The sequence below is a fragment of the Colias croceus genome, chromosome 3 (assembly GCF_905220415.1).
Source record: "Colias croceus chromosome 3, ilColCroc2.1".
Taxonomy (NCBI): Eukaryota; Metazoa; Arthropoda; class Insecta; order Lepidoptera; family Pieridae; genus Colias; species Colias croceus.
Window position 1 is genome coordinate 9844815 of NC_059539.1, and position 144179 is coordinate 9988993.

A 144179-nucleotide genomic window follows, 5' to 3' on the forward strand; every position below is an offset into this window, starting at 1 on the left:
TTTTCTTTTCTTTCCAAACAGTAGATAAGACGTAACTCGTAAGGACTCTTCAGAAAATTTTCGTTAACCTAAACGTCAAACACTTTAAACTCCTTTTACATGTAACATAAAACCATTAATAAGCCTCTTACCCTATCCGTCTAAGTCAACATCGGTGTAGCCCGAGCCTGAGATGCGAGGGGGAGGCCCGGAGGGTTGTCATGGCGACGTACGGGGGCGCGGACCCGAATTTTATCGATTCTGCTACAGACAGCAGCCGAGTTCGCCCACACTAACGCGATTCAACGCTCGTGTTTGTAGATCTCAGGGTTTTAGAGAGCTTTGACATCCAGCAACACGTACCGCCGCTTCTGTTTAAATAGCTATTTACAGGCTCTCCGCCGTCGTGTGCAAATTTTAGGCTAAACGTTTTATGCTCTTGACGTGGGTTAGTTTTTAAAATGCGCTGAATTATTCATTATCTTAGATGCAAAAGTTACATCACGTGCTCCGCTTCAAACTCTCTTGAGAATATTTGCAATTTTAATTAAACACTGGAGATATTTTCAACCTAGATATTTGCTAAGATAGAAATGAAAGTCAATATTTTCCTAGGCTATCTAACAAATTGAATCTAGATTGTTTTCTTTTAGAGAGGTGGTTTTAATTTTAATAAATAACAAAAACAGAAGTTTAGTGTAAGCTTCTAGGCAGGTTGGTAGATTTTCGTTAAACTCAAACTCAAACATTCATTTATTCAATTAGACTACTATTTAGTAGCACTTTCGAATCGTCATTACATAGGTAAGTATTTTTAACATTTACCAGGTAGGTAGGGATAGGTAGACTACTATTTATTATTAGTCTACTATTCATTATTTAAATAAAAGAAAAATATACTTTATTTAATAATGCAATGTTTTTTTTTAAATCACACCGATAAAAAAAACAAATATGCTAATAAATTTTTCGATAAAACCAACATATAGCAGCAAAAAACAAACACGAAGCACGCGTCAAGTTGAGAAAACCGATTCACCCTAAGGGAATCGAGATCAGTAGTGTAGTTCCGAAAACACAAGCCTCGAAGCGATTTTTGAGAAGGGATAAAAGGAATGGGATCACAAAGGGTTCCGCGATATCAACTACTTTACCCTTCGCACAGTTCCCCTATCAATTGTTACCAGTTACGCATATTTTTACCCGCAAAACCCGGGCCGTGGGACAACGTCACATTGCGTGCGTATGCGAATACAATATAAGGTAGCATTTGTAGCAAGCTATGTACCTATGTAGCTACTAGCTACTAAATCTGCTAGCGACCTATAATATAATGTCTCCTCGTTGTTATATACAATTATCTACTAGTAACTAAAAATGATCAACATTAAGTTGTTGTAGATATTTGATGTCAAACATTCCTCAGTCTATATGAATGTAACAATATACGACGCCAACTGAACCAGATGACATCATTTCTTCCAAACGACTTAAAGAAAAATTCGGCAAAGTATCGCAGGGTCCGATTAACACAATATCCTTGACGATGTCGTTCACAAAAAGGGGCATAAGGGGACAAAAGTCCCTGAAACATTTCTCATTGAAGCGTGGGGGCTCCCCACACCACTTGCATAGCGCCCAGCTACGTAGCACTCTAACCACGGTGTCCATAATTTATGCTAGCGAGCGGACCACGAAAAATAAATGAGCATCAGTAAGGAGAGGAAATGGAAAAAATAAGTTACGAAGCGGGATTGCGATTGCATTATGAAACCAAACATGGACGGGTTATCTGTAGACTGTAGTCGAGTTGCGTCTTCCATTTCTTTGCTACCTTTCGTTAGACTAGGTTCATTTCCAGAACCACTACCTATTCTCGGTTTACAGTCTTTTTATTGCCTTCAAATCCAGAACATAAAATACCGTTTCATTGTTGATATTCCCGAAACCTAAAATCTGTTGCAAATAACGAGTATTTCTGCAACGATATTTACCTTATCTTTCCAGTAGGTCCCTACAAGTTGGCATTCGTAGGAGGACCGTACTAATTTATTTACTGAGTAGGTGCTTTCTTTTGATTTCTTTTCCAATTGACGAACATATAGGGATACAAATATTCAAAAAGTTTCCAAGTATGTATACAACCTTCAAATGTAAAGCTTAGGCAGTTGCGCTTATCCCCAATGTTCCCACGCTCGAGGCAACAGCGAAAACTTTTTACGCGTATTTAATGGGGGCCCAAGCACCTCTCCACCTTGTTTTAATTCCTCGTTTCTTTACAACTCTGTCAAAATATAATGGATGGGCACGGGCCGGCTAATTGAATCCATTTTTCATAATTGACGAAACTGTAAGTACTTTTTTTGTTGCTATTTAAAATAAATGAGCGACTGCCTATTCGCTCTTTACTTTTGTTTAGAAAACGTTTAGTTTAAATTTTAATGAACCGTACACTAACAGAGTGGTCAATTGAAAATAAATGCAGTTTTTCTTTTAGACGGTACCTATTCTAGTAAATTCTTGCTTATAGAATTTCTTATCTTTCTAGTTTTGGTAAATAAAAAGGAGCGTTCTATGGGCGGTTTTGCTCATATCTAACCATTTCAGTTTTCACGTCACAATGCAAAAGCGATTTTTTATCTTCTTTTGCACGCTATAGTAATCAAATTCCCAAATTAGGCCACAGGATTGCCTTATATCTGAACTGGTACATATTTGATGGTAATTGCTATCCCATGTTCGAGTACCTACCTACATCTGATCTAGTAATACAGTCGACTCTCGCTAATTCGAAGGGACTCGAGGGACTCTCAAAATATTACGAATTGATAATTCGTAATATTTTGAGAGTCCCGTTGAGAGTTTGAAATATCAAATGGTTCGAAATTTGTGAGAGAAACTAAAAAAAACTTCGAATTATTAAATATTAATTGTTAATCAATTATTATTTATTTAGCCCGCGGCTTCGCAGCAGTCAAAGAAAAACCCGCATAGTTCCCGTTCCCGTGGGATTTTCGGGATAAAACCTATCCTATGTCCCGGGGTAAAAAGTAGCCTATGTCCTTTCTCGGGTATCAAAATATCTCTATACCAAATTTCATGCAAATTGGTTCAGTAGTTAAGGCGTGATTGAGTAACAGACAGACAGACAGAGTTACTTTCGCATCTATACATATAATATATCTGTAGAAGGGTCAATTCTGTACATTGAAAATATAGAAAAAATAAATACCAGGGAGTGTTACTGGATCGATACCAAACCCAAATATGTGATTAAAAAAATTTTTGTCTGTCTGTCTGTCTGTCTGTCTGTCATCACGTGAAAACTAACGGTTCGATTTCGATGAAACTTGGTATAATTATACCTTATTATCCTGGGCGTAAAATAGGATACTTTTTATCCTGGAAAAATACGTAGAAAAAAAATAATCTTAATTTTTCAGTTTTATCCATAGACGTTGTTCTGTAGAACTGCGAACACACGTTGCGTATTATTATAGGCCTAGCCGTATTTGGGTCCAATAGATATTTATAAGATATCATTGTTAGAGTTACTCAAAATGGAGAAATAAACCATCCACGCGAAGACCGACATCCGCGCGGACGGAGTCGCGGGCGGATGCTAGTTTATAATATTAGTATGGATTAAATGCTATTCTACATACTCTACAGTAACCGAATGATAACTAAACATACCAATTCGTGAGAAGTGTAAAGTCAAACTAATCACAAAAATAAACGGCTCATTGAATTCATAGGTACTTGACTACCTGCCTACAATCTTTCCGCCTCTTTCTCTCTGCAACTTTGAATTGTCGAGTGTTGGACGCCGATGAGTTCGAATTAACGCGTCGTTTTGTTATATAGGTAGTAATGATATTTTCATTCGAATTACCAAGTGTACAAAAATGTATGGATTTAGTTCGAAATATAAAGAGATTTTGTAGGGACCTCGTGATAACTTTGAATTAAAGAGAGGTTCGAATTATCGCAGGTTTGAATTAACGAGACTCGACTGTAAATATTTTTAACCTGGTACGCTTAGGTATGTATCTACATATAATTTTGGTAGAGCACTTTTAAAGCGATTAGTTTCAATAATCTTTTTACAAGTATTACTTTCATCATGCTTATGCGAGTCTGAATTAGGTAATGTCTAAAAGGAAAAGATTTTTTTTCTATGCTAATATTATAAAGTGGAAAGGTTCGTAATGATGTATGTATGTATGTATGTATGGTTTTCACGCATAAACTACCGGACCGATTTTGATGAAATTTGGCACAGATAATCTTTAGACCCTGAGAAAGAACATAGGCTACCCTTTATTGCAAAATATGTACCACGGGCGAAGCCGGGGCGGACCGCTAGTATTTCATATGATACATTTTCCCTTCCAGGATTAATATGAAAAGCGATTAATAGATAAAATGTATCGTGTATAAAAAAAAATGAAACAAGACTTGCATAATATTCTTTATTTTACAAAGGTGGGCTTACAGTACATGCGACTCGCACAATTGTACTTAACAATCATTAATTGTACCTACATATTATCAATTATCACCTAAACCAACATTACCAATTTGAGGTTTTTTGCGGTTTTTCTTATAATTTCTATTGGAAAGGCAACGTATATTTTTGAGTCATAAATGTTCTAATTTCACATTTTCGAACTGCATCAGTTAATATAGGTAATTGGGTATTTGAATAATAAAAAATTATCGATTTTTTTGATGTATTTTAAAACTTTATTAATAATAATATTGATATTTAATGCAGAAAACTATAAAAAAATATTTTTTCAATGAATATAAGCAATTAAAAATTGATGAAATTTAGATTAAAATCACGTGACTATAAACGCGCCATGACTGGTCACCATAGATGTGACGTCAAAATGTTATAGTTGTAGCCTTGTAGGTATACGTTTTTCTATCAACTGCAAAGAGTGAAAACTAACATTATGACGTCACACGCGTCCGGGTGACGCTTCGGGAGTTGTCGGTGTGTCTTCGGTACTGGATTCAAAGACTAGTTTTTATTTTGAAATAACTTTTGAATTATTGCAAAAAAAAAATTAAAAAAATAGTTTTGTTATAAAACTAACATAACTACAATATTTCCATTTAGCACATAAAATTTTTTTATTCAAATAAACAATTGTTTTCAAATTATATAATGTTATCACTCAAAAGTATATAAAAAGACTTTTAACTATTTATTATACTTAAGGGTTTTATATGACAAAGTATACATTATATTATATACAATACCACTGTTATAACATTAAGCAAATATTGAAACGTTCGCTTGATATTCAGTAACGGTCAAAAGGGTTATCCAGTGTTCGCATACAAATTTGTAGAATTACGAAATTGGACATTAATCATATATTTTTACGAAAAGGGTAAAACCCTATTCCTCAATTTTGATTTAAGGTTACAAATATTTTCTTGTATTTATTTTACATGTGATAAGTATACTAGCTGTTTCCCGCGGTTTTACCCGCAGTGCTTCGCTCCTGTTTGTCTTAGCGTGATGATATACGATTCCTCGATAAAATATGGGCTATCTAACACCGAAATTTTCAAATCGGACCAGTAGTTCCCGAGATTAGACAAACAAAATCTTCAGCTTTATAATATTAGTATAGATTATTAAAATTTGAAACTTACATCGAGCGCGGTCATTGACAGGCGTGTGAAAAACATTCCAAGAATAACTTCTTTTTTATAAATCGCAATTAAATTTATTTTTAAAAAACCTTTTTATACTAATAAATCGCTATCACTTAAAATGAACATTTGCTTAAAATTTAACTTTGTTGGAAAAATAACTTCGTTTTGATCACATTCCAGTGTTTATTGTGAAATGGCAGTATGTATAAATCTTATTTTAGCGTTATTATAACTTAATCTAAAAGAAAATAAAAATTAAGGCGGCATTGTTTCTCCTCCACATTACCTTAAATATCATTATCTCTTAAAAACGGTGTTTTGATTGTAGGTATAATTTACTTATTTCCCCACTCAAAAAAAAGGTATAATTTACCCCATATATAAATAAACTAGTCATATATCCCGGTTCTGTCAATATCAACCCGGTATATAGACAAAAAAACATAGCTTTCAAACTCAGGAATAATAATGTAAGACTGTCAATAAATTAAAAATATTTGAAAAGAATTTTAGATCGGTCCGTTTCAAATGAGATGTAAACCCGATGACAATTTGCGTTTCAACGAAAACTTACAAATACGTGAAATAAAGCCACAGTAAACTTAATTACAAATCAACACAACTCCGGCATCGCCATTTTGACAAACTCGCTCAAGTTGACAAACTCATTATCTATAACCGTATCAAAAAGCAACTTGTTCTCTGCATCCAACTGATTAATCGCTTGCAATTTCATATACGTGTATGGAGAGAACGCCAAATGATTGCGTATACTCAATTTCGCGTCAACATCCGGCAACAAATTGGCCAACTTGTTGACGATTTGCGGATGCAAGTTGCTGAAAATCAGGCCTTTTTCACGATTCGCTAGAAACTGTTCATAGTAGCAGCTGACGAAATCTGACGTGTACGCTTTGAGCATACGCATCGGTTGTTGGTAACGCTCGTCTTTGCCGTACCTCGCTTTCATGGTGGAGAAGATTTGTTTGTACCTGCAAATAAAATTTAATTATACTATTTTTTGTAACATATAAGGTAATATTGGATTTAAGTTATACTTGCATTGAAGTATTTATAAAAAATATACTCATATTGAAAAAAAAAAGAAAAATTTACAAAAAATCTCTATGATATATTAAACAATAATTTTTTCTATATTATTATATTAGAATCAGAGACATAAATATCTGGACCACCAAGATAAAGTAAATAATTGTGGACGTGTTCTCTATACAACATAAATAATTACAAAATATTATATAAAGTTAGAGGTACATTAACACAGAGGTGAGAAGATATTTTCTAGCAATTTATATCATTTGTAATCAGAATAAACAAGTTTTCTTGTTCTACTCTTTGTTCAAGGAATCCTTAGCAGACAATAAAAATTTATTTTATTGGGTCTTGTAGACGATTTTTTTTTCTCACTCAACGAGGCGTTAAGATGTTATTTCGCCTTTTTCCTTGTTTTTTCTTGAATTTTGTGTGTTCAGTGAGTTTAATTAAAATATAAACCGCTAAACTAGCCGATTATACGGTAACCTTGTCGATTTGCAATGAAGACACTTTATTTTAAACAATAATGCTTCTCATAAATTATTGTGTTGTCAGTATATTACAATAAAAAATAAAAATGGAAATAAATTTTTTAACGAAAAATTAAATACCGACTTTGAAAAAACAGAATGGTCTGTCATTCTGTATTTTCCTATTTTAAGTCAGTTCAGATTTTTATTATCAAAATAAGTATATAAATACAATTCTGAATTTAGTAACATGAAATATTTTATTCAAAACTGTTTCATGCGTGTGCAAGGAGACATTTCAGTCAGATACAACATACTACTGTGACGTGGCCACTTTTATTATCAATATTTTATTATCTGTGGCGTTCCAAAACGGAACCGAATTTCAAACAGATTCGACCGTTAATTTTCTCTAGTCAATACCCAGTTTATTTATTTTTAATTACTGATTACTGAAACACAATTTATTTTCTTGTATGTGGTAAAACATTATTTAGTATGTATTAAAATATTGTAATAGTGAAAGATTGATTAAAAGTTTAATTTACAAGGTTCTTTCATTTTACATGGATAACAAAACCCCATACTACCAACTGAAAATTTTACCATTAACCTTAAAAATAATAAAACACCATACTTACAACAAAATCAATTCAGCGAGGTTGTCCTGCATCACAGCAGAGGGCGCCAGCAGCGGCAGCGCGAGCGGCAACAGCACGGGGGGTCGACACCCACCAACCCCCTCTCGACTCCCAACCCCCATGACCCCTTGTTGGTTCTTTCGACCCCTTTGACCCCCTTCATCCGCGTACGCTATCGCCTCGCTGCGGGCGCTCTGACGTAACGAACGCACGGATGAGAATAATACGCGCGCGTCCTCTGTGGAAAGGATTGATTGAGCAACATTTGATTTAATTTTCAATTATTATAATACGTTGAAAATGTCGCTATTCAAATTACACATGGTCTACTTTCTTCTTTATTTTTTACAGAAAAGCGATAACTTATCGTGAACTTGTACAACAAAATCTGTCTGTACAATATAGATTAGGAAAAAATTTAGGATTTTGTACTTTGTCTGTATTCTTGTAAAAGCATTCTGCAAAGCACTGATTGCAATTAAATGCAATTTTCATCAATGATCATTGGTAAAAAATTTGAAATGTAAGCACCACTTGGCTCATAAAGTTGCACTTTTTATCACACTGTCATTTTAGAATGATATAATGAAAAATAAACTAACCAGGATTAGCCTGCAGTGCTTTGCTGCACATATCATTGAGTTTAGACGCAACCATCTGTAAAGTAGTTGAAAAGCTAGCATCCGATGACTCTATACTTAAAAAGTACTGTCGAGACCTCGTACTGGCATATACCTGAAAAAAAATTACATTGAAATAAACATTTGGTACTATGAAATGATAGATTGGCGCGAAAGGATGCGGGTTCGAGTCCCGCCTCGTGATCGAATTTTTTCATTTCTTTATAAATTTATATTATATATACTTAAGAAAAGCAGTAATAAGTAATGCAATATATGTATTGCATTACTTATTACTGCTTTTCTTAACGTATGCGTTATATTAAATATTTCGTCAACGCGGAAAAACTTCATGCATTAAAATAGTGACATATAAGCCAACACCTCCCAAAGAATAATATATTTTTCTTACCAAATTAGTATACATAGATGTGATACTCTTGAGTATTGCACACTGTCGAATCGGGTGCGCTCTGCAATATATCTTTGTGAATGTGTCCAATATGTTACCAATGTGCTCCGGACTCTCCACATCGACCCATTCCATTAGATCCAGTATCTGAAAATATATTTGTTATTTTATATCAGCTTCAATCTATACTAATGTTATAAAGCTGAAGAGTTCCTTTGTTTGTTTGAATGCACTAATCTCAGGAACTACGGGTCCGATTTGAAAAATTATTTCGGTGTTAGATAGCCCATTTGTCGAGGAAGGCACGCATTATTAACTTTTAGGTATCATCACGCTAAGACCAACAGGATCGGAGCAATGCGGGAGAATCCGCGGAGCATAACTATATATTCGGCTCTGCGTTATTGGCGCACTACAAAGCAATGGTTGTTATAAAATTAAACAACACAAAATTATTTTAAAGAAATCTGATTTTTTTAAATCACACTTTTTATACACTTGTGTATAAAGTTCAAAAGTGGACAGCAAAAAATATTTTTCGGAAAAAATAAATCAATACAGTATGTTACCTCCACAAAATAGTCCTCTTCATTCCAGAAAGGCAAGAACTGCGCTAAGAATCTTGTGATAACTGGTAGCCCTTGCATCAGGGTTGATTGGAAGACGGCCAACTGGCGGAGTAAATCCTGTTTCTCAGTATAAGTGTGGGGCGATATGTCTAGGAAACCTGCAAATTTTAACAAAACTATCTGTGTTGAACCTGTTATTTATTAAGTAAATATGCCAATGAACTTCAATTGGTTTACTCTTGCACAGTTATAACTTACAAATTAATAATCATAATATACAATTTATATAAATACAATCTAAAATAAAACATCCTATTCCATCCATTATTATAAATTATATTAACAATAAGGCAAGGCTTTATTATCAAGAACTTGAAACTTTTAAGTTATTAATAACCCACAAACAGACTTACAACCAAGAAATACTCACAATTAATAAGCAAATGGTGCAGATCATGTGTGAAAAACGCATGATCGGTTTGATCGGCCAGCGCAAGCAGTGTGAGGCCAGTAGTGTTACACAGGAACGCGCGGAGACGCGTCGGCCGAGGCATGTTGTGGTTCAAACTATATTGCAGTAGTGATACTGGCCTGAAATATAAGAGTTTTATAATCAACAACAGTTATTTTTTTATTTTTATCAATTACTGTAAGCACTGCTCACTGCTTCTAGCATAAAAGATATCCAAAATTCAAAGGGTACAATTATGCAAATAAACTCAAGTGCTTTTCCTAGCATTTATTTTCTAGTGAAAAGTACAAGCACTGCTCTGGCTCAAATAAAAAATTACATATTATCAAAACATAAATATTGTCAACGCTTATTGAAAATATAAGTATAACTTACTCAGAAAAGTCCAAATAGTTCTTCTGAGGTGCTTTATTGTTGTATTGCATTGAGCCCACATGAAGGAATTCCATATTAGGCACAAGTGGCTCTGCTTTCTTATTTCTGCTGTTTTCCTACAAAGGTAATACTTAAAATCACTTTTAAACAACGAAATTTTATTGTAAATGTATTTTTAATATAAAATTATGATAGATAATGTTACAGGGGAAAGATTATAAAATTTTATTGAGATTTCAAGGTAGACTTGAATAAGTGGAGATCCTTTCACACATTTAGGTTACTCGTACAGAGTTAATCAAGCACTTAATATGGATATAAGAGTAGCAGAATAATACTAGAATAGACTTACCATTTTCATGGCATTAACCCAAATAAGTCTTTGTTTTTCTTCACTTTTACTATTTCTCCTATTCTGCAAATAAAAATTCATCAATTTCATTATTTTTATATAAATAAAGTGTATGTATAATTATATTCTAAAATTAATAGAGAACTTAAAAACTTACCCGACAATTTTGGAATCTCGTCAATAAATTAGCATTTATTTTTCTAAATGCAGTGTGTATAGATATAGAAGGAATATCTTCTGGGCAACATTCTGGTTTGTAGGATTTGAACAAACCGATCAGTACTTGCAACTGTCTGAATAAATTCTATAAAATAAAATCATTTATTAAAAAATTACTAACCTAAAAGTATATTACAAATCTAAAAGTTATTGTTACCTTTCTGTCATATTGGCGATTGGAACTAACCATTCCATAATAAGCCAGGAAAAAAGAGAAATGCGTTTTAAGAAACATTTTAAGTATTTCTTGAAAACACAGATAAAAATGTGGATATTTTGTCAATGAGGGGTCTTTTATAAATAAATCATCCAAAAAACCATGTAATAGAGCATTTATGTGTAGCATAAAATACACAAAATATTTTTGTGTACATGTACGTATACACATACAAAATTCCACAAAATATTTTGTGTCATAACAAATATGCAATAAATCATATTTTTTTTGGTTCAATACCTTTGCCAACAGTTTTAAAAATATTGGGTTCAACTTTGTGAAAAAAACACAGTAATATCTACAAACCTTTTTGCTTTCCCTCTTTTTAGCATGCTCCATCAATTCTAGAACTCTATTCCTTGTAACATCTGATGGTTTTGTCAACATATAAACGAGTTTCAATGCATGTACAGTCTGAAATAATAGTAAAGCTCACTTATAATTATGTTTCAGGCTTCAACCTGTACAAAACAATACAAAATAACTATAAGTAGGTAATAATAAGTTCACATTTATCTGAGTTACTAGCTGTGCTCCGCGGTATCACTCGCGTGGCTCCACTGCTGTTGGTCTTAGCGTGATTATGTATAGCCTATAGCTTGCCTCGATGAATGGGCTATCTTACACCGAAATAATTTTTCAAATCGGACCAGTAGTTCCTGAGATAAGCACTTTCAAACAAACAAACTCTTCAGCTTTATAATATTATAGTATAGATATATTATTCTTTAATAAATACTCACAAGCACTTCATACGTCAAAAATGTGTAAAACAATTCATAGCCCATGTCCAATGCAGTCATGTCTATAGAGTCGGCATCCATTGCCGCTGAAATGTATGGGAATATTAATTATAATTATTAAAAAATATATAAATATAGGTAAGCACTTAAAACTGCAATATTTTATTCCATATTGTATGTGAAACCCACCTGTGAGCCAATCCAATACATGTCTAATTCTAGGGAAATTATTCTGGTTTTTATTATTTGCTAAAAGCCATTTTAAGCAATACTCCACGGTATTTTGAGCTACTTTGTCTTGAGGCACAATACAAGAGCCAAGGTTCACCCATTTTGTAATGGCTATAAAAAAAATCAGGTCAATCAAAACATAATTTGTAATACAATACAATATAATATTATAATAGTATGGAAATTGTATCAGAAAATAAAAACATATAAGAACAACTCCTTACGTATACTTAAATTCAACCAGACTTTAAACAAAGTGTGGAAATCATCGTAATCTAAACCAGAAGTATCAGCGAGTGAAGCTAATTCTTCTATTTTACTTTCAAACAACTGCTTGTCGAATCCTTTCTTTAGAGATTTTATGTAATCAATAATTTCTTCGACGTCCGTCATGTTAAAACCACCAACAATGTATTAAATATCACTATAAATGAAATTAAAACACTGAAATTTAATTTCAATTTCAAATTTTAAAATATACGTTGGTTCATGGTTGACAATTACAACATAAAATTGACAAGGGAGAAGAGACGAGATGTTTGCAATCACGATCAGTGTTGCACTATTTCTCTTTAAATCTTTGTGTATAATTATTGTTAACGAAAATTTGATCAAATTAAGTCAGAAATTTTAATCATGTTTATAAATATTTTACCGCTAATGTGATATTATTTTTAGGTTCTTTTTACTTGCTTATCCGCTTAAAGTATGATGATGATCAGCATGTTTTTCTGTGAATTATCAAATACACCAAGCTTGCACCAAACAATATCCTTTTTGTAATAAAATTACTCATACAATGTTTATAATTACTATTTAATATTCTAATTATTATAATATTATTATAAGAAAACGTCATAATGACATTAGTCCTAATTTTATAACAGTGTCCGTAAATGCATAAAAACGCAAATCTTTGTCTATGGGTATAGTAAAGAGTGTGGTGCATTAAAAAAACTTCGCCAAAAATAGGAACAATGAAGATTGAATATTTATATACAACTTCATAATTAAAATGAATAAGGAATTTTAAAAGTATACGGAAGAACATAACATACAAACTAAAATGCATGTTTTTAATTTATGGGTCAATATCGGAATTTAAAACATATTTTAAATCATTTTTCAATAATAAATAGTAATGTGTATCTTAAATTTGAAAAAAACATCAATAAAAATTTAAAATTATTTTAATGTTACATTTTCAAGTAACAATATTCTTTCAAAGAATAATATTTAGTAAAAAATTATTTCAAATTTTAGAAAAGTATTGTAAACCCTTAACCATAGACAATACTCAAGCTATCCGTTATTCGCATCCGAAATGTCAAAATGAACGAATTGTCGTTTGAAGTAAACAGTATGGATATTTGCCAGTAAGATATTCTAATGAAATATGGTCAAAATCATATAATCAAGAAGTGATTTAAAAGTGTTTTATTCCAAGGAATAAACATGTGGCCCATGCTCTTAGACCTGACCCGCGATGAATGCCGCCGGACGCTTAGAAGACTCGGTATATATTTAGTTTTATAAATGGCATTCGTTTTCCCTCCTATGGTTTTCTTGTGTCCAGCACAAGCATTTTAACAATTGAATCCTATAATATTATTTACTTTTTCTGTACAAATGAGTGCTTATATCCTTGTTTATAGAATTGGAGGCCTACTCGAATATGGTAAATGTGTTTAGAGCACAAGGGGCATTAGAAGACAACAGAAAAAAGTTGTTGGAGGAACTGCGCGCCGTTTTGCATATAAGCCACGATCGTCATAGTGCTGAGGCGCGGCGCGTGTCCAATGATGAGCTGTTAGCTACTATTGCTGAACAGTAAGTTAAAATTGAGCATATTATCTATAAAACTTATGATTTATGTTCAATTATGTACCCTGTACAGTTAAAGATGGCTGATCATACTTTAGTAATGCTTATGTTGCAAAGCTAATTTTAGAACAAATTTCCTCAAATTCATTACATTTCTGATCAGAAAAAAGGATTGAAAAGTTTTAATTAACTTATTTTTATAATTTATGTCATTTCACTCCATGGCCATATAGAAGTTGGTACCTACAGTATCATGGGTATTATTTACAATGTATTATTGTGAAATAGGGGTAATAATATTAAATTTATTTCATATTCATAAATATATTTTGTATAATGACAAGCATTGACAGATAGATAACCTATCAAAATGACATTCTTTAATTTCAGTTTTTAAAGAATGAAAAAAGGATATATAATATCTATTGCCACAAAAAAAAATTATATTGAAATGTTTTAGTATCTATATTTTTTTTTGGTTTTTATGGCATTCAAATGCTTTATTAATGCGGTGTGTCCCTTAAGACACATAAAACTGAAAGAATAGAATAAATTCGATTGCTCAGGCGGGTCACGAGTGGCTGAGTTGGTTAGGCATCCGCCCCGGAATGGCGCGAAGGATGCGGGTTCGAGTCCCGCCTCGTGATGGAATTTTTTCTATTCTTTATAAATTTTTATGTTTTAGTATTTCATTTTTTTTATATTTTATTAACAAAATTTAATTTCAAGAACTTTCTTTAATCAATTCAAATGATTTAATTCATACAAAGGACAATTGGGAGTTTTTAAACCTAATGAGTAAGTAAATGAAAATAAAAATAATAGGAAAAAAGAAAACACTCAAAAAATTTTGTGATTTGTTTCTGTTATAAAGTTTTATAATTTAATAAATCAAAATTTAAAACTTTTTATCTTAAATTTCTAACTATACTTATTGATGAAATTTTATAAGCTCTTGAAGCTATCCCCGATATAGAATAAACGTCAAAACACTTTTTTATAATATATCAATCTACAAATATATAGGTATGTAATACACATTATATATTATACATTATACATAGCATGTTAATGTTATTATACATATTTATATGACAATATGAAAACTAGGTAAAGGCAAATGCTTCCAGGTTGCAGATGCTGTGACAATTCATAATACAATGTGTAAAAACTTTTTGGAATATATAAAATTTCTTATTCTTAAAAATACTCTTATAAAAAAACTCAAAAGAAACATACCTTTATTTTTGAATTAACCAAAAATTCATTCAAAGATTTCTGAAGATTTGCTTGCCACTCCTTAGAATGGAACAAATTAAAATCTGTACCATACACAGTTCAACCCTGTATATAAATAAAAATGTACTTCTGAAGGTGTTGCTAAGAGGGACTCTACCACTCTTAGTAAAATTATATTTATGCATTTTTGAACAATTATGAAACTTAATATTTTAACGGACTTAGAATCAGATAATGCTAGCTTTGCGCCCACAGCTAAGCTTGTGTGGACCACTGTACTTAATTTATTTATTTACTTATATACTCTTTATTGCACACACAAAGTTTGACAAAATCAGGATAAAATGTGAATTTTATAAGAAATATGTAGTTAGTATCATATTTTACATGACTATATTTAGCAAAAAACTTATTTGTCAAAATTTTCCAAGTGGTGTTTACAAGAGTGACATATACACACAAACAGATAAATGGAATAAAATACTAAAATATTTTTGGGGTCTATAAATCATGCATATTGCATAATAATTAATCTTTAAAAAATATATATAACTAAGGTAAAAAAGAAAATAGTCCCATCACAATGTAAATCTAACAGTAATCTTGTAGGATTATCAATTATGGACGTCCTTGAACCTATACATATTTTTGGGTATTGACATTTCCGAAGTTAAGTTTTCATCATATACAATACTAGCGGTCCGCCCCGGCTTCGCCCGTGATACATATTTCGCAATAAAAGGTAGCCTATGTTCTTTCTAAAAGATTGTCTGTGCCAAATTTCATCAAAATCGGTCCAGTAGTTCATGAGCCTATTCATTACAATCAAACAAAGTTTTCCTCTTTATAATATTAGTGTAGTCACAGTGTAATCACAGTTGTTTGTAAATATATATAAATAACTCTGAATATAATTTTTGCATTATTACTTATTTGATACAAATAAAATTATTATTGCTCTGTTGCAGATATTACAATTATAATACAATGTAGTTTTACATTTCATTTTATGATGAATAGGCCTAAAAATACATGTAACTGGGATATTACCTAGATTATTGCTGATTCATTTTATTGCAAGTAAACCGAAAACCGAAATATCTAAAATAAAACTTTCCTAACTTAAATTAAATAAATGGTGACAAAAAATTGAGTTAAATATGTCATAGTCCTATGAATTTTTGTATTACTTGACTATTAAGTAAAAATAAAAAAGTATTCTGAAATTTAACTTTTCAACCGAATAGTAATTAATCAATGCCATAATTTACAATAATTTCACTCCATTGGGTAAGTTCACACATTAGTATTTGTACCTATTTTATTTAAGTTTATTTGGAATATTGCAGATTATCTGGCCCAAACACAGGTCTAGGATGGATCATCGAAGGTCGCAGAAAAATTCCCTTAATGCCGCGTGGCATTGCGCAAACTATGTACACCGAGATTGCGGATAAAGTGCAAGAAGCCACAGTGGCCGAAAATAAAGAATTACAAATGAAAATTGATGCTGAAGAACTTGTTGCGCCAAAGTCTAATGAAGAGGAGATTCGTGATTCGGAATCAGCTGACGCGGCGCTGCAGTGCAATGAAAGCATGGAGGAGATATACCCACCAGTTGCCATGGAAGACCACTCAGCCAAAGTTGGTGATCACTTTAATGTCTTAATTCTTCTAGTAAGTAATTTAGTTTTAATAACCCTCCACTTTTTCTAGATCTGGGAAACTGAATTAATATGTCGTAAAAGGAAAATTCCCGAAAGTAGCGTATCAAATGAAGATGTGCCGCCACCAGTAAAGAACATGAGAAACATACCTGTGAATGTAAATCAGAAACATCTCAATATATCACAAGTATACTCGAAATATTCACAACCGACAGTCAGTAAGTACCATAATATAATGCAATAATTATTAGTTATTTATACTATAAATAGTATATAATTTATAATTACTATTTTAAACTATTGTTTTTTTAAACATATACTTTTATTTTTACAGGCAAGTCCTCAAGTCAATCCAAGCATTCATATAATCAAGTTAGCAAACTTTCTTCGACTAAATCAAGTCAAACACAAGCACAACGCTCACAACACAGACATAGAGCGCATAAACAAAGAATGCCCAAGTCTCATAAAAAATCTCAAGAATTAAAAATGTCGCCTAATAAACAATATAACCCAGTTTCAATGCAGCTAGAATACTCAGGGCCGCCTAACTCATTCCAGGCTTCCTATGCTCAGTCCGTATTGGGAAATAAAAACAAATCTGATTATATTGACGAAATGAAAACAAAAGTAAAATCATCGCCTGGTATGGTGAGCGAATCGCCTACAATGCATTTGCTAAGTCAGCCGGCGACTGTTCCTCATGAATTAGGCGTATCAGAAAACGCACATCCTGACGATCATTCGTCATTACAAGCTCAAAGTACCCCTATACCTAAACAGTCAGCTGCGGGCAAACAATGCCAACTATTAATAAAAAATAGAGCTGAAGCAGACAAAAAAGTACAAATGCAAGACTTTAAAATTGTACAAAAGCCTAATGATAACATAAAGATTCTCTCTAATCGACAAGTCGTCGTTGCGCCAAGTTCTACCCAAAAGGCGTTAAATACACGAAAACTTGTCACAACAAAAGTTATTGGTTCGATACCAAAGGGGCGATCGTCCACAACTCCAGTTAAATCCATGTCAGAAAAGATGGTTGTGGTATCAAAACCCATTGACAACAGAATATCACATCCAAAATTTGTTATAACCTCTTCATCTAGTACATCAATGAAAAACCCTATACCAATAAGTGCAAATAACTTATCACCCCCGACATCGGAGCCTTTGACCCCCAAAGGGATTCCAGCGACCGATTTGAAAGTATCAGCAAAAACATTCGTTCTTAATCCAAAATCTGGACAAAAAATGGTCGTTTTGCCGGCGAAACAAAGTAAAGAGGGTCAAGTACCATTGTTCCATTTTAAAGGAATACCCACTGCAATGAAGCTAGTGTCTGTAAGCTCGCAGCCAAACACGCCCGTTGCTAAATTAAATCCAGGCATTGCAACACCAAAGCCAGCCGTTCCTATACCTTCAAGCACAAAAATAGTAGGTGTTGAGCCTATTAAAACTGCTAACTTAGCAGATATCGTCCCAGTGAAGGGATCAACGCCAGTGACGACACAGAAAATGACGAATCCCATTGTGCGACCTGTGAATACTAAAGGAAATGTCATTGTTGTTCCGAAAGGCGCCACAATCGGAAAAACACTGACTTTTACCAAAAACGGGAATGATATGTCAAAAATTATTATGGGTAAAAATGTAAATAAACTTCTACAGGCTAAATCCGAACAAGGAGAGTCGTCTAAGTCGGGCAATGTAATCGTTTTAGAACTTAACAATGAACAGTCCGGTAGAACAACTACCATGTCTGAAATACTAGATGGTCGCGTTGCTAATACTGCGCGTTCTCATGAAGAGATTAAACAAGATGTCAATCAAACAATTACTCAAGATACGCCTGTATTATTTGAAAATCAAATCGCCGCAGAGAGTTGCACCACGGCGAGTCTAGACTCGTCGACGAGTATGGGTGATATAGTTCCTATGGAAGAAAGTTCTCTCAACTTGATTGAAAAAAGTGAAGAACCGAAGTCCACATTTAGTCAAGACACCGAAGTCGCAAAAGATTCTTCAAGCGTCACTGATTGGGAAATGGAGCTCGAAACGGTGACATCGAGAAAAGAGAAGGACGACGACAAACTGAACTCTTTACATCTAGATCTCGGCATGTCCAGTGAAAGCGAGAGTGAGTACATGGGCGACAACGGAAAGAACAAGAGCAAGCACTCGTCCCAAGACAGCATACAACAAGAGACACAGCGAGGTAAGTTGCGTTCCTAGCTACTTAACTTACCGAGAGATCCTAGTTTAACATTGATGCCATTTTTAGGGATGAGCAGTGAAATATATAGCGGGTCGGGTCTCTCGCTAGCGACGAGAACGTTGCTCAGCCAGTTGCAGGACGAGGGCTCGTCCAGCAACGACTCCTCGTTCGCGCTCAAATCCAAAAAGGCGGACGACGGCGGCGAGGGTTGCGGCAAAGCGGACAAGTCCGAGTCGGACGCGCTGTCCAAGGCGAAAGCGAAGCTCACGCAAAAGGTGGCGGAGGCGCAGTCCCGACAAAAGCGGATAGACGTGTATAGTACGGCAATAACGACGTCGGAGATAAACCTAGAATCGTTTTCGTATTTAGATGAGAGCCTGATGGCGGGCGACGACGAGTTCGACTCGAAGCGGGCGCCGCGCCGCAGCACGCTGGACGAGCAGCTCAGCCGCTTGCTCGGCGAAGACTCGCAGGACTCCACCGACTCGCAAACTGTAAGTGAACGACTGCCTCTAGCCAGTAACGACCAGTGAGCGGAGGACGCTGTGCGAGGTTGTGCTTTGTGATATGCCGTGTATATATTATTACTGTCCGTGGTGAACTCTCTTGTTTTCTGTGAAAATATATTGACACTCGCGTGCGTTGCGTCTTTGAATGTGAAGAGGCTAAATTGAACGACATGACCTGACTAATATTTGTATGAAATGGAACTTCATATTTTTATATACTTGTATGTACATTATATATCTTTTATTCTTTTTGTATTGTTTTACTCGAAATGTTTACAAGGATTGGTGTAAAGTTTCACTGATCTTGTACGTTATCGCCAAAACAAGTAACGTGTGCTCGCTAAATTGCCTTAAGAAAAATAACAATTGAATACTTGCGTGTCTTTTACGATAGTCTTTCTAAAATCTTTAAATCTTCTCGCACCTGTTTATAATATGGAAAACACTGACGATATTTTAATTAATCAGGAATAATTTTACTTAGTAAGTTAAATTTTAAATGTATTAATTCCTTATGTTCGAACATGAAATAAGTCAAGATCAAATAAATGATTACAAAAGATTTTCAATTAAAAATCAGTCTTGATAAATCTTATGTAGTAGTTTTTCAATTATTATTCACTAATTGTTATATTGATACGTTTTACTTGGTGCAACTTGCTTCAGCTATTAACAAGAAAATAAACATAATATATTAATATAATATATATTTGTTATTATGTAAAAAAGTCAAGAACTTCCTTGCCTGTATACCACAGGGTTGAAATGTAGTAAGATAGAAATTTATTATCCTAGATTGAAAACCAAAACTACAACGTTTCGTTAATCAATTATAACATGCATGATTACTTGAATAGCCCAAAAATTCACACTTTTTAGCGTATCTTGTCTTCTTTTCCTGTACTTAAAGCAATAACATTAATATATTTACTAAATAAAATACAAAACCAAATAATATATTCATAATATTATGTAGATACATTGTTATATAAATCCATTAAATATTTATTACAATAAATGTACTTTTTCATAACAAAATATAGATTATTATACAATATATATTAGGGCAACTATAATGTTAGTTATTTTATTTTACGAAGCATTATTCTGTATTTAATTTGCTTGGCAACAAAACTTGAATATAGTTTACTCGGTGTTTATAAAAACTTTTAAAATTAACATATCCATTTTTATATAAATAAAATAATTAAACCAATGGCATAATAAAAAAATATATATTACTATTAAGTGGAAGGAAATGCTCAAGCAATAAATTAATTATTTATATATAAATTAATAATAGGTTATTTATTTGGATAGAATTTGGAAATATTTATTATAATATTGTCATTGTAAGATAATTCATGTTTTTTTATGTCTGGAATGTTGTCTTTGGGATATTAATACAATATAATGTATTATAACTTAGGATATTCACTACGAAATGTGTCAGTATAAAAAACGCAGTCTTCTGTAATAACGCAAATTTTAAAATATCAAAATTACTATTGTAAACATTTTAACTTTTCAATATAAAATCCAACTTTAGCAATCATTGTATCAATTCTCTGTTAGTAGAGTAATATATTTTTATTTTATCAGGAATAAAATGTAAGTGATATTATGAAATATAACCATTGTGCATAGATTTCAAATGAGACCAATGTTTGTTGGCGCAAAGTTACATCTTAGCTGGTCATTCAAATTTGTAAATTGTCTTCATCCTGTTAGTCATTCATAAATTCAATTATTTATATTCAAATCGAATAAAACACAAAGTAATAATTTTCCTTTTTTCTTTTAAATTGAAATTTAAAAAAAAATACCTACATGACATTTGTAAAATTAGGTACATACCTATATTTTTTATTGCATTTTCGAAACGATGTCAGTATTTCTAAACCCATAATGTTATATTTCGTAGGATTAACATTATAATCATTGTAATGTAAAGAATATGGAAAAGTATCATTTAGAATTATTATTTTCATACAAAATAGATGTCTAGCACATTACAATTGTATTTAAAATATCATCCATATTAATTAAAACTACAATATGATAGTTTTCTTGTCGTGTTCCTACAATAGTTGTCTATAAAATAATAATGTTATTTGTTAGTTTCATGTAAAATACACTAAGTAAGGATCGGTGTTTTATGGACATGTTTTGATTTACAATCATTATATCATAACATTGTATATTACGCATACGCACAAATTAAAATACTTTTAGTTTTATTTAAAGTTCTTGAGAAAAAATGAACACTCACATTGATAAGATATTATTGTGTAAATCTCCTAAGTTTTGAACCTAAAATACAGTGTGATTTCAAAACAACGCAAATAATGCATTCAAATTAACATTAGCAAATCTCTTATCTCAAAAGTACTAAGAAATAGTGTAGTACAGTGGATTCAAGTTCTCATAGAGCGGGTTGTATGTTCAATGGTGCATAATTATTTTAGGCTAATCAATCTGTTATAGCAATATTATTTGTTTTAGTTTAATTTTATACTTGACTCTGTCCAAGCCGCTAGACTATTTGTTAATATTTTATTTGTTTAATCTTTATTCTTATACAATTTTATTCCTTGCTAACAAAAAACTGTTTATACACATTTATGCCTACATACAAAACATTAAATGGCCAATAAGTAGTTACCCAATTAAGATTTTATTTCTATTTAGATTTCCGCCCGTGGCTTCGGCCGCGTTTTCAAAGAAAAACTAGCATAGTTCCCGTTCCCGTTAGATTTCGGGGTAAAACCTATCCTATGTGTTAATCCAAGTTATCCTCTATATGTGTGCTAAATTTCATTGTAATCAGTACAGTTGTATTTGCGTGAAAGTAACAAACACACACACACTCATCCTCGCAAACTTTCGCATTTATAATATTAGTAGGATAGATTTATATTAACGTAAATAAACTTCTGGCAGCTTGGAGAGAGTAAAGTAATATAATATTAGTTTATAAACATCGCAATGGTATATGAGCAGGGTTTTATTGAAACGTTAAATGTAGTGACTTTGGTCCAACGAAGATGTGGGACGCAATGTTCCAATAGGAAAATATAATATTTAGTCTCATTGAATTTTTATTCAAAGACAAACATGAATGATTGGTTTTTCGTCAATTTTAGCGTAACGTCATTTGTGCACTAACACCAATTTTTTAAATGAATTTCGTTATTTACAGTATTGTAAAAAATAAACACTGTTTGATAATTTTATCTGTTGCCAATGTTCAAAAATCAGTAGTCTAATTAAGTGGTGAATAAAATAATACATAGAGGTACGGAATTGTATAACTGTTTTGTTAATAACAAATGAGAAATGTACATATTTTATTAATGTTTTAGTTTCGCGACTGTTGATGTGCTATAATAGTGTAATAAAAGTTATTGGTAAACTTTTCCACCTTTCTTTGATTGATTGTACAATACAGTAAATAAAAATCTTGTTGTTTTTTATAGACTGAGGTATTATTCAAAATCTAAATACGTGACTGCAAATTTAAACCATATTAAACTACATAATAAGACGTTTTGTTTGGGACAATCTGTTGTAGTTTTGAATTACTATGAAAGTTTATCAGCCAAAATAATTTGTACGCACAAATGCATAGTAGCATATCAACCATCGTTGTTAGGTAAATTGTTTTGATGTAGCGCCAATTTATCAATCATTGGAACGATTCTTTTAAAACTTGTGAATAAAACAAAATTATTATCAAAGTCGTAACACAGCATGTTCGGTAATATGGTACATATTTTATAATGAAACGAAAAATGTGCATTAATATATATAGTGCCATTATTAGATATAGAAAAAACAAATTGTAAATATTATATTATTGTTTTTATTGATATATCAATAATAATAAAATGAGTTAGTATATTTGTATTATATTATTACTAAAAGTAATTTTATTAAACACATTTTGTATGTGTATGTACGTTCTACAAGTAGTATAGTTTAGCGAAATGTTATAGTTTTACATTTTGTATGGATGCAGGTGAATATGCTTAAGATTGTTCACGATGCGATCGAATCGTGGATAAAATGTGTTCCAAAATATATTTAGGCCGCAACCCCATAGGCGTTGTTGTAAAAATTGTACATTTATCTCGTTCAATGCAATGTTAACGATTGACCTGCATCAAGTTTTTAAAATAGAATAAGGATTTTCATTTGTTTGTCGGCTGTAAATATATCGCATAGAATTAGTTTCGTTCTAGAATCACTGCAAACATGTTAATACAATTTTGTGTTTTTGGCATCGAGTTTATTTTATCTACTTATTTTAAAAATAAACAGTTTAATAATTTGGTGTGTTTGATTGAGGTCGGGCGGGTTGAATAAAATACCTTATAAAAAGTTATACTTTTATTAACGCTAACAAATAAAGTAAATAGTATATAAATCTCGATTGGGTGATTTCTATGAAGTAAAAGGCTAGTGAAGCATAAATACTGCATTCATCTGGTACAGTGAGAACAAGAAAACATTTAATGCTTATGGCAGTGCCTATGCTTATATCTAAGAGGTGACCTTGTGTATGGCTTCGGCGACGTAGTCCACGTTTTTGGAGGAGATGCCGGCGACGGAGATGCGACCGTCCTTGGTCAGGTAGACGTGGAACTCCTTGGTGAGACGGTCCACCTGTAATTATAAGAGTTTTTTTTTATGGAAAAATATGAGCCACGTTTTAGTGATGTTATGTACATGTAAACTATTTACACGCAATTAAAAATAGCCTATGTCACTTATAGAGTTTCCTATGAAACTCCTGCACACAGCTATCTTTTAAAGAAATTATTTTCATGATTTTTAACTGACACCGAAGTAATTCTTTTTTTAACCAAAAACTATAAAGCGCCTCCAAATGGGACCACATCTCATAATCACCCAGTCAAAGTTCTGAGATAACAATGGCAAACAAATTGCCGAATTGATAGTCTCCCCTTTTTTAAAGTCGGTTAATAAAACGCACCTGTTCAGGCGTAAGGCCGGTGTAGCAGAACATGCCGATCTGGTCGGTGATGTGTTTCCACGGCAGCTTGTTGCCCGCGCCCTCTATGCCGGCGCGCAGCTTCGTACGCATCGAGATGATGCGGTCTGCCATCAGCTTTACGTCCTTCAACCTGTGTAAATGGTTCTTTAGTTATGGTTATAGATTAACAAAGAGAAAAGTTAATTTTATCTTATTTCTTAAAGTAGGAAAACTTAAAATTGGTAGGTTTATTTAAAATTATTGTCGATAAAAAAGATTCTCTATTTTATATTGTAAATTAAAGTAACAACAAATAACGATGCCTACAATCAAGAATAAAAATTATCCAAAACAAAACTCGTCCTATGCGTCTATTAGGCGGAGTTTTATAATGAGCAGAAAGATTTTCTATAATCAAATTTGAACATTACTACCACAAAATAAAGTGTCATTTTACAGCACCGTAGCGATTTCTTTGACGACCTTTTAAATTGATGATTATTGATGTGTCTAATTTAAAGCATGTCAATACACCTTTAAGAATTTTTTTTTTTTTTATAATATTATTAGCTATTTAATAAGGCCCCGGAATCACAGACGCGATAGAAAATCTATTGTGTCGTGAACCGATCGGGCCGCTCGGGGCTCAATGGGTTAATAAAATTGTGAGAAGTAAATGGATATTATGATGACAATTCTGAAGTACAACGCGAAAAAAACAAACAAGTTTTTTTTTCTATTTTTTGAGAAACAGGTACAAAGACTTTTGGGTTTTATAAAGTTTCTCTAATAAATAAGCTCACCACTGCTGCTTCAGATCGGGCGTGTTCAATATCTCCTGCACCAGCCTAGCTCCGTAGAGCGGCGGGTTGGAGTACATGACGCGGACCATGATCTTCACCTGCGACATCACCTTGGCGGCGGTGCCCGCGTCGCCGCACAGGAACGTGAGCGCGCCCGCACGCTCGCCGTACAAACCTGTACATTTTGTTAAACTTTACTTATCCCATTGAGCCCCGAGCGGCCCGATCTGACCACGATACAATAAATTTTCTATTGTGTCTGTGATTCCGGGGGCTGAGTTATTATTTAGAACTAGCTGTTCCGCGGGGTTTCACCCCCGTGACTCCACTCCTGTTGCCCGTAGCGTGATGAAATATAGCCTATAACCGTCCTCGATAAATGGGCTATCTAACACCGAAAGAATTTTTCAAATCGGACCAGTAGTTCCCGAAATTAGTGCATTCAAACAAACAAGTGATAACTGCGTTAAAAACAACCGACTTCAAACTTGCACTTGCAAAATTTACAAATACCTACAGACAAAAATGCTCATAAAATAAAAACTACTGGGCCTATCCGAATAAAATTTTTATAGGACCAATTCGACAATATCCCGCATCGAACAAAAAAAGAATCACGTAAATCGGTTCAGAAACCTCGGAGTAATCGGTGTACATACATAAAAAAAAAAAAAATATACCGGCCGAATTGATAACCTCCTCCTTTTTTTTGAAGTCGGTTAATAAACAAACTCCTCAGGTTTATAATATTAGTATAGATGAAAAAATATTTTATTAAGTACATTTCGAGGGTAACCATTTTAAAAGGTTTTTGTTTTAATTACGAATCTTTCCGCAAGCGGCTTCGCCCGCGTAGTCGGAAAAAAACTAGCATAATTTCCATTTCCATGCAAGTAACATAACAATTGCTTAAATAATTGTTAAACTAGTGACTAAAGTATTCCGATAAACATAATAAATACATATTATCATGATAAAAAGGTCGAAAATGTGAACGTAAGGAAACCGGTTCTTATCAAATTTTGTTATTATTTAGTTATTTTGGATACATATTTTTCTACAATAATTATTATGATCATAACTGTTATCATGTGACATTTTATTACGTCAAGAAATTTGTGGGGTATGATAAATAAACAACATGCTTTGAAATTATTTCGCAACGTGTGTTTTAACATGATACCAAATTAAAGATTTACAGTCTTACTAATAAAATGTTACCCATTCGCTGTGCAGTGGATTAGTTATTGCAATAACCTGTCTTGTTTTTATGATTGACGTTTCATGTGAGAAAGAGCAGGACACAGCTGTGGTTGAAAATGTTAGAAATTTATCCATTGTATAACTTTTTATTAGTAAGGCCGTTAGTTTAAAGTAAAAAATTTAACGTAACGTAAAGTATAAATAATATTTAAAAAAAAAAAATAAGTGAAACTTCGGCGCGTTGAGAGTAAAATTTCAAGGTCGCGTCATGGTAATACCGTCACGTCGTGGAAATTTATTTAAAAAAATGTCCAATTACCCATATTCTTAGCGAAGCTCTGCGCAAGCGCAACCTGGTGTCCCTCTTTAACGAACAGGCGCACGGCGAACGCGTCGTTGTCGACGTCACCCGTCGCGAAACCCTGGTACGCCATGTCGAAGAACGGGAACAGCTTTCTGTCTTTTACAACCTGGGGAATAGGTTAATTATTATTATGGTGCGTAGGAAGACATTTTTAGAGAAGCCGATTAAATAAGAACAATTTATTTTTATATATCGAGGAAAAGTAGGAAAATGTCCTAAACTTGAACACAGTGTCGAAAGTCAAGACTCAGTTTCGGTCGCAGAGCTAATTATGTAGCATTGGTGCATAAATAATGCAAAAATTGATGACATACAACATTTCTTAAATAAGCTTTTATTATAGAAAACAGCAATGTCAGCCATTGGTCTACCATTATCAGCAGATTCGATGACTAATCACTGCTTGCAAATTTATTCAATTCTATATTTGGATAAGAAAAGAAATTCATAGCCTTTTTTACCTGAGACAATTGTTGCCATTCTTCAGGCCTAGGGTCGACACCAGTGGGGTTGTGAGCGCAAGCGTGGAGCAGGATTATGGAGCCTTCCGGAATTTTCTGTAAACGACAAAATTGTAATAACAATAACTTATTATTATTTAATTTAGCAATGCTGACTAAAAATTTATCAAAATGTTACATCAGTCAGACCGCCTCCTTGGTACAGTGGTTGACGCGTGAGCGTAGAACCGAGGGGTCCTGGGTTCGATTCCCGGTGGAGACGAAGAAAAAAAAAATGTCTCGGTCTGGTAGGACACAGAAGGCTGATCACCTACTTGTCCCTAAAGAAAATCGATCAGTGAAACAGATGTATGCATAATGCATCTGCCCCTTAGGGGTAAGGGGGGTTAGTGGGGACTAGGGGGACACGGGACTTCACTTACATCAGAACTAAAAATGAACTCTGTAAAAAAGGAGCTTATTCTCAAGATTCGCATGGTTAGAACTGCATATAGCATAGCAAATAGCAATTCAATCTTCACTATTACAAGCTTGTATAGTTGTTAGTCCATGCATGAATAAAACAGCTAATACGTGATGCAAAGCCGGTATTAACGTGTTACTATATCTAGCCAGACTTTATTATGTACCAGATCTATACTCGTAATAGTAAACTGGGACACCCATAACATTAATTTGTGATTAAGGTAGGTATATGCATATGTGTACTTGATATTTTTCATTAAAAAGGCAAAAAAAGTTTGAGATTTAGTTTTATAGTATTCAAAGCCTTTAAAAATGAGAAATCGATCACCGGGCGGGATTCTAACCGGCCGCGACAGGATTCTCCCCGGCAAGACGAGAGATGCGGGATCGAATCCTGCCTCGTGATCGAATGTTTTGTATTATTTAAATGTTCTTCTTAAAATAATTCTTAATCTGTGTTCTTAATATTGATTTTATATTGACATAATAACAGCTGATCAACATACACATATTACAATCTTAGATAATGTAACTTTGTAGATAATCCCAAGCGCCGTTGCCGCTGGATTATATAGATATTGTCTTAGATAATATTATATTTTATTGTTTCTTGTGTTTTTTTTCAATACACGTGTTATTTAAAAAAATAGCGTCTTTTTTTCATAATATAAATAAGCTTCTTAAATATAATACTGATGTGGAAGGAGATTAAGAAAAATTCACGTTTATAATTGTTAAAGACAGTGCGTACCTATGTAACGTGTAGATATATGAAAGAAAAACATTAATTTATTTCTTTTGATTTCAACTTTCAAGTCGATTAATTTTTTTTCAAACTAGAAAGCAACTTTGAAAAGACGCTTACATTGCAGAATTTTTATTCATAAAAAAAACATTAAATATGAATATCGATCCATGATTTGTAAAAAATAAAAATCTAACCACATAGTAGCATTTGTATGAAACATAAATTATCTACGTAACTAGGCGTACGTGCTGTAACCCCATAACAACATAATATAAGCACCGAAATAAAGATAACAATTTCTATAACACCATAACAGCTATCTATTATAGCCCTGACATTGTATTACGCAATGACCTCCCGCTAAAACTGGTTAATGTACGTAATGCGTTATCAATCATGCCGGCACTGCGTGATAGTTATCACAAGACACAAATATGCTTTATAAGTTGTTTTAGTTCTGAATGGATAAGATCAGAACCTAACTTACCAAATACTTTAATCATATTGTAAATTAAGCGATTAGGACTAATCTGTCAAGTTACCAAGTATAAACAATGCAATGGTGCTTAATGTAATATAATAGTATATATTAGCTGTAAATGATTATCAATAGATTATTATTAGTATTAGAAATGTAACATTATAAACAACTGTTTGATTCATAATTCATATGTAAATATTCAAATAAGTACTTTAGTATCTCACTCACTCGTCTCTACAAGTCGGGCAATTGCCTGACTTTCATATTACCATTTTGGAGAGTGCATAACTTGTTTATGACTTGTAGATGACAGATGTACCGTATAATAACTAAATAGAAGCCAACATAAAATACTTACAGAGATATCTTCAATAGCTCCCTTCAGATCGAAACCGTTTGTTTTGGGGTCATAGTAGCGGTACTTCTTGTGTGTAAGGTTGAGTGTGTTGCAGATTTGTGGGTGGTTTCCCCAGGTGGGTGTCGACATCCATAGTTCCCTGGTCTTCGCGTAGTGTTTGGTGATGAATTCGAAACCCAGTCGTAGAGCTCCAGTGCCGGACAGTGTCTGGAGAGAAAAATAAGCATTTTCATTTGTTTATTCTGAGAACTTTGTACAGGTGCAGATGTACTTGAATTCAAAAAAATATAAAAAAAATATAAAAATTAAGGTTAATACTTAAAAGTATAATATAATTACGTTAGATTAGTAATATAAAATACTGTGCTTTGTTGCACAGCGCGAACATATGTAGGAAAGCAGAGAAAAGTTTCGGCTTGGAAAATTGTTGTAAGCCAGGTATATTATATACTTGGTTTCCGCCCGCGGCTTCCCCGCGCAGTCAAAGAAAACCCCGCATAACTAGTTCACGTTCCCGTGGGATTTCCGGGATTGCGTAACTTTCCCGGGATAAAAAGTAGCCTATGTCCTTTCTCGGGTATCAAAATATCTCCATACCAAATTTCATGAAAATTGATTCAGTAGTTTAGGCGTGATTGAGTAACAGACAGACAGACAGAGTTACTTTCGCATTTATAATATTAGTATGGATTAGTTGCCAGAATGAGTTTGATGATTATAGTAAAATTGACTTTAAAATGAGACTATTACGCTTTACATTTACGAAAATTAGAACCTGTTCTAGCATATCATAGCGTGATTTTAGTCCATGTTTATGTGGCGAATTCTAATTCTTAAACTAGTTCGATAAGCAATATTATTTATCAAAGGAATATTTTGCACCACAAGCACCTATATAGATAAAATATTATATCATTTTATAGCCAGCTTATCTTGCGAATTCGTAATAATGTATAAATAATGACTAGACTCCTGTGTGTAATCTTATAAGAATTATAAAAAAATTATTACACTTTAAAAATGAACAGATATTAATTTCAATTTATTTTTGAATGCAAATTTTACCTTTTGATATTTTTTTTGAACACATTCTGAGAGTAACAAATCAATATATTATCTTCACATAATACTATACATATGGGCTTTTGCGCATATGTGTATGTTATCCCAGAATCAAACGGGTCAACTTAAAAAAAGGTTAGATGATCTTAATCATTTTCTGTAATAGATTTCTACCTCAATACACAAGAGTTTGTAAATATACAATGTCTACAATATCCAATGTGCAAAGTTCTCCATATATTTTAATCTGCACAAAAATAACATTCCTACGGCAACTGTTTATCAATTTTGGCAGTATTCCATGTGCCCACACCATCCTAATTCCTACCTTGACACACTGTATTTAGTTTTGGAGTCAATGTCAAGAACTTTGTTACCAAGCATAATATGTTTACTAATCAAAAATAGACAGTTCAATATTTAGTCAATATTTAGTTTTATTTATAGAATGAGGGTATATGTAATAGAACTCATTAAATTTGCAACACTGACCTAGAAAGATAACTGTTTCAAGGCCTCTTTAGGGGTGAGACGTGAGAACTAGGATATTATGCTTTTTGGATATTTTAATAGAATTATAGTCACAAAGATAAACTTAGATTATGTTGCATTAATATAATATCTTTAAAATAATAACTGGCAATAAAAAAAATTATGATGAGAATATTATAAAAAAGTTATGATATTATTTTAAAATAATGTTAAATGGTTACAAAAGGAATACTCACTTGAACAGTAACATTAGACTTGTTTTGAAGAACAGGGCTGTTTTCACCAAAGGCAAGTTTGGCCACAGCATCGGTGTAGCTGGTTTCCCCTCCGATGGGTGCATACTCGTGATTTAAAGATTTCTTGAGGAGGATTTCTTCAGCCTAGGAAAAAAAATACTCTTTAAGAACTATTAAACAACACAACTAAACTCACATAAAATACTTTAAACACTGTCAGACAGTACAATTTTTAAAGATTTGAATTGTTTAGTAATTTTTAAATTTATTAATGCCTTTGGAACCAGTCAACTGTATGTTATAACAATACGGAATGCAATATAAAAACTAAAGATACTGTAAACAAAAATCAAAATGTGTGTACCTTTCTGACTGATGGTAAAACGAAGGGGTTTCCATTATCGTCACGGTAAGCACCAACACCAAGATTCACTTTTTTGGGATTTGTGTCCCTTTTGTATGCCTCAGTTATTCCCAGAATAACATCTGGTGGGCCCATCTCCACATTGCTCCACCATGTGCTGATTAATTCAATGAAATAAATAAAATTTAAATTAAATAATATAGCAGTTCATAACCAGTAAATTAAACCTCTTTCTTAATTTATTGATTATAAAAAATTCCACTACTTATTAATTCCAATAAGAAATTTTACCCATGTTGAAGGTATAATTTTAATATATTTTAAGTTTCCTCGACGCCTTAAATATTTCCATTTTGTTTGTTAAAGTAAATAAACAAATAACTAACACTAATACGTGTCAATACGGTGTTACGTAAAATAACCAAAAAGCCGGTGACCGGTACTCTACCTGTTTGCCCGCACAGCGGTATTTCCAATTATCGAATCAACATTATTATTTTTTAGAACGTGCACAGTTAATTTCCTCACAACTTGTGCCATTGTAATATGTTGTAATACTGTTAGCCACACGAACAGCGAAACTTAACTGAACTGTCTGAAATTAGCAAGTATCAAGTACCTAGGTAGATAAAAATGATAGATTTGCGCGATTTGCGGATATCATATGTTGGGGATACCGCACTCTCCACAATGTTTTTCCATAATTTTGAACTATGTAAAGCTAAAAAATCGTTATAAAAATAACTACTGTAAGGTAAGTGCTATGATTATAATGATTTGATTTATTATTTGTTACGATATTTAACATAAAAACGACTCGGTTAATAGCAAAATGTTGACTGTATAGGCAATAAGGTACATTAGGGTACATTAATGGGTACATTACAATTTTTTTTATTTTAGTTGAGCCAAAAATTCAAACATCGATGACAATACATTAATTTCATGAGTTTTCATTTACATTAAAAAAACTAAAATTTGTGACCACATAATTAATATGATTGATAAGTGCAATTAAAACTTATCATTATATTTTTCCTTAAATTCGGAAATCGTAAAAAGCTGGCAATATTATAAAACAACTTGAAAATTGCAGAGGCAAAAACAAACGTCATTGAAGCAATGTCGTTGAGAGGTCATGCCAGAGTAAAGATTCTTTCATAATGTATAATTGTCTATTAAATAATTATTAACATTAAATCTGATACTGTGTCTGATACTTTATGTAACGTGGCAAAAGATACTTTGAAGTTTGAACGTGTTTCGTATTGGTTTCGTATCAATTATTTTTTTGATATACATATATGTTACAGGAAATGTATGTAATCTGTCATTGTATACAATTCCTAGGAAATGTATACAATTCCTAAAATCGTACGGAAATGTGTGAAATAAATTATTTTATACACATTTCCTAGGAAATCTATACATTTCCTAAATAGCTATCGGAAATGTAAAACATTTAAGATATTGATATGCCGCAGGCAAGGGTTGGACTAAAGCAAAGGGGGCACAGGACTTAAAAAATTTTTGATGGAGTTGGTGTCATTATAACACCTATTTATTATTGTTTTATCGTAAAGATTACGCTTATATAAGCATGTTTTATAGGAACAACTTTTCTCTAAAATCAAAAATAGCCGAGATATTCGCCCTCAAAGTTAGGTTAGGTTTAGGTTAGGTTAGCCGTTAGGTTAGGTTAGGTTTGTTAAAAAAAAAACTACACAGAAATAGGAGCCCCGCGAAGCGGGGCTCCATCGACGAAGATCGAACGATCGAAGATAATAATATGAACATAATATTATTACAATTTTACGGTATGACTGTTACCCGATTGTATCAATAAGAGCTATAATAAAAAAAATAACAACGTGTTTTATTACAGAAAGCATTTACTTTACACATTTCCTAATACGATATAGGAATTGTATACAATTCCTAGGAAGATTATACATTTCCTAGGATATGCATGCATTAAATAGTTTTTTAAACAATATTTTATACATTTCCTAAATGGTATCGGAATTGTACACATTTCCTAGGAATTGTATACAATTCCTTGATTTCATACATTTCCGGTAACATATTATATATTAAAAAAGGAAAGCAATTTTTTTTTGCTTTTCATGGCAAGAGCACAGAGCAAGTAATATGGCAAGAAGATGCCAGTTTTTTATTTTTATTTTATTTAGTATTTGCCAGGGTCAAGTATGTAGGAAAGTGGTAGGAAAGCAATTATTACAAAAAAGAATATCAGCTTTTTTTTAAAAAATATGCTGTATAAGCTGTCGCTTGATAATAGTTTATTAATGAATATTGAAATTTAATTTTAAGCTATTGCATAGCTTCTATCGCGGGCCTTGAGCGTGGGGACCGAATCGAGAAATTCCGTAACGAAAAACCTCACACTCCCCACTCCGACGGGCGGAGGTGTCGTGGTGCTTGAAGGCACAGCCTGTGGGCAAGCATGCAATAGCTTTACCGCGGCCACACCGCGGCAGGCCACACGTCATTTTTTAATTATTAAATACGATGTGAAAGGTGTGTGAAAGTTCTATAAATAGGTACTATACTAATAGTATTTAATCAAATTTTAATTTAATGTTTAATTATTAGCATCTATGAGTGTTTCTGTGTACACACATCTTATCAATTATCATTACCTATTAATTAAATTATTAAACGTTTCATTTTACGTTTAAATGAAAAAAATAAATAAATTGTTATTTATTTTTATTAAACTTAATACTTTTGTTAAACGTCTTTTTTATAAAATAAAATATTTGGCTTTCATTATTTTTAATAGCGTATTGAAGTTTTCATTACAGTAACAATTAAGTGTTACACAATAATAAATGCAAGAATAAATGACATATTTCAGAACGATTTTCGGTTTAGTCATTTTATGCCGGAATGTCAAAATTATTATGACGTTTTTCTTTTCGTAAAGAAGTGACGACAAGTGTTTATTTGCAAGAAAATTAAAAATATGGCTGCAGAAATTAAGCCTGCTCCTAGAACACCCAATGATAGATTTTCTACAACCAAAAAACCAGCACTTCTGAGTAAATTAGAAGGCTGTACCGACGACGTTAATGCTGCAGTTGTTATACCTGGGGAGGATGGAGTAATTAGCGTTTGCGATGATAAGTAAGTGTTTTTCAACGCTGTAACCGACAATATTGCGTACTTCATCAATGTTAAGTCGTCATCATCAAATTTATATTCCGATTAACTTGATAAAAAGGTAACGACTGTCATTGCAAAACTGGTTAAACGCCCTAGAGGGAAAGAGTATTTCAAAGTTCATCGGGGTTGTTCTTGAAGGAAGGACCGACATTCAATTATTTAAAACGATCAATTATCATGATATGTGTGACATATAATATTGTTTTTTAGTTTTCATACTATTTTTTACTATATATTTAGTTAACTCAATTCAATACTAAACATAATCTACCTTTTTTCTTTAGAACTGTACGAGTATGGCTGAAGAGGGATTCGGGACAGTATTGGCCTAGTATCTGTCAATACATGCCCTCTGGATGCACCTCAATGTTCTACACTCCAGAGACGAGGCAACTGTTTATTGGTCAAGAAAATGGGACAATATCAGAGTTTACTCTGGCTCCAGATTGTAATAGAATAAATCCTGTAAGTTGGCCATATTTAAGTTTAGCACATCTAATAATATGTCAAACAAAATTAGTGGAATTTACAGGGAGGATAAGAATAAACCATTATTAAATATAACTTGTGAAGTTGCAGTAATCCGAATCACTAATAATTTTATTACTATCAATTGATATTCACCTCAGAAACCACAGGATAAATAATATACATCTATTGTCATGTATATTGCAAGTATGAGTCTTAATTGGCTAGATCTCCAATTAAATTTTATATGAAATATTATTTACACTTTATTTTTTACACTTATCTATACTAATATTATAAAGAGGAAAACTTTGTTATGTAATGAATAGGCTCATAAACTACTGGACCGATTTTGATGAAATTTGGTACAGACAACGCTGAGAAAGAACATAGGCTACCTTTTTTTGCGAAATATGTACCACGGGCGAAGCCTGGGTGGACCGCTAGTATTATATATTTTTATTTTTTACACTTTAAAGTTTATGTTGCAGTGTAAATATTTTGAATGGTGTGTTATATTGTTAATTGATGTGTTAATGTTGTTGTATGCTTATGGATCCTTGGTTTTTGCAACAAAATTTATAATTTTTTACAAAGGCATAATATCGTAAATAGGATATTTGAATTGTTTTAATATATAGCTATAAAAAACGATGTGTGGCACTCGGGGACTGACGCGGTAAAGCTATTGCATGCTATTCCTTCAAGCCATACCTCTGCCCGTTGGAGTGGGGAGCGTGAGGTTTTTTCGTTACGGAATTTCTCGTTTCGGTCCCCACGCTCAAGGTCCGCTATAGAAGCTATGCGATAGCTTAATAATGTAAAATAACAAATGTGTGGTGTACAATTTTAACATATTGTTTGGCATACATACATAAGTTTTAATTGAAACAAGAGAAAGTGGGCTAATTAATATGTTCATTTGATATTCACAAATAATCTGGTTCTGTACTAAGCAAAAAAACCTAAAAAAGCAGCAATAAATTTTCTGTCCTATGAATTATATTGATAGCTACCACAGAAAATACACTTAGAACATCTCAGTTCAATATTTATCTAATTAACAATTGGACCAAAAGCAGCCATACTCTAATCTATTTAAACAATTTCCATTCAACAGAGTCGAGAATACTTAGCACACACAGCCAGAGTTACAGCAGTTGTCTTCTCATTAAGTTGCGAATGGGTTCTGTCTGTGAGTCGAGACAAGATGTTCTCGTACCACTGTAGTGAAACTGGGCGCAGGATTGGTGGTTACTCCTTTGAAGCGTGGTGTACAGCTTTGCAGTATCCTTTTTAATGTTTATCATGAGTTTTAATGTAGTTGTTTATACAATTTGTTGTATTGAAGAAAAATTGTGAGTTGAAAGTGAAGTTTGATATTTGATTTGTTTGGTATTTTTGATGTTTCCTCTACTGATTATATTTAATTTTAATTTTTTAATTTTGTGGAATGTTACATGGAAAGAAAGTTAGACTACACCAAAAGTTATCTACACTAATATTATAAAGAGGAAAACTTTGTTTGTTTGATTGTAATGAATAAGCTCATAAACTACTGGACCCATTTAAAAAATTCTTTCACCATTCGAAAGCTACATTATCCACGAGTAATATATTATCACGCTAAGATCAACAGGAGCGGACGCGCGCGTGGGTGAAACCGCGCGGCACAGCTAGTTTTATATATTTTTCGTTTACAATTTGACATTTCCTGAACAAATAATACAGATTTGATTCCCAATCAAAATATGCATTTGTCGGAGACTACAGTGGTCAAATAACAATGTTGAAATTAGATAATAACGGAGCTACACTCGTCACGACATTGAAGGGTCATACTGGGTGAGATTTTTATTAAAAATAATTTGCTTGTTTTTTAGCATTGGTTAGCATGTATGTACACTAGATCAAAGTATCACATATTTGTTAATACTTCTATTGTAATATTACTAGATGTAGAAGGTAGGATAAATTTTAAAAGAAAATTGTAAAACATAATATGTACAGCACTTATTTCTTATTTTGAAAGTAAGTTTGTTTTCTCGCATTTATTAGATTGTACCTTATTGAATTTTAGTTTAATTTGTTGCCAGCAACGAAATAACAAGTGTTTTTTTTTTCGTCGAATAATGAATCCTTTTATTAATTGATTTCAGGTCTGTAAGAGTGTTGAATTGGGCCGCAATACCTCAGTTACTATTTAGTGGTTCCTTTGACCAGACAATAATTGTGTGGGATATAGGTGGACAGAAGGGCACAGCTTACGAACTTCAAGGACATAGGTAAGAATGGTTTATTAAACGAAATACAACATCAAATTACAATAAAAAATATTTACCATCTTATTAGACAAAAAGTTAGAATACACACTTTCTTTTTATATTTTGTGTAGCATTATCATAATTTTATCTTATAATCTGTGCCTTTAGAATTTCTATTAAAGATTTCTAATAATGTGCAAATGTAAATTCATTTTTATAGATATATGTATATCTATTTTTTTGAATCACAGACAAGAAAAAAATAAAAAAATCTTCCAAAATCTGTGCTCAAATGGTGCTCAATTTCAAATTTCGAATTGTCATTTTATTTATTTTTTAGCAACAAAGTGACCGGGCTCTGGTACGTGGGCGGTTGCCAGCGGCTCATATCGAGCGGCGAGGACGGCGCGCTCGGCGTGTGGGAGATGGGCGTGCCGCGCAAGGAGACGCCCACGTGGCGCGAGTCGGACACGTGCCAGCTGTGCCGTGCGCCCTTCATATGGAACGTGCGTGCCATGATGGAGAAGAAGCAGCTGGGTGAGCGGTTTATACATAAAATACACCCAAATTTTGTTAATATAAGTGGAGGGTCAAGTACAGCGAGTAGCCTGCATAAAATAAATAAAAGTGCGAAACAGTGGGGAGGAAACCGGCATGTCAAATAATCATAAGTTCAACGACATGTTACATCTGCCAACCCGCACTCGGCAAACGTGGTTTACGTCCTGATTGTAGTGTCCCTGGACTGGGCATATAAAGGACCGATGATGATAATAAAGGAGTGTTTGGGTCCGTGGGTATATTTTTTTTGTACAATTTAAAACCCACTAAAAAATTCCGACCATCATCCTATAATTAGCTGCTGCTGTAACCTCCTTGATATTGTTGAATGTGTATATTTCAATCTATTTCTATCAACCTACCTGTGGTAGATGTTAAAAATATGACGATTCCCAAGTGCTTCTAAAAAAAGTCTAATTGAAGAAATAAATGTTCGATTTTGAGTTTATCAATGTAATAACACAGCCCCCGGAATCACAGACACAATAGAAAATCTATTGTGTCGTGGTCCGATCGGGCCTCAATGGGTTAAGGGGAAGAAATACTGTTTGATACTCGAATATAAAACTTGCATGCAGGTCTCCGGCAGCACCACTGCCGCTGGTGCGGCGCGGCGGTGTGCGGCGCGTGCTCGCCGCACCGCCTGCCGCTGCCCGTCATGGGCTTCGAGTTCCCGCAGCGCGTCTGCTCCGCCTGCTACGACACGCTGCGCCATGAGCCGTGAGTACACACCTATAAATTACTAGCTTACCGCCCGCGGCTTCGTCCGCTTTGTCTAAATCCAATAATATACTAAAACCTTCCTCTTGAATAACTCTATCTATTAAACAAGTGATAACTGCGTTAAAAACAACCGACTTCAAACTTGCACTTGCAAAATTTACAAATACCTACAGACAAAAATGCTCATAAAATAAAAACTACTGGGCCTATCCGAATAAAATTTTTATGGGACCAATTCGACACCATCCCGCATCGAACAAAAAAATAATCACGTAAATCGGTTCAGAAACCTCGGAGTAATCGGTGTACATACATAAAAAAAAAAATATATATACCGGCCGAATTGATAACCTCCTCCTTTTTTTTGAAGTCGGTTAAAAAAACCGCATCAAAATCCGTTTCGTAGTTTTAAAGATTTAAGCATACAAAGGGACAGAGAAAGCGACTTTGTTTTATAATATGTTGTGATGAGTAACTTGGTAGCTGATAAAAAAGATCTTTAGTATGGAATATTGATAAGAAGGTAGTTTTAATCCGCTGACGCGCCAGCTCGTTTGCCCGCTAATACTTAAAAAAAAAGAACTCAAAAGTTGAGTTATTTTATTATTTGATTAATATTTGTGCATTGATTTTTTGTTATCCTGTATCACAATGATAAAGAATGTATAAAGAGTGTGTCGGAAAAAAATCATTAGAAAAATATTGCCATACTCATTAAATCTTCCCGACAACGACCAGCGCTGTCGTATGCCATACGATAGTCTCGTTTAGCACATTTCATCGGTACTGACACGTTACGCATACGGTGTGCGACGTTGCCAGACCGCTGCACGCAACTATCACACTATCCCGTAAATAAGGGACAAAAGCCTTTATTTTTCGCTTTATAAGTTTTCATCTATTTATTTATTTTATTTTTATTTATTTAACATATTTCTTACATGATATAATTTACATTAATGATGAAATCATAAACATTAAGTTAAGTATACCATAAGCCCACAAACCGCTACATATGTTTTCATACTATAAAGTTAAAAAATCTTTGAAAAGACCTTTCATTATCCGAATTACACATTATTTAATAAAAATAAAATACAATTTTAAAATATATAAGCATCTGGGTTAAAATTTAACATGAATTGTCTCTCGTTCCTGTTTCAGACGAGAATCACTCGCATCATTCCACGATATGAAACACGCAGTGGCGTCCCTATACGTTGACGAGGCTACGGGCAGAATGTGTACTGCTGGCAAGGATAGAGTTATTAAGGTAAATTTACTTTTTTTGAGAATTATATTTTTAAGTTTCGGATTCAAATTTACCTTTTGAGTTTAATTTGATTATGACATCAATAGAATAATTCGATTTATTTTTTCTTAAGTAGGAAGGGACATTCTTTTATGCTTTTACATGTTTGAAATCAGATCTTTTGATTCTTAGTTACTTACTAAAAATCAAAAAAAGATGCGATATATTCGCTTATTACCCTGTTAGTGTAATGCAAGAACATTTTTATCTCTTGATAATTGATTGTATGGTATCAAGGTCGACAGTTAAGCGTAGAATTTTAATTTCGTCATTTAAATGTTGATTGATTTAAAACTTTGATGATATTTTTATTTTTAAATTGTATTGAACTGAATCAGGATTATAAAAAACATGTAAAATTTAATTAATTTACTACGAAAATACGCAGTTCAATAGATTTGTAAGAACAGGAAAAATTATATAAATTTTGTTGAAATGTATCTCCTACGTATTCATGTTTTTTACATAACATGTAATATTATGAAAAATACAATTATTATAGAAATTAGCAGAAATACAAAAGTATTTTCAAGGTGCGGTAATTTCCTAATAAAATCTTATGACCTTGCAAAATCAAACAATATGTAATTTAAATTCACACATGAGTCACAGTCGCTAAGTAAATATGACCTAAAAGTGATCAAGATTACCTACGTCACACCTTTTGTTTTTCTTCTAGATATTAATATTGGATAATATTAATTCACGCTTCTGTAGAGATGTCCTTGTCGATTCCATGTAATTTATGACTATGTGAAATAGTTGTGATAAGGTTATATCCGAATGTCCAGCGGGTTTTGATTTATTATGAAATAAATTGTGAATCATGATGTATTCGGTTTTTTAAATGTTGCAATTCAGTATGGAAGAGGTTTTATCTAAAGTTTCGAGTATTTCTTTATGGTTTAAAGAAATGTTGCAAATTATGTTTCTTATAAATTGTTTTGAATAATTTCAAAACATTGATGATTCTGGGTAATATGAACTTTTTAAATGAAATTTAACTAAATACGGCGGACCTCTTCGATAGTACGGATACTAAAATCTATAACCAATAAAATATGTTACCCTTTTCTTATCTACTTTTTTCAATTGACCGTGCGTTGCAATCTGTTTACTACATTATTGCAGGTTGTTAGTTAGATAAAAATCAATACGAATAAGAAAGTCTTATGGGGCATTAAAATATCTTGCGAAAACATCGCTAAATATTTTTCAGAAAATAGTAAAATTTCTCAAGTTTACGACAACCTTCTGTGGGACGATCAATTCAACAACATAAATATAACATGAAACGTATGTTTGTTTATGCTATATACATTAATTTATCATCATTAATGTCATGCTTGCAGTGATGCAGGCTATTTTTACGACGGCCCACAAATACCAATGTGGACTGATTGATTTATCATATTATAACTGCAAGGTAAAATAACCGGATCTTATATTTTGCGTGATTGTCGCAAAATTACATTTTTTGTACCCGCTTTAGTTGCAGCAGTTTCTCGGAAAGTAATTTCTATAGTAATTTTAATAATAGAGTGAAGTCAATGAACTAGATAGCAAGATATTTGAAAAGAAAAAAAAATACTTAAGTGAGACACATTTATGAAAAAACATACATCCAAGATATTATAAAAGAATTTTTGAAAATAGTCATAAATAAGGTTTGTATATTTAGATCTACGTTTTTAATATTTGGATATTTGTTACACGTGCAAAAACAGTTAAACGTACTTGATACTTTTTGCCCAGTAATTGATATTGAACTACGTAAACAAAGTCATTGATCAGTCAAAGAATATATATTTCTTAATACTTATTACATCACTTGCTGGTGTATTATTTTTTTATGATTTTTTTATAATATTTTGCTCAGGTATGGGACATCAGCGTACTGCTAGCGCCGGCCCCGAAGCCGGGCACCAGCGTCCAATAACCTCTATGATGTGCTTCGTCCACACGATCGAGACTCGCTTGTCACACCAGGTTGTATGTATAGTCTGTGGCGGCCGATCTAATCGACGCGCATTATCTGTGCAACTACGGCATGTTCGAATTTCAAACGAAAATTATTCTTCTTTTAAGCGTGAGATGTACCTATCCTCTAAATTAACGTTTACTATACATAGTAAATTTATTTTTGTAATTTCGTGCCTACGCAGTATCCAAATACAGAAAGGTCGCTTTCAAGGTCGAATAGGTAATAATGACCATCTTATAGTTTTTAAAGGATGCGTTTATCTTCGGAGATTAGTCATTGTATTGAAGCAAACTGTAGCGGACATAAAAGATAGATTTTTTTCATTGAGATAATATTAATATGGAGACGATACCGCCTACATCACTTATGTTCCACTCAACATACGTCATGTGGCGTAACTGCACTCAGTCGCTGCTCGCTCATTGGCGCGAACGTCACGCTCATTTTTTATTTGTTTTAAAGTGAAACGCATCAAATATGCCTACGTGTGTGTTACGATATTGCACAAATAATACAAAGAATACGGAAAAGTGCAAAGGAATACCTTTTCATCAGTAAGTAACTAGATAATAATTTTTAAAACTTAGTTAGAGCAAAATTTTTGGCGGGCGACATTTTGTCATAGATTAAAAATTTAAGATATGACATTGGGCATGAAATAAGTGTTGTTAGTAATATTTGCTGGCGTATACTTTTATAGTATAAAATAATAATTTTACATATTTAGAAAAGCACAGACTGGTTGTTAATTGAAAAAAGGTGAAATCATGAAATATGAAAATCAATTACTCAATCACCAATTTTTTTTGTTCATTGATTTTAATCAAGTTTTTAATTGATATTGTATAAGCTACTGACTTGAACGTATAATTGAATTATTATTTATTTATCTGCACTAATATTATAAAGAGGAAAACTTTGTTTGTTTGTTTGATTGTAATGAATAGGCTCATAAACTACTGGACCGATTTTGATGAAAGGAGAATGCCCATTTTTGGTACTGGTTTTTCTCATGCATCAAGACAACAATACTATTAAAAAAAATCTCGGCAATTTAGAGGCCTTCTTACCATCGGAAAATATATTTTGAACAGGGAATGTTTTGTAAAATCTAATAAGACATGTAATTGTTTAGATCCGTTATTATAGATTTAGTGTCCATTACCGGTTACCACGGTAACCAAGCGGTAACTTATTACATTTACTATGGTAAATAGCTAAATGTATTTATATCGATTATTGTTTTCATTGAATTACAAAAAAAATCAATTAACATAAAATCACTCTTTAAGGTATTGTTTTTACACTGTAGGTTGTTTTAACAAAGATAGTGAAGTAAAATAATATAAATATGTATATATAAAAAAAATATTATTATGACATAGCTTGGTAGGTAACCAGTTATTTCTTATTTGTTTCTTTCTTCGAATATGTAGTGAAAAAATGATTCAAACAACAACAACAACAACAACATGTAAACCGAATAAAAACTCAATTGGCATTTTTTAAGTATATATTTAGGTTTTCTTGAAATCCGTCCCGGAAGATTTCTGGTGCCTACCTACACTAGCCGATGAACAGATAGACTTTGTCTGAAAGTATAAGCTCTACGCATAGATTAAATATGTTAATCGAAAAATAACCTTTGGACGATAAAATGTTACCTAAATCACACATAAACCTAACTAAATCGGGGTTATTTAAGTTTTGAGGTTATTTCACATTTTTCTCAATATCTTGAAAACCCCTGTTTTGATCACAAAAAAATCAATTGGTAAAAATCTTTTGAATATCGAAGAACCCTCCAAAACCACTCTGGCATTGACGCAACACTGTACTGTGGTCCATACTTTCATGGGCATTCTCCTTTGGCACAGACAATCTTAAGACCCTGAGAAAGAACATAGGCTACTTTTTATTGCGAAATAATATGTACCACGGGCGAAGCCGGGGCGGACCGCTAGTTCAGAGATAAGTAATTAATATTTTTTCTATTCAAGGTTTCCATGTCTGGGCCGTGAAGAAAGGGAAAAATTATTTTTTTTTCTAAAAAAGGCTCAATTTGTAAGGAATAAAACTTCCCATAGCCCTGACTGAACCTAAAACACGAAAAAAATTAAATTATTCCATATGACGTCACTATTTACATCATCCTATATTATATGCCAGATATCGTTAGCCCCGCGTAGTAAAGTCAGTTTATACCTAAAATAAATATTAAGTAAGTACAAAGAAAATTTCAAGTCAACGTGCATGTAAGGAGTGGCACCCAATAAAATAGACAGAATGAAACAAAGTGTCACCTCTATAGCGGTGAGTCAGTGACATCGCATAATCTATGACTGTCTAGCCGTCATTCGCGCGCCCCGCGCCGCCGCGCTTGGCGCACAGATTTTGTTCGTGGTGTCTGCTCCATATCAATATTATCTCAATGATTTTTTTATTATTTTGCATTCTTAAATAGTCGCTATTTATATTATTTGATATTGATGTAAAATGTACATGGTCCAACGAATGTTTTAATGTATTTTTACGTTTATGGCTATATTATTATAATGTAAGACTGAATCTTTCAGGATAATAAATTATGAAAAGATCTTGAGTGTAGTCGTGTGTATCTCGTAGACGTATTAAATGTTAAAAAAAATATTTCTATGTTATAAATGTATTTCATTTTAAAACTTAAAATACCATTTGTTAGTTATAGATTTTTTGGTATAGCACATTTGTCTATATTTTGTAAAATCACACGCAACATTATTAATATTAAGAAAGCTTATCACATTTATTTTTATAGATTTGTTTTCACGAGATTTTATTTAAATTCGTACAATAATAGTTTTCACGTGGATGGTCTTCGACCGCCTCCTTGGTACAGTGGTTGACGCGTGAGCGTAGAACCGAGGGGTCCTGGGTTCGATTCCCGGTGAAGACGAAGAAAAAAAATGTCTCGGTCTGGCAGGACTCAGAAGGCTGATCACCTAATTGTCCCTAAAGAAAATCGATCAGTGAAACAGATGTATATATAACATCTCCCCTTACCACTCTAGGAGACATGGGACTTCACTTTTACATGGATGGTTGGAAAACGGTTTTTAACTATTATAATTTATGTACATCACGCTGTGGTAAAGACAATATTTGAAATAGTGGATAATGTATTATTTTTAATATAATGTCATATTTTAATTTTGAATGTTTCAACTTCATGAAATTTCCTAAAGTATTTTTATTTTTTATTGTTAGCATATATTTTGTTTTACATGTAAAGATCTCTTAAATGCTTGAAAATTGATGGTTACTTAATAAATAATGCAGTTTCTGTCAAAAGGAAACAGGGTTAAAGAATAAATTAAAACAAATTTAAAAATATAATTGAAATTTACTAGATTCTCTGAAATTAAATTATATAACCTTAAAAATAAATACTTTTCTCTAAATATTTTCTATTGAAGCGTTAAAAAAACTTATTTCGTAGTTATTTTGCGGGCAAATTGTCACTTTGTTCAATTCATGTAATAAATAACTTCAACTACGTAATGTTCTAGATCTAAATTTTAGACGAAATATACAAATTTTAGTCCCTGTATAAAGCATTCAATGAATGCCTATACATTTATTTTAAAAATTAGTGTATCCTCATAAATAAACAATACAAAAATTATAATTTTGTAGACAGCTTTTAACAACATAATTTTTAGGTCGATTACAAGAATATCAACTATCATCTGGTATGAAAACGTAATTAAATGAAACAGCCTTCAAAAAAGCCCCAGAAATATTAACATAAAAAAATCCTGAAACCTATATTTTTTATCTTTAATTGCTAAAAATGACGAAATAGTAACAAATCATTTGGCAACACTGCGTTACATAACTGGTCTATATTCTAACAAGATCTATATTACATATTAATAAATATAACATGGCATTTAATTAAGAAGTAGTTTATTATAGTAATTGCTACGTCAAGTCGAACGGTACGCGGCACATTTGAAGTTTTTATAAGTTCAATTAATATTTTATTTACTTCCGGCGTGGACCAATTATTAATCAGTGCTATAAAAATTGGTGTAATGGTTTCAATCTATTGCTATAATATTATATTTTGTGTACACACGGAAGGGTTCGATATAACTGCAAACTGTTAGAACAAATAAATCAACTTGAGTCAACGGTTGCTTTTTTTTTCAGGAAACTTGTTTTAATTTATGTAGTTAGTATTAGTGCTTTTTGAATATGTAAAATTTCAAGGAAATTCCTCTATTTAAATGGTTTCAAATTTCAATTCGCTTGGTAATCACAAAACTCATGGTCGGGATCATTCTTGAATTAGATGTGCGTTGCGTACAAATTAGTATGCCCATATTATGTATGTCAACAACACAGTATGAGACCTGCTTATGAGTATTGTTTTTTCAAGCGTAAGTTACTGTATTAGTTACAACATTGGAGTTAATTATAAATATATACATACATATTTAAATAGAGAAACTTGCTTTTATAAAAAACTATCGCCAAAATTATGTATAACGGGAAAGTGGTCTTAGCGAGACTAGTCTATTTGTAGTTTGGTAACATTGTATTTAAAAATATTTTATCATTGTGCTACTTATTAAAAATATTTATAATTTAAAAGTAGTATATTATACTATACTAATTCTTAAGTACGTTATGTAAGATTTTGTTGATTAAGGTTTGTATTAAAGATATATTTCTAAATAAATAAATTACGTTTATGTTATCAAAAGATTTTTTTTATTTGAGCTTATGCGTTTGTAACTTAAATTTATATAGCTATTGTAATTATTAGAAATAGTTATATATCTATATAGGATGCTTTAAGTTTTTATGCCAATAAAATAATGAGTAAAAAGCGCCTATCATTGCATACATCGAGGTAGATTGAAACATACTGCTAAAAGATAAGTTATGAATAATTCTATACTGTGATAAAGTGGTCTTTGTATTCACAGTCTTTTAATCAGGTACACCGTGGACTCCTTCCCTTAGCTCGAGTGGCTTAGCCATGATAAAATTGACCAATATTTACCGTTTGGTTCAATCAGGGCACACGTACTGTTCATTTGGGACGCAAATCTGTCCGTTGAAAACTTGGCCTATAGGGCAGGTGAGATATGTCCTTTGACCTCCTAAACAGAAGTAGTAATTCTTGCATTCGGTACCGGCGACGATAAAAAAACCGTTGTGTTCGCATGGTTTCCCGTGCTCTAGGTTCTCTCTCCGCGGCCCACCGCATTCGTGCCGCGTTGGTTCTACACACGCGTGACCATCGAATATTTTTCCTCCAAGACAGGACAAAGTTGCTAGACGATCTCCTCCCTCGCAGAAAAAGTATCTGAAATTGGGAGAATGGTAAAATGTCATTTTTTTTAATAATAAAAAAGTGATAAAAAATGTAGAGTTAAATGTTAAAGTTCAGTTATTGAATAGAGATAAATTTTGGATTTTGAATTAATTGATATGAATTTTTGTAAACATAAATTACCTATGACAATTAGAATCGATTTCTGCATGGTATCCATCACTGAGACCCGAACATGAATAGTCTTTAGATGGACATAGGTCAAGACGTTCTGGTATACAGGATTCTCCATCAAAAACATGTCCCGTTGGGCATGCGTACATCGCCTTTTCCCCGTTTATACATGCATAAAATGCCCGACAACTAGCATCTTTCGCTCTGTAGCGCCCATCCGAGCGGCCATAGCAAGAATCTCTTTCTAAATTTGGACATAGATGTTGTGAAGAAGGCACACATTTTACACCGTCATACACTTCACCAAACGGACACGCAAATAAAGTCTGCAGGGATCCCTCACAATGGTAATATTGGCTGCAGTTGGACTCCAGGTGTTGATAAGTTCCACTTGGCATACCTTGACAAAGTTTAGACACCTCGGGTCCTTTGCAATAAAAGCTGTTCTGTGATACACATTTCGCGCCATCGAAAACTTTTCCTTGATCACACATCCCTCGAGAGATTACTCTTCCTCGACGACAATCGTAATAAGATAAACAGCTTTTCCAATCTCTATATCGACCATCCTGACGGTTAAAGCAGGGACTTCTCGCTGGCGGTGGACAATAGGTCAATTCTGCGGGCTCACAACCCGATCCCGAAAATAAGAATCCAGGTTCACAGACCCCGCGTCCTATAACCCCATGCGCTTTACATACAAAGTACTCGCGACAGCCTGTCGATCGATCAGCGTAAGCACCGTCAGCTGCGCTCTGACACAGTGAAGCACATGCTTCATCCGAACAAAAGTCAGCATCTCCGACCGGTATGGGTATTGCTGTCGATCGTGGGGCTGGACAATCATTGGTGCAAAACCCTTGACAAGATTCCACTGACCTCACTTCCGATCCACGACAATGCAATATCCGTCGACAGTCATTAGACGAATCAGGATATTTGCCGTTAGGTAAACCGGCACAGACGGGTTCGTAACATGTACCTGCGCCTCGCGAGCACGCCTGGCGATCTGTATCGAACCAAGACCCAGATGGGCAGGTGTGATCTGTGACTGTGCCATTCTCACATCGATAGTAATGGCGACATGCAGTCGTTGGTGTCGTATACGCGAACGTGTCTCCGGGTGCGCAAATGCGCTGTACACAAGTGCGACTCGGGCTCATTATACACGCACCTGCAACTTCACTGAACACTCTTCCAGGGGCACAAGTGTATCGTCCTTTCACTTTTCCATTTAAACACCGCACATATTTTTCACAATCTGAATCGTAGTCGGCGTACAGCCCATCTTTAACGCATGAAATTTTTTCCTCATCTGTAAATGAAAATAAAAATTAAATTCATCTATTTATTTCCAAACGTATATGTAAATAAAAATGTGATGTAATATTGATCGTTATCTTTCATAATATTATAATGAACCTCGAAAAGGCGCATAACAGGTATCGCTGAATCACTTACGTGTGTAAGCTGCGAGGAGCAAAAGCACAGCGAGGCTGGTGCGGCAGCGGGCAGGCGCTCGCGCAGACATTTCGGCTGCGACTGATCGGAGCGCCGGCCGCCAGCAGCAGCCGCAGCCCGCAGTGGCACGCGGCGTGACGCAAACCCTCGCGATCCGCATATAGGGTTCCTTGACATTCGCACTCGAGCCTGCGCCGTAACCTGATCCCTGCGGCCCGGATGCAACCTACGAGTTAGGAATCTAGACACGCCTCGCTCTGCGAAGCTTTCGAGGCTCCTTGTTGAGATTTTCGTGTGACCGTGAACTTTTTATCTTCGTATTATGTAACTAATGTGGAACCGCTACCGAGTGAAAGGATTTGCTGAGACTTCCGTTTTATGATATTTCAGTATTACCATTCTAAGTACATAGGTACTCGGGTTATCGATATACCTAATCGCTGACTCGACTGTTCCGTAATCATAGTCGTGGGAAAACGGTGCAAAAAATAAATGGAAAAGATAATATCGAAACGTCATATACTCGGTATTAAAGCAGAATCTCCGAGAATTTGTATCTATGAGTGCTTCCATGGGACTCTTTAGTTTAATGACTAACAATTTTCTTCATATCTTTGCATGTTTTGTTCAGATTAATTAAAAGTTAGTTACACCTACACAAACACTTCCATTTCTGCACTTTTAAGTGTACCTACCATTAGATATGCATTTCTGTCATGAGACATTACTTATTCATTAGAAATCATATCAAGACAATTTTCTATAAATTAACACATTTGCTTATTTAAATTATAACATCATTCCTTAAATTCCTACAATAAAAATTATTATGAAATTATACATGGCTAGGCTATTGGCGTGTAATCTGATACCAGAGATCAGTGGAATGTTGAAAATTCTCACGTTATTATTATTAAAAATTTCAAATGGCAAAATCTTGTTAATTTTCGTAAATTCCAGATTTGTAATCGACACCCTCGAACGTTTAAATTATGCAAAGAATGTGATCCGTCAAAATGACGAGTCAAAAAGTCCACTGAACTGGCAGCTCTCTACAGGGGGCTTCAATAAACGATTTTATTGTATCTACTCTGTACTGCTAAAAGCCTAACGCTAGTTCCGCAACCAAGTCATGTTGAAATTGACTTGCATATTAAATTTAAATGTTTCAAAATGTTAAAGACAACAACAAAGTTTGAACGATTGTTATTTATTAAATTTAACAATTGATAAACTTCAACAACATCCTGGTAGTACGCGGCCTAGGTCAACATTTTAATAAGTAGGTAACGTCTAAATTTAAATATGGTATGTTTGAACTTATTCAAATGAATTGTAGTAAATACCAAATACACAACTACAAATTACGAAGCATATAGTTTATGTTTATTTTGTGTTCATATATGTAGATGTAAATTTATACGGTTTATCCGGTTGTCTTATTACCAAAAAATAATATAAAAATAACGTTTATTAGTCACTGCAAAAACCTAGCTACATGTAAAGAAAATTACACAGTTCGTCAATTCCATTCTCATTACGTTGTGGAAAATAATAGTGAAGAAAAAATAATCGCGTCATTTAACCGCAGCAATTTAGCCAACATTCAGATAAAAGCAAATAAATGTTGGCGGAACTCGTGCGAGAGTCATCTTCTCATATGGAACGCTCTAAAAAGCCAATTACAGACTTAAATAAATATAATCGATCAACGATAATTTTGTTGGGAATTCCATATGTAGAAATTCGGAATGGGTAATAATTTGCGCCTTTATAAATATTTAATTTACTAACGATTTTAAATTAGGCGAACACGAATTTTATCATTTTCCTATCTAATATATAAACACGTGTATTGCATATTATTATCTAACAATAAGCAGAATACATAAGACATAAGTACATTAAATATATTACGTCGAACGTGCAGATAGTTAGGTACCTACTTCTTTACATGCTTGTCCAACGTAGTGCTCGAACAATTATTACCCAAAAGGATACGTAGGTATAACATACGAGAAACGTATGATAGAGTATTTAACGTATATTTCTACTTTTTACAAAAATATATGCAAGTTATGAAAAAATGTTCATGTATGGGGTAAAACTAACTCCTGTGTCCACGAGATCGTATAGTTGACATAAATTTGTACTATCAAATTATGACTATTTAGTCTGTCCATAATTAATATACCTCTGTTTTACGCGTTTATTCTTCGTCAGTCGTCACATACGTTTTATACTAGTCAGTAGTCACCAGTGTGGTTGTTTATTTCAAACTACGTTGACATACAGTAATAATATTTAAATCAAATCAAATCAAATCAATCATGGTCTATATTCACATAACGCAGTAATAAATCAAACGAGGATAATGGGCAACAATTGGCATAAACGTTCAATGAATTATTCAATAATTGGAACCAATAATTAATTTTTATAGTATAAAGCGAATTTAATTTAAATATACTTATAATGGCGTGTTTTGTTACTATATTTCAATGTATTGTTTTTACGAGTATTGTCATTTTCTTTTTTCTGCACTAAAGTTCTGCTACAAAGGAGAAGTTAATTCTAAATGTAGGTTTTGAAAGAATACTGTAGTACCTATCCATATAAAATTAATGTTACCCTGCATGTAATATCGCAAAAAGAACGGCGAATACAATGGTATGTCATATTGAATTCAAGAGACGAATTTAAAGAAAGTCTAATTTGTGCCATTCACTTCCTCATTACGATTTCGCATGGAGGTGTCAATTAGCCCTGACATGAACATGAATGTAGTTGGACATGGCTCAGCAACACACGGTGACCAGATCACGTCTAATCACTGGCACAAGGTCGTTCAACTCACGTATATCATGCTGATCATAACAATATGATCATGTTTTTATTGGTATTTAGCTCTCCATTACAAGAACCGTACCGTTTGCACTGTCGGGTAGGTCGTATGAAAGTCAAGGGTTTAATGATCATTAGCTTTTTGTTGGCGAAAGATTGTGCACCTACATTAAAGTTTGATGACACCGAAAATATAACTTCTATAGTAACTTTGCCTGTTCGTAGGGGCAAATCTTCTAATTCGACCATTAATAGTATTCCACTAACAGAAAGCTACTTACGCTGTTCACGAGTGAAATATTTTTTCTTTGCCCAAATCCGAGACAAACAGGCCAGTTTAGTCTAAAGAAAAGTTCCTACCTTATTACGGGATCAGATTACTTAAAGCTGTTGTCCAATTATTTTATTGACTCGACTCTTACATTATATCTTGGATAGTTTAAGTTTCATCTAACTCATGCTGAATACTGACGTATAAGGTTGTATCACCTCAATTATTTCAATTTTCCTCATACGGTTCAATATCCGCTTCATTTGTACTGTTGATTGGTCACGGGGCACTTGAAGAGTTGTTTGATATGGAAAACATATCGTATCAGATCGAAGATATAATCGGTATACTAGATCAGCCGAATTATCGCGGATGTATTGTTTTTATGCGCATTCCTAACTCATAAATATTGATGGACGCGGTTCCGCGCTTCGATAATTTTTCTCATCCGGGTTAAATGATGCCTCAAGGACATTTTTCGAAGAAAGGAATTCGAAATTTCTGTTTTATCATAATCTATAGATTTATGATTTGATATATTTTTTGTTAATGCTAATTTAGAATGTTATCTCTATAAAGACATCTTTTCAAACTTTTTGCAATAAACGATAGAAAAAAAGGTGGAATCAAAATAATACCTATTAAATTGTCTAACTTGATATCACGAATACAATTCGAACTTATTTTTTAAACTTTTTATTATAAAACACACTTATTAAAAGGTTAAAATGTTAAATAAGTTAGGTGTTTTTCGACAAGATGACCGCAAGCGGATGTTGGCAAAGTTCGCAGGCTAGCGTCGCGCTGTCTACTAAATATTTATAGTGTGACAAGAAACAAGATTCAATTTATTCAGAACCACTATTGATGCGATTTTATTAGCTTATATTCGATGTTATATTGGATGAAATCTGATAAAAATCTGAGCTTTAATTATTTCAATATTCAAACCTAAAATAAAATTTGAATTTTTATCGTCGTTTTTATTTTTAATTATTACCTATCGATGTTGCGTATAAATTGTAATTGCGATGTAAACCTGAGACATTAAAAATATTTTGTTGGTTAAAAATCAATGATTTAATCACACTATCAATTTAAATTACATAACATGTATTATTCATGTGTCATTATTAAAATCGTAGCTATGTAGAGCAATAGGCTACCCGCCATAGAAGAAGGAATATTGTAAAACTATTCCATTTTCTTCCTATACCTAACTAGGTAGTATGGAGGGTATAAGCTTAAGCAAACATCGGATTCAAAGGTATAAAGAAAAGTTTGACATCTGCTGATTTAACTGTAGCAAAAATTCTAAAATAATACTTCAAGATGATGCTTTACTAATTCGGTAGATAAGCCACTGGTTACTGTTTAGGTGCAATATGGCTGAACAATTGACAGACATGCCGGTAGCCCATCACTTAAATGTTAATTCAGATACCTACACGAGTATAGGCAATCCAAATGCGAGGACAGGACCTCTTGCCAAACATTTGGATAACACGTCCTTATAACTTCTCGCCACAAAGTCACAGATTGCTAAATAGCTACTTACAAAATGCCTTACAGATTTAATATACATATGTATGTAGTTATTATTATATTTTTACATATGTACATGCAGCTATATATTTAAAGCACAATTATGTACATACATTATCGTTCATATGATTATGCAATCGTTTACAATGTTTATAGCTTAATTAAACTTTATAATTGACCGATTTAAAAAAAATTCTCGTTTGTATAAACATATTGCAATACAATATTTTGATTGAGTATGCCTAAGTATATACTTTTTAAAATAATTATATATATCTTATATATAGGTAATTATGTAAAGTAACCGATTTGGTAGAAATGTAGCGTTATAATGTGCCTATGTAAATCCGGGCCGCTAAACAGGCAACGGACTTAAAATAGCATTTATGTAAAACGTCTATGTTTCTTGATATTTAATTATAACATTAGATCCTAGCTACATATTTGGATACGAGAATGTGAGATGCGTGCTAAGCGGAACTCTACTACCATAAAGCGATGTGCAAGCGCTGTTGGTATATAGTTTTTAACTGAGTTATTTCTTCAAGCGCTTAAATAGCTTTGTAATAGCGGAGCGTGCATGGCGATTCATTGTCGTGGTATTTCTACTGTTTCTTGGTTCATTGCCATTGATATTACCTTGTTAGATAATCAGCTAAACAAGAAAGTTCACATCCGTATTCTATTGTCCTGTATCATGAGATAACTTACCGTTAGATTATAGAGCTGGGCTTAAATATACGGTACAATATCAATACACGTCTTAACGAATAATTAACGACGTATTCTCATAGTTTAAAATATTAAACCTAACTATAAGATCAGAAGATTTGAGAAATTGTATTTGAAGATTTGAGAAATTGTATTTGAAGATTTGAGAAATTGTATTTGAAGATTTGAGAAATTGTATTTGGTTATATTGGAAGTTCTAATGACAGTTTTCAAAACGGATTGCACATCATTTGTATCTTATTTGTATATTTTTTCTTACAGTTGCGTTCGGGGTTCGAATCATACATCCACCCACAAGGGATTGTGTGGAGTTAGGTATATTTTTATTTATTTATTCATTTATATGCAAGCATACAAACTTTAATTAAGGTATCCGGCTAACATTGTAAGTTTTACATGACTGTAAATAATAAAGACAACATAGTTTTACACGGGTCAATACTATTTGAACAGGTGCACATAAAGATTTTATTATAAAATAATATATCTTAGCCCATGCGGATGTGCGGCGAAGTATGCATAATTACGAAGATATTATTATCAACAGAGCTTTATTATATGACGCATTCAAATTGATTTGTTTATAATCAGATCTAAAATATTGTATACTGGTTAATTTTATTCTATTTTCCTTTTATACACGCATCGAATAGGCTCGTTTATAGGTATCAATTACTATGTGTCCCTAGAGGGATGATTGGAACTTATAACTTAAAATATATTGTTTTATTTAGGTATTTGCTTACTTATAACACCTTAGTTGGATGTACTTACCATAACAGGAGAACATTAACATAGTTTCTATAAGATGTTTTCAATATTATTCTTGGCAATATAACATTATAATTGTATCACTATAATAGGGATCGTTTTCTGAACATAAAACTCTTTAAAATATTCGCTGTTGATTTTATCTGTGATTAGAGACAGAGTTGAAAAATATATCTGGTTGATTGATATCTTGTGGTTGCGTACATTTATTTCTTCAGCTATTTATCAATAATATGTTTCAATAACAATAGGAGTATCGTGTTAAGATCTTGACACTGTTACATAACCTCAACCCTGTTTGTCCTCAAGTAACAACTTCATACATTAATATGTATTGCATTAATCTGCATAAGGACCATATGTTTCATGACTAATCGTTCGAGGGAACAAAAATATTTGACTCGTCTCGCTTTTCCAGTTTTACAAGGAAAGCAGCTTGACTCTTGAGATAAAAAAGATGTACGTTGTTTTCTTTTTAACAGATAAGTAAGTAGGTAGCTATTTTCAGACTAGAACGCTTTGTAAGTTTTTATTTCAAACATATGAACTTGGAATTATTTGTATGGACTTTGTAATTATTATCATGTATTCTCTCGAGCGACGAACCCATATTAGTATCTATATGTACCTACAGTCTACACGAATTAAATTGCATACGACCTTAGCCATAAACGATTACTAAATGTATGGTAATAACTTCGCAATACAAACACTATTTACATATGAAAAGATTTTTAAATAAAACGTTCTTAGATAAATTCGTCGTATCCTGTTTCGAACTAATGATTTGGTTTTTTTAGCTTGGTGTGTAACATAAATTAGTCAATATTTAACATGCTAAGTTAGATTTTAATATTCTATTAATATTTATTTTATTGCTATTATTGATCTTCAGTGAGATTGCGTTATATGGTAGATAGAGGTTAAGGCATTTTGTACAAAAAGTATTTTTTAAATGAAACTTTTCGCAACAGGTAACTATGATATATTTTTATATTTTTGTATATAAAGTACATCAAGAGAAGTAGGTAATATGACTATGAAAAATATATTTGGCGAAAGCGACTCAAAACTATCTTCTCGCATTTCGCGAATTAAATAAATATTTAGTTACAGTTTAACTTGTTTTGAATTTACTGAAGTAAAACTAGGTACCTATATCAAATTGCACAATAATTAGAATTCAGAATCAAGCATACCTACATAGAATACAATAGCTGGAGTAAAATACATATCAATACGTATTATTTTATATGTTCTGTGGTATGTATCTTACGGTTAATATATCCTCTCCAAGTATATAATTTGCAAACATTGTCAATGCTAATCAATCTTTAACACGGATGTGTACAAATAAGCGACTGGGACAATTCCGCACGTCACATATAACTTATGTTAATACTGATTGACCACGTGGCATGACAATTATTACCTTATAGACAATGACTATATAAGTAAACGATTTATCGTTTTAAATATTGCGTTACGTATAATAATATGCCATGTTGAAATAAGCGCCCTCTAACGGCGCGAGATAGTACCTCTTGTATACTTTGTTCGCAGCCTTAAAGGCTTTGAAGGTTTGAATCTGTGTTATAGATCATTGATCTATCATTTGTTTTTGTCATATGCATTGTTAAAAATTTCATTTCCGAATTCTGTATTCATGACAAACGAAATTAAATTAAAATAGTCGTAATCCGAATATATCGTTGTTTGTTACTAATATAATTACATTTGATAAGACATATTTATAACGTCCGATACGATATTGGTTTCGATTTGCACTCATTGTTGCCATATTTTCATTCAAGTCGTTACTACTTTAAATTGTTAAAAAAGTACCTACAATACATTTTTTACAAACCATTTTTACACAATCTCAGTAGTCAGTACTCTGTCACATACATATGGAAGACAATTTTTATTGTGCACGTATTTTGCATTTGTTTAACATCACATATTTTATATTAGGTATATGTGAACCAACATAAAATTTGGTAAGTATGCATTTTAAAATTTACTTTTATATATGAGACCACAGACAGTTGCTTAATATATAAATAAAATATTGGACAGAAAAGTTCCATACAAATTACCAAATAATAATATCGTATCGGCCAGGTTAAATGCGCTTGCACGTTGTAATTAATGATTTTTTCACTAGATGGCGTTAACTTTGTCGGTAAAGCAGATTAAGGCTTTTGCGTCAAGTTGTACATGAAAACTGTCTAAGCTAGGTGGTCTGAGCATAAATTTTACTGATTCTTATTTCTTTTTAATAAACATTTATAGAATGAAATATAAATAAGCGGTGTTTAATTAAGTTTAGAATTGTGTGAGGTTGTGTGAGGGATTATACAGGTGGGCGTCGGTAAAACAGTCGCCCCGGTCCGGTGGACCGACAGTCGACACGCAAGCCATACAGGTAGGTTAACATTTACGGTCTGTCGCATTTCGTGGTCCCGTGCGAACTGTCGCGGCCCTTACGTGCTATTATCGCGAAATGCCCGAAGTTTTGTGACCTGTGAACCTGTGTGTGTGATCACAAGTGTCTATACTAAGTGTGTGTGATATGACGAGCTCCAGTGCTGGCGCCTGATCGAGAAGCAGATCATAACGGTAAATATTTAGTTGACTATGACCTGCCTCTGTTTACAGTCAGTCAGGTGACTGAAACTATCGTGTGTACATAATCTGGTTTTAATCCCTTACAAAGATATAATTCTAGTTTATTCTTAGCGTCGGAATGCAATCCACGTAGCGTTGTTTACTCAGAGATTTTAACACCTTTACATGTTGTACCGCTTAGTCAACAGTTTCCATAGAAATGTGTGATTTGACGTGTTATATTGTGCGGGCGATACGAAATTTACCGTTGCTAAGCGAGGATTGAAGAATTTGTCTAATCTTGGTGCTTTACCCGGCTAAGAATCTTATTAGAATTTTAACGAAGAATTCCATCAGTAGTATAGTACCCACATTTGTTTCATAATCGCATTTCATCGCATAATAACATTCTTGGGAAGGAATGTAAAGTGCATCGTTAATAAGCACGTTTCCGTATTGTAACACTTTAAACACTATTCAACATGTTATGTCACTAAAAAGCTATCGCTTTAACAGCTAATCTATCTTATGTTTATAACACAAAATTTAAATCTAGAAACAATCAACCAATATTGAATTGTGCCCAAAGTTGGCTGGGCTAGCTCTACTGTGAGGAACAACTCGAAAAGTACCTACGCAACTCGTAAGGAAATTTGGAAAACTATTCAATTAAACGATAACAAACTCTTTTTCACATACACATATAACCCAAACTATATAATATGACACAAAATATAGGTTCACATGCGTCTGTTAATGCATCATTTGAATACTTTTATGATCTTTTGTGAGGGTTATAGGTACTCGAGTTGTAGGAAAAAGCAATGTTGTCTATAACTTATCTTTAAAACCCCCATCTTAATCAACGTATTTTATTACCAAAACACACTTTATACCTTCTCACACTAAACAACAACAATAAACACTCTAGGAACACTCCCGTGTATTGGAGAGCACAGAAATGCGTCAGTCCTGTGGAATATTCTCTCCAGAGAACTGTCTATCAACAAGAAGGGGTTGACTAGTCTTTAAGTCCTGTCAATTTAGTGGACATTTCAAAGACCTTCTAATGGGTGAGAAGAAGACATTTTTGTCTAGTAAGAAAAGATAGAAGAATTTTTGGCTAGTCTCAATCGAGATTTGCTGCCGTGGCCAAAATCAGTCGGCAGGACCATTTTTACTATTTGTTTTATTGACAGAACAAACTACATGGGAAAATTCAGTTCTCATTGTTCGTTTGAAATGATACTGTAATACGAAACTAACCGCGAAGCCAATCGATTACAAAGTACCTTGTCGCAGTAACTTAAGAACATCATAATCCTTGTATAGAGGCGATACACAAAACAAAACAAGGCATCAATCATAAGAAACCAGTCTTACGATTATAGGTAATGTACACACGGCCTTCTCGTGTAAGGAATAAACAATACAAATTGCTTTTCACAATTCCCATAGAAAGTTACTAGTACTATTGAGCGAATCAAGTAATATTGACGTAAGAAACAATGAGATATTGCAAATATGTGTATAATATGTGATATTTAAGACCCACGCGTTAGCTTTGCTTCGCTTTTAAAAGTAACGAAAACTAAGGAATAAACAATCCATTAAATCAATAATCGAGATGTAGAAATGTGTTAGATTATATGTTTTTCTTTCATTTTCATTCATTGTATTCAAAAAACAATTAGCGAAACACATCCTGGAAGACCACACGCTCAAACTTTGAATGCAATGAATGAGTACCTAACCTAAACTTATGTTTATAGTATGTAACTTACTCTAAATTTTTAACTAACGAATGATATTTTTTATAAATACCTATGTTTAAAATTTAAGTTTCTCATGTAAGTGACTTAATGTCTTAATGGGAATAAATGTCTTTAAACCTTAAACCTTAAACCATTCTTCTTTCCTCTTAGAAATATATATTCCAACAAGTCAACATATACAAAGTGATGTCTTACACATATTGAATTCTTTAAATAAGTATACTATTAGTCTAGAATTCTAGAACCGCTTTCAATTCCTTATCCTTTTATGGATTCAGTTGATTTGGAATAGTCGAAATACCGGTTTAGCACTCTGCATCATTACCTATGTATCCACATAATGTGTCCAATGTATCCATATACATATACACTATCACCTATACCGGGTGTAATCGTTAAGTGTGTGTTCGATTATTCCGTAACTATTGCAGATATCAAAAAACTTTAAATTGATATCGAAGGAACTTAACCTTAGTAAAATGCAATTATAACCTTTTAAAATTAAAACGAGAAATATTAAAAAATGTTACATTAAACACTCCCATATACAGGGTCTATATAGGATATGGGTACTTAATCTTGAAACGGAAGGAATACAATACAGGCTCTTGAGTCTTGTGTGTTAAATTGTTTGCATGATATGGATAAAAACATAATCCGATTAGAGGATATAATAAGCAAGTTATTATAACACAATCGTACCTATATCTCATCAAAATTGAATTAGGTTTAAAGTTACGTCATTAATCAATATTGCGTAAACATGAATTATTAGAGTTCGATTGACTATCCGGAAAAACGATTGGACAAATCAAGATACGAAAAGTAACTTTATAAGTAACTAGTGGTCCGCCCCGGCTTCGCCCGTGGTACTTATTTCGCAATAAAAGGTAGCCTATGTCCTTTCTCGGGTATCAAAATATCTCCATACCAAATTTCATGCAAATTGGTTCAGTAGTTTAGGCGTGATTGAGTAACAGACAGACAGACAGACAGAGTTACTTTCGCATTTATAATATTAGTATGGATTCTTCAGAAACCTTGACTTGCTTTAACAAAAAAAAAAAACTACCTACCTTGATGTCGCTTTGCTAGTGCTATACTAGTTATTTTGAGATCACACCAAAACTTCATTTATTAAGTAATACAATTATAGTTATAACTATAATAATAATACTAGTTATCAGAAGCGTAGCGTGCCTTTGCGGGGCCCCGTATAAAAATTTGTTTGGGGGCCCTTAGGAAGGGTAAAGATTTCTCACAAAAGAAAAAAAAAATGTTTGCATAAAATAAGTATCTATCTGTCAGTTATTCCAAAAATTTTTACAAACAATTCAAATTAAATATACACACAGGAGAAAAATGTTGGGAATTTTTTTGTAATTTTTGCTTACGCACGTTGGGGGCCCCCTTGGCGCGGGGGCCCCGTATAATTGATACGGCAGATACGGCGGTAGCTACGCGCCTGCTAGTTATATTATAAATAAGATTCATAGAGAAATAAGTTAAAAACAATATCGTCTTCCATTCGAAACATTATGGTATGACTGATACACATATTTATCGTAGAACCGTTACCAAATTAATAAGTTTGTCTGCATTCGTTTCCTTGTAGGTCCGAGAATCTGGAGCAAGTGAAAGTATTAATTAATATTAATTACTGCTCTGGACTGGACAAATCTAAGCATTTAAGTTTTAACTATTAGTTTTAACAGTATGGAGAATGTTTTAACAAGAAATCTAAAATACGTTTTCGTGAACGTATTGTTCGTAGAAATGGAAAAATCAAGGCTTTATTAATAAGATTTATAAATATTCGTTAAGATCGTTTATAAATATTTATTAATTGAACTTTAATTTCTCTAATTAATACTAATGTATTTCGTCAAAAATATCAATTACTTACTGACGAACTCTATGATTTAATCGATCCTATATAAAAGACTTCAACGACTATAGTGCACTAAAATTATTAAACCAAAATAATATTGCGAATTTTACTATTTATAGATATATTTTTTTGTGTTTTTAAAACGACAATAAATAATTTAAGTTGTTCATATACATATATATATATATATACTTTATATATAGCTATAAACAACGTGTCAATCCTATTAAAAGCAGATAGAAATATCTTCAGACTCAAAGTACGTGCTAACTTGCATATTTGCATACACTCATCAATGTCTAACAATACATACATAATGAAGCATGCATTGCAATGGGAATATGAAATGGATTCGACCGACGACACGACTTTCACTGCGATCGTGCGTCGTCGCGCGTGAGGTCAAAACGGACGAATCGATTCGACACACGTTGCTATCTAGGTATACATTATCGGAATATTTATGTGTAAAAAATGTAATGTAAGCACGGAAATTCGAGCTTATTTTCTAGGTTTGATAGAATATAGAAACGTGACGATATTTTAGGTATGTGCATTTGTATATGATGCATTGAGTGTTACATTATTGTGACCAACCTATTAGTATGTTACATAATGTTTATTTTTTATTGTATTTTTTCGTACATCATATGATACTTCACGAATCAATATCGTCGTAAAATCACTTGTAGTTACAGTTTTGTGAGTTTTTTTACACTTTAGTACGATTTGGGTATTATTTAACTCTATATATAATAATAACAGTTGAACAGCAGCAAAATGTCATTTAAAACAAGTTTACTTTCGTAATGAAAGTATTTCGTAACGCATGTGACATGCGATCGAAACGCGTAGATTGACAAAGAAAGTTTTGTTAACTCCCTCTTAATATGTAGTCTCGACGCTATATTTGTAAACTGCTCGGTTCACTTTCTTCCGTACTGTCTACCTAACTGAATAACTTAAATTTGTTTTAATATTAATTTAGTATACCAATATGTAGAGCTAAGATTTCAGGCTGTGGTATTTCACTTTAGAAACAAATTACATTTTCTGTGTTTAAGGTCCTATCCACATGATATAAGTTAAATAATTCAGTTTCAGTGTTTTTACAAATATAGAGGAAAAGATCAAGGTGTAGGTTTTGAAACACACACAAGACAAGTGATAACTGCGTTAAAAACAACCGACTTCAAACTTGCACTTGCAAAATTTACAAATACCTACAGACAAAAATGCTCATAAAATAAAAACTACTGGGCCTATCCGAATAAAATTTTTATGGGACCAATTCGACACCATCCCGCATCGAACAAAAAAAGAATCACGTAAATCGGTTCAGAAACCTCGGAGTAATCGGTGTACATACATAAAAAAAAAAAAAATATACCGGCCGAATTGATAACCTCCTCCTTTTTTTTGAAGTCGGTTAAAAATATCATAAAACAGGCTTTAAAACTGGGATCGATGTGAAATATTTAATCAACTGTCATCAATGTATGTAATGACACTATCATATTATATGTTCACACCTCACTCGCTCAGTTGCAAGCACACGTTACGGCGACAATTAGCTGTGTCAACATCGTATGACGAAACGATACATTTTTATGTAGTCAGTATCTGTCAAATACACGATTCTAGCTCAAATTATCTTAGATATATGGACGATTTTCCTGTGATGAGTTTATCATAAAAATGTGCAACTTTGTTGCACTTTTCACGTTGTCTTTTGTAAGTGCTTATCATAAGTGACGTATTTAATAAACTGTTAATTCTGTCTTCACGACATACCTACAATATACATGACATATTTTTACATCAAAGAAATGTTCACCTTCTTTCATATTCAATAATTTTCAGTTTGAGCTCATATGTTTTAATAATTCTACGCCTATTCAAGTTCTTAATTATTTGGAAATGTGAAAGTTCTAAAACAAGTTTGTATGTTTATGCTGATAATGTTTAAATGGCGGAACGAAATTGATTGAACTTTGGCAAACAAATGAGCCATAACAGTAATTATTGTGATATTTTTTATTTCTATGTTGCACCGTCAATCTAATATCTATAATTTAATATTATAAAGCTGAAGAGTTTGTTTGTTTGAACGCGCTAATCTCAGGAACTACTGGTCCGATTTGAAAAATGATTTCGGTGGTAGATAGTCCATTCATCGAGGAAGGCTATAGGCTATATATCATCACGCTAAGACCAACAGCCCCCCTAGCCAAGTGGCTTTCTGTTAGCGTAGCGTTCAATAGAATAGACTACGAATGTATGAGATTGACGTAAGCTGTAGATAAACGTATCTAGGCTAGGCTAGGGGGGCAGGAGCGGAGTCCCCCGGGTGAAACCGCGGAGCGCAGCTAGTACATTATATTGCATACTACATACCTATATAACATTTGCGTAATATCAATCCCCAAGTAAATATATGTAATTTACACAGTTCTAGTTCCTATAAAGGGTGTTCTAGATACTTAATAAGTACGGTTTCTATCGATTAACAAGTACGTTTCGCTTCAGTAGTATGGCTTCATAAAATAATATGATGCAACCGCTATCAGCAACTATGTTGTATATTGAAACTATGAGGAAATGAGGCAAATATTTAACGAAGATTTATTAGTACAACTTGATTAGCGTATTTGATATAATGGATTACGCTAATGTGTAGGGTAGACTGGGTACGATTGAAACAAAGGACGGTTGAAACAACACGAATATCTCGTAAACCGTTGGTGGGGGGGTTAGGGGTCCAAGGGGAAAATGAAGCGCACAACTGTTCTAAACACGAACAACAATGTTGCGTCGATCTCCGCGCGCTTCAGCTGATTTTATAAGACCCTATTGTGTTTTTATGACCAAAAGTAAGTATTTTGGCTTGGAGATTTTTCCAATTATTAGCGTTTCTATTTAAGTGACAGTATTAAGTGTGCGTTTTTGTTTGAAGTGAATCTTGTGGAATATGAAATTGTGACTAGTTTTTGTGTATCATTGTTGTTACAATTACTATAACTGTATTTTACCTAAAGTAGGAGTTGGGGACGGTTGAAACATTTTTTTTGGGTACGGTTGAAACATTGTTGTAATTGTTTTTGATTTTTTTGAAGCCGATAGTACGTGTAAGAGAGATTTTGGGAAGACAAATAGACTTGACGAAGTACAAAGACGCATATGAGGAGGTGAAAACCGGAGAATCATTGCGAAAAGCGGCAGAGAAGCACGATTATTCGTTTCTAAGGTAAATTCGAATGCGAGATGACTCTGGCGAGCAAGAAAACAAAAAAATGGGATACAATAGAGGATATAACAATAGAAGGTATAATAATAGAGGGCGAAAAATCAGGAAGTCTACTATTTACAGTGACACACCAGATAAAGAAGAGATAAAAAAGAGCCAGAATTAATATTGAAACGAACAAGAGCTGAGCAAGTGAAGAAGCAATTGGATAGAGGAAAAAGGACGAAGTTTGATGGAGGAAAATGTAAAAGAAACACCATAAAAGCAAAAAGAAAATGTACAAGAGAAGATATCATCAGAAGATGAGGAGTAGGTACTTCTGTCTTGTTTGTACTTCACCATATTTAGAGAGCAGACCTTATTGTAAACGAGTTTCTTAATTATTGTTAGATTTAAAATAAACAATCAATAAAACATATTTTAATACTATATTTTGTATTATTCGCATGTTTTTCAACTGACCCCAATCACTGTTTCAACCGTCCCTGGTATGGGGACGGTTGAAACAAATCGGATTTATTTTTTTAATTTGATCTACTATTTTAAATAATACACCTGGAACTAAAACCACAGTGCCTATTAGTAGACAGATACATGCTCTTTTATTTAACATATATTTCACATCGCTCGGGTTATAAAAAGCAAAGTTATGGTCGTTTTAAGTGAAATTGTTTCAACCGTACCCAGTCTACCCTAGTTGCAGGAAACATAGCATGATGGATTTGTACTGAGTTTCATCATTATTACAATATGTACATTGTACATTATAATGAATTTATAAAGAAGTTAAAGTATTTGTAAAAATATAAATAAACCTTTGATTTGCATGAAGCAATATGTGGTTATTAGGATATAATATATCATCATTTATGCTTTCGAAAGAATATAGCATGGTTTGCATGCTATATTCTTCTTCCAATTATGATTTGCATTTGATTATGTACTTTGTAAATTTAAAGTTACATCATATGCTAAAAATAACAAAAATCACTAAACAGGCATTCGTAGTAACGCTTTTCACAGCAAAATATTATTTGAATGACGCATTGTTACAAAATATTCCATCGACTTGCAAATAAATTAATGTGTTTTATTGCAATTCGTAGAACACCTTCGTCATGGCCTCTATCATACCTAATTTTGTTTTTAGTGTTACAACTTCAAGAAATTGATTAATATGTTGCTAAAAGATTTGTAAAAGGGTTTCTTTGATAAACATAAACATAGTTCTTTCCTCGTTTATTTTACCCGAGAAAAGAGTAAAGTAGAGTAAATACTTCGTCGATGAGATGCGTTGGTATGTTGTAAAATTTTTGTACATAATTTTATCTTTGTAACCGAAATATAGGGAAATACTTAGTTATGAAAATATTACTCGCATTTCATTCATACATGTTTAATAAAAATATTATTTAATTTGTAATGAACGCACATTTTCACACGTTCTTGAAATAATATCAGATAACAATTATTTCGTTGTGTTATTCCGTTTACAATGGCAATTGTAACATTATTCTTTGTTATGGGTTATAACATTTACGAAACCATTTATTTTATTATAATTTTTAAAACTTGGAAACTTTTCGAAGGAATCTCTATGTTTAGCAGAAAAACAACACTGTAGCGTAATGGAAAATTAATAAAGCCCACAAAAAATGCAGCTATTACTAGGCATTTAAACCAACAAGAATAAATGCCATATGTATCATGTACCTACATTACCAAGAGATAAAGCTTCGCCTTATTCTCCAAAATTATAAGAGTATTATCCCGGTCGATAGAGCGTCATCTAATTTTCCAAAAAAATAACAATATGGTATTGCATTACGTACATATTTTGGGAGATTTAAAAAATAAATAATTGAATTACCAACAATAGTAATGTGTCTATTCACCCACGAACCACAGGTCATGGCTCGTGCCCGCACTTTTAAACAATGCTTACAGAAATATTTGTATTGTTCAATAGCTGCTTGTTTCATGTAGGTCAATAGACTGCTTCTGCATTGGTTAAATTTGGGAGCTGGGAAATGGAGGAAAAGTGGATAATGTTGGTAATGTTTTTTTTGGTGTATTTATTAAAATGTCTCACTGAAGTAAGGGGATGGAGATTTGCAAGAAACACTTAGATCATAGAAGGGATGAGCTGAGTAGTTTAACGTTTCTGTTGTAACTAAATGTAATTATTGTATACTTACTATTATTTAGATAAGCCGTTGGAAATTATGTTATATTGTTTGTGAAACTAAATATGTATAGGTTTATATTTACCTGCATATTAAACGAGATAAAAAAATGTATATAAGTAATTTATTCATATTTTTTTTCATTCTTAGGTATGATATGTATAATAACGAGTTTTTTTGAATCGATAAGTAATACGCTGTTATCTGACAAACTTACACAAAAAAATTGTAAAACAAAATGAAACTCAGATCTATTTAGATAAATTTGTTATTTTATCTCACGAGAACGCTTATCGATAATCGGGGTCCGGAACAAATAACCGTAGAATCTTTTTTGTTTTTTTTTTTTTCAATTTTTGAAGATAAAAGTTTGTATTAATCGCTTGATGCAATTATAATAAGGTTTGATATGAAAAATACATATTCTACAATATTATCCTTCTATTATTCTTGAATGTGCATATTAGTATGTTTTATATTACTTTTTTAATATGTAGGTCATCACGTATACATCAACTCTCGGCAGAGAAGATTTTGGAGAGTTTTTCTACATAATATATGTAATTATACTCATATGTACGAAAGTTTTGACAACATTTACTTCACAATATAATGGACATTATTATATTATACAGATAGTTGTTAATACCTACGTAAAAGCTAGTGTACCTACTCCTTATTCTGCCCGATATTAAATATTAGCCTGATGTTACTAAGATGGATATGTCTCTGATTGAAATACATTAAGATGAAAAGAAATTTTTTTTGACGACAAAAACCGGGTTTCTCTTCATCGTTGGAGTGATCGCTCAATCTGTTATCGAACATTCTAATCGGTACATTAAGCTAGAGGAAATCTAAAATCTGAGGTAATAAAGAACAAATGGTATCTGAATGATCATTTATCGATTGCTTTATATCTTGTGTAAAACTTCATAAAAAATAATATCATTGCATAATATGTCAAGACTATAAACACCTCCGGTATTTCTAGCGCTTGTCCAGTTTATGTATTGTAAGGTGTAAATCTTAATCCATATCGTCTCATATGCAGCCTGCAGGGCTTACTGAATACTTATAAGAAATTAATTAGGTCAATGTTATGAGAATGTAACATATTTAAACATTACATAATTTTCCTATAATAAGGTTAAACATATTGGCATACATTGGACAATATATTTGGAAACCAGCGTGCTCCACGGTTGTACCCGCTCAGCTTCTGTTGGGCAATCTAACACCAAATAATTTTTCAAATCGGAATCGAGATTAGCGCGTTCGAACAAACTCTTCAGCTTTATAATACATATTATAGATTAAACACTTTAGGCTGATAATAATTAATCTGGATATACAAATATGATGGTGAAATCATATTTACTTCAATCCCATTATCTAACTGCAAATTTTGACATTTAATCTAAGTGCTAAACCGGATCTTACCGTACAATTTTAATTTCTTCACTAATAAGTTATCTCGCTTTACAATGCCGTTATCTTGCTGTCAGTGCTAAAACTTGTTACACTTCGTAAACATCTAGTTATAAGTTTTTGATCACTTTAATGATATATGAACATTTTTCTTATTTTCTCTTATATTTCATACGAAATTTTAGTTTTCTCAAAATGTGAGAATTAATAAAAAAAATTATGTTTATTGCGTAAATTCTTTTATATAGCCAAGAGCCCTCTATTTAGAAAAAAATGTGTAGATATGATTAATAAAACAAGCGTTTAACAGTCACCACATATGCAGATAATCCTACACCTAATGAAGAAAGACTAGGTTGATGACTTATCATAGAGCTCCTGTAAAGTTGAAGACATAATATAACACAGTGACTTTTAAATTCTATTTCTAAATAATAAGCTAAGAACTACACCTTAATCATTTTGAAAGTCAGATCTGGTAATTCGTTTACCAATCGATCGCCGTTACATAGCGGCGCGAGTCAAGTTGACAAATATGGAGCAGGCTCGTCCGTTCCGCCTCGTCGCTGTTTGAGTAATACCTATGGTAATACCGGTTGTCTACTACCGGCTGGTGTCAACGGAATGTATTGCCATTTTACTGTACATGTGATCATGATTTGTACTCTGCGCGATTTGTCCTCTCAATTTTTTTATGAAAATCGCTAAGGAATAGGGGGAGAGGAGACCTAAAATAAGTGTAAAGGTTCGTGCAGTATAGTTGCATTTCAAGTTTGTTTACCTGATCCTATTTTTGCCCAACAAAGAACCCAAATATTATCAGCAGGTTCGGATTGTAGTTAGGTACTGCCTTTGTTTATTTTGATGACGGAGCAAGCAAAGAAGCAGGTGGGCCATCTGATGTTAAATGGTCACAAAAGACTACACAAATTATAGCAGAAACCTACGTAACCTACTTACTACAGGTCAGGTAATCTTTAACCGAACCATAACCTAGAAATTGATGCAATAGAATTATTACAACGATAATTTTTATTACGTCTTCATAGTCAAATAAATATGAAGAAGAATTGTTTTTAATAAACAATTAGTGTGATAAATACCACACTACTATTACCATACATCATAGTTAAACTATTCAAAAACGTAAAAGTGAAACCCATATTCCCATCGGTATTATGTCTAGTGGCCGTTACTGGGGTCAAATGAAACGTGAACGCCCCTCGAGATGGACGCCATTCAAAGCCTTTCCGGTGTTTAGTTCCGCTGTAATGATGCCGTTCTGTCAATCTATGAGCGTTACTGGCATTATAGCACGAACTGTATTCTAATTGCTATTTGTATTGGGGCGGATTATGGCTTCTTTGACGATGGAGAAGGTCGAGTAGGGTCACGTCTCAAATTTGAAATATCAGCTCTCCATCGAATCTTGAATTTGATAAAAATTGTACGTGCTTTTCTCGAAGCCACTCCACGACTTCAGATTTCACATTTTCTTCGTTCCACTTACGCGATTATTTCAGTTACCTCTTGATTTATCTCGAATAATGATTTCAGTTTATTATCCACAGATAAATGTATGTAAATATAATAATACAAGTATATTCTCTACCTATGGAATATCTTCTACAGATAATCTGTGAATGACTTACACACATGTTAATAGCTACATCAATCCTTCATTGTTCCACAAATAGCCGTCTTCATGCCGCATTGTTTGGAGTTAAAAGCAAAGGAAATTCGCAATGTTTACGAACAATTCAACAGAAACAATCGCGCTACTTACACCTGCGTACGCGCAGTTTGCACGCCTGCTTTGAACAACGAAACAAAAGTTGTGTTCATTTGTTTTTATTTTACTGTATGAAATATGAATAAATCTTAAATATGAATTGTATTTATATGTGAGCTGAAATGAATGGTTTTTAAATAAGTGGAATTCATTATTTTAGGTTATATTTTTCTTCATGGTTTTGCTTTATGATGACTATTGAATAATGCCTTTTTATGTTTATAATAAGAATTTTATTAACGTCCATGTGTGACAATGTTTGCGTAGAATCTTTTCTAGCGTAGGTAGGTAGGTACTTGATACCTACACAAAATAAAATGTTCAAGAGCCGCTAAAAAGTTACCGTAGTTGTGAACTAGTACCTACGTTTTGTAATGATATTTATCGAAAAAACATTCATTTTAATAATTCTTATAATAAATAATTGCAATCTCCGTTACTATCTACAATAAACCTTGAATATTTTAGCAACAGTCTACCTTGAAGTATAATTTACTCGTATGAAATTTATTATATCGGTAATAAAGAATATTAATCTAAACACGTCTGTATATTATTAGCTGCGACTTAACGTGCAGGAAGGCGGACATCATCTTTTATAGTAAAAACATATTACACCATCGAGCCTTTAGAAGAAATGATGTAATGTTGTTGTGAATAATGACTAAAATGGACGAAGATATCAAAACGTGTTCGATATTATTATTGAATATCAGTGCATTACCTAACTATATATATTAAAATTGTAGGAAAGTCAAAGCTGTATTTTGAGTAGTTTTTTAAAGAATACTTGGAGCTGATCTACAATCGATATTGAGTTCAAAAAATAGTGTCCGTTTGTCTGTTTGCCCAGACTAAATTCAAAAAGTTCTGCATGGATTTAGTTCAAATTGGCTATATCATCACGCTAAGACCAATATAAGCGGTCAAGCGGAGTAATGCGTGTAAAACTGCGGCACAGCAGGAACAGCCTAGTATTTTATAAAATGTAAACCTTTTCAATATTGGTCGTATTTGATAAATTAATCGCCCAAATGACTAGGAGATGGCGAAAACTGCGTCTGCATCCGATAACTATATGGAGCTTATTAGCTGGTTCTAACGCAACTTTGTTAATTAATATTATGAAACCGGGAATTTTTGAAACCCAATAAAGTATAATATCAAACTAAAACTTAATTAATAGATATTTTTAATGCATTTCGACATGACTTCTATACTTTTAAAGCAAATAAGTAGGTACCACCGGTTCGGACAGTACTTTCTACAGAGAAGATAGGCATGTTATGATTGTAATGTTGGATAATAGGAATGCAAATGACGACAAGCCTCTTATAGTAAAAGGTAGGAAGGAAGTGTGAGTAAATAATAAAAATTCCTATACTACAGATTACCAAATAGTTACTACGTAACCGAATACGTAGTAGGTATAAAATTACATTGAGAGCAGTGGTGGCTCAGTGGTGAGACCTCGGACTTTGAATCGATAAGTCCGGGTTTCGTGACCAGGCGAGCGTGCAGGAAATAAATTGATTTTTCAATTTATCTGCGCATGTTGTAACATCACCACTGCTCGAACGGTGAAGGAAAACATCGTGAGGAAACCGACATGTCGAAAAATTAAAAAGTTCGACGACATGTGTCATCCGCCAACACGCACTTGGCCAGCGTGGTGGATTATGGCCTGTACCCTCATAGGAGGCCCGTGTCCCAGCAGTGGGAACGTATAATATGGGCTGATGATGATGATGATGATAAAATTACAGATTTGCTCAAGAATATATTAAAATCTTTCAATCCAATGATACGACAATTTTATAAACCAGACTAACTTATCTGAGAGCAAATATTTGCAAAGAAATGCTCCCGTCATCTTTGTAGCAAAAAGTGTGCAAAACGAGAATGAATCAAGCACATTCAAGTCTCTCTCGCCGTGTTAGATTAATTAATAATTGCAAATAATGGTTGTAATGATAAATGATCGCTGTATAATGGCCCGCTGGTATGCGTGGCGCGATGTAATTGACTTTGACAAATGTTTTGTATTATATCCGGAGATCATTTGCCGCGTCTTTCTGTTCATCAAATGTTTTTATTTGGTTTTTATTGATGATAACTTTGGGTGTGGATTTAATGATCAGATGAATTTAACGCGTAGTTAGATGGTTTGACCTACTTAGTTTAACAATGTATAAGTTGAATCATTACTTCCTTCCAATCTTTGTCATAATTATGTTGAACATTAAATAAATATTAAGTATGTACCAGAAGAACTTTAATTCGGTATTTATGTTAAAAAATTTTTGTTTTAATATTTTATTGTTAGATATTAAGAAGTTATTATACTGAATTGTGTTATATTTTGTTTCAGGTCGAAACGGTGACCACATGTCGGCGACATCATGGTGATCGTTACCAGAGTAAGTAACTTTTAAGCTTTTCAATTTTTTTACATATTTACAATGAAAAGTTGTAAAACGGTATTTAAATTATAATAAATTCACACATAGACGCTCTTTTATTTAAAATCTAAAAATTGTAGAGATGACAGAGATTAAAAATAAGTTTTGATATGGTATCATGTATAATAATATACTTACTGAAAAGCCGAGAACGGATCATTAATACTCTATTATATAAATTATTAGTAATATCCAATTAATAAAATTATTGTTTACGTTTCGTATAATGAAAGTAAATTCTCCCACGCGAAATATACAATATTTCAAGTGCAAAGTTCAAGGTTCGATACAAAGTGACTTGCCTTGAATTAGTGAGTCTGTGAGTGAGTCTCACAATGAATCGAACTGAGTGCATAAGGATACGCTTGCAGAACTTGATTCGATAATGTATTTTCACTACGGGTTTGTGTGTGTATATTTTGTTTACTCATTATTCTGCGATGCTAGGATATAGAACCTATAATGTAGATTGTAGAGGTAAGAGGATCTTTAAAATATCCGAATGCTTTGTAAACTCTTGCATAATAATTGCAAATTAGGAACAGGTATTAAAAGTTTATGCACCTCGCTATTTGCGATTGACCGCCTCCTTGATACAGTGGTTGACGCGTGAGCGTAGCACCGAGGGTTCCTGGGTTCGGTTCCCGGTGGAGACGAAGAAAAAAAAATGTCTCGGTCTGGTAAGACACAGAAGGCTGATCACCTACTTGTCCCTAAAGAAAATCGACCCCTGAAACAGATATATAATGCATCTGCCCCTTACCCCACTAGAGGACATGGGACTTCACTTTTTTACTATTTGCGATTGCTTATAGTAAAATTTTTCTATACAAAGAAGACATTTAGTTCGCAATAATAATGCTTTTATTCTAACAATTTAAGCAGTAGGCTAGGGGTTTAAGCTATCAGCTAGTTTTTAGCAATCCATAAATTAGTGATACAATATTTGTGGAACGACTTTCAAAACAGCATAACCAGCAGACACAAAACAAAATTGTACATGTAATTTATCTTTAGGAACCTTCACTCTCCATTTATAATCAGCATCAAAAAATGTGTACCAATTACCGAAATACACATTAAATATTTGTAAGCGAGTGAAAACGTGCCACTTCTAAATTGGGTCTTTCAAACGTAGCGGCGTTGCAAGCCGACGGACAGGATTAGGCTATGAAACGCGCGTGCGAATATTTCTTAGTATGCGGTATATAGCACGATTTGGTTATATTATGTACGTGTCTGTGAGGAACTTTCTTGGGTATGAGTGTTGTATTCGAAATAAAACGGTTTATATTTTTGTACTGTTTGTTGAAGGGAAGGAAGAAGGGAAGGGTGTTGCTTGTATGTCAATATTTCAAAAAGAATAAGATATTATAGTTTTAGCAAGATATACTTAACAGAGAAGAATATCCTTAATTTAAAAGTTTAAAAGTAAAAAAAGTATGTAATATCAACTTGTAAAGGATTGTATCAATAGCTTAACACGTTAGCTGCGAAACAGGGCTTGAAACACCCTGTCCGTGTCTCGTCGTTATAGCGGTAGGAAAAAACGTAAACTTCTCTGTCGTGCGGGAGGCATAACTTCCATCTAGTTCAGTGTAGGAAAGTGATATCTATATATCTGAGATGTGCTATTGATTCCTAGTTTAATGGTATACCGACCTTAATACCGGGTTTCTTAGACCTCGTGCCGCACTGAACAAATAAAAATTCTAACACAGTGCGGAACGAGGTTGCGAACACCTCGTACCACCGCGCACCTCGTACCGCACCCTATGCTAGCTCACGTGGTTAGTGTTGTGCAACGCATTCGAGACTATTTGTGGAACAACTTATTGAAGCTTTTACAAAGAATGACTTGAATGTAGATACAGGTAATTTACAAACATCCTAACTACTCGTTATAATAAATATCGTTAATAGAAACGTGAATGTGACATGTTGAGTAAGTTTCTTCAAATAGGTTGATAATCATGATTACTATTAGTGTGTTTATTCATTGAATCAAAACACCCGGCAATCGGTGTATGGCTCATCAAAATTTAACTCTTGCCCAAGTCAACAAGCCAACAAACAAGGCATATCATCTCTTAAAGGGATCAAAGAAGAGGAGACGTGTAGGTTGTTACTAAAAACTCCGCACCTTCTTAACAAGTCGTGAGGCTGACAAAAAAGTAAAGAAAATTCTCACAGAATGCACTGGTTGCAAACAATATTACCTATTGTTTGGCCTGTTTTAATGAAAAACATCCATAAGTTTGATAAATAAATACAATTAAATAAAATCGATATTTCTTTTCCCATCACTAAATTATATGAAAAACTGCTATTGTTCAGTGCGGTATGGGGTACATCAGACCCCACATTTTATTTTACCCCTAGAATCTAAACTAACTAATCTAACCACGGGCGACGGTAGATTTAGGTTAATGAACTCATTGTTAATAATAATCACGACAAAAGCCGCACACTTTGTCTTATTTGGCGCCAAAAAAACGATTTTGGTCTCCTACGGGCGGTGGGGTTTAATATGCCTCGTGCCGCCACAATCTCTGGTATAGGACAAGGTTTAAAACGACCCGTAACGCAGTAATGGAAAGTACAGATATTTCTGTGCCGCAGTGAACGTGTTAAACCGCCTACATGTAGAAACTATTGAGATATATTATGTACATTTACGAGGATTAATAAGTATTATCAATGCTGTTATTTCATCTTTACTCATTACCGCGCTCTTAGTAGCCGCAATCGTGAATTACAGCGGAATATAGCAGGGTTCCGATCTGTGCGTTTGGCAACACATTCCGACCATTTCTTCAAAACTAGCACCTGCCGGGTCGTTCACCTTTCACATACATGTGCGCATATGATTTATAGTCATTTGGCTTTATTGTTTTTCGCTTTTCTATGCTATCACTTATGTGGTAAGGCGTTATTGCGTGTGACGATGAACATTCAACGTGTGCTCTTAAATATTATTTTGTTTTTGATTGAAATTCTACGATGTAGTTATACAACACGATTTACATTTAATTTTCTTTGACCTTGATGCATATTTTTTAATATTTTATATCTACATATTATTTACTTGCCCACCTGCGACTTCGAGTTTACCTAGAGATTTTTGTGAAAATCCCTACACTATTTTTCTAAATTCTAATATTTCTTATATTAAATTCAATTATTATCAGTATAATATACAAATATACTGTCATGTACGTTGGCTAAATAAGCTCGCTATTATGACCCTAAAACTGAAACTACAATTTTCTTGTATAAATATTCAATTTTATATATTTTATTAGCAGCAGCGAGTCAATGTTATGTCAACGATTAAAATAAGTCATAATGTTCTGTTCGAAGTTATCTATTTTATTATGAAAATGCAGGTATTTTGAAAATTGATAAAAAGACTTTCTAAACTAGAAAAAATAGAAGACGAGTTTAGAAAGTGGTTATAGCATATAATTTCTTTAACCGGTATACCTATAGTTCTACAATTTGTATACTGTAATTAAATAAAAATAACAGTTGTATAAACAATTATATCATGAAGTAATAATTGAAATAACCATAGGCCGGTAGAAATCGACACTAAAAAACCCTGAATTCGCAAAGCATGATATAGAGCTGCATTTTTTGGTATGTTGTTTGGATCAGTTAGCTCATAGCTATTAGAGTGTAAAACAACTAATCTGTGGCCTTTCGAACATGGTCCATTTTTCCCGAAAATTTGTTCGTCTCCTCCTTGGGAGTTGGGAGGATGGGAGACATCCTCCCAACTCCCAAGTCCCAACTCCTTAAGCTATACCAAAAATAAGCCAATAATAGCCATAGTCCTCCATAGTCCTAAATTCCGGTCCATTAACATCCCTTTCCATAGCCCAGTTTATTTTGTTTCCTTATCTTGCAATAGTCCTACATCGGCCGCGGACTGCCCAGGGCTGTATCTCTATAGTGCAGTCATGGGCAGGCTGCGGCTAGTGTCCCACAACACAGTAAAGTTCTCGAAAGGGCCTCTGCGTGTTGGATCCGTGTCCCCACGTAAGCCTTCCAAAGGACCGGGTACCTTCCTTATGATGGTACCCGTGTATTATGGAATTGAGATACATAATAATAAGCAATAATACTATATAATAAATAATATGAAGCCTGAAACAACCATAACCATTAAACATATTAATACGTCTATTTAGAACCTTGATTGCTCAACTAAATGGTCTGATTGGTTATTTTTAAGTCAAGTTCTTCTTTTATAATATTTATACTGACATAGAACTCTAAATAAAAAAGTGCTTTCATATAAGAATATACCTAAGGTTATTCTCTGTTATATTACTAGAAAATGGATGTGTCTGCTTTACATTTAGGACGTATGTTGTGATATACTATCTTATTTACATACAAAACAAAAAAATCTTTTTTTTTATTTTATTTGCATTATACAGGGTGTAATCGTTAAGTGTGCACAGGCAATTTTTCCGTAAGTATTACAGATAACAAAAAACTTTAAACTGATATCAAAAGTACTTAACCTAATGAGTAAAATGGCCGTAATAAATTTTTAAAAATAAATCGAGAAATATCAAAAAAATTATCTTTAAACCCTCCCATACATAAAGTATGAATTAATATGAATATCCCATATATACATTTAATATGAAAGATTTTAGCTTTCTTTTTCTCTTTTTGGTTTTCTGCTTTAATTAGTTCGCAAATTTGAAGTGGCATTTTCCACGCTTTTTCCGGACATTTTCACGCATTTTATAGGCATTTTCCGGATATCCCCGGAAAATGCCTGTAAAATATCCGGAAAATCCCCGGAAAATGCCTGGGAAATGCCCGGCAAATGCCCGGAAACTGCTCGGAAAATATACGGAAAATGCGTGAAAATGTCCGGGGAAAAAGTGGAACATACCTGGAAAATCCCCGGAAAATGCCTGGGAATTTCCCGGAAAATGCCTGGGAAATGCCCGGAAAATTCCCAGAAAATATCCGGAAAATGCGTGAAAATGTGAAAAGGGAAAAGTGTGGAAAACGCCTGGAAAATCCTCGGAAAATGCCAGGAAAATGTCCGGAAAATGTCTGGGAAATGCCTGGAAAATATCCGGAAAATCTCTGGGAAATTCCCGGAAAATGCCTGGGAAATGCCCGGAAAATATCCTTCTCCCGGACATTTCACGCATTGTCCGGATATTTTCCGGGAATTTTCCGGGCATTTCCCAGGCATTTTCCGGATATTTTCCAGGAATTTCCCTGGCATTTTCCGGGAATTTTCCGGGCATAACCCAGGCATTTTCCGGATATTTCCCAGGCATTTTCCGGATATTTTCCAGGCTTTTCCCTGGCATTTTCCGAGGATTTTCCAGGCATTTTCCGAGGATTTTCCAGGCGTTTTCCACAATTTTCCCGGACATTTTCACGCATTTTCCGGATTTTTTCCGGGAATTTTCCGGGCATTTCCCAGACATTTTCCGGATATTTCCCAGGCATTTTCCGGATATTTTCCAGGCTTTTCCCTGGCATTTTCCTAGGATTTTCCAGGCATTTTCCGAGGATTTCCAGGCGTTTTCCACACTTTTCCCATTGCACATTTCCACGCATTTTCCGGATATTTTCCGGATATTTTCCGGGAATTTTCCGGGCATTTCCCAGACATTTTCCGGGAAATTCCCAGGCATTTTCCGGGGATTTTCCAGGTATGTTCCACTTCGTCCCCGGTCATTTTCACTCATTTTCCGTATATTTTCCGAGCAGTTTCCGGGCATTTCCTAGGCATTTTCCGGGGATTTTCTTGATATTTTACAGGCATTTTCCGGATGTTCCCGGAAAATGCCTGGAAATGCCTGGAAAACCAAAAAAAGAAAAAGAAAGCTAAAATCTTTCATATTAAATGTATATGGGATATTCATATTTCATACTTAATGTATGGGAGGGTTTAAAGATAATTTTTTTGATATTTCTCGATTTATTTTTAAAAATTTATTACGGCCATTTTACTCATTAAGTTAAGTACTTTCGATATCAGTTTAAAGTTTATTGTTATCTGTAATACTTACGGAAAAATCGCCTGTGCACACTTAACGATTACACCCTGTATATATTATGTTTAAATAAAGTAGTCAATTCAGTTTTACTAATTTCGATCTGGGAATCAAATAGCAGTTTAGAAATATATCTGAACTGTGCCATAGAATAATTTAAGGACTTGACACATATTATTAAAATAAATTACTATATCTATTACTAATGTTTTAGTTCAATATTTCATAAAAAAAATAAGCAATATACATTTAACGGATAATTATGAGTATTAGTAAATCATCGATCGACCCGAGACGTTGCGGTCAAGTGATAAACTTATCAATCGCTCTTACCAAAGATTGTGCACCGGTTGTGTTCGTAGTTTTAAATAAAAATGTATACTTACTGTTCTGTGTTTGTGAATTATGATGGATTTTGTTACTTTTGAGGTGGGTTGAAAACCTTCAATTTTAGATGTTATTTTCTTTGCATATCAATTCTTTGTTATTTATTAATACAACAGTTTACTGTTTCTTTCTTTATTGACTATAATATGATCTTTTAATTACTTTACTTTAAAAGTGTCTGTTTTAATTTGTTTCCCTTCCACTTTTACTTAGAACAAAAAATTCAATTTATTTTTACTTATAATTTTTCGACAACACCTCTTAAGATTTAAAGATAATCATAAGATATTTAAGATTAATAATAATCATTAAATAAACAACAATTTATTTGATAACAATGAATCGATACTTTCACAAGCAGCATAAGTGAGTCTAGACACTCAAAGCTTCAAGTCCCAAGCATAACACATTGTCTTCACTCTACCGGTCGCACGCGCACAAGAATTCATTGAATTTATTTGGAGGCGAGTGCGTGCGCGCCCTTAAAGAATTCGGATGTATTTTTTTTAAATAATTATATTATTATTTGTTACCTTTTTGAATATTTTTGCTGTTTAGATAGATTTATATACAGATTAATATTTTTAATGTGTTCAAGGTTTATTGCTATTCAGAATATGAATGAATAAATATAAATTAAGAAAGTTTAAAACTCGAACACGCCAAGGTCGGATGTGAAATTTAATACAAATGACAATTTAAATCTAGCGTTCTAGTTACCATATTAGCTTTAAAATATATTGAATGTGGGTTCTGCTTAAATTTCAATTAATGGTATCCATAAATTACAATCTCCTTATACCTACACTTAAATGTTGAGTAAATGGCTTAAATATTCATTTTCACCATTTAGGCTTTTCTGAATGAAATTGCAACAACACAAAACGTTTTAAGAAACCTTCCTAGTTTATCCAAAATCGTGGTCAATACAGCAACTTTCCAAAATCATGGTCACTGTTCAAATACAGCCACTTTACGTCTGGAATATTCCTTCCAGGGAGATTACATATGGATCGAGCCAGTATCCGGTCGAGAGTTCGATGTAGCCATCGGTGCGAGGGTGCTCGCTGCGGAGGGCCGGCGGATCCGGGTCCGGGATGACGACGGGCAAGAGCAATGGCTGCCGCCGGAGCGTCGCATCAAGGCCATGCATGCGACCTCCGTGCATGGCGTGGAGGACATGATATCGTTGGGCGATCTGCATGAAGCTGGCATATTGCGGAACCTGCTTATACGATACAATGATAACCTTATTTATGTAAGTATTTTTTATTTAGTATTGGGAAATTAATTTGAAATTGCTGTAAAATCTGATAGCACTCCTCTCCTTCCATATAACTTGATATCCTTAGGAAATTGAGTACCTCAGAAAACCTAAGTTTTTCTACTTAAAATACAATCAATGGACATTAATTAACACTACGCACCCTTCACTTCCAGACATACACAGGCTCCATCCTAGTAGCGGTGAATCCGTACCAAATCCTGCCCATATACACCGCAGACCAAATAAAGCTCTACAAGGAGCGGAAGATTGGCGAGTTGCCCCCACACATATTCGCAATTGGTGACAATGCGTACGCACACATGCGTCGCTATGGGCAGGACCAATGTATCGTTATTAGTGGTGAATCGGGTGCTGGGAAGACGGAGTCTACGAAGCTAATATTGCAATACCTCGCAGCGATCAGTGGGAAACACTCTTGGATTGAACAACAGGTATTTCACTTATTTTATTTGGGCTTTAGTAGAATGTAAGTCAAGGACAACACGTACGTGCACATGTGCTGCTATAGGCAGGATCAATTTATTGTCACCAGCGGATTCTGGTACTGGGAAGACTGAATCCTCGAAGCTAATATTGCAGTACCTTACATTTTTGCTTGCAAGAACATTCTTGGATTGAACAGCAAGTATTTGATGCTCATGTAGGAACTAAGTAGATTATGGTTAAGTCCATTAATTAATCTTATTACCTTATTATATCTTTAAAGGCGAAGAAGCATGTTAAAGGTCAATATTATTTAATAATAAAAATCTTATATTAGCCCGTATTATCGTAGCCCGTAGTTACATCCCTACATATACGTATCTGTCTTACCGAGTCTTACCAAGGTATATTCACAAAATATATTAATGTAAAACATACATTTTCATTTCAGATTTTAGAAGCAAATCCCATCCTTGAAGCCTTTGGTAATGCCAAAACTGTAAGAAACGACAATTCCTCACGCTTCGGTAAATACATAGATATCCATTTTAATAGCAACGGTGTTATCGAAGGTGCCAAAATAGAACAATATTTGTTAGAAAAGTCGAGAATAGTCTTCCAAGGCCCGGAGGAGAGGAATTATCACGTATTTTACTGTCTTCTAGCTGGTTTATCTAAAGAAGAAAAGAAAAAATTGGAATTAGGAGATGCATCCGAATATAGATATCTGTCTGCTGTAAGTATTCATATTTAAGTATCTGTATTGATTAGTCTGTGACTTAATTCTATTTAAAAAAAAACTTAATGATTGTTTCAGGGTGGTAACTTCAGTTGTGAAGGAAGAGATGATGCTGCCGAGTTTGCTGACATTCGATCAGCTATGAAAGTGTTGCTTTTCACTGAAGCTGAGATTTGGGAAATATTAAAACTATTAGCAGCTGTTTTACACTGTGGCAACATAAAATATGAAGCGACAGTAGTAGATAATTTGGATGCTACAGAAATTATAGAACAATCAAATGTCAGACGAGTTGGTAATTTATTAGGAGTTCCAGTACCATCATTAATAAATGCCTTAACTAGAAAAACGTTGTTTGCTCATGGTGAAACTGTTGTTTCAACGCTTAGTAAAAACCAATCGGTAGATATCAGAGATGCATTTGTAAAAGGAATATATGGCAGACTATTTGTTACTATTGTAAAGAAGATAAACGCTGCTATATACAAACCAAAGGCGACGATGCGTACTGCTATCGGTGTCTTGGATATTTTTGGGTTCGAAAACTTTGACCACAATAGTTTTGAACAGTTTTGTATAAACTTCGCTAATGAAAATCTGCAACAATTCTTCGTTAGGCATATCTTCAAACTTGAGCAGGAAGAATACAATCACGAGGGAATTAACTGGCAACATATAGAATTCGTTGACAATCAAGATGCGTTAGATTTGATTGCTTTAAAGCAGTTGAATATAATGGCGTTAATTGATGAGGAATCGAAATTCCCAAAGGGTACGGACCAAACAATGTTGGCTAAATTGCACAAAACTCATGGTCTTCACAGAAACTACCTCAAACCAAAGTCAGATATTAACACTAGTTTTGGATTAAATCACTTCGCTGGTATTGTATTTTATGATACACGAGGATTCTTAGAGAAAAATCGGGACACTTTCAGTGCTGATCTGCTACAGTTAATTCATATATCTACAAACAAATTCCTTCAACAAATTTTCCAAGATGATATAGTTATGGGATCAGAAACAAGAAAGCGAACTCCGACACTATCAACTCAGTTCAAAAAATCGTTAGACTTATTAATGAGGACCCTTGGAACGTGCCAACCTTTCTTCATCCGATGTATCAAGCCGAATGAATTCAAAAAGCCTATGATGTTTGATCGAGGATTATGTTGCCGTCAGCTTCGATATTCTGGCATGATGGAAACTATAAGAATTAGGAGAGCTGGATATCCGATACGACACAGTTTTAAAGAATTCGTGGAACGTTATCGTTTCCTCATTTCTGGTGTTCCACCTGCCCATAAAACTGACTGTAGGAATGCTACAGCAAAAATTTGTGCCACCGTGTTAGGAAAATCAGACTATCAGCTAGGTCATACCAAAGTATTTCTTAAGGATGCTCACGACTTATTCCTGGAGCAAGAACGTGACAGAGTTCTAACTAGAAAAATATTGATATTGCAAAGATCTATACGAGGTTGGGTGTACAGGCGACGGTTCTTAAAAATGCGGGCAGCTGCTATTTTAATTCAGCGACATTGGCGCGGAAAATTGCAGAGAATTAGGTACAATAAAATGAAGGTTGGATATGCGAGACTGCAAGCTTTGATCCGAGCGAGAGTCCTGGCGCATCGGTTTAGACATTTGCGAGGACATATTGTGTCATTGCAGGTTAGTAGAAATGTTTTATTTTTGTTGTCAATACGGGGTTAGTCTAAGGGAAAAGAAAATTTATAAAAATATTATAATATGGTCTAAGATCAAGTCGACCTGCACCGGCGTAGAATGAGACCAATTTTATAATAAATTTAAGTGTATTAAAAAATGTATTAAAAATGGGTTGACTGGGAAAATCCTGGACAGGATATTTTTTAATTAATTATTAAAAAAATCTTTTATTTTCATTTTTTATTAATTGCAGTTTCGAGATAATAAAACAATTTTGTAATAAAACAGCGCTATCAAGTGTATCAAGTGAAAGTAACTGGTACCGACATACCTGTTTATACCTGCCAACCTAGCCGTTTGTCCCGGTAAATATTAGAAAACGACTATGACTGCACATTCTGTAGGTTTCATACTTTAAGTCTATTATATTTTTTTTTTATTATCTTGATACAGCAATTAATAAAAAAAATGTTTTTTTTTAATTCATTAAAAATGTCCTGTCCAGGATTTTCCCAGTCAACCCATTTTTAATACACTAAATCTATACTAATATTATAAAGCTGAAGAGTTTGTTTGTTTGTTTGAACGCGCTAATCTCAGGAACTACGCGCTAATCAAAAATTCTTTCGGTGTAAGATAGCCCATTTATCGAGGAAGGCTATAGGCTATATATCATCACGCTACGACCAACAGCAGTGGAGCCACGGGGGTGAAACCGCGGGGAGCAGCTAGTTTATTATTAAATTGGTCTCATTCTATTATCACGCCGGTGCAGGTCGACTTATGTTCGGATCTTAGACCAATAATAATAAGTCACTTTTAAAAGATGCAAATTATCCATCAAAAAAAAATCGTATAAACTTTAATATTTTAAGGAAAAAATTAATAATATTTCATTATACTATTTACAAAACAATTTTATCCTTGTATTTTATTCCTTCAATTTTATTGACGAGGAAAAAACAGCACGTATACAGGGTGTAATCGTTAAGTGTGCACAGGCGATTTTTCCGTAAGTATTACAGATAACAAAAAACTTTAAACTGATATCGAAAGTACTTAACCCAATGAGTAAAATGGCCGTAATAATTTTTTTTAAATAAATCGAGAAATATAAAAAAAAATATCTTTAAACCCTCCCATACATTAAGTATGAAATATGAATATCCCATATACATTTAATATGAAAGATTTTAGCATTCTTTTTCTTTTTTAGGATTCCTTCCTTCCGGATATTTTCATATATTTTCCAGGCATTTTCGGACATTTCCCGGGAATTTTCCAGGCATTTCCACGCTTTTCCGGACATTTTCACGCATTTTCCGGATATTTTCCTGGCATTTTTCGGGTATTTCTCAGGCATTTTCCAGACATTTCCAGGCATTTTCGGACATTTCCCTGACATTTTCCGGGAATTTTCCAGGCATTTTCCACGCTTTCCCGGACATTTTCCGGATATTTTCCGGGCATTTCCCAGGCATTTTTCGGGAATTTCCCAGGCATTTTCCGGAGATTTCCCAGGCATTTTACACGCTTTTCCCGGACATTTTCACGCATTTTTCGGATATTTTTCGGGCATGCCCCAGGGATTTTCCGGATATTTTACGTAAAATGTCCGGGAAAAGCGTGGAAAATGCCTGGAAAATCCCCGGATAATGTCAGCAAAAATTTCCGGAAACTGCCTGGAAAATGCCTGGGGAATGCCTGGGAAATATCTAGAAAATATACGGAAAATGCGTGAAAATATCCGGAAAATGCGTGAAAATGTCCGGGAAAAGCGTGGAAAATGTCACTTCAAATTTGCGAAGTAATTAAAGCAGAAAACTAAAAAAAGAAAAAGAAAGCTAAAATCTTTCATATTAAATGTATATGGGATATTCATATTTCATACTTAGTGTATTAATGTATTAATGGTTTAAAGATAATTTTTTTTATATTTCTCGATTTATTTAAAAAAAAATATTACGGCCATTTTACTCATTGGGTTAAGTACTTTCGATATCAGTTTAAAGTTTTTTGTTATCTGTAATACTTACGGAAAAATCGCCTGTGCACACTTAACGATTTCACCCTGTATACTGCATCTCTATTGAACGGCAATTCCTCATTTAAATTTCGGATATAGCTCGCTTTAAACACCAATTCCTCCCCGTCCGATTAGGGCCCTTCTGGCATCCTCCACTCAAGCGACAGCCCAAGCCGAGGTTCGAGATCCCCGTCAAGGGGGGACGCCCTTGTGCATGTCGCTACCAGGGTGAACCTTCAGTTCACCCCCGCGTCCGCGTTAAAATGTAATAGCCCTTCTGGCTAACATTGAGAAACACCTTACAAAAAAAAAAAAAAAAAACCAATTCCTCACATACAAAATAACATTCCAGGCGGCAGCGCGCGGCTATTTAGTTCGGCGCTCGTACGGGCACAAGATGTGGGCCATAGTGAAGATACAGTCGCACGTGCGGCGGCTGATCGCGATGCGGCGCTACCGGCGCATGCGGCAGGACGCGCTCGCGCACACCGAGGCGCTGCGCCTGCGCCGCCAGGAGGAGCAGCGCCTGCAGCACCAGGGCAACACGCGGGCGAAGGAGATCGCGGAGCAGAACTATAGAGTGAGTCGGTCGGATAGTGCAGATACAGTCGCACCGGCGCATGCGGCAGGACGCGCTCGCGCACACCGAGGCGCTGCGCCTGCGCCGCCAGGAGGAGCAGCGCCTGCAGCACCAGGGCAACACGCGGGCGAAGGAGATCGCGGAGCAGAACTATAGAGTGAGTCGGTCGGATAGTGCAGATACAGTCGCACCGGCGCATGCGGCAGGACGCGCTCGCGCACACCGAGGCGTTGCGCCTGCGCCGCCAGGAGGAGCAGCGCCTGCAGCACCAGGGCAACACGCGGGCGAAGGAGATCGCAGAGCAGAACTATAGAGTGAGTCGGTCGGATAGTGCAGATACAGTCGCACCGGCGCATGCGGCAGGACGCGCTCGCGCACACCGAGGCGCTGCGCCTGCGCCGCCAGGAGGAGCAGCGCCTGCAGCACCAGGGCAACACGCGGGCGAAGGAGATCGCGGAGCAGAACTATAGAGTGAGTCGGTCGGATAGTGCAGATACAGTCGCACCGGCGCATGCGGCAGGACGCGCTCGCGCACACCGAGGCGCTGCGCCTGCGCCGCCAGGAGGAGCAGCGCCTGCAGCACCAGGGCAACACGCGGGCGAAGGAGATCGCGGAGCAGAACTATAGAGTGAGTCGGTCGGATAGTGCAGATACAGTCGCACCGGCGCATGCGGCAGGACGCGCTCGCGCACACCGAGGCGCTGCGCCTGCGCCGCCAGGAGGAGCAGCGCCTGCAGCACCAGGGCAACACGCGGGCGAAGGAGATCGCGGAGCAGAACTATAGAGTGAGTCGGTCGGATAGTGCAGATACAGTCGCACTTTTCTTAACTTTTCCACCTGCAGTAGCACTTATTTCCACATTTCCCCATTGAAATTTTGTCTCTTTTCCTTCTTTCTTCCAGATTTTTCTAAATACCAAACTCTTTGACGTCATTTTCCAAAGCTTAGTCTTACAAAATTATAATTAATGATAATTAGCCTTGTTATAAAATTATTCAAATTTTTTCATTGGTATAGAACATCTTTCTCAATTATTGTATTGGCAGGCATCAGGCTTTGGCCTGAAAGATACACAAAGACCATTTACCACCCTGACTTCGACTGAATATTCTAGATAGGTTCTATATGACTGAATTAAGTTACCACTTTTAGCACAACTTGGAATAAACTGTTATTTTACTTTCCAAAATGATCTCCATTATTTAGAAACGGCCGATTACTTTTTAAAAGGTTATAATATCTTTCGAGACAAGATCGGTATACATATTGCATAAGTCGATGCTTTAAATAATGCCAGGAGAAGGTTATATTTTGCATTTAACTATATCTAAAACATAATAGATAAAGATAACTGCATTTATGTTGCATTGCATACAATAGCTAGACCAACAATTAAGTTGTATATCTTAATTGCCTTAATCGCACTTTATGTCGTGCTTCTAGAAAAACAATGCGTTTATGAGAGTCACATGGAAATATATTTGCTCGTCCAACTACATCCACCGCTAGTGCTCTATTGAAAAATATCTGGTTTCTTTTAAAATTATTCAGGCCTTGGTTAAAAACGGAAAACATCATATTTTTACGACATTTCTATTATTTTTTTATTCATACGTGTTTTCCATGAAATTGAAGAATATTTTTGCATTCATATTGTTGTCTACATGTATGGGGAGTTTTAAATAAGCAGTTAGCTTTTATTAATGCAAATTATTTAAATAAATAAAGGTGAGTACATTATTTTCATAATTAAAAAGTACTAAATGATGTCCATTGAAAAATTCAACTGTAGTTTGTCGATTTGGTAACCTTCGTTTCTCGCGTACAGTGGCGATTTCTTGACCTGTCTGCTTGATTAGTCCCTATCCCCATCTGATTATTATTATTAGGAAGATTTATACGTACTAACTGACCTGTAACTGAATTTTACAATGAGTTTAAAGAAAGTTGAAATTATTTATTGTTGCTTTTTTACTGCTATCATATCTTCAACATCAAATTCCTGATAATGAAAATATTATAGGCTCGTGACCGTTAAAGAAAAACTAACATACAGATAACCATATTCAGTCAAAATAGTTAGATCTATTGTTAAGATAATAATTTTTATCGTTAAAATTGCAAATTAATTAAATATAGATAAAGAAATTGATAAAATTATGCCACAAAAATAAAATGCTCTGTCAATTGTTAGGAACTTAGTGCTTTGTAGAGAACACATGGAAAAAATATGAAAGCAGTTAGACAATGTATAAAATATCGGAAAAACAACACCGCCTCATGGCTTATAATATTTTCTTAAATATTAGAAAATTAATTTGGAAACAGGTAAGTTTTTAAAAAATACCAACTTATTCGTCTTTGTCTCAGGTACCTACTTTTAATTAATAAATAATTATTAATGTTTTCATACTCATACTTCAATGTGAAGTAACTTAGATAATTAATAATATACCTACTGTTAGTTGCGTAATGGCTGAACATTTTTAAGCACACACAGCCTAGGTTTCATGTCTCTGCCATATCTTTATTTTTATTATCAATGTGGAAGTCCTATTTACGTAAGATGTGACTACGTTCAATCGAGCATATAGATCATTATACAATTCCACGACCTGGCCCCAGTTGGATAACTAACCAGTTGAAATGCAGCGTAATAATAAACCTACAATTAATAGCTCGCTTGCACGCCGAACACTCGTCTATCAAATTTTCTGTTATAAGCAAAAATGTGGCATATTAGCAATGTAGCAACCGATCTACAATATGTTGCACAAACTCATTTGAGCCGTTTATGGATCGCAGACAAGTGGGCAAGTATGATTATTAGCATAGATAACATCGCTTTCACATATATACCGTGTTTGTACCGCAATTTATTACATTTATGAGTTATAACATTCTACAAAAGAGTTGATTTACGACTGTAAAGTTAATTAACATGCGCAAACAATTACAGGAACGATCTGTTAATTAGTTTGTGTATTAACACTTCGTTGAAGACAGAATATTAATTGTGACTAAATATTTTCAGGAGCGTATGTACGAGCTCGAACGGCGGGAGGCAGAATTGGCTTTAGAAGAGAAACGTCAACTAGAAGCAAAGAGGACGTTACTGCAAGAAGCAGCTCGGAAGCAAGACGAGCCAGTGGACGACAGCAAGCTCGTGGAAGCCATGTTCGACTTCCTCCCAGACTCTAGTAGCGAAGCACCAGCTCCTAAGGATACTTGTGCGTTCAGTGACTTGCCACAGCAACGGGCGGATCAACAAGAGGTAAATAGAGCAATTCGTTGATATTGTTACTGCATATATATTATGCAAGCCTATTTCTTGAAGGACTTCAATTTATTTTCGGAGCCCAATTAATGGTACATTTTTAGGATATTTAATTATTTCTATAATTCATTCGATACACTGCCTGACTGATTTTTACGGTTGAGTGGACGATATGTTAAGTTCTTGTAATTTATTTACTTACACTATAAAATGTGTTTTTTTTTATTATCTAAAAACAATTTATTTATTCCCAGATGGTAACTCCAGTCCAAACAACATCAGAAGATGAAGAGGATCTATCAGAATTCAAGTTCCAAAAGTTCGCAGCTACATATTTCCAGGGCAATGTCACGCACCAATATTCACGGAAACCGTTAAAACACCCCTTGTTACCTTTACATACGCAAGGCGATCAATTGGTGAGTATCTTATTGTATTTACACAAGTAATTGTTTTTTGAATGACATGATTATTGCGTTGATAAGGATTTAAAGACAGATTAACGTTAATGGATTTTTGAAGTATTGTGTCTAATCTGATATTGATTATCACTATTGCAGGCAGCGCAAGCGTTATGGATTACGATATTGAGGTTTACTGGAGACCTTCCCGAACCAAGATATCATACTATGGATAGAGACAATACCTCTGTCATGTCAAAGGTTACGGCTACTCTAGGAAGAAATTTCATAAGGTCGAAAGAATTCCAGGAAGCGCAAATGATGGGCGTTGACCCCGATGCATATTTAAACAAACAAAAACCAAGGTCAATCAGACATAAACTCGTTTCGTTAACGCTGAAACGAAAGAACAAACTTGGTGAGGATGTTCGAAGAAAACTTCAGGTAACTAATATGTAGTTTATATAACATAACATAATTTATATAACATATAAGTAATATTTTTTCCGTATCAATTCATAATTATTGTTGTATTACAGGATGAAGAATATACAGCGGACAGTTATCAATCTTGGTTGGAATCGCGACCAACTTCAAATCTAGAGAAACTGCATTTCATTATCGGGCACGGTATTCTTCGAGCGGAATTAAGAGATGAAATTTACTGCCAAATTTGTAAACAGTTAACCAATAATCCATCAAAGTCTTCGCATGCTCGTGGATGGATCTTACTTTCGTTATGTGTTGGCTGCTTTGCTCCTAGTGAAAAATTTGTCAATTATCTCAGAGCATTTATTAGGGAAGGACCTCCTGGCTACGCACCTTACTGTGAAGATCGTCTAAAGAGAACGTTCAATAATGGAACAAGGAACCAACCTCCATCGTGGTTGGAACTACAGGCTACAAAGTCGAAAAAACCAATCATGTTGCCAATAACATTTATGGATGGAAATACAAAAACTTTATTAGCTGATTCCGCTACAACAGCTAGAGAGTTATGTAATCAGCTGTCAGATAAAATTGGTTTACGAGATCAATTCGGTTTTTCATTGTACATTGCTTTATTTGATAAGGTTAGTTCACTCGGTAGTGGTGGTGATCACGTGATGGATGCTATATCTCAGTGTGAACAATACGCGAAAGAGCAAGGCGCACAAGAACGAAATGCCCCGTGGAGACTTTTCTTCCGCAAGGAAATATTTGCTCCTTGGCATGACCCTACTGAGGACCAAGTCGCGACAAACCTTATATACCAACAAGTAGTGAGAGGTGTGAAATTCGGAGAATACAGATGTGATAAAGAAGAAGATTTGGCGATGATAGCTGCTCAACAATATTATATAGAGTATGGTCAAGATATGAACAACGAACGTCTATTTACATTGTTGCCAAATTATATACCAGACTATTGTTTAACCGGTGTCGAAAAAGCCGTCGACAGGTGGAGTGCTCTCGTGGTGCAAGCGTACAAAAAAAGTTATTATGTAAAAGAAAAAGTTCCTGCTTATAGAGTTAAAGAAGATGTAGTGAGTTACGCTAAGTTCAAATGGCCTTTATTATTCTCTAGATTTTATGAGGCATACAGAAATTCTGGTCCAAATCTACCTAAAAACGACGTCATCATAGCAGTGAACTGGACTGGTGTGTATGTCGTCGATGATCAGGAACAAGTGCTTCTTGAGTTATCCTTCCCCGAAATAACAACAGTTTCGAGCCAAAAGACTAACAAAGTGTTTACACAAACTTTCAGTTTATCAACAGTGCGTGGTGAAGAATTCACATTCCAAAGTCCTAATGCTGAAGATATAAGAGATTTAGTTGTTTATTTCTTGGAAGGTTTGAAGAAAAGATCTAAATTCGTTATTGCTTTACAAGATTATAAAGCACCTGGGGAAGGGTCTAGTTTCTTAACTTTCCAAAAGGGTGATCTTATTATATTAGAAGAGGATAGTACCGGCGAATCTGTTTTAAACAACAGTTGGTGTATAGGACGTTGTGAAAGAACAATGGAAAGGGGTGACTTCCCGGCTGAAACGGTTTATGTTCTTCCAGCTTTAACAAAACCGCCACCAGATATACTATCTCTGTTTTGTCAAGAAGGTGCACAACATGGTCGCAAAGCTCCGACGAGTACATTTAACGGGACAGACGCTAGGGACAAACCACATACACTGTTAGAATATGCACTAGACCATTTCAGATTACCGCCGAAACGAACGACATCTAAAACACTTACGCTCTCATCGGCTAAAAGAGGTGGTGCAGAAGAATTATGGCGACATTCTAGGGAACCTATAAAACAACCTTTGCTCAAAAAATTACAAGCCAAAGAGGAGTTAGCCGAAGAAGCATGTTTTGCTTTCACTGCCATTCTTAAATATATGGGTGATTTGCCTTCAAAACGTCCGAGGATCGGAAATGAGTACACAGACCATATATTTGATGGTCCACTCAAGCATGAAATATTGCGAGACGAAATTTACTGCCAAGTTATGAAACAGTTGACGGATAACAGAAACAGGATGTCTGAAGAAAGAGGATGGGAGCTAATGTGGTTGGCGACCGGATTGTTTGCATGTAGTCAAGGTCTTCTTAGAGAATTAACTTTATTCCTTAGAACTAGGAGATATCCTATTGCTCAAGATTCACTTCAGAGACTTCAGAAAACTTTACGAAACGGCCAAAGGAAATATCCTCCGCATCAGGTGGAAGTAGAAGCTATACAGCATAAAACCACTCAAATATTCCATAAAGTGTACTTCCCTGACGATACTGACGAGGCATTTGAAGTAGACTCGTCTACAAGAGCAAAAGATTTCTGTCAAAATATAGCACAAAGATTGAATCTCAGATCTAGTGAAGGCTTTAGTTTATTCGTTAAAATAGCAGATAAAGTCATATCCGTCCCAGAAGGTGACTTCTTTTTCGATTTTGTGCGACACTTGACGGATTGGATCAAGAAGGCCAGACCGACGCGCGATGGAATAACGCCTCAGTTTACTTATCAGGTATTATTTTTTTGTTGTTATATAAAAACAATACTTATTAATAATATAGCATAATCACTTAACGCTTTGAGTTGCCTAATCAACACTAATAAGAAAACTATGGGTAGGATTGATTTATGTTTGTATTTAGCGTACTATTTTAGTCAATTTTTTTATTTATTTGGGATAACAAATAGTAGAACATTACACTTAACATTTATGTTAATTTATTGATCCCTTTTTATAAAAATTATTATACATAATTTTATGGTCTAAAATTTTAGTCTAAAATGATTTTATGATAAAACTTACCATTTCCAAGACATATTTCATTTAACATTGATCTCGATTTTTTTGTCCAAATCACGTTAAATATTCTATTTTTAATTATTATTTATTTTATTTTATTTATTTATTTTATTTATTTAGCATCAAAAATTCGGATATCGCAGATCCATTTGTTAGTAAAAAAATCAACCTAAGTATTAATGTTAGTAAAATTACATCTAAAAACTAAAAACTAAATCCACCATAGGACACTCTACGCGTAGACATGTCGCTTTGACGCAACAAGTGTACGCACAAAGTGTCCCATGATTGGCGCACTTACATCCTCCGCGATGGTCCTTATAATGCTGTTGGAACTGCCCCGCACTCTCATTAAAAGAGAAACTGTTTTTTTGCGAATGACGGCCCAGAAATCCGATGTGTGTGCTTGAGCGAACATCCCGGAGGCGCTGCAGAAGCGTGGCAGTTTCAACAGCATTCGGAAGGCATTATTATACAGGACACGAAGAGCATTTAACGATCGATCCGCATAGTTGGCCCAAAGACTGCTCGTGTAGAGATTCTGACAGAACGCCTTAAAAAGCATTATTTTTACGTCTTTACTACAACGAGCAAATCTACGAGCCAACATATTGGCTCTAACCGCCAACGCCCGTCGCTCCCGCTCAATGTCCACATTGTCTCGGAGGTCATCGGTAAGCATATGCCCAAGGTACTTAAATTGTTTAACTCTTTCTATAACTATACCATTAAGAGCTATGGTGGAAGTACATCTAGGATACTTACCGGTGTCCCCAAATACAACATATTTACATTTGTTTACATTGTATTGCAGTCCATGAGCCTCAACGTATTTCTCACAAACTCTCAATAATTCAGACACAGCAGAAGCAGTCGGGGCCAGCAACACCATATCATCGGCATAACTGATATTATTTACGCAGACACCTCCAATGCTGCAACCGACATGCATACTGCTGAGCTCGACAATAAGGTCATTGACATATAGATTAAATAGCTTGGGAGACGAAAGTCCGCCTTGCCTAACACCACATTCGAGCCCATACACTTCGGAGTATGAGTTAGACCATCGAACAACATTTTTTTGGTTAGCATACCAGAATTTAAACGTATTTAATATGCCTGCCGGTATACCCTTGTCCCTCAACCTCGTCCATAAGACGTCATACGACACCAGATCAAATGCCCTGGATAGGTCGAGGAAACAAGCATACACAGGAGTCCTACGCTTGTTGTAGTATTGAACAGTGTGCTTAAGACTCAAAATAGCGCTTTCAGTAGAGAGTCCGGGTCTAAAACCGAACTGAGCGTCATGGAGGCTTAAAAAGCCATTAAGATTAGCATCAAGCACACTGTCCAACACCTTGGCTAGAATCGTTGCGAGCGATATGGGGCGATAATTTCCCTTATCGGAGATGTCACCCGTCTTATTTTTAATCACAGGCACGACTACAGTTTTCATGAGAGCCGCGGGAAGATAGGCGTGACTAATACATAAGGTGTAGAACATGGAAAGTATTCTCGGCAAGTGACATCCCCCATACTTTAAATGTTCTACACTGAGTCCGTCATGGCCCGGAGATTTACCTCTACTCATGTTTTTTATGATAGATGCAACCTGCTTAGAAGAGACATGAAGCAGAGGCTCATCCCCACACCTGCCGGTCTCCTCGTAAATCGCGGCCGAGGGCCCCAAAGGTGACCGCACTTTAAAATGTTCTCTAAACATATTAGCTATATCTTCAGGTTTATTACGCCCCTCCACACTCACCGGCAAACTTGGCTTAATATCAAGTTTAGAAGTGGATTTCCAAAATTGAACAAAATTTTTTGAAGCCTGCTGTTCAGCTAGTATGTCCATTTTAATTTGGTCTTGGTTATTTTGACACCATTTAAGTCGACTTTTAAAAATTTTTCGAGCCATAGACATTTGATTATAAACAGGGCCAGAATTCGGACGCTGATGAGATACCCACAACTTGAAACTAAGTTTCGCCTCCCGGTGAGCTTCTCTCACATACCTATTCCACCCACATAATCTATTTCGTCTATCTTTTTTAGGGTGCCTCGCCTCGCAAGACAATACCGCCGCTTCTGATAGACTCTGTACAATTTTACTATAAAGTCGATCTAAAACAATTCTATGCTCAGCCAAGGAACACGACCCGCCACTGCAACTGAACAGCTCCTGGGGGAGATCAATTTCTTTTAAACGGTCGTCACATTTCTCGCGATAACTATCAATTTGAGAATCACTTCTTTCACCCCAAACAACTGAACTCCGATGCAAGTCGCGGGCCATGTGCCGTGACCTCACAGCACCTAAGTCACATTTAATAAATAAAGGCAAATGGTCTGACATATACACACCCTCGTCTATTCCTACGTTAACAATTGTATGCCAGGCAGACTGAGATACAACGCAATGATCCAACCATCGCCTACATCCGTGAGCCTCGCTGATGAATGTGTAGTTACTCGCAGACTCTCCTAATTTAATCACGTCAGCACATATTAAGGACTGATCCGTGCAGAAATTAAGCAGCTCCTTATAAAAGAGTTCCTGGGGGTGGGCGTTAAAATCTCCCAGAATAAAAACACATTCAACATCGCTACTCACTACAACTGCATTTATTTCACTGAGGACTTCTGTAAACTCATTAAGATTAAGTATCGAGTCCGTTGGCATATAAACAGAAAAAACAATTATTGCGCGGCCCCTTATTGTGGCTTTTATTTATTTATTTATTTATTTATTTATAACTCTTTATTGTACAAAGCAATTTAAGACATGTGGTACAGACTAATAAGGTACAACAATTTTGCACAATAGGCGGCCTTATTGCTACACAGCAATCTCTTCCAGGCAACCTGGTAGGAAAGGAAATGTAAGAAGAATAAGGATAGCGCAAAAAAGAAATAAAAGACAGAATATAAAAAAAAAATAAAAATGCCTGCATACTACATAAACTACATATACTGTACATATATACTACACAGTAATATAAATATACTTCTATAATACACTACACAAACTACAATATATATAACGGTATATACAAAAATTATAATCATACATAAATTATTTACTAATGCTACTATTGCATGGCTAGATAATGAGCTTTCAATAGGGACTTAAAAGAACAAAGTGTTTGTGCACGTCGGATACTTTCCGGCAAGGCGTTCCAGAGCTGAATGGCACGAACAGTAAACGAATTGTCATAAAAGTTTGACCGATGGACAGGAGTACATAATAATAAAAGGTTGGAAGAACGAAGAGTGAGAGTGTGAGTAGAGCTAAGATAGTTAAAGTTGTTTTTTAAGTAGGACGGTGTTTTAGGGTGAAATAAAATACAATACAGGAGATGAAGAATGTGAGTATTCCGGCGGAAGCGAACGGGGAGCCAGTTTAATTTTGTTCTAAACTCAGAAATATGATCAAATTTACGTAATCCATAAATAAATCGTATACAAAAATTTTGAAGCTTCTCAAGGGTGTCTAGTTGGTATTCATGGAGATCTGGATAGGATGAATCGGCAAAATCAAGGAGAGGAAGGAGTAAAGAATGAGCTAACGCAATTTTCGTAGCGATCGGTAAAAAGTTTCGTAAGCGCCGTAGCGAGAACGCCGATGAGAAAACCTTTTTACGTACTTGTTTTATTTGCTCATCCCACGAAAAAGTTGGGTCAAGTATCAAACCAAGATTTTTTACTTGTGTGCTATATGGGATAGACACACCATCAACAACGATACTTGGTAATTCGGCCCAGTCGATTTTTGATACGAGCTGTCTGCTTCCGAAAATAATAGCTTTGGTTTTAATTGGGTTAACTGTTAAACCGTAATGTTTACTCCATGAGACGATTGTCGCAAGATCAGCGTTTACTTGAAAAATCGCTTCAGGTAGTTCGAGTAGTGATGCGTGTTTATATAATTGGAAATCGTCTGCATACATATGGTAGGGTGACTCAATATTTTTGGAAATGGTGTTAATAAAAATGGAGAAAAGGAGGGGAGAGAGAACGCCGCCTTGAGGAACGCCAGCAGTAACATTGCACCAAGATGAGGAAATTTCCTCAATCTGTATACGTTGCCGACGTCCCCTTAAGTAGCTATGTACCCAATCGATAGCCGATGCAGATAAATTAAGGGACCGCAGTAAAGCCAGCAATATGTCGTGATCGACCGTATTAAAAGCGTTACTAAAGTCCAGCAACGTTAGAATTGTGAGCTGCCTATTGTCAAAACCTCGCCGGATGTCGTCAGTGATTTTGATAAGTGCAGTGGTCGTACTGTGACCGGGACGGAAACCAGATTGGAAAGGATTAAGGAGATTATTGGAGTTAAGGAAAATACTCAATTGCTCTTGAACCAGTCGTTCGAGAACCTTAGAGAGAAATGGAAGGATGGCAATGGGTCGGTAATCAGATGTAGTGGAAGGGTTAGGAATTTTTGGGAGAGGTATAATGTGAGCACTTTTCCAATCATCAGGAAATATGCCAGATGCAATGGAAAAATTTAGGATATGTGTGATAGTAGGAATGATTATAGGGAGGATTGGAATGATCATGTTCCGACCAATGCAGTCACTACCGACGGCCTTTGAAGTGATTGACAATATGCTTTTCTTAACACTACACTCGGTAAAACGATTGAATACAAAAGGAGGAAAGCTGGGATGGGGTAGGTTATTTAGGTAGGATAGTGTATAAGATTGCTTTTATAGCAACCAACCGTGAACTACTACACTGTATTACTGTTACCGAGTCAAGTCACCAATTATGCCTTGGGCAATTTTACCAATTTTCGGCGAGATGGGAATTTTTTTCTATTGTGCGAGCTATGGCTCGCGGTCACGATCGCGATCAACTTATGAGTAAAATATTTATTAATATCGATAGCGGATTCTATTCTTTAGCGTTTCTGCTATTTGGCAATAGAGGCCCAGTATCTGTAGTCTGGATAGTTTGTAGATAATATCGATAAATTATTCATAGTCCTGTCGTCAGTAATGAAAAATTCTTTTAAAAATTTTAATATCCGAGCTGAGCGAGAAGCTAGCTAAAATAAATTAAAAACTATCATCATTTCTATAGGTGTTCTTCATGAAGAAGCTCTGGACTAACACAGTGCCAGGCAAGGACCGAGCCGCGGACGTTATCTTCCACTTCCACCAGGAGCTCCCCAAGCTGCTCCGCGGGTACCACCGCTGCGGGCGGGAGGAGGCCGCACGACTGGCCGCGCTCGCCTACCGCGCGCGCTTCGGGGACAACAAGCAGGAGCTGCAGGCTATACCGTGAGTGGCACTTGCACAAGCAGGAGCTGCAGGCTATACCGTGAGTGGCACTTGCACAAGCAGGAGCTGCAGGCTATACCGTGAGTGGCACTTGCACAAGCAGGAGCTGCAGGCTATACCGTGAGTGGCACTTGCACAAGCAGGAGCTGCAGGCTATACCGTGAGTGGCACTTGCACAAGCAGGAGCTGCAGGCTATACCGTGAGTGGCACTTGCACAAGTAGGAGCTGCAGGCTATACCGTGAGTGGCACTTGCACAAGCAGGAGCTGCAGGCTATACCGTGAGTGGCACTTGCACAAGCAGGAGCTGCAGGCTATACCGTGAGTGGCACTTGCACAAGCAGGAGCTGCAGGCTATACCGTGAGTGGCACTTGCACAAGCAGGAGCTGCAGGCTATACCGTGAGTGACACTTGCACAAGCAGGAGCTGCAGGCTATACCGTGAGTGACACTTGCACAAGCAGGAGCTGCAGGCTATACCGTGAGTAACACTTGCACAAGCAGGAGCTGCAGGCTATACCGTGAGTGACACTTGCACAAGCAGGAGCTGCAGGCTATACCGTGAGTGGCACTTGCACAAGCAGGAGCTGCAGGCTATACCGTGAGTAACACTTGCACAAGCAGGAGCTGCAGGCTATACCGTGAGTAACACTTGCACAAGCAGGAGCTGCAGGCTATACCGTGAGTAACACTTGCACAAGCAGGAGCTGCAGGCTATACCGTGAGTAACACTTGCACAAGCAGGAGCTGCAGGCTATACCGTGAGTAACACTTGCACCGGCAGCTGCTGCGCGGCGCTTTCAATCTCACATATAAAACAGATTTCATCTTGCTCGCCTATACGATTCGGGCAATTACCTGACTTTCATATTGTTAAATATCTTGTGTTATCATAATCAGTTTTATGTCTTTATAGGTTATGATGCCCAAAGCTTTGATAGATTACGTTTAGTTATTATGGAAATATAATATCACATTTTCAGTTATCATAAAAAAAAAATTATAAACATGCCACGAAAAATAACCACTCCCATTTATTTTTTTAATTAATCAACATCTATAATTTATATATACGCTCTTTCAGGCAAATGTTACGCGAATTGGTGCCAGCCGATCTAATTAAACTACAAAGTTCAGCTGACTGGAAGCGTGCTATAGTCGCGTCTTACAACCAAGATGCAGGAATGACTCCTGAAGATGCAAAAATAACATTCCTGAAGGTCATCTATCGGTGGCCAACATTCGGATCAGCTTTCTTCGAGGTGAAGCAGACGACTGAGCCAAATTACCCAGAGCTGTTGTTGATCGCCATCAATAAGCACGGTGTCAGCTTAATACATCCGCAGTCAAAGGTATAGAAATTTTAATTTTTGGCAATTATCATTCTTAAATTATTTTCAATTGGCGTGAAAATTATGCTATTTTATTAATAAATTCTAAAATTTATTATCTAATAAAATAGCATCGATTAAAGATCATTTTATATAACAAATAGGCAATAGCTTAACGGTTAACCTATTCCCTGAAAACTTCCGATGTTTAAATAGTTATGAAACGAACGGCTCTCTACCTTTTTCTGCCATTTATTTTCATTAAAAATGCTGTTATCAAAACGCTGAAATCATCCCTATCCATCCCTAATCTATCTTACGATTATAAAATGTATCAAGTGTCGACGTGTCTGGCAATTCAGTTTGCATTTCTGAAAAAGATTATGTACAAATTCTGTATCAACTTATTCGTTTCCAGGATATCCTAGTGACCCACCCGTTCACCAGGATATCGAACTGGTCCTCCGGCAACACGTACTTCCACATGACGATCGGCAACCTCGTGCGCGGCTCCAAGCTCCTCTGTGAGACCTCACTCGGATACAAGATGGACGATCTGCTGACGTCATACATTTCCCTCATGCTGACTAACATGAATAAACAGCGGTCTATGCGTGTGAAATAGATGTTATTGTGGGTTAGGTGTGTAACATTGGTGTATAAAAATTTATTTTATTATTTTTGCTATTTTCTGTAAAATTTGTCCTTACTTTGCTTAGATTTTATAAAAGATAATTGTTGCCCTATCTAAAAAACAGTTTATTTTCTACACCTATGTATTTTTTTTAAGCAACATAAATCAATTTAGTGTAAAATACACGATGTTACATATCTGATGTCTATATTGTCCTCAAAAAAATGTTATCGAACATTGGACAATACATTAAAAATGTCGCTTACGGTGGCGATATAGCAAGATGCGATAGGTGCTTAACAATTAGCTTGCATACATTACATACCGGTTATATGTAATTAATCCGCTTATGCGATCCTAATCAATACTTAAATTTGTATTCACAAGTCCGTCCAAGAAACATTAGATTATAATTATATTAATACAACAAAAACGATACGAATATATTATTTACGATGATGAACAACTTATTAAGTACAACACTTTGCTAAATAGCATATAAAAACTAAATTATCAAATTAAAGACGTAATACATTATTTTTTGAAATAGCGTTGAAATAGAGTGTAGCTATTCTGACGCAGTACATAATTATTTTTTTGTTTAGTAAAAATAAGTGAAGATCTGTTTAAATTAAAAATATTTATTCTTAAATTATAATGGTTAAGGTTTATTCAATTAATTAGGGTCAAAGGAACCTAATATTTAAACGGAAACAATATTTGTAAAAAATATTGATTTTTTCGATAATTTAATAAATGTAAATCGAATATTATACAAAGGAACAATCAATTTAATTTAAAAACATTCTTGAAGTTTTGATTAGACTATGTTATTCATTGAGATTTAGAATCTCTCAAATTTTGATATTATGATATGTAAATGTTTAAACTCCACAGAAAATGTTATTACAAGTAGGTATATATAAGATATTTATATACCTATGTACTTACTATCAAAAATGTTTTTATATCGTACCATGGAGTAATGTTTTCTTTCTTGTATCTCGAATAACTGTTACAGTTTTTATTACTCGTATTGTATGCAATAGACAATATAATTAAATAAATAATTTCCACATTGATAGTCTTTTACAAATTTTACAATGTGTTATTTCATTATATTTATAAGAGCGTATGTTAATCGAATTGTGTATTTACTGATAATGTTATATAAGCTGTTTTATAATGCCATGAGTTTGGACTGTACACAATGTTTGTTATAATTTCGCTTTAATAAAGTCGCCTCTGTGAATGGTTGTTAACACGAGTCACAACTATGTGTTTTCTTTTATACCCTTCTATATTACACTATCTATTAAGAAGAAATGGTATTATTTTTCATATAAGAATGAAAATCCACACTTAAAGAATCATAAATTATAATCTTAGTAATCAAGACATTCACAGGTATTTGATCCATGAATATAAGTATTTTTTTGTCAATCCGATTTTTCTCACCTAATAAACTAAGTACATAGTCGATGACATGTACACGTGTATGCATAGTAGAAAGAGAAAGCATATTATGGATTATGTTCTGTAAGATAATAATTAAGATTAAAATAATAAGAACGGACGTAATTTTATACAGATACGTAAAACCTTTGCATCAAAGAAAAAGTAAGTAATAAATTCATCTTAATTTATAATGCAATCAATGATAGTCATTAAATTGACACTAGCGTTAATAAATTAGGCAACTGGTTTTTATGATATATACGTGCTTAATTAAAGTTTTCGCATTTTATTCCTGATATAAGGTAAAGCACCCAATGCTCGACAACGCACCATTGTTCGACACTAAAAAACTAAACGCAAAAAAATAACACTATTAAACGTTTTTCGAACGCACCAAAGCATTGAGCCATAGACAACTGTCACTAACTTGTCATTGTCGATGACATTTCCTACATTTGGCCATTTTGTACAAAATGGTGAAGGTGTAAATATCGACCGGCGGACAACTCTTTCGGAAATCGAGTTTTACTAGCGGAATCCTTAAGGAGGTGAGTAGCAAATATTGCACATAACTTATGTTTGGTTTGATTTACCGAGATTGATAATTATTTATTTGATTGGAGATGAAATTCAATACCTTTTAGTAGGTTTTTAGTAATGAGAGGTTAAGTTGAGATGCCAAAACACGCTTGTCGATCATTGGATATTTTTTCATCGCATTTTCTAATTATCGACAAATGTCGAAATATAAATTTTTCATAATATAAGCAGCTTGATTTGTAATTTAGCTAAGTGTTTCAAGCACTTTATAAAAAAACATCTTCCATCTAGATTGTCAAACTGTTTCCAATGATCGACAGCCGTGTCGATGATTGGGTTATACCATACAATCCAATAATCGACATAAGTTTTTTTTTGACAGAAATGGCGCCTAAAAAAATTACACGCCTGCACAAATGGCTCAGGCTATAGAAGCGGTCGAAAGGCGAAAAAATTACAACTGCAGCAAACAAGTATGATGTGCCCAGGATTACCCTATATGACAAAATTTCGGGTAAAACTCCAGTCGAGTATTCTATGGGTCCTAGTACCTATTTGTCTACAGAAGCAGAGAACCTTTTAGAAAAATGGGTAATTGACATGGCGGGAAAACACATTCCCATTACAAGAGACGAATTGCTTGACAGTGTGCAACGCATTATTATGAACCAGAAGATAAAAACGCCTTTTACTGACGATAGGCCAGGCAAGAAATGGTATAATCTTTTTCTAAAAAGACATCCTGTTTTGTCTGAGCGAACAGCACAAAATTTAATAACGGCGCGAGATGCAGTAACGGAAGAAAATATAAAAAAATGGTTTAAAGAAGTTGAATCATATATACAAGAAAACGATCTAAAAGAAGCTTCGGAAGACCCTCAAAGAATTTTTAATACGGACGAGAGCGCCTTCTATTTGTCCCCTAAAGCCGGGAAAGTTCTTGCAAGAAAAGGTGACAAACATGTCTACCGATCATCTGGAGACGATAAGGACAATTTGACAGTTTTGATTACCGGGAATGCAGCTGGACAATTGGCACCCACCATGGTAGTGTATGTATCGTGGCCATATCGTAGATTTGCTCATTTCATGAAATGGCCAATTTAGTTTGGCCAGATCGTTAAATCGACAACGTTTCACGATTTGGTCATCCACATTTGGCCAGATCGTCGATCTGGCCAAACGTGGATGGCCATTTCACGAAATGCGAGCATTTTTGTTTCTTTTTTAAAAAGCGATTCGCTTCTGGCACTCGCCGGCCGCTGCCGCGGCACGCTCACTTTACTCGCTCGGCTCGTGCGTTGTTTATTAAAGTCTAACCTAACCTAACCTAACCTATATTTTATACGATCTGGCCAAATGCTGATGACCAAATCGTGAAACGTTGACGATTTAACGATCTGATCAAACTATGTTGGCCATTTCATGAGATGAGCAAATTTACGATATAGCCACGACATATGCCTATGAGAGAGTTCCATCTGCAATTTCATCTCCGTTTCCAAAAGAATGGTCAATTGGACGCACAGCAAGTGATAGAGAGAGATAGAGAAAATAAGTAATGATTGTAGTGCCATTGTTTTTTATTTTATGATAATTTAAAACAGTATTAAAAGACTGATTGAGACTTAAAAAGACTCAGGCCTATAAGTTGATTAATAATAAAATACAGTTTTTATTCTTATAATTATTTTTTTATTTAACTTTTTACCTGCATGAACTGTTGATCATTGGATGACGATTAATAGAACTGTTGATTACTAGATGTCGGTCATTGGAACATGTTGATTACCGGGTGTCGATAAATGGATTTCTGCAGTCGAAGACTGGACCGAAAATAACATTTTTTTATGTTGAAATATCTCTTTATTTTTAAATACTTTACTTCTTTTTAATACAAAATATTATGCAAAGATACCCATATTGTCTGCCAAAGCAACAAAGAATAATAAAATACCAACAAGAAACTAAATATTAATAAAAACGCTGTAAGAACCCCTTAAAGTGTCGATGATTGGGTGCTTTACAGAGTAATTAATTTTAACATGTCTGTCTGAATACATTTTAGTGTAGTTGTTAAAATAAAAATAATTTCAAATGCACATTACATCCGAGCAATTAAGGTAAAAGCGGGCCAGTACAAAAACTGTTAATTAGAACAAACAAAAAATATATATCCGCAATAAAATCGTGAGAGACTCCCACGGCCGAAGCTCTATTCTTGATTCGCGCAGAATAATGATGCTCTATTGTAGCAAGCAGCAGGAAGTCATTTATCTAACATCAAGAATATGACGGTTTAGAGCAATTTTGTGACCGATTTCTTAACGTGCAATTTCGGCTGACCGGTCACCCGATGTCAACTAACTGTGCTATTAAAAAGAACGTTCTAATTGCTGGTTCGTTCTGACGAGACAATAATATCTTTTGGATGTATTTGATGGTTGTTATTCATATTCATGTTAAATGAGCTCTGAGGATAAACTAGATGAATTCTATCTCCAAGTGAAGTGAAATAAAATTAATCCCTACTATGGAAAAGCATCATAACACTGTTTTCTGCATTATATGGCTTTCTTTAGGGGCTATTGGAAAAGCACTAAGTACTTAAGCACTTAGGTACACTAAGCTCATGGTTAGGTATTGAAAAAAAAAATTAGACACTTCGTTTATGGTTCCAAAGAATTATTTATAATTTGAAATAATATCTACATGTCCAATCATCTTTCATCTTCTTATGATTTATTAATTCCTATATCTATTTACCAGCTGTACCAATTAAAGATACAGATTATATACCTACCTATTGATTAATAGCCAGACAACAAAGACATCTCATTTAAATATAAAGCGGGCAAGTTAATCATCTCTGAGAACTATAATCTAGACAGAAAAATCACTTCCCCGTCCACTAAGCCGGATATGAAAATCCACCGGCAATTGTAATAAATTAATTGTGACTTGTAATTACAATATGCTATCGGAAGCAGTGCCTCAGATTAGTTAATACAACTTGTCATTATTTCTGAGATTGACGTAGGTACGTACCTAATAGGTGTGATTTTGGAAATTTGGTTATTTATATTGCGTGTAAAATAGATATAAATAAATAAAAAATATTGTGGCAGCTATAAATAACCATTTTTTTCTTGATTACTGTGCTCATTAGGTAGATATTAGATATATATAAGAAACGTGCAATTAATAGAAACCTAAAAATGTCAGGATTCATATTCATACGAATCCTGACATTATTAAGTTCACACAGCTACTTTTCACAGCTGTAGCTGTGGCTGTAGTCTAGAAGGAGTCTTAAGTCTAGCCAAGTTGCAATGGTTTCGTATAACTATTCTATTTCTATTAAAGTAAGCGAGTTATCTATACTATCCCATATCTGTGCTAACGCTAAATTCGTAGCATAGGTAATCAATACTTTAGATTAGACTAAGTATAATATACTAAATTAGGTATACCTATCGCTCATTCTGCTATGATCTCACCACCGTATATTAGGTATAACGATTAAGATGTGTAAGTATTTCATTCATTTACTTCGTTTTTATTGTGTTAGAGATTGTAGATAATTAACATGGCTAGGTCTCTAATCCTATGCGTTAACCAAGGTAGACGAACTTAAGAATTGTGAATCAACTACGATCGACACCGCGTGATTGTGTGATATTCGCGAGTGTTTAGAAACAGCCAAGTCTAAAAAATATCAAATTCTAAATCAATATTATTATGATTCTGTACAACAAGCAACGCACAAGAAGCAATAACGCGGTAAAATTATCCGTTCCCACGACCAAAGATGACATGTTGGAAAACTCGAGCACTGCTTAGATTTTCCCACACTCTGCATATCTTGCTACCATATATCAAGTTGGCATAATGTAAAAAAGCATAGACAATGATTCAATTGTGTGCACACCGCTTTCTCACAGTATCACTAAGATATAATCGTTACCTTTAATTAAAGAGGGTAAATGACCACTGATCAAAAAGTTCAACACAGACTTGGTGTTACATACGACGTCTTCACAAGAGCGCACACCGATGAAGAAGGCGTGGCGAAGTCTTGGCTCGGCCCACCTAGAGAACATTGACTTACCCTGAAAAACTATAGAAGGTCGATATTATGACGTATTCTATTAAACTGCGATTTATATTACAGTCCAACTATATTTTTTATTATAGGTATACCTATCTAATATTATATGTTGAAGATTCTAAGAGCGAGGTGATAACAAGGCACAGGTATATTAAGTATATATTATATTTAAACTATGTTACGTTTATGGTGATATGATTCATTTTATAAGTACTTATTTATTTATATGGTTGTATTATTGGATAATATTGGAAGGCTAATAATCTTTTAATTAAAAATGTTTTTCTTCAGAATTTTATATTTTACAGTGAGATAGTAAAGATACAAAGGTAACTATAGTAAAGATACACACGTATAGGAGAACCTATCATATACTTAAGTTTTACTGAAATTGAAAAAATAAATTAGGTATAAATGACTAACTATTTAGGTAGTTAACTAAATAATTTTATCAGTTAAAGCTTATGATTAAAAAATAAGAAACGTTTTGTTTAGACTTCTCAGAAGTTTTGGCTTTGCCAGTGAATAACCAAGCCCGGTTATTCCAAAAGTATGTTTCATAATCAGAAAAACACAGCCTTTTAAAACCAGGATACAATCATGATGTAAGATGAAAAATACGATTCTTATAAAATAATTACATTCTCGATAAGCTGGTCATCAATTGAGACGTCATAAACAAGAAATTAATGATGTAACGCAACGTTATAGTACCTAGTATTTTCATGGTATTTTCAAGCTTATAGAAAACATGTTAATATTTTATGTTCACACTAGCTTCCGCCCACGACTTTGTACGTGCATCGCCGTTTTTCCCCGTTCCCGCAAGAATTTCGGGAAATCCTTTCTTAGCGGATGCCTACGTCGTAACATCTACCTGTAACCTGCATGCCAAATTTCAGCCCGATACGTCCAGTGGTTTGGGCTGTGCGTTGACAGATCACTATATCAGTCACCTTTGAGTTTTATATGTATAGAGGTATAGATTTAAAAGATGTTTTGATACGGCTTGTTGGTTTATAACTCTATGAATCATTCTTAAGAATAAACAATTGAAAATAAAAACAGTTTGAAAGACTTATAAAAACTTCTAAGTGCAGAAGTTTCGAGATATGACAACAGTTATCGATTCAAAATTTACAACTGCGTGGGAAACTTTGAAGTCAATTATTTTTGCGAAGTACCTTTTGTTCTAAAATTATATTTCTTAATTAAAGGCTTATAAAAAGAATAATTAAAAATTTATGTATGAAATACAAGAGCTTTGTTTTAAGTGCACATAAGGTAGGCACCTACTCTATTAATTTAAATTGAACCTTCTTTAAAAGCTTAAAATCATGATAAATTGGAAAATCTTACGTAAAACAATAGCATTGTGAGTTTTTTTGAGGAATTTCTTAACAATCAATTACTTATCAATGAATGAACCAGGATGTGGAAAGCCCATTTTCATTCATAATAATTAATTTCATATTACTTACCTACAGATAGATATCGCATGTTTAGCTGCGATTGTGTTGTCATCGCGGCGTCTGTGTCGTCAAGAGTCGTCATTGATTGCATGATGCCTGGTTTGGTTTCCCACATGATCATTTACATATGTCGCAGGGTTATTGTATCCGTGGTTTTACAATTTCATTACGGGTTATTACAATAACAGAAACTACATCGATCTTATGAGTACCAAGGTGTTTCATGGGTTATTGGACTTGGTTCTTAGGAGGTATATTAAAGACTGCTGTAAGGGTGAAGTGAATTTCAATTTTCGATACCAAGCTATTTTGTATATGGTGTTCAATGTTTTGCTTTATTTTTTGACTAGCTTCCGCCCGCGACTCCGTCCGCGCGGATGTCGGTCTTCGCGTGGATGGTTTATTTTTCCATTTTGAGTAACTCTGACAATGACATCTTATAAATATCTATTGGACCCAATACGGCTAGGCCTATAATAATACGCAACGTGTGTTCGCGGTTCTACAGAACAACGTCTATGGATAAAACCGAAAAATGAAGATTATTTTTTTTCTACGTATTTTTCCAGGATAAAAAGTATCCTATTTTACGCCCAGGATAAAAAGGTATAATTATACCATGTTTCATCGAAATCGAAGTGTTAGTTTTCACGTGATGTCTTCACATACAGACAGACAGACAGACAGACAAAAATTTTTTTAATCACATATTTGGGTTTGGTATCGATCAAGTAACACCCCCTGCCCACACGAATTACACCAAGTTCTGCAACTTGTATTGATAATGTTTACTGTGATTGTAACTTTTTAGAAAAAAATATTCTCAATACACTGACTTCGGATCACTGTGGCCAGAAAGTAGTTTTTGAATGGGATTGCATACCTACATTTAAAAGAATTAATGTTAGGCCTATAACTAAAAAAGGCATTCATAAATTTAGAGATAATATTAATAATAAATTGCCTGGCCTGAATGATCAATCCTTTCATACTAATCCTTGTGAAATGTTTACAAATCTTTTTAATTTAATTCATAATGAGTTTGAAAAAATCTTTAAAGTTAAATCTTTAAGTACTTATTACCAAGGATTTACCATTTAGCCAATGGGCAACACCTAGTATACACAGATGCAGGAACGTTTTATATGAGTTATATGGCATGAAGCAATATAACAAAGACTTGGCATTTCTTAGTTATGTTAGAAATTATTCAAAAACTTTTAAAAAAGTTTGTTTCACTGCCAAGTGCTTGTATGTCAGAGATAAAATACGCAACTCTGATAACAAAGTTAAAACGGTTTGGGCAATTATTAATGGTGAAATGGGCAAAAGCCAATCAAATAGTACCATAAAACTAGTTAATGCTGGTAGGGTCATTGACAAAAGTGCTGATGTTGCGCTTGCTTTTGAAGATTTTTTTAGTAGTGTCCCTGCTAGTATTACCAAAAAATTAAATTCGTCATCAGCGCTTGCGGAGTCCTACTTGAGGGACCATGTTGCTGAATGTAATGTATTATTTGAATTGCGACATGTGACTGCAGAGGAAATTGTTAAAACTTTTAAAACATTAAACTTAAAAAAAACATGTGATCTCTGGGGAATGTCTGTAAATCTAGTAAATAATATTATAGAAAACATTGCCAACCACTTAGCGTTTATATTTAATCAATGTTGTGACTGTGGTATATTCCCTGATTTATTAAAGTTAAGTAAAGTTATTCCTTTATTTAAAAGTGGTGACCAAGAAGACTGTAATAACTATAGGCCAATTTCCATTTTACCAACTTTGAGCAAAGTCTTCGAGAAATTAATTTTAAACCAATTATGTAGTCATTTTGTATCAAATGGTTTACTGCACGCCAAACAGTTTGGTTTCACAAAGGGGCGCTCTACCACTGATGCTGGAATAGCTCTTTTGTCACATATATATAAAGCATGGGAAAATTCAAAGAATGCTTTGGGGATATTCTGCGACCTTTCTAAGGCTTTTGACTGTGTAGAACATACCACTCTATTACGGAAACTAAATTTTTATGGTATTAAAGGTTTATCTCAGGACCTCATAGCTTCATATCTTCAGAACAGGGTACAAACCGTTGTTGTTAATGGAGAGAAATCTCGCGGTGCGCCGATTAACATAGGTGTTCCGCAGGGATCTATCTTAGGACCGTTTTTGTTCTTAGTATATATTAATGACCTACCTTATTATTTGCAGGATATGTGTGAAATAGTACTGTTTGCAGATGATACCTCATTAATATTTAATGTGGATAGACATGACACAAATGTTGACGAAGTAAACTCTGCTCTTTTACGCATATCCAAATGGTTCACTGCTAATAATTTATTATTAAATGCAAAAAAAAACAAATTGTGTTGAATTTATCCTTCCAAATGTAAAAAAGGTGAAAAGGGATATTATTTTAAACGGGGAGGTATTATACCCTGTGGATTCTACTGTTTTTCTTGGTTTGACACTAGATGAGAAGCTACAATGGGGGGCCCATGTTGCCACCACCGCTGCTAAGCTTAGTTCAGCTGCATATGCAGTTCGAAGAATAAGGCATCTCACCGATGAAGACACGGCTAGATTGGTTTATTTTAGCTACTTTCATAGCATTATGTCCTATGGAATTCTGCTATGGGGCAGGGCTGCAGATATAGAAACTATATTTATATTACAGAAAAGAGCCATACGCTCTATATATAATTTACGTGCTAGGGACTCACTAAGAGATCTCTTTAAGAATACTGGTATCCTCACAGTACCATCACAGTATATATTTAATAATATTTTATATGTACACAAAAACGCAGACTTACACACAAGAGTAGGAGATAGACACCGTTATGGCACAAGGAACCGAAATAAAATTGAAATGCCATTTTACCGGTTAGCTAAAGTTAAAAATTCATTTATGGGCCAAGGTATACTTTTTTACAACAGAATTCCTCATAGTATTAAAGAGTTTAGTAGTGCTAAATTTAAAAATTATGTAAAAAACGTATTAGTTCAGAGAGCCTATTACAGCATTAAGGAATATATGGAAGATAAAAACCCATGGAGGGTTGTCGCGTAAAAACCACAGGACAGTTCTTTGGCATATTATGATATATACGTACAGTTACTTACATATTTTGTAAAATTAAATTGTAATACTGAAATGATTTAAAAGAGCAACTATGGAGTTTCTTGCCGATTCTTCTCCATAGATACTGCTTTCCGAATCGGTGGTAAATGTTAAAAATATGTATTGACGTTTCAAAAGTGCTTCTCGAAGAAGTCTAATTGAATAAATAAATGTTTGAGTTTGAGTTTTGAGTTTATTTATTTTTTCGATATTTTCAATGTACAGAATTGACCCTTCTACAGATTTATTATAAGTATAGGTAGGTATGAAGGTATATTATACCTTCTTGATCTTTGGGAGTGGTTTATATACTGTCTACTTACCTATGTACAGCCGTTTCTCGTGTAAAATTTCAAGCATAATCGACTTCAACGCCTTAGTTCTGCCAAAAAGATAGGTACAAGAAGTCCGATCTGGACAGATACCTACTAAAAAAAAATAATACCTATCCAGTAACTATATCTCTTTACTTAATTACAATCTATGGCTGAACATAAATCGTCCTCTTGCCGTCCTTCCTGACTCTTACATAAAATATCGTCCAAAACCTCTAAAATACATTTATAGCAGGGTTCGAACCCGCAGACTTTGACGCATTGGTCCGGATCACCAACCACTTCACTTACTACCTACGAAATGAAATTCAATATTTGATAAAGATATGCGGTATGCCGTAGGTATGCCCCTGTTACTTTCACGGTAGGTATACGAATTACGAAGGTATTATAACCGCTGTTTCCAAAATGAATGGAGATTCTTCAGGCGTATCGAATCCTTATTGATTTTATCAATTTTAAGATTTCGTTAGTTGCTGTTGGTAGGATCAGGATGAGCTGTATTCGAACTTAATTTCGTTAGGATAACTAATTATACATACCTACTTATGTTAATATTATGTTCAGACTTCAGATGAATATATATTATGTTCTAATACTGGCTGTGCGAACCAATCATGTCTTTCTGTTAAACTCTGCATATTATTTAAAAACTATAGCAATACTTATAAATTTATAAAGAATAGAAAAAATTCGATCACGAGGCGGGACTTGAACCCGCATCCTTCGCGCCATTCCGGGGCGGATGCCTAACCAACTCAGCCACTCGTGACCCGCCTGAGCAATCGAATTTATTCTATCCTTTTCAGTTTTATGTGTCTTAAGGGACACGCGCGGTGTGATTTTTTCTATTCTTTATAAATTTATATTTATAAAGCATTTGAATGCCATAAAAACCAAAAAATATAAATTCAAGAAAAGGTCGTGTTCCATCGTTACAATATTGTATTCACTGAAAAGTGCTTCATATTGGTTGAAATGGTTGTTAAATCATCTCAATAGATGGCGCGCGGTGTGTCCCTTAAGACACATAAAACTGAAAAGGATAGAATAAATTCGATTGCTCAGGCGGGTCACGAGTGGCTGAGTTGGTTAGGCATCCGCCCCGGAATGGCGCGAAGGATGCGGGTTCAAGTCCCGCCTCGTGATCGAATTTTTTCTATTCTTTATAAATTTATATTTATAAAGCATTTGAATGCCATAAAAACCAAAAAATATAAATTCAAGAAAAGGTCGTGTTCCATCGTTACAATATTGTATTCACTGAAAAGTGCTTCATATTGGTTGAAATGGTTGTTAAATCATCTCAATAGATGGCGCGCGGTGTGTCCCTTAAGACACATAAAACTGAAAAGGATAGAATAAATTCGATTGCTCAGGCGGGTCACGAGTGGCTGAGTTGGTTAGGCATCCGCCCCGGAATGGCGCGAAGGATGCGGGTTCAAGTCCCGCCTCGTGATCGAATTTTTTCTATTCTTTATAAATTTATATTTATAAAGCATTTGAATGCCATAAAAACCAAAAAATATAAATTCAAGAAAAGGTCGTGTTCCATCGTTACAATATTGTATTCACTGAAAAGTGCTTCATATTGGTTGAAATGGTTGTTAAATCATCTCAATAGATGGCGCGCGGTGTGTCCCTTAAGACACATAAAACTGAAAAGGATAGAATAAATTCGATTGCTCAGGCGGGTCACGAGTGGCTGAGTTGGTTAGGCATCCGCCCCGGAATGGCGCGAAGGATGCGGGTTCAAGTCCCGCCTCGTGATCGAATTTTTTCTATTCTTTATAAATTTATATTTATAAAGCATTTGAATGCCATAAAAACCAAAAAATATAAATATAGCAATACTTATATATTTTTTTTCAACTTAAAGGTGACAACTTTCAACGATATGTTGTTAGTATCTACTAGTAGTGATAATTGATAAGAAACCTTGTAGTTGTATAGGATTTGGTATTATAGGTAGTATTAATTAAGTGAATATAAAATAATGTCTTCCTATATTTGAAACTAGTAAAAATTCTTAGAGGCTGTTTTAATAACCAGTGGTGAAATTGCAAAAATGCAAAAATCATAAATTGAACCATGTAGTTACTCACCTCGTAACAGCATCAAATTGTCATTCACATTTATGATAAGTGAAATCCCTTATGGGACCACCCCGTCTACTAGGGTAACACATACCTACATCTGTTTCACTAATCGATTTTCTTTAGGGACAAGTCTGTAGGTGATCAGCCTTCTGTGTCATACCAGATACCAGAGCGAGACATTTTTTTTCTCTCCACCGGGAATCGAACCCAGGACCCATCGGTGCTACGCTCACGCGTCAAGCACTGTACCAAGGAGGCGGTCAACATTTATGATTAGGTACTTTAAATATTTAAATTGCGTAGGTACTATTATTCTAATTTAAGATTATTTTTTACTTATGCATTTACTATTTATAAATTGCATGGAAAAGCAATATGCATCTAAATTGAAAACGTATCTACAGATATTTATTAAATCCTTAATTAAATCTATAATAAGAATTGCACCAAACTATTTCAACTATCGGTAGGTATGTCAGCAATTATTGATGAATTTTTATGGTAATCACGACAGACTGCATTGTAATAATAAACATAAATAAAACCAATCAATTTCCATTCACTTGTATATACATTTAACATAAACTTATGAACAGTTTAGATAATTAATAGTTCGAATTATCATACGATAGCATTTCTCTACTTGAACAATAATCACCAAAACGTTGGCTTTCCTCTTAAATATCAATTAATAACTGCATCTTCTCACCATTAGCGCCGTTCGAGGAACATAATAAAATGTAAATCTGTTTATAATTCAAAATCTCAGACAATAGCGAGTCGCTATAAACTTGTGATAATTATCAGAGGTCAGAGCCAGCAGTGCAGAACGCTATGTGGGGAAGACGTTTTTATCATGTGAAGACGATTCCAAGACGTTCCCACAGCACTGATTCCTTGATTAACTCTGATTCATAATCGGCTAATTACACTTGACCCTACTTACATTAAATTAATATCATATTTAAGATAATACTTACCGTGGGAACATTCTAATCACGCTAATTTTGTTCAAAAATATGTATATGTAAATACGTGTTTTTTTAATGTACCTATATTAAATTTAATGATAACACGTAAATAATATAATGTAAATGATGTTGGTGATTAAGGATTTGCATGTAATAAAAAACGGAATTGTTTAAATTCAGATTTATTAAAATATTCATGTTTCAAAATGACAGTAATATTTCTGAATCATGACTCAAATACCAAAAGGTAAAGAAATATCGATAAACCAATAACATCGACGGATTCAAGTGCGCCAATTAATACCAATTTCTCCATAGTCACAAATTAAAGGTAATCACATTATTTAAACGTCTTTTCCTACAAAAATATTTATATATTTTGTACTTCTTATAAAACTTTCCACTTGGAATGTTCAAAATCACGCTCTTATAATATAAATATCGTTATTAGCAAATTTTGTAAAAATTTTATCAGTACAATAAATATATATCCGTCTAGATAATGTACTATGCACTACATCTAGCTTAATTAACTACATTGTTCATTAGTATCTCGGAAATATACATACATACAATGGATACTACGCGCCTAACAGATGTGTTCGTCTTTACAACAACCAGAAAATACAAACTTCTCATAGTAGTCATGAAAGACATTATCAGCGTGTAAATAATGTACAATTATTTTTTCAAAATTTTGATGAATGGGAAATCTAATCTATAAAAAGAAATGCAATGAGCGTTGACCATTCAAAAGTGAAACCAAATTATGTAGAGCGAAGCTGAACATTTGCCTTCACATAAATAAAATATAACTCGTTTAATCTCGTGTCAATTACCCCATAGACTAATACATAACAGTAAAAATTATTGACTTCAAAAATCTTACAAGAAACTTGTTTGGGACTCGCTCTAATATATTAAAAGTACGCGTAGTTTTAAATGTAATTGATAAGAAAATTATCACATTGAAATAGATAATTTTATGCTACTTTGGTTCTTAACTATAAATTACATTAAATTTAAATAATCCGTGTGCGTATCTGTAAATTTGACAAATAGGAATGTATGGTCTTTTTTCAGTTGTTGAACATCTATGGTATTTTTAGGGCCGATTTTTCAATCCCTGGTTAAAACTTACCCATCCAATAAAGTATTACACGATAATATTAAAATGACACTTGTAAACTGTTAATTGCATGCAATAAGAATACATTTTGAAATGGCAGTTTAATACGTTATTCGACGAATAAGTTTTAACCGAGGATTGAAAAATCAGCCCTTAATAAAATTGACTTTCCTGTAGGTATACCGAGACGGTAACAATTACATAATAATACCGTTTGATCCTATTGATACCCTGATCGATTAAAACAATAATGATTACAAAAATGTTCTTGGTACGAAATACGCATATAAACTTCTAAATGAAATTGACAAATGTAATCAAATCTTACTTATTATAATACATTGTTTCGATACTATAAGAAACTTATTTTAGAAGCGTTTTGGTGTTATAATCTCAAACCTAGTTATTAGGTTCACAACTTTATCGTTTACATTACAATTTATAAAGCTTACCATTTTTTGTGGACATCAGTATTAAAATAACAATTTCTAACGTATATGTAGTATTTATTCACCTTTATTATTTACTACTATTATTTGTTTACAATAATTGAAATTTATAAGATTCCTAATTCTTTTAAAATAAAGTATTGTGTCATGAATAAAATCAGTTAAAATACGGGGAAAAGTAAAGACCAAACTTGCACTGGGTCTCTATAAAAAAAAATACATTACACATACAAATAATGTTCCGAATCTGTTCTTTGAGCCGCATATAAACGGACATGAACAACAAAACTAAAGCATTTTCCCAGGCTGATAAAAACACAACAAACATAAATTTGTAACAGTTCACTTATCTCGGTTTATTGCGAATACACCACTAGATAATATTAAAATTAAATTCGTTTAATTAATAGTGGTGTACATATAAATATCACAATTCAATTGTTTAAAACCATTCCCATGGTGTATGTAAATAAATAAAAAATGTTGAGACTCCGCAAACGTTGACCGAAAACAATTATTACTTTAAATGCAAATCGAAATCTAAACGATCTCTTGATATTAAAGATAAACGAATTAAAAGCAAATATTTTAGATTAATAGTTGTGATACCACGTGAATGTCAAGATGTTCACATGTATCCAGCCGCTTACACGGACGTAGGAGCCGCTAATAATATTGTCACAGCTAATAGGAGATTTACAAGTGATATTTTCGAGGCAAGCAGCTATTTATAAATATAATCAGTGTTATTGAAATCGTATCCGAAAATATCAACAATGCGCATCAAATGATAAAACAAATTGAGCATCATTAATAAACATACATTCAACAGAACCCTTAAAAATCCTTATAAAAATCGCGCGATACCCTAACGTAGATATTGACGAAGAATAAAAAAACTAGACTCACGATCACACTCAAAAATTGTCCGATGCAAAGCTCTGCCTATTCGTCTAGTAGGCATAGTTTTGTAATGAATGTGTACCGCACACTTTGAACCTTACTACTTAGGTATAAGGTGTTAATTTGAATGAATTTTACAACTCTGCTCGGACATTTTCGACTTTTAAATTGGCGATTGTGAGTCTAGCTGTTGTCACCATCAATGCGCGCAGATCACTCGCCGGTCCGCTAGAACGTACGTATTCTTTGGAGGTCACAGAGGCGATCACTGCAGGTTGTCACTATCCAACCTGCAGTGTGTTGGCTATTGGAGGCTGTTGTCTGGTAATCTGTGGCTGTTGTGAGCATCGTGATGCCATTGTTCTGGTCGCATGACGTCATCGACCGGCGGGCAGATCGGCCGAGGGCCAGGTTCAGGGGTGTACGTGAATGTTAGACCCGTTGCGTATATTATACCGTCGTTCCGCACTAGGGATACGGGCACCTGGAGATAGGATATTTCTCATGTGACCTAGTGCACTTTTTAAAATAATTGATCTGATCTAAAACTTTGGATAGTCTCGTGAAATATAAAATTCTTATTTTCTCTATCGGACTTCTACATGATCGAAATTTTTATTCCATGCATTCATAAAAGTATCGAGAACGTAATATCTCTAAAATGTATTTAAAACGAAAACAATAATTGCCGATCCAATTCTGGCATATTGTAAGTCTCCGCGTAATCAATGGAATTTCACTCAAGAAATCGTAGTCCTTATTCAGTGTTCTATCACTATCAAAAACTTCAATTTTATACTTCTACCTTTTATAATAAAACTTTGGTACAGTCACTCACCTGAGTAGGCTGCCGGACCCACAGCCACTGTCCCCTAAATTGCGATATATCCGGCACCACGCAGAGCATCGACTCCGCACACCTGTACATGGTCTCAGCTTCCACGTCCCCGAACCAGACTTGCAGAGATGGCGTAAAGTTGTCCCCAGCAAGCTCTAGCATCGCTACGTCTCCACCGCCGTTCAAGTTTAATGAGTGGACTAGAGGCACGGGCGTTACTGGCGACCTATGACAGGAATGATTTAGTACATGAATGATGTGCTATTTTTATTTTTGGGAGACATGATTGAAGTGATGTGCGACGTCTATTATGGATTAATCTAAACTAATACTGATATTTTATAAATATACGAAAAGTTTCAAACTTAGTAAGCTTTAGGCGATTATCTACGGAAGTACCTATTGCTCCGATCATGAATATTTTTTCACCAGCATAAAACTACGTTATTGAGAAGGAGGATTTTGTGAAACTCAAACAATAATAATGTATATCTTTGTTTTTTTGATTATGTGCGGTTTTCGTTAATGTATTGTGGTAATGTTAATTTAAAATAACTTATTTATTTAACTAAATTAAATAAAAAGATACTATTCACATGGAAGAAATGAAGAGGCCACGAAGTAGCTATTCAATGTCATATGACTGAAAATTGCAAATTCTTATTAGGTAACTAACCACATAGTACAATTATTATTGATTTGTTTACAAATAAGTATTAAAAATAACGAAGCCCACTAATGTGCCAGAGTTAGTTATAATTTAATATTTTGTAGAGCTAGCATCTAAGCTTAAGCACTCAACAAGGTCTCTCATATTCTGAATTTCTATTTTAGTAGATAATTATTTCCTTCTTATCTTCGTACTTATATGAATTTTATCTATCAATCTATAAATAACTACCTAAGATTATTATTTTTAGCAATACACACATAATTTGTGTTTTATCTAGTACTCATTACTTCACATTAATCATTTAGGACAGAAACATTATCTTTGTGTCGGCTAACGATCTAACTGTTATTGAGAACCTTTAAACCTCCAATTTACTATGATGGCGTAATGATTGACACGACTTCTCGAGGCTCAAATAGCATGTCATTAAGTGGTAACTGGTCATATAGTATTTAGCCCTTTCTTATGAGAATTTAGTTACGTTTAGTTTACTTGTATGATTTTTTTATATTATTTTGTATAGGTACGTGTTTATTATAATTCCTCAAACTTCATAGTATTAAAAAGTAGCGCACGCGCAACTTTCGAAGGGGTAGTTTTTGTGATTGCAATTTTAAATTTGGAATGAGACTGAGATGACCCAGACCCATTCACTAATTTTTTTTTAAATATAAGTAAGGTAATGGAAGAAATACTTTTTCCGTGGCTTTGTCCTCGAATGAAACCGCGGTGTTAATGTGAAGCTGAATTTAGTACACCTACACCTATTCATATTTTTATTTTTTACGATTAAAATGATTAAAGCAAGTGGATTTAATAACTTTTTTTTTGTTCGAATCAGTTAAGTACTTTCCAACAATTTGCAGTATTATCTGATATAATCTGTAAAATAATTCAAAATATAGCAATTCAATCTATAACAAAACTATGATGCAATGACTGTAGAGTTTCATAGCGGACAATAGCCAAATATGAGCCACATTGAATGAGTTAAAATTTAGGGGCGATATATTGACGTGCGAGTAAGAAATGTTTAACTTTTGATAGCAAGTCATCGCAATTGAGTAGCGATCTCCCCTCCCCCTGACTGCTATGGTATCATTACGACTATTTACCGAAGCGCAGGGTTGATAATGATGCTGTATGGACTTATATTGACGTGAATACCTTTGTTATGGAGTTTTCATTTTAGATAGATGTACCTGAATCTACTTGCAAATTCCTTTGTTAGTCGTTTTAGCTTATAGGTAAACTAGCATACCACCCGCGGCTTCGCCCGCTTTGTCTAAAACCTAATAAATTATATACTAAAACCTTCCTCTTGAATCACTCTATCTATTAAAAAAAATCGCATCAAAATCCGTTGCGTAGTTTTAAAGATTTAAGCATACAAAGGACATAGGGACATAAGGACAGAGAAAGCGACTTTGTTTTATACTTTGTAGTGATATATATATTATGTATGTAGCAATCCTATGTTTTAGTTAAATATGTCTTTAAACATGTAATTTATGTTAATAAATTTAAAATAAAAAGGGAAATTTTAAGAGGTCGAGAGGAGATCTATTATTGTGCATACCCAATATCCATATTATACAAATTAAAGCTTGTTATTAAGATGTCTAAGTGATCATGCAAAACGGATGGTTATAATAGGATTATATTTGAATTAATAAGCTATCAAGGCTAGACAGATATAAATGGATAATTTTTCTTTCATAGAAATGTACCAACTATATGTATGTAAAAACTTTAATTTGGTTTAGCAAACTTATCCACTTTTATGAGCAACTTACACACATTATTGATATGTTGAATAAAAGGATATGAATACCAATTCTATATTTGATTCTTTATTAGATATAAATTAGACACTAACCTCACTGGCCCCATTCCTTCATAGAACTGATATTCAGCCTTATCCGTAGATATAATAGTCCAACAAGCTCCATCATTGATCATTTCTTTATTAGGTTCCTTCGGGCAAGGAGTGGCTTGGAACTGAATGATCCTCTCCTGCGAGAGGCAGAGGTACATCCGTTCTGTGTCCTTCATGTAAAATGCGCATTTGTGCAGCTGTGATACAGGGTCGTCAGCTTCTAATAGTGCCATTTGTTTATCCACCTAGAAAATGATTGTTTTAGAAATAGATGAACTTTTATATAAGATTTTTATGAAAAGAGTGAATATTATTTGATTTATGTTATAATACTTAAGTTGATAAATTTATAAAGTGTTTTAATGCTATAAAACTTAATATTAATGGGCTATTATTGCTCCCATTATATTTTATGTAGAGGAAAAAATAAGTTATTCATTTTGTTATCCCAATCAAAATCAATTATTAAAGAAATGGCCTGGAATTAACAGATTTTTGTAATATCTTATAGTTTAAAAGAAAGATGAAAAGTCTTGATTAAAGGTATGGTAGGTAAAGAATAACCTGATTTACCTTTCTTATAATAAGCCGTGGTAATGCCATGCCAGTCACTGAGCAAACAAGTTTCACTGTGGACCCGTAGTGGACATAGCCATCTCTCACTGCAAATTCCTCAGACTCACTCTCATTGTCATCCAAGAGGTGTATAGTAAAAGCACCCCACTGAGTTGATGAAGCATGGAAATTACCATTCTCCACATGAAGATACCTCGTAGAAACAGTCTGTGATCTTAATCTATTAAATAATGCAACTTTCGTTCCACTTGCTATACATAAATCAGCATTCTTTAATGACTGTTTCTTCTTAGAAGGCTTAGAAATTACTTTTATTCTCTTACTATTAAAAATACCAATGTCATGGCCGTTGCCGTAAAACATCTTTACTGATAACATAAAATGTTTTCTCTTATCTGAGTCTGATATGTACAATGTTTTGGCAGCACAATATTGTTTGCCATTATTAAGATCTAGTTGTTGCATATCCTGGTCCGAATTGCCTATACCAATGAATGCACACAATTGTGAGGCTTGCTCGGTCTCACCCTCACGCAGCATTCTTTCACGTCTCAGTCTCCAACCATCTCCAAAGAGATAGATACAAGGGGGCGGACAGAAAAACCTCTTCTCGTTGCCGTAGGATTTTTGTGCTACCTTAGCGTGTAAGATGACCACCACCATGTCGGAGCGATCTCTGAGGTAGCGTTCCATGGCCTCTCTCGTGAGACGTCTCTCCTCGGGGCGGTAGGCGCCGGCGCCGGGGCCTGCGGCGGCGGCATAGCGCGGGTACAGCGCGCCGTGCTGCGGTGGCGGCGACGGTGGGCCCCCGCCCATGCCACCCGCGCCCGCGCCGTACTGGTGTGGCATACTAGCCACGGCTCACTCTCACCTCAATTTACACTTCATTACGTTCTGGACCCAAAAAGACGACCACAAAGCATAGGCCCTTTCCTACTATCTCTGCGAAAACACTGATCTGAAGCTAAAGCTCATAGCGTAAACATAATCCTGACAGACCGGTAGCGTCTCTTCAAATGCAATTTTTCAACCTTTGTTAAATTCTACAACAACGATACCACTTTCTGTTATGTTGGGGGAGTCTAATGATCACACGATCGATACACTTTTTGCTATTCACAACACTATAAATAAATAATTACGATGGGAACTATAACACTCACTTCTTTCAAAAACACCTGTTCCTATGAAACATTTTCAGAATAACTTTGTATAGAACTAGTTGTTGTAATTAATTTTCTAAACATCTGTGAAGATTATTAAAATGTTAACTCGTTAAATAATAACAACAAAATTTAGAAAATGTTTGCAAAACGTTCTGTTTATTCAAGTATAAATACGACAACGCTGGTAACGCGAACTGTCAAGCGATAGCATAGACACGGAGGGATGTGCTGCAAACAGCAAACGTGTTGTCAATTGCACGCGCGCGAGTAAAGTTGAATGATACGAGATTCGTCGGCTTTGGCGTGCCGACTGACAGACAGGCGGTCATAGGATGTGGGGTTACGCATGGGGCGTGAGAAAATAAAGTGTGGGAAAGAGTGGGCGTCGCGGCGTAGTAAAACATTTGATATTGTATGTAGTGAACCGAACACTTACGAATGCTCCAGTAGCAAACAACATCATTTCGTATTGTTGTTGTGTGCGTTATAAATACATTGAGTTCACGAAGCGAAAAGGTTGCGGTGTGTGAGGAAGAGATCAACGATTGACCGGAGATCTCGTGGGAAACGACCTTTGTTATGTACACTAATATACATTAGTTTAAAACAAAAAATCTTTTTCAATAATCACACGCAATGGGAGTTACTGGGCTGTGGCGACTTATAGAACCTACAGGCAAACCTGTACCGATTGAAACATTAGAAAATAAAGTTTTAGCCGTCGGTATGCAAAATATCCAAAACATTAGTCATCAGACTCTATATTTTATACATTAAGTTTTCATACATTTCATTCTTATTTTTACTATTTAACAGATATTTCAATATGGTTACATCAGATGGTGAAAGGATATCAAGATGCAAAGGGAGCTCCACTTCCAAATGCACATCTTATGGGATTATTTCAGCGCTTATGTAAATTATTATATTTTAGAATAAAACCTATATTTGTTTTTGATGGTGGGATCCCAAATTTAAAACGACAAACAATTGTAAGTTCTATTTAAGGGTTATTTAGTTTAGCTTGTTACATTTCAAGATAATTATTACATAAATAATTTTAGGCCAAAAGACAAGTTAACAAGTCAAAGTACAACTCGGAATCAGAACGTTTAAAACGAGAACTAGCCCTCCTGATAGGTAAAAAAACTGCAATAGGAGCATTATTGGGCAAACAAATATCACCAAAGAAAAGTAATGCACCACAAAATGATGATGACTTATTCAAATTGCCAGCAATGCCTCAAAGAGAGGAGGAAACTGATACCGAGTATGTGTTTTGTTAATCAACTTATATCGTAGATTTAGAACTTTGCACAATTTATATGCTTTACCAGAATTTATAATTTCAACTCAATGATAATAATTATTAACAGATCCGATGAAGATGAAAGTTCAAGTGCATCTACGGTGGATTTACACACAGTTGACCTTGAATCAGAGAACTTTAAAAATATGCCAGTAAAAGAGAAATATGATCTTTTGATAGAATTGAAGGAAACTAGAAAGATGAATTCCTGGGGTAAATTACACACATTACCAAAGAAAAGTGATAATTTTTCAGATTTTCAAGTGAGTTCTTTTTTATGGTTTTTGCTTTTATATGAGATACAGTGAACATTATAGAACTATTTTATTAGCTATATTATAATATTTTCTCTCCCTTTCTCTGTCTCTTTTAGATGCAAAGGTTATTAAAGAGAAGAAAGGTTCAAGAGTGTATTGAAGAAACTGAAAAAGAAATGGGTGATGTTGGAATGTCTTTCAATGATTTAGAAGCACTACTTAATGAAGAAGGTATTGATACTAAAATTGAGGAACTGCCGACCCGTCGTATTGCATCCGATAAAACAACACGTTTTTTGCTAATAAATAATGTCAAACAAACTTTAGCTGAAGCAAAGAAATTAAAAGAGCAAGAAGCACTTAAGGATTTTCAAAATACAGATTCAATACCCAATGAGAATAATAGTACCATAGAAAATGAAAAAAATGATGAGTTGGAAGATGACTTGCAGAAAGCCATTAAAATGTCTTTAGAATGTGTGGATGAACCTGGCACTTCAGCAACTGCCTCCACTTCAAAAGGCGATGAATCATGGACATCATTTTTAACAGATTCAGAACATTCTGATGCATCAGATGATGATGACTTTGCACCACCAACTGTATCAACTGCTAAAGCGTACATTATGCAATACAGCGATTTTACACATAAGGCAATTGATGAAATTGTATCAACAAAGGGCAAAAAGAAGGATAAAACAAGTGAGAAAAATGTGGACGACATTATACACGAATTGAATCAAGAAAACTCAATAATTGAATACAAAGTAGATTTAACAAATGAGGAAGATTTTGGCAATAATATGTCAAACCAATCTAATGTGGCAAACAACGATTCTGCAATTATTATAAACACGAATAAATCTGAACCTGAAGCTGATAAAAATATTTCCAATAATGAAATTAATACATCAGTTGTTTGCGTTGAAACAACTAATGATGAAATAATTAATTTAGATACAACAACAGAAGAATTTCCAAGTATAAATGACAGCATAAATTTTGATTCCAAACTATCCTCGTCAAGTGATGATGAATTTGAAGAGGTTTCTGAAACTGAAACTAAGCCTCCCAAACCTGTTGTTCAACTAACATTAAACATGAATGAACAAATAGAAGATGATATTTTTGCTGATGTTTTTGAAGATGATAAAGGTCAATCAAATAATATAATAGATATTGCAAAAACCCAATCTATGAATAAAAAAGTGAACAAAAAGGAAATAGCAGAAATACCAGATAAGGAATTGCTAATAAAAGATACAAAGGATAACATTAACAAAAATAAGGAAACCCTTGATGATAAAAAAGATTTTGTACAAGATCCTGGGGAGATTATTGATAATAATATACAAGTAAAGGATAGTGCAGTACAGGAATGTATTGAAAATAAAGAACGTAAGGAATTAACTGAAGATAATATTAAAATTAATGCATCCTCATCAAAATCTGAAAACCTTCCAATAGAACCTAAATTGAATGTTGAACCTTCAAAAGAAAAACCAATAAGAGAGCCTATATCGAAAGAACAATTGCAGACTATGGAGACGGAAGTAGATAAAGAAGAAGAAATGTTATTGCAAGAAAAAGGACGACTCGATCGAATAGGAAGGAATATATCGGAACAAATGACGCAAGAAGCGCAGGAACTACTTCAGATTTTCGGTATACCTTATGTTGTTGCGCCCATGGAGGCAGAAGCACAGTGTGCATTTCTAGAGGCAGCAAAACTTACTGACGGTACCATAACTGATGATAGTGACATATGGCTATTTGGAGGAAAAACAGTATACAAAAACTTCTTTAATCAAAAGAAACATGTTCTTCAATTTTTAAGTGAAAAAATAGAGAAGTCCTTTAGTAAGTCTTGTTTAATATTTGTTTTTTTTTGTACCTGCAAAATGTTTAATCTGAGTCTATATTAGTGAAACTATATTTTCAGATCTTACTAGGGAACAGCTGATTCTATTTGCGCTTTTAGTCGGCAGTGATTATACCACAGGAGTGACGGGTGTAGGTCCTGTAACAGCTATCGAAATTCTTGCGTCATTTCCATTTAACAAGAAAAAAGTTATAAACGAAACTTTAAAGGAAGCTCGTTACCAAGAATTAGTGACTGGTCTCCAAGAATTCAAGCAATGGGTGAGAGCTGGAAGACGCACAGATAATATAAGCCTTAAGAATAAATTAAAGAATGTTACTCTCAATGATGACTTTCCTAGTGTGAGGGTAAGTAATTCATTTTATTTAATCAAATGTGTGAAAAAGAACATAAATACATATAATAAATAAATATTTCAGGACATGTTTAACACATGGCACGATCTGGATCCCACACTAAGCATTTTGCTTGTGTTATGGAATATACATATATAATTTTAAATAAAAAATAACACCCAGACACAGAGTAAACATTGATGTTCAACACTAAAATATTTGCCCTGGATGGGAACCGAATCCACGACCTCTGGCTTAGAAGCATGCCTCTGGCAGGGTTGCTACCAACTAAGCCAACCTGTCAATCATGTTTATAAAGTATTTTATTTATAGGTTGTTCAAGCATATCTTGAACCCAATGTGGAGAAAAGCGACGAGAAGTTTACCTGGGGCGAAATAGATATAACTATATTACGAGATTACACAAAAAAGAAATTTGGGTGGTCACAAAACAAACTAGATGAAATCATTAACCCCGTTTTAAAAAGATTACTCGAGAGAAAGACACAAAAAACTGTTCACGACTATTTTAAACGCAAAACAGAATTTGATTGTATAGATGCACAAGTGAGCAAAAGAGTTAAGGCTGCTATTCAAAAACTGGATCCAAATTCAGATACACTAAATGAAGAAATGCTACCACCCCCAGAGTCTAACAAACAACCCAACAAAAATAAGAGCAAAAGAAAGCTGGTTAAAAACGATGAAATAAATCATATAAGCAAAGTTGTGGAAGTGGCAACGGTTGTCGAGAATAAGACTGATTTTAGTATTATTATTCCAAAGACTGATAAGTGCCAGGAAATCATCCCTCAGCGCGAAAAAGTTAAACAGAGTATGCTAGAAAATAAGCTGAAAGCTATCGAAGTTTTTAGAAAAACTAAAATTGATAGAAAACGGAAATTTACCAAAAAGAAGTCTATGTTACCTAAGGATCAAGCTGAGCTTTCCGAAAGTAGCGACAGTGATTAGGCAGCTACACAGACAATAATTCAGAAAATAATTAGAATGCATGTTTTTTCGTCACTATTTATACTAATTACTAATAGTACTTACTATACTAATACTTGTATTACAAGCAATAATAAAACGCAATTTTAAAATAGTCAATTTATTGTTTACATATTCTTCAATTATATGAAGCATTTCCAACTATCTTAATTATACACACAGTAATGTAAATTAAAGATATAAATAAAAAAATCGATGCTATAAATAGTTAATGTAATAAATAGCTTGTCGAATTTCCTATGGCCAATCAAACATCAAGATTTTAATACTAAAAAGTTAAATCTTTACACGTATTTATATGTATTGCGTTTCTACATACATATGTTAATTCTACTCAGAATTTACATGGTCAATCAGAACTTTCTAGTCATAAATCATAGGAACATTGATATTTACCTCAATCAATGAAAGTGCCCTTTTGCTAACACGAAAAAAACATCTATAGGTGCACGATTGATTTATACTACATGCTGATTCTCCAAACAATTTAGAGCTTTTTTTGTCTACCTGTGATTAGACTAATGCCAGAGGTACGTACGTAACGTTTCAAGATATTCGCCGTGCTATTTTTTTAAAATATAATTGATAATTATCTAATATGAGACCTGACTAATAATTATGTTTGTTACCTTAGACTTAACAATGGGGTATAAACAGGCTCTCCACCCCGAATTTTTTTAATACGTTTTGGATCTCAGTAATTTAACGACGACAGAAAAATTGAAGATAACAAACATATTAATAATTATTTAATTATAAACGAATTATAACAAGAATAAGTAATGTACTATATTAATTAATGAACTAAATGCATAACACTTGTCAGGTCGTTAATCATTAATGTATTCTATATAATTATAATAAAATAAAAAATCAAATACCGATTTACGCTAAATCTTGAAATTTCGAATCGATGTTTTCCAATTAAGTACTACCTATAAACTAGTAGAACTTTATAAATAAAAAAATGTAATTGTGCAAAATAAAATAATTCTCAATTTTAACGAATTCATTGTTTTCTACCCATTCACTTTATTTACAATGGCGATCTTATGTATAATAAAATGTACGACTAACGAAGTTTTTAAAGACTAGCGCGCCAGAGCGTCGCATTCCCATGGACAATTATAATAATTTAATCATTAGTTATACATATAAATACTATATAATGTGTAATTTCGAACATTCACATACAAAAGTGGTGATGTAACTCGTTTTTATTGCGGGTAATCCATTTCTATACATTATTACCTGTATCTGTTACTTACACTCCCAGGTATGTGTAAAGATGTCGGAAGGTGTAGTGTTTTCTTCACTTGCAGCTGATTACAGCATAAATTTCCTTTAAAAATTGTTGTTTCGACGTGTCGTTGTGTGAGACGAATTTAATACATATACGTCATATTATATTTTTGACACAATGTATGTAAAATACTAAATTATGATTTTAAAAATACTGAAACAAATTTACACGAATTTCATTTAAAGTTGTTCGGTTTCTATTCTTCATAATCACAGAGATAATAAAATTGACCAACTCCTTTGATATAAAATACTTTCCATATGGATTAACAATAATCAGCAGCTTAGTGTCCAAGAAAACGAGAGAAACACACTAAAACATGAACAATTATGCGTAGTTTTAAACCAACACTTGTTCATCCATGTGCACACAACCACATGTAAGTCTTGGGCCAAACGACTCACGCGAATAAAAACCATACTGTCAAACGAACAAAGCTCACATTTATTTGCACACTTAATCTAGTCGACCTTAACAACACTGTATATCTTCCTGACGAACCAGAAGCAGGCCATGAAGCCGATGGTGCCGGTGAGGAGGAAGAACAGGAAGACCATGATGATGGTGTAGCCGAAGTACAGGAAAGTGGAGACGGCATCTTCAATGTTCAGTTTGGTGACGAAGTAGTGGCAGCAGTAGATGAAGAGGTAGCCAGCGGTGGAGCCCGAGCTGAGGAAGGCTCTCCACCACCAGTGGTAGTCCTCCGCGCACAGGTGGAAGTAGCAGAGCAGGATGGTCGTCTCCGAGCAAGTGATTACGAGGATCACGAACACGAGGAACAGGAAACCGAACATGTAGTACATCTGCAAAATTTTTGCAATCCAATAATGACTAGGATATACTCTTTAATATTCCCAAATTTAGAAGTGTTTGTGAACCATTGCCGTGCATGCACTTAAATATCGATGTTATATTTTCGTTTAGTCTAGTTATAACATTTCCAGAATGCAGGTCTTCCTGTTTGAGATTTTCAGAAGCAACTTTCGTACTGTGCTATTATAGGCACACTATATTATAACGGTCTAACTACGTTTCGTGTGAGCAAGAGCAGGACTAAGCTATGGTAGAAAATGGTAGAAATTTATCCATTGTTTAACTTTTTGTTGGTAAGACCGTGTTATTTAAATTTATCTGTAAAAAGTATTGAATGCTTTAAAACTAAAATACCAAAATAATAAACATACCTGACTAGACCACAAAGAGTTGAGGATAAAGAACAGCTGTATGAAGATACATCCAAACGGCAGGACTCCGCCCATAATGATGCCAGGAATAGGTTGTGTATACAACGACTGCTCTGGGATCTGTCGCGGTATTTGGTTTGTTCGCACGGGGTGGTCGAGAATCTGCAAATTAAAAATTATAGAAAATGAGAAGAATAAGGCTATAAAAATGTGATTTCAATGGTTGTTTTTAAGTATTTAAACAAAACATGAGATACTAACTTTATTTTACATATTGACTTAAGTCCTTTTGGGAGATTAATTTAGTTACTGATTGTTGTATGGGATATTTTAATTAATAGCAATATTTAATCAAATACATGTATGCCTATCAAAAATCTTGTTTTATTTAATTTACATTACATCTCAATATTACATTATAGAGTCTTTCTAAATAAATTACAAAAGTCAGGACGTGTTGCGATAATTTTATAATTTAATCAATTTTAAACTTACAAGAAACCGTGTGAAGCCGGAGCGAAAAGTTAGTATCACGTAAACATGACTTACCCGTTTCCTAAATCCGAAGTAAGCACCAATAAACGTGAGCGGCACAGACACGCCGAACCACAGAGCCAACAGAGCCACGAGGGTCGAGAACGGGATCGCGGCTGAAGAGCCTTTGCCCCACAGCACCAGGTTCAGGATGAAGAATATCGAGAATACCACCCTGCAAAAAAATAAATTGACTTGAAATTGTTCAAAAACACAGCTCACCAATCAGCCAAAAGTCGGTTTGTAAAACTATTTTCTAAATTGTACGAAGATAACAATGGAAGTAAATTTTCTTTTTAAAATTTAATTTTTTGGAATATTTAAAAGTGGAAAAAATTTGTACTATATATTTCTATGTGCAAGACAGAGGTCCAGTTAGTATCATTATTTATTTTAAACTGATTTTTCACATTACAAAACTCACCCAGGACACACCATAGACGTAAGCAGGATGTTACTCTTCCAACGTCTCCCTCCAAAGCTCTTATATATCCTCGCGCTAACGTAACCAGCTGCGGCTCCAAGCAGAACCCACACAACTAACGCACATGTCATGAGAGCTCCACGATTCGCAGGAGATAGGAAACCGAGGCAAGCAAACGCTAGCGTCACTAGGGTCATACCGAATACCTGGAATTATGGGGAAATTAAAATATATACATATATGGTTATATTATGTATTTATCTACACTAAAATAATATTATAAAGAGGAAAACTTTGTTTATTTGTTTGATTGTAATGAATAGGCTCATAAACTACTGGACCGATTTTGATGAAATTTGCCACAGACAATCTTTAGACCCAGAGAAAGAGCATTACCTTTTATTGCGAAATATGTACCACGGGCGAAGCCGGGGCGGACCGCTAGTTTTATATTTAGATCGTTTCAAACTTTCTTTAATATTTTTTAACATGATGTCTGAAAGCAGTATTATTTCCACAGTGGAACAACGACAGCACTACACAGATCGTCTAGCGCACTCCCTTTCTTACACAGGAAAAATTACTGCTATAAGACATCATGGTAACTTTTTTATGTCGGATCAACCCATGCACAGCCGGGGAAAGTGGCTAGATAAAAATAATCATAATATGGGATTCTGGGAATCAATAAAGGTTATATACCTGAGAGCCAGATCCAAGGAACACAGCAAGCAACATACCACGACGCGGAGGTCTGAACACATCACCGTGGACGAGTTTCCAACCGAATTCCTCCTGATTTGGAAAAAAAACAATGATTTAATATACTAAAGTTTTACTTAAGTACAAATAAAAATAAAATACACAGCATGTAGAAATATTATGGGACAAGTTTGAAGGCAAAATTACAATTTGTTAATAATAATTTTAAATATAGGTAGGGTACAGTGTTTATCAGCGAAATTCAAAAACAACGTAACTTAACAAAATACATAATCAGAGAACTTTACCTGCGCATCTTCGCCACACTCCATTTGATTGTATCTCGCAATATCCTTATGCAGTGTTCGCAGCAGAATCATCGCAACCATACCACTCAAAAAGAGAACTATCACAAGTGAATTCAATATAGAAAACCACTGGATGTTCGTCTGCGGCATCGATTCGAGAATGTAATCCCATCGTGAGGACCATTTGATCGTATTGTTCTTGATAAAGGTAACACTATATGTGTATGCCATGTTGAAGCTTTCATCTCCTGTGAGCGAGTTAGGAACTTCCAAAGGATTTCGCACTGAACAGTCCGGCTTGAGTATGTCTGGATGGTTGATACTCGCTGGTTTTATCTAGAAAGATTTTTAAATAATCTTTGTATTTTGAATTAAAAAATATGTTCATTGGATTTCTGCTTAGGAATGTTAGTAAATACAAAAAACATTTTTTTCCGGCAAATTTTCTAATGTAAATTATAATGACTCCCGTGTTATAGATAACAGCCAATACCATTTTGATTAGTTTTACAGGTATATTAAAATAGGTTTCTACGTAAAAATATAAGATGTAGGTCACTTTTTGCAGAAATGGACGGAAGCATAAAATACTTTATTTGTGGATAATGTTATTGGTTGTGCATTTGTGAATTTTATTGTAAGTGTCTTTTGTTTCTTATAATGTGTAACTGTTTTATCCCAAATAAAGAAAAATAAACGGAAACGGTTATCATATGATGCATTTTTTTCTTACAATACAATAAATATAAATTTCAATTAGTTTGAAAGTTGAAACAACATTTTTGGACTAATAATATCGATCTAAGTACTATCAATAAATTGCTAATTTCCTAAAATATTGCCAACATTATAGGTAATTAACTGATAATGATAATTTTGGCTCATTTTAAATTTTGTATACAGTCATTGCATCACAAATTTTTTGTTGGTTCTTATCATTGAGGTAAGTATTTCAATAATTAGAAACAAAAACATGCTAGTAGGAAAAAAAAAACTTCGAAGATGGAAATATGAAAATCATATGTACACAGACTTGAGAAATTGGTTTAAGTTTTTTCCACATATTAACTTTTGCTTTTACTATACAAATTGAGATATATTTTTGAAACTCTTTGGAATTATATATACGGGATAATATAAATAAATTTTTCATCAGAAATACTTCCATTAAATTCAGTGTCATCAATAAATCAACAATTTAAAAAGTTTCTATTCATAATAAGAATTAAATACCTTAACAGATATAATCCTTCCGCCATTATCACCAAAACCGACCCCCCACTCTTCCTCCCCGCCACTGTGGTAGGTGATCTCGATGTCCACATGGTTGAACAGGAAGTAGGCACCAACTTGGCTTGGTGATGTGTTCACTATTGGAGTGCATGTGTCCTAGAATAGAAGATTATATTTTAAGACTAGCTTCCGCCCGCGAATTGTGTCTGCGCGGATAAATTAAGAAAAATTACGATTACGTTTTTTCTGCGTATTTTTCCAGAATAAAAAGTATCCCATTTTATGCCCAGGGTAGTAAGGTATAATTATACCAAGTTTCATCTAAATCGAACCGTTAGTTTTCACGTGATGCCGAACATACAGACAGACAGATAGACAAAAAAATGTTTAATCACATATTTGGGTTTTGTATTGATCCAGTAACAAGCCCTGCTATTTATTTTATCAATATTTTCAATGTACAGAATTGACCCTTCTACACATTCATTATATTCATTGTATTATGTAATAGATTTTTGGTTAAAAGAGCAACTATGGAGTTTCTTTCCGCTTCTTCTCCATAGATAGGCTGCTTTCCGAATCGGTGGTAAATGTTAAAAATATGTAACTAATGATAATTCAAAAGTGCTTCTAAAAGAAGTCTAATTGAATAAATAAATGTTTGAGTTTGAGTTTAAATGTTCTAGGCTACTTTTATAAAAAATGGTTCTTATGAATGATTTTTTTAAATTACAATAATTTCAGCTGACATTTATTTGAAATGAAAGAAACTGGAAGAATTTCACAAAATAATTTCAATCAAAAGAAATAGATAACAGGAAAAAATTCAACTGGTAAAACATTGTGAATACCTAACAATTATAAAAAATATATTATGGAATGTTTTATTTTTTAGAAACCTATTAAAGAACTTAACTAAATAATATGATGAATTTATAATGTGACATAAAATAAATTATTTTATATAATTCTATATTATTTTTTATACTTGTCAAAGAAAGCTCTTCTGATTGAAATTATTTGTATATAGATAGTAGCAAAGTACTATCTTTATAAATATCTTGTTATCAGCATAGTGTTTTATTATTTCATGTTGTACAAAAATGTGATAAGAAGTTTTATTAATGGAATCTGATAGTATCTCATATTATGTAGAATTCATACAGGAATATAGTTCAAAATCTAATTAGGATTATCTATTACCATTTACTATAAAAATCAATTATGAACTAATGATTAAAAAATCTACAATATCCGTTATTACACAATAGGGGCTGTCCATTAATCATGTGAGGCTTGAAAGAGGGGGAGGGGTCCATCAAAACATCACGAAATATCACAAGGGGAGGGGGGGGTAAATATCACGTGTATTTATTTTTAAACAAGCGCGCGATACTCAACCGAAAAGCGGCGTTACATGTATTTATTTTTAGTCAAACGCGTACAACTTTTTCGCATATCTTTCATTATTTTTATGTCATTCAAAAACAAACTGCAATCTTTCTGTCTACCTCTGAACGTTTATTAACCTCACCACGTATCACCAAGGGGGAGGGGGGGTCAAAAAATACCAAAAAAAAACATCACGTGATTAATGGATGGCCCCATACACTTGTAATGTATGTGTTTATTTGTGTTAGATTTTAAATATACTTTAATGTTCAATAAAAGTTTGATAGTGCTTCAAAATATCTGATATGCTTATTTTTGCATCGCAAAAAGTATGTATTGTATGTACAGTAGTTTAATTTATAACCTACATAAAAACATCTTTGTGAATATATTATGCTCAAATAAACAATGTAAAGTTATTACAAAATAGGATTACTCACAAAGTTTCTGCGCACTTGACAGCCCATAGGGAAACCAGTACTGCAATAAGACTTCCCACCTTCATTCACCAGATAGCACCAAGTAACAGGCATATTATCAATGATCCAATGGTGTTGGTAATATAGGGCCATTCCCATTTTCAAAAGGTTCAACTTTTTAATTGATTCCGGATCAGAACCTTTGTAACTCCTTGTGCACACAGCCTTACAGGAAACATTTTCTAAAAAGTTGATTTTATATGGACTCGGCCGAATCCTTTCTCCAAACACCACTTGACCGAGGTTCTCCACAGGTGATTGGGTTTCATCGGAGAGACAGAAATCAAAGTGGTGGTATTCAAATGGAATAACTGATTCTTCTGTGTTTAGTCTATTTACGTACAGAGGAATTTCATTCTGGAAAACAGGACATTACATATAAGAACTATTATTAGGTACCAACTAGCGGAATATATATAAATTATACCAAATTTTGAACAAGAAAAAGAAACATTTCCTTTAATCTAAATTTACCTATCAAGGAAAATTTTTGAGCAAAACATTTTTTTCTACATTCTTTCTGAATCTGAATACATTATTTGATATAAATTCGCTTAACAGCTCATACATTTTTCATGATGTACATTATTCTTCATATCGCTACAACTCATGTAACATTTTTTGCTCAGCTTCTTTCATAATGGTAAAATCCTTTGCTACTCATAATGTGATTAAAATGTATCATAGGTTTTAGCGTTAATTTTCATACAAATATGGTGTTTATTCAACTGCTTGTTAGAATAGGGTGGATGTCGTGTTACACGTTTTAGAATTGTAAATTTGGCTGATAAAAAATAATCTAAAATGTCACCAACATACCTTACAAGATTTTCCACTATCTTCGCCAGCTTTACAATAGTTCACAGGAGCTAGACCGGGTAAATAGAAACCTTGAATAGGTATCAGAAACACCAACACGCATAGCACATAGGGCCTAAGAGCCATGGTGAAACACTATTTAGTGATCCTTTTAAAATTGTTAGTATCAAAAAAGACGAATATGTTTTCTTACTAACACTAATACTTTATGTAGTTGTTGAATCACACCATACACAAAGAAACTCCCGGGTTCTAGCCGGGTATTTGCTTTTCAATACAATTCACAAAAACTCCTGTCTCAGTCGCAATATGATGGAAAACGTCATCAACATACACATCGCACAGATAAAAAATACAGACTATAAAAATGTTTTCAAGTGATTATTTTCATAACTAGCAAAAAGTCTAAAATATTATAATTTATAATATCACACGTAATTAATAATAATTACATGTAATTACTGGGCTTGCTGGTCTATAGAATAGTCGTACTACTAAAATTCATTCGGGATAATCCAAAAATAGTAATTCGTACGTAAGTACGTAGGAGTTATTATATTAATATTATGATAACCACCGTTTACCGTGGCGATGTTTGTTTCGTTTATTTTTGTTGTAAAACGTAAAAACCTAACAAATTATAATATTACCTTCCTCGAAAACTGCGTCATTGGTGAAAAAAATGAAAATTGAAAAACAGTGCAATAATATTACCTTCCTCGAAAACTGCGTCATTGGTGAAAAAAATGAAAATTGAAAAACAGTGCAATAGGTTAACTTACTTACTTAGGTAGGTACAGTCAAAGTACAATAGGTAGTTTTTGAGTTTATCGCAAATTATAATTGTTTCATTATTAGGAAGTAGGTACATAAGATAGGCTAAATTTTAAATCCTTTTTATTCTGAGTGCCCGCGCTGACTCAGCCGCGGCCTTATTAGCTAAAAATCAGCAGATAACGACCACCGCGCAACAGCAGCGCGACAGGTTCGCGACTGGTCGCAAAACGTCAAACAAATTCGTATTATGTAAGCAGTTGCGTCGCTGTCGCACAACATCTGCTTTCTTCGACCGATGCACTTGATTTTGTATGGAAAGCAGCGACACTCACAATCAAGTGGCAACTGTTGGTACCTACTACGTATGTTTATAAACAAGCACAGACACTCGTAGTTCTCCCTCTAACATTTATTAATTATTAAACATGTTCTTGCCATTGTTTATAAAACCGTAAATTAAGATATTATTAATGTATGCGACGACAAAATTTAATACCTCCTTATTGGTACAATGCTACAATTATGTTCGAAAACTTATCAAAATTTTTAACCTAAAACATTTTGCACACTTACCGCAATATATTTTAATTATATTTATAAATATTTGATGATCTTAGTTAACAATCAATAATAAACACTATATTTGTGAGTAATTTCGCGTTTTTATACACTTTAGTGACGATAACACAAGCAGCAACTAGTCAACAACAAGTATTAGACCTGTCGCATATTTAACAGATGAATTGCTAAGTTGTTGCTGTCGTGTTGCTGTCACAAGTCATAGATAATACCGCTTGCAAAGCAACCTTTGACTTTACATTAGCGACAACTGCATTTTTAGTTTTTCAGTTGCTCGACAGAGGCAGCACTGTTGACGGCAGATTATCTGCTTGTTGTCTGCTTTTACGTAATAAGAAATAGACGATTGACAACAGCTATTGTGCAATTTTTGGTTGTTGCTTGTCGTCTGCAAGATACGTAATAAGGCAGCCGGTCGAGCGGCTAGTTACCCAAAAACATAGATAATATTTTCTATACCTACCTCCAGATGCACATCCTGACTAGTGCATCAGAAACCTATATTACTTGCCCTGTGTCAGAAACAAGTGTACAATACATGCATTTTGGTTTTTAATTTTTCGATTTCGTCAAGCATATTTTGATATTATGTCGTCGCCACACTATGATCCTCGTGCTGCTCATCGCGCTGCCGTTATTCGCCGCGACATTGTCCTCTGGCTCTGGCCACACACTGCTCTACTCGCGCGATTAATCGCGACCAAAGAGTAGTAAAGTAATATAAGGGGGATGATCGCGACGCTCCTCATTTCGCACTCGTATTGCCAGTCCTTTGACTCGCGCGCAAATACCGACAAAATGGGGAGCAGTGAGCAGGACGATGAGCACGACGAGTGGCATGACGAGTAACGTGTCCACATTATGTCTCTGCCTACTTTCCTCGTTACTTCCCATACCACTCGTCGAGTGTGTGGTCGGGCAGTTGAATTTAGGTATTATGTCTAGTAGGAAACCATACCTAATTATTCCATTGTGTCGTTTTATTGTGTGAAGATAATTGTGAATGGAATCCGTGTAGGTATTTTGACTTATCTTTAGACATATTTTACTCATATACTTACTAAAGAAGTAGATAGTCTACGTTTAATTAAAAAAAACCTATGGGGTGTGTAGGTATAAATAATAATCAAGTTTTATACATTAGGTACTTTATTTTTTATTTAAATGATAAATATAATTAAAAATAATTATTTATTTACATAATCCTAAATCAAATCTATGTAATAGGAATGTTTTAATTATTTTCAGGATCACGGCGACTTGCAATAAATTAGTTTTAAATGATTGCATTAGTTGAGTGGAAGTTGATGAGTTCTTGATGAGTTTTTTTCTATATCCACTAATGAGCCTGTATCTTCGTATAATGATATACCACGAGCAAAGGCTGATATAAGGCCGAGTGCGGCCGCTGGCTTGTCAGCCGGCACCATGTGACCGGCTCCACGAATCATCACCTCAGTGAGGTTTCCCGCTATTTTATAATATCTGTGAATTAAAAAAAAACTTTGAAAAAAAAGAACAAGAAGAAAAAAACTATGATCTTTCACTCTTAATTTAAAATAAAATCAATATTGTGTATGGACTGTGCAGCTCGTATTTAATTTTCACCATTTACATAAAAAATAATTATTATGACGCCTTTTACGCACACCATACGCACTCAAGCATACACAAAAGGATATTCCGATGCAGCAATTAGTCACCTTAATGAGTAATGACTCAATTCAATACCTACTTATAATTTATAGTATAGCTATACCATAGTGTTATAATATCTGTGTTAATAATAACAAATATTTGAAATTACCCAGCTAGTTGTCCGTCGTGGAACCAAGGTCTTCGGTGCGTAACACGAAACTCAGAAGTACCACTGAATGTTAACGAATCGTAGGTGTTTACTGATGGATGGTAGGCCACAATGATGTCCAAGTGGCCGCTGGAAAATGGATTATAATTTATTAGTTTACGGTATGTAACTAATTATAATTAAAAAAACAGATTACTGAAAAATTATGACATACTGGGCTTAGAGCCGGCTAAATTGAGAGCGTGCTCTTTCTTTAAATCGGTTAAGTCTATTACCATCAGAGAGTTACATCATTATAATATTTTAGTTTTATATAATTAAAATGCAAATAAAATCGGATAAATTTAAAAGAAATGAAAGCGATCATGAGACAGAATAAGGACTCGCATCTTTTCGCCCTACTGTGGCCACGCCTGACCGCATATATGATCTCCCAAATTTTAATTAGAAGGAAAGGAGTCTTATATACGCTAAGCATATACGGCTTATCTTTGTGTATCTATCGTATACAGCGAACTTATACTTACTTATAGAGCATGACCTTGTAGTTTTCAAGTAATTCTTCGAGCCAAGGTTTCGCGCTGCCCATGAAATCTGGCACCAGTTTTCTATACACCACACCTATTGAAGTGAAGTTGGTGTTGCCAACATGTAACGCTCGTCTGACGTCATCTCTTTCTATATATTCGAGGTACGAGCCATCTAAACTTATCGAGTCTTGAAGGTAATTGTATAGGTTGTTCAGTTTTGATTCCGAGAGGAAGAGTTGCAGTAAATAGTTGTAGTACTGAAACAATTTATTAGATCATCATAAGTAATTTACCATTAACTCACTTTTTTTCTCTGCTCATTGTTTTTGTGACCGTATCAACTGAGGATATAATGTGTGGTTAAAAAATCGATATAGACTTTGTAATAACTACATATAGGTTTTAATCACTTACCGCATAAGCCTTCAACATTTCGCCATTGTTTATAAATTGCGTTACGGCTGTTTCGATTTGGTTCATGAAGTTTGCAACTTTGTCGTCGACTAGACCTGTCTCTCTGACGAAATGACTGTATCTTTGAAGAGTGAGTGGGTCGATAAAGCCATTTCCTATTGCGAGACCCTGAAAGGGAATAACTAATTTACGAGAGAGTTATGGAAATTAGAATATTTGGGAGTAGGTACTAGGTAAACAATATTGCGATGAATGTTTATAAAGCTTATTTCAAAATTCTTTATTATTTTACAAGCTATATACATCTAGATTTAACGGACATTACTATGTAAATACCGCTATAGTTAGATACCTACTCTAGTGCACGTCTTTATACATAGCTTTTTTTGGAGATCACGACGCAGTTAACATAACTTTGTAATTGTATCTGTCGTATTTTATGTCAACAATTTTATTAAAATAGTGTAAATTTTGTATAATAACTATGTACCTGCAAATTAATTGATGGATCCTCCTGTCTATGCCACAAAATTTGGATAGCAAGTGACGGAATGTGTTTACCGGCGTATGATTCCCCGGTTATCGTGAGCGGAGCTTTTCGAAGCTCCGGGAATAACGTCAAAAACTGTTGGACAGCAGTGTACAGATTTTCACCGATCTAAAAAATATAAATAGTTAAAATACAATAAGTAAATGAAGTTTTGTCAGAACAGACTATAAAAAATACAAAAATATTTACTATTCTAGACCAGAATATAGATATAGGTACTGTTTAGGTACACAAAACAGTTCCTTAAAATTCGGTTCAGCTGTTTCAGATCAAATAACGAACACAATCTTATACAATAATTAATAATATAGATAATTAATATGGATAAATTTTTTACCGTTGTTTGATTAGTAGCGTAGCCTCTGTCGTCATCAGTGAAACTGAAACCAGTTCCAACTGGATTATCGATGAATAGCAGAGAGTGGTTCTTGCCCCAGGAGTACTTTACTTCTGTAAATTGACAATACAAATTTTAGAAATTCACCATTATAAAATTCAGGAAATTGTACTTCTCCGCCTATTCCTGCGTACGATAAGTATTAAGTACCTTTATCGAAGGAAATAAATTTACTAATATTAATATTTCATATATTACAACATTGTACCTTCTATACGAAAATCGTCTGTGACAGATAAAGGTCCGATCTCTGTGAATAATCCATACAAGGAAGACGCACCAGGCCCTCCTTGAAGCCAAATGAGCCAAGGTGTCTCTTCAACTGGGGGACCCATGACTGGGAAGTACCAGAAAAATAAGTTTGCATTGTATTCCTTATTTACCTGAAATAAAATTTATATCAAGTTAAAACAAATTTTAAACTTTTGCGCAAAAAAGATGCATGGATAATACAGAATAACAATCTAGCGTTAGGCTTAGAATTTCATCTAATAAAACTTTAATCTTATGTTTAATAATTTGGTTCTAAAATTAATAAGTAAGTACGCGAAACATCTGCGGTAATAAAAAGACGAAATATACTTTCGACGAAATGTACCTTTGTGAAAAATATAAATAATCAGGATCTAATCTGCCATAAATCATAATAATGTAAGTACTCACAGTTAAATACCCAGCGTAGCTTTCCATATCAGGTAAAATATATTCAGACTCCACTCGAGCGGCATTTCTTGCCTCTTCCAGTTTATTTGCCTCAATCATTGGCGTCAAGAGGAGGGGTTCTCCCGCATCGTGGGTAGCTTTGCCCCGGCCAGACCGATACGTTTCTTCCATGAAAGTCAGTATGGGCTCTGGCGCTTCCCCGGGAGGCAAGTCGGGTAACGAGTAGGGATCTAAACATATTATTGTATGTGTGTATCTGAAAAAAATATTATCATTCTAATGATTACATAGTAAAGGAATCAAATTTTAAGTATGTGAGTTAGACCGGACTCTCAGTGGAGTTTCGTTTGCAAAAATAGCGGACCTAAATCTGACTTCTGATATATTGTATAGATCCCAGGCATCCTATAGACAGATGTTGCCAACCAGTTTTGTGGTCCTCCTCCCCCCACCCCGGTAATAAAATATGGCATACAAAGAAAAAAATAAAAATTTCCAAAACATGCCGTGTGGGGTATCAAATGAAAGAGCTTATTGAGTAGATCACGAATATATAGCATACTATAACATTTCTTACACTTTCTCTAAGATTTTTTAGAAAATTTACGAAAATGCTCCATTTTTGAGTTAACTTTAAACCACTATAGATTGAAAACTCATGAATATATTTTTTAAATTATTATTTTAAATAATTAACAACAGTCCATTGTTTACGATTCAATAGTTCGTACAGTGAAATGTTTTTTAGGCAGAATAGCAGCACATGGTGGAAGTAGAATTAATTGTCGTCTAACTTTTACCTAGCCTAAAAATCGAGGAAAGTTTTTCGAAAAATATAAACATAATTATGAACGCATAGTAAAAAAATATACGGAGGAAAAAGCAAGCTCTGATTAAACTAAGATAATATTTTAATGAATTTACCATATTAATTATTGTAGTTTTAACCAAGGTAATTAAAACATTTGAATGTAAAATAATACGTCTACATCATTAAAAATTTATAAAGTAAGGAATATTATATAACTATACGTAGACTTCCTAATATGATGAAACGTCTAGGATCGAAAGGCTTTGTCCTAGAATGAAGATAGGCTCTCGATGGCGCCATACCACGATGTTCCCACGCTCTCAAACTAGATGTACCGGTTAATGTTATGGTAAAAACAAATACTCCGATAGTGGAAATGATTGGAATATGTTTGTTTATATTACAACAATAAAATTGTGTTATAAGATAATTTTGAAATTATAAAATAGCAGATTTTGTATTTATTTTAATTTTAGCGTACCTACGTATACAACAAAAATACATCAGCTTTTGAATCAATATAACGTATTTTTCTGGTTTTAGGATATTTCCTAAAACTTGATTGATTAGGACTAAGAAAATTGTTTAAATTATGCTATGTAATCCCTTAAAACTATAACAATTACATAGATGTAATATAAATTCCGAGACGATTTTATGTAGAGGCTCTATAAAAGATAAATTCTTAATTAATGTTTTAATATTTTTGCCATATTATTAAACATTTTTAATCCCACTGGGAACGATAACTTGAAATGGTTATAAATTAAATTTTAAAATACAACCTAGTCACTCTATAATGTACGTGAGAAATCTAAAAATTTCGACCGTAAATCATAAGTTACATTTATGGCCTTTGTAATTTCTTTCTGGTTTTCTAATTAAAGCATTCTTAGAAAAATGTAAACAACAATAACATAGCTTTTCAAGGTAATATTTTCGATTTAGAGTTTATCTTCAATCTATTTTTATCCTGCTAGGTAGGTATTTTAATTATGAATTTATGATTGTTTGCGAAATAATATAAGTAGAGAAAGAGATTACATAATATATAATTACACAGTTTAATTTTTATCGTAAGGCTTATCCTTGTTTATCACAATATAAAAAAAAAATACAACTAGCCTGTCTAGCCAAATATTTTCGCGCCAAAAGCACTTAACTCCGTCACTATGGTAACCAAAACCACGATACTCACGTGAGAAAGATGAGCCATTTGAACATGGTAAACATTTTGAACTTTCGATTGGCACTCCGTAACTATTTAGTATTTACTAATCTGTGACTCGCTCTCGTGGTCTGTTCACACTGATGGGTCCGTGGTCTAGTGTCCCTGGCCCACCGCGGAATGGGCCGTAGTACTAGCGGCAGGAATCTTGTATACCCCGCCGTTTCTCGTTTGTACTTGCGCCTTGAACTTGGATTTATCTCGATCGTTTGTACAGGGTGCTCTGATATTTTTATTGATAGATATTATTTTGCTTATAAAGTTTCGCTTTATTTATTTTTTTAAGATAGATTTGATTTATGTTATTTACGGATGTAGATATGCTTTATGGATTTTGATTTTAAAATTAAAATTTTTACCTAATAATAAATGAAATTTATTCTATTAAAATGCTTGATATATTAAAAAAAATATTTAAAACAAGAAAATAAAGTTAGGAAACAATATTTTAGAAGAAATATTTAAAACATATAATTGGGTGAAACATTTTTTAAATATTAAATTAAATATCAATAACATATATCTACTTACTTAACTGTTAAAATTTTTACAGCCCTCATCAAATTACACAAAACTGAAACAAAGAAGCTCTATAGAGGTTAGGCAACTGTGGTCTAGGCCTCTAGGGACTAGAGTTCGATTTTGTTTTAACTAATAAATTGTAAGCTAAGCATACAATGCTTTTAATGTGAAAAGTGTAAAAGATTCTTAAAATTAAAATCGATGATGCGCAAAATGGAATAAGTATAAGGATGTGTCAGCTTTTTATAGTTTTCAGTTTAATCATACATATACAAGAAAAAATTAAATACAAGACAACTATTAATTAAAAATACTAATGAGTTAAAAGTGTAACACGCTTTATGTGATGCGCGAACAGGTATAGGGTACCAATGACCTGTTTAGCATGAACGCGCTCCCACGCTCCCGGCTCCCGACATTCGCGCTTACGATAGATTCTTGCACGCTTTTAATGTGATTTGCTCTATATTTAGGATGTTGATAGTAAAACAAACATCGATATGCGTTACATTTGCTACGTGATACGCATCTCCTACAACCTTAATGAAGTGACCGTACAAAAGCTCCTAGATAATATTTCCCACGGTCGTCGGTTTTTTCTGACCGTGTGTTTTACATTTAAATTAACGTTCCGAGTTATCGGTGCGTCTTTTAAGATATCTCAGATAGGCTGTGAAAAGGGTCCGAAGCTCCGTATTGAATATAAATCAGTTTCAAGGATGTTGTGTTTTTTATTTAATTATACGAGTAGTAAGAATGGGCTAGTGCTTTATTGTTATGCATATTGGAAGGTTTATGTGATACCTACATTCGGAGAATATAAGTATGTTTAATTACATTTTTTATAAAACATGGTGGGTATTTATAACTTCAATTTAATTTAACAGTAAAATATCAACCCCGGAATTTTGATTTGAAATTTTGTTTTACCCGATTAATAATTCAAACAGGCTGACAAAAAAATATAAAAAATGTGATGTATCTATTACAATTTCAGAATAACATAATGATTAATCTCACCTTGTTCATAAACACCGTGCCTACAAACGGGTCCCTTTT

The 144179-nt window shown here is 34.1% G+C and overlaps 11 protein-coding genes across 12 annotated transcripts; 5 read left to right on the top strand and 6 right to left on the bottom strand.

The window, feature by feature from the left end:
• Nucleotides 1-5216: 5216 nt before the first annotated feature.
• On the bottom strand, nucleotides 5217-12515 carry LOC123706396 (centromere protein I-like). The gene is made up of 13 exons (XM_045655656.1): nucleotides 12260-12515; nucleotides 11994-12146; nucleotides 11805-11890; nucleotides 11368-11475; nucleotides 10783-10929; nucleotides 10626-10688; nucleotides 10274-10389; nucleotides 9857-10017; nucleotides 9427-9584; nucleotides 8858-9004; nucleotides 8428-8560; nucleotides 7826-8063; nucleotides 5217-6650 (listed from the first exon to the last, which is right to left on the bottom strand). Exons 1-13 carry the CDS (start codon nucleotides 12426-12428, stop codon nucleotides 6272-6274), a joined length of 2058 nt encoding a protein of 685 aa, XP_045511612.1. The 5' UTR covers nucleotides 12429-12515; the 3' UTR covers nucleotides 5217-6271.
• Nucleotides 12516-13375: 860 nt separating this feature from the next.
• LOC123706185 (BRCA2-interacting transcriptional repressor EMSY) lies at nucleotides 13376-22262 on the top strand. Its single transcript, XM_045655352.1, has 6 exons — nucleotides 13376-13551; nucleotides 13691-13865; nucleotides 16448-16742; nucleotides 16815-16983; nucleotides 17100-18983; nucleotides 19050-22262. Exons 1-6 carry the CDS (start codon nucleotides 13491-13493, stop codon nucleotides 19514-19516), a joined length of 3051 nt encoding a protein of 1016 aa, XP_045511308.1. The 5' UTR covers nucleotides 13376-13490; the 3' UTR covers nucleotides 19517-22262.
• Nucleotides 22263-23869: 1607 nt separating this feature from the next.
• Nucleotides 23870-32181, bottom strand: LOC123706177 (aspartate aminotransferase, mitochondrial). Its single transcript, XM_045655340.1, has 9 exons — nucleotides 31977-32181; nucleotides 31529-31685; nucleotides 31165-31308; nucleotides 29375-29581; nucleotides 27323-27418; nucleotides 26817-26967; nucleotides 25295-25469; nucleotides 24492-24642; nucleotides 23870-24160 (listed from the first exon to the last, which is right to left on the bottom strand). The coding sequence occupies exons 1-9, from the start codon at nucleotides 32066-32068 to the stop codon at nucleotides 24038-24040; spliced, it is 1296 nt and encodes a 431-aa protein (XP_045511296.1). The 5' UTR covers nucleotides 32069-32181; the 3' UTR covers nucleotides 23870-24037.
• A 2258-nt stretch (nucleotides 32182-34439) lies between these two features.
• LOC123706038 (WD repeat and FYVE domain-containing protein 2) lies at nucleotides 34440-42341 on the top strand. Its single transcript, XM_045655164.1, has 9 exons — nucleotides 34440-34678; nucleotides 35002-35182; nucleotides 36306-36472; nucleotides 36917-37030; nucleotides 37345-37470; nucleotides 37790-37986; nucleotides 38589-38730; nucleotides 39898-40006; nucleotides 41925-42341. Exons 1-9 carry the CDS (start codon nucleotides 34518-34520, stop codon nucleotides 41982-41984), a joined length of 1257 nt encoding a protein of 418 aa, XP_045511120.1. The 5' UTR covers nucleotides 34440-34517; the 3' UTR covers nucleotides 41985-42341.
• Nucleotides 42342-45400: 3059 nt separating this feature from the next.
• LOC123706036 lies at nucleotides 45401-49088 on the bottom strand. Its single transcript, XM_045655163.1, has 3 exons — nucleotides 48991-49088; nucleotides 47539-48844; nucleotides 45401-47388 (listed from the first exon to the last, which is right to left on the bottom strand). The coding sequence occupies exons 1-3, from the start codon at nucleotides 49058-49060 to the stop codon at nucleotides 47091-47093; spliced, it is 1674 nt and encodes a 557-aa protein (XP_045511119.1). The 5' UTR covers nucleotides 49061-49088; the 3' UTR covers nucleotides 45401-47090.
• Nucleotides 49089-57548: 8460 nt separating this feature from the next.
• Nucleotides 57549-101214, top strand: LOC123706483 (myosin-VIIa). The gene is made up of 14 exons (XM_045655788.1): nucleotides 57549-57775; nucleotides 72457-72505; nucleotides 79976-80236; nucleotides 80419-80697; nucleotides 81141-81425; nucleotides 81507-83102; nucleotides 85478-85705; nucleotides 88740-88979; nucleotides 89237-89401; nucleotides 89543-89827; nucleotides 89923-92391; nucleotides 97777-97976; nucleotides 99060-99327; nucleotides 99725-101214. Exons 2-14 carry the CDS (start codon nucleotides 72488-72490, stop codon nucleotides 99929-99931), a joined length of 6501 nt encoding a protein of 2166 aa, XP_045511744.1. The 5' UTR covers nucleotides 57549-57775; nucleotides 72457-72487; the 3' UTR covers nucleotides 99932-101214.
• A 1190-nt stretch (nucleotides 101215-102404) lies between these two features.
• LOC123706139 (tigger transposable element-derived protein 1-like) lies at nucleotides 102405-103805 on the top strand. The gene is made up of 2 exons (XM_045655303.1): nucleotides 102405-102994; nucleotides 103401-103805. Exons 1-2 carry the CDS (start codon nucleotides 102476-102478, stop codon nucleotides 103485-103487), a joined length of 606 nt encoding a protein of 201 aa, XP_045511259.1. The 5' UTR covers nucleotides 102405-102475; the 3' UTR covers nucleotides 103488-103805.
• Nucleotides 103806-114223: 10418 nt separating this feature from the next.
• LOC123706434 (suppressor of hairless protein) lies at nucleotides 114224-121960 on the bottom strand. Its single transcript, XM_045655705.1, has 4 exons — nucleotides 120502-121960; nucleotides 119929-120173; nucleotides 117377-117602; nucleotides 114224-117022 (listed from the first exon to the last, which is right to left on the bottom strand). The coding sequence occupies exons 1-4, from the start codon at nucleotides 121351-121353 to the stop codon at nucleotides 116843-116845; spliced, it is 1503 nt and encodes a 500-aa protein (XP_045511661.1). The 5' UTR covers nucleotides 121354-121960; the 3' UTR covers nucleotides 114224-116842.
• LOC123706432 (DNA repair protein UVH3) lies at nucleotides 121916-126563 on the top strand. 2 transcript variants are annotated; one of them, XM_045655701.1, is made up of 7 exons: nucleotides 121916-122394; nucleotides 122487-122662; nucleotides 122735-122940; nucleotides 123047-123242; nucleotides 123353-125096; nucleotides 125179-125465; nucleotides 125787-126563. In XM_045655701.1, exons 1-7 carry the CDS (start codon nucleotides 122307-122309, stop codon nucleotides 126423-126425), a joined length of 3336 nt encoding a protein of 1111 aa, XP_045511657.1. In that variant the 5' UTR covers nucleotides 121916-122306; the 3' UTR covers nucleotides 126426-126563. The 2 variants fall into 2 exon arrangements, with proteins under 2 accessions (XP_045511657.1, XP_045511658.1); XM_045655702.1 differs by lacking the exons at nucleotides 121916-122394; nucleotides 122735-122940 and having other exon boundaries at nucleotides 122545-122662.
• Nucleotides 126549-135157, bottom strand: LOC123706433 (transmembrane 9 superfamily member 2). The gene is made up of 9 exons (XM_045655703.1): nucleotides 134843-135157; nucleotides 133985-134380; nucleotides 132153-132308; nucleotides 130920-131255; nucleotides 130612-130704; nucleotides 129910-130115; nucleotides 129501-129660; nucleotides 128952-129113; nucleotides 126549-128570 (listed from the first exon to the last, which is right to left on the bottom strand). Exons 1-9 carry the CDS (start codon nucleotides 134966-134968, stop codon nucleotides 128229-128231), a joined length of 1977 nt encoding a protein of 658 aa, XP_045511659.1. The 5' UTR covers nucleotides 134969-135157; the 3' UTR covers nucleotides 126549-128228.
• Nucleotides 135158-137379: 2222 nt separating this feature from the next.
• On the bottom strand, nucleotides 137380-142742 carry LOC123705831 (venom serine carboxypeptidase-like). The gene is made up of 9 exons (XM_045654868.1): nucleotides 142569-142742; nucleotides 140560-140815; nucleotides 140105-140279; nucleotides 139837-139949; nucleotides 139440-139607; nucleotides 138950-139117; nucleotides 138533-138792; nucleotides 138006-138134; nucleotides 137380-137683 (listed from the first exon to the last, which is right to left on the bottom strand). Exons 1-9 carry the CDS (start codon nucleotides 142601-142603, stop codon nucleotides 137488-137490), a joined length of 1500 nt encoding a protein of 499 aa, XP_045510824.1. The 5' UTR covers nucleotides 142604-142742; the 3' UTR covers nucleotides 137380-137487.
• Between the last annotated feature and the right edge of the window lie 1437 nt (nucleotides 142743-144179).

Bases quoted from the DNA above. Each gene is read 5' to 3' on its own strand.
- LOC123706433 (XM_045655703.1), bottom strand. From the start codon at position 134,968: ATGGCTCTTAGGCCCTATGTGCTATGCGTGTTGGTGTTTCTGATACCT. The intron at 131,256-132,152 runs GTATTTAATTCT...AAATCTTTCTAG, and splicing joins GAAGGATTATATCTGTTAAG to ATAAAACCAGCGAGTATCAA. The intron at 129,114-129,500 runs GTAAGTCATGTT...TTTAATTTGCAG, and splicing joins ACTTCGGATTTAGGAAACGG to ATTCTCGACCACCCCGTGCG.
- LOC123705831 (XM_045654868.1), bottom strand. From the start codon at position 142,603: ATGTTTACCATGTTCAAATGGCTCATCTTTCTCAC. The intron at 139,950-140,104 runs GTACAATGTTGT...GTCAATTTACAG, and splicing joins AGACGATTTTCGTATAGAAG to AAGTAAAGTACTCCTGGGGC. The intron at 137,684-138,005 runs GTAATTTCAAAT...TTTAATTCACAG, and splicing joins CACGACGGACAACTAGCTGG to ATATTATAAAATAGCGGGAA.
- LOC123706483 (XM_045655788.1), top strand. The intron at 85,706-88,739 runs GTGAGTCGGTCG...AAATATTTTCAG, and splicing joins TCGCGGAGCAGAACTATAGA to GAGCGTATGTACGAGCTCGA. The intron at 97,977-99,059 runs GTGAGTGGCACT...ACGCTCTTTCAG, and splicing joins CAGGAGCTGCAGGCTATACC to GCAAATGTTACGCGAATTGG.
- LOC123706434 (XM_045655705.1), bottom strand. From the start codon at position 121,353: ATGCCACACCAGTACGGCGCGGGCGCGGGTGGCATGGGCGGGGGCCCA. The intron at 117,603-119,928 runs GTTAGTGTCTAA...TTCCTGTCATAG, and splicing joins GAAGGAATGGGGCCAGTGAG to GTCGCCAGTAACGCCCGTGC. The intron at 117,023-117,376 runs GTGAGTGACTGT...TCCTATCTCCAG, and splicing joins GGGTCCGGCAGCCTACTCAG to GTGCCCGTATCCCTAGTGCG.
- LOC123706038 (XM_045655164.1), top strand. From the start codon at position 34,518: ATGGCTGCAGAAATTAAGCCTGCTCCTAGAACACCCAATGATAGATTT. The intron at 36,473-36,916 runs GTATCCTTTTTA...CAAATAATACAG, and splicing joins GCGTGGTGTACAGCTTTGCA to ATTTGATTCCCAATCAAAAT. The intron at 37,031-37,344 runs GTGAGATTTTTA...AATTGATTTCAG, and splicing joins ACATTGAAGGGTCATACTGG to GTCTGTAAGAGTGTTGAATT.
- LOC123706139 (XM_045655303.1), top strand. From the start codon at position 102,476: ATGGGTCCTAGTACCTATTTGTCTACAGAAGCAGAGAACCTTTTAGAA. The intron at 102,995-103,400 runs GTATCGTGGCCA...GCCACGACATAT, and splicing joins CACCCACCATGGTAGTGTAT to GCCTATGAGAGAGTTCCATC.
- LOC123706177 (XM_045655340.1), bottom strand. From the start codon at position 32,068: ATGGCACAAGTTGTGAGGAAATTAACTGTGCACGTTCTAAAAAATAAT. The intron at 25,470-26,816 runs GTAATTGGACAT...CAAAATGTACAG, and splicing joins GAGCTTCGCTAAGAATATGG to GTTTGTACGGCGAGCGTGCG. The intron at 24,643-25,294 runs GTGAGCTTATTT...CCATTTACACAG, and splicing joins CCCGATCTGAAGCAGCAGTG to GTTGAAGGACGTAAAGCTGA.
- LOC123706185 (XM_045655352.1), top strand. From the start codon at position 13,491: ATGTGGCCCATGCTCTTAGACCTGACCCGCGATGAATGCCGCCGGACG. The intron at 13,866-16,447 runs GTAAGTTAAAAT...GGAATATTGCAG, and splicing joins TTAGCTACTATTGCTGAACA to ATTATCTGGCCCAAACACAG. The intron at 16,984-17,099 runs GTAAGTACCATA...TTATTTTTACAG, and splicing joins ATATTCACAACCGACAGTCA to GCAAGTCCTCAAGTCAATCC.
- LOC123706432 (XM_045655701.1), top strand. From the start codon at position 122,307: ATGGGAGTTACTGGGCTGTGGCGACTTATAGAACCTACAGGCAAACCT. The intron at 123,243-123,352 runs GTGAGTTCTTTT...TGTCTCTTTTAG, and splicing joins ATAATTTTTCAGATTTTCAA to ATGCAAAGGTTATTAAAGAG. The intron at 125,466-125,786 runs GTAAGTAATTCA...TTTTATTTATAG, and splicing joins ATGACTTTCCTAGTGTGAGG to GTTGTTCAAGCATATCTTGA.
- LOC123706396 (XM_045655656.1), bottom strand. From the start codon at position 12,428: ATGACGGACGTCGAAGAAATTATTGATTACATAAAATCTCTAAAGAAA. The intron at 11,891-11,993 runs GTGGGTTTCACA...CATACATTTCAG, and splicing joins TGTATTGGATTGGCTCACAG to CGGCAATGGATGCCGACTCT. The intron at 8,561-8,857 runs GTAAGAAAAATA...ATTTTTTTTCAG, and splicing joins CATCTATGTATACTAATTTG to GTATATGCCAGTACGAGGTC.
- LOC123706036 (XM_045655163.1), bottom strand. From the start codon at position 49,060: ATGTCTGCGCGAGCGCCTGCCCGCTGCCGCACCAGCCTCGCTGTGCTT. The intron at 48,845-48,990 runs GTAAGTGATTCA...TTTCATTTACAG, and splicing joins GCTCCTCGCAGCTTACACAC to ATGAGGAAAAAATTTCATGC. The intron at 47,389-47,538 runs GTAATTTATGTT...TCCCAATTTCAG, and splicing joins ATCGATTCTAATTGTCATAG to ATACTTTTTCTGCGAGGGAG.